Below are 121896 nucleotides of genomic sequence, written 5' to 3'. Positions count from 1 at the left end.
TTTGAATTCCATGCTGTCACAGTTACCAGCCCTTTCAAGCTTAACATCCTTATCATTTATCGCCCTCCAGTTTCCCTCGGAGAGTTCATCAATGAGCTTGATGCCTTGATAAGCTCCTTTCCTGAGGACGGCTCACCTCTCACAGTCCTGGGCGACTTTAACCTCCCCACGTCTACCTTTGACTCATTCCTCTCTGCCTCCTTCTTTCCACTCCTCTCCTCTTTTGACCTCACCCTCTCACCTTCCCCCTACTCACAAGGCAGGCAATACGCTCAACCTCATCTTTACTAGATGCTGTTCTTCCACTAACCTCATTGCAACTCCCCTCCAAGTCTCCGACCACTACCTTGTATCCTTTTCCCTCTCGCTCTCATCCAACACTTCCCACACTGCCCCTACTCGGATGGTATTGCGCCGTCCCAACCTTCGCTCTCTCTCCCCCGCTACTCTCTCCTCTTCCATCCTATCATCCCTTCCCTCTGCTCAAACCTTCTCCAACCTATCTCCTGATTCTGCCTCCTCAACCCTCCTCTCTTCCCTTTCTGCATCCTTTGACTCTCTATGTCCCCTATCCTCCAGGCCGGCTCGGTCCTCCCCTCCCGCTCCGTGGCTCGACGACTCATTGCGAGCTCACAGAACAGGGCTCCGGGCAGCCGAGCGGAAATGGAGGAAAACTCGCCTCCCTGCGGACCTGGCATCCTTTCACTCCCTCCTCTCTACATTTTCCTCCTCTGTCTCTGCTGCTAAAGCCACTTTCTACCACTCTAAATTCCAAGCATCTGCCTCTAACCCTAGGAAGCTCTTTGCCACCTTCTCCTCCCTCCTGAATCCTCCTCCCCCTCCCCCCCTCCTCCCTCTCTGCAGATGACTTCGTCAACCATTTTGAAAAGAAGGTCGACGACATCCGATCCTCATTTGCTAAGTCAAACGACACCGCTGGTTCTGCTCACACTGCCCTACCCTGTGCTCTGACCTCTTTCTCCCCTCTCTCTCCAGATGAAATCTCGCTTCTTGTGACGGCCGGCCGCCCAACAACCTGCCCGCTTGACCCTATCCCCTCCTCTCTTCTCCAGACCATTTCCGGAGACCTTCTCCCTTACCTCACCTCGCTCATCAACTCATCCCTGACCGCTGGCTACGTCCCTTCCGCCTTCAAGAGAGCGAGAGTTGCACCCCTTCTGAAAAAACCTACACTCGATCCCTCTGATGTCAACAACTACAGACCAGTATCCCTTCTTTCTTTTCTCTCCAAAACTCTTGAACGTGCCGTCCTTGGCCAGCTCTCCCGCTATCTCTCTCAGAATGACCTTCTTGATCCAAATCAGTCAGGTTTCAAGACTAGTCATTCAACTGAGACTGCTCTTCTCTGTATCACGGAGGCGCTCCGCACTGCTAAAGCTAACTCTCTCTCCTCTGCTCTCATCCTTCTAGACCTATCGGCTGCCTTCGATACTGTGAACCATCAGATCCTCCTCTCCACCCTCTCCGAGTTGGGCATCTCCGGCGCGGCCCACGCTTGGATTGCGTCCTACCTGACAGGTCGCTCCTACCAGGTAGCGTGGCGAGAATCTGTCTCCTCGCCACGCGCTCTCACCACTGGTGTCCCCCAGGGCTCTGTTCTAGGTCCTCTCCTATTCTCGCTATACACCAAGTCACTTGGCTCTGTCATAACCTCACATGGTCTCTCCTATCATTGCTATGCAGACGACACACAATTAATCTTCTCCTTTCCCCCTTCTGATGACCAGGTGGCGAATCGCATCTCTGCATGTCTGGCAGACATATCAGTGTGGATGACGGATCACCACCTCAAGCTGAACCTCGGCAAGACGGAGCTGCTCTTCCTCCCGGGGAAGGACTGCCCGTTCCATGATCTCGCCATCACGGTTGACAACTCCATTGTCTCCTCCTCCCAGAGCGCTAAGAACCTTGGCGTGATCCTGGACAACACCCTGTCGTTCTCAACTAACATCAAGGCGGTGGCCCGTTCCTGTAGGTTCATGCTCTACAACATCCGCAGAGTACGACCCTACCTCACACAGGAAGCGGCGCAGGTCCTAATCCAGGCACTTGTCATCTCCCGTCTGGATTACTGCAACTCGCTGTTGGCTGGGCTCCCTGCCTGTGCCATTAAACCCTACAACTCATCCAGAACGCCGCAGCCCGTCTGGTGTTCAACCTTCCCAAGTTCTCTCACGTCACCCCGCTCCTCCGCTCTCTCCACTGGCTTCCAGTTGAAGCTCGCATCCGCTACAAGACCATGGTGCTTGCCTACGGAGCTGTGAGGGGAACGGCACCGCAGTACCTCCAGGCTCTGACCAGGCCCTACACCCAAACAAGGGCACTGCGTTCATCCACCTCTGGCTTGCTCGCCTCCCTACCACTGAGGAAGTACAGTTCCCGCTCAGCCCAGTCAAAACTGTTCGCTGCTTTGGCCCCCCAATGGTGGAACAAACTCCCTCACGACGCCAGGACAGCGGAGTCAATCACCACCTTCCGGAGACACCTGAAACCCCACCTCTTTAAGGAATACCTAGGATAGGATAAAGTAATCCTTCTCACCCCCCCTTAAATGATTTAGATGCACTATTGTAAAGTGGCTGTTCCACTGGATGTCATAAGGTGAATTCACCAATTTGTAAGTCGCTCTGGATAAGAGCGTCTGCCAAATGACTTAAATGTAAAATGTAATGTATATGGATCCCCCAGTGAGTCATTGGTATTGAACTAACAGCTGCGGCAGGTGTGAGCGCAAGATGCATGTATCAACATGGACTAACAATGAGACATGCTCCATAACAGACAGCTTTAACTGCCATGTAATAAATGAAACAGATATGCATTGAACTGCTGCAAGTGGTTGCTTCTCAAGTTGTTACATAAGTTAATATTTCCTTGCTTGATAATAATGAAATCAGTCACTGGAGTTTCTCCTGTTTGCCAACGGTTTGGTCAGAAAACCTGCAATACAAAGTTAATGTACACAAAATCAGAAATGGGTAACTTCCCACTGGGCACAAACTGGTTGAATCACCATTGTTTCCACGTCATTTCAATGAAATTACGCTGAACTAACAGGGAATAGACGTTGAATTGACATCTGTGCACAGTGGGTTACTGTACCATGGTTATATGTATTTTTATCCACTACAGAAACTAAATCAAGCTGGATTTATGAAAGAGATTTTCATTTAAGGCCTTATACAGATGATATCATAAAATGTTCAAGGCTATATCTATTTTATGAGGATAGAACAGTGGTGACACTGTCTTCCCCACCTTAAAAACCTCCACATCCTTTGATCTCCTGTAATTTATGGACCTGTCCTCATCAAACTGAGACCTTTGTTTATGATTCATAATAAAACCAATCTCTATAAAGTGTATTTAGTTCCAGAATCCTCCATCCCCCACGGGAAACTACTTGCAATTGATTGCCTTAGCAAATCACCAACTAACACCAAAACAATGGTGCGTAGTGACCATTTTAAAAATGAGGCTAAAAACTATTTGTCCGTGATATAGTGAGCTCCAATTTGAGGGTATTGTCATCCATATCGGGTGAACCGTTTAGAAATTACAGCACTTTATGGAGTCACTTTTCTTAAAAATATTAGAGAATGTTTCTTAACACTTCTACATTGATGTGGATGCCACCACGACAATGGATAATGCTAAAATACTTTTGGACCTCACTGTAAGTGACGCGGCAAGGTTCACAGTAGCATTAAAGAGAACAAAACCAGATGGACACTATGACTGCTCACTAAACAAACTCACTAAATGATGATTCATCGCTCTTGCCTCCCCTCAGTATGGATTCATGAACAGCTTGACCATTGAGGGGTCATGGTCAGGTCTCTCCTTCCTCTCAACTGGGGTGTCTGTGCGTGAGAGGAGCTATGGTCCACAGATCACCCCTGGGGCCTATCCTAACCCCATTACACAGTCCCCTGTCTATGGAGGCCTACGGAGTGGCGACCCCAGCGTTGGAGGCCAGCCTTGCTGATGAAGTAATGCAGTTGGCCCTGTAGTTTTTTTTAATGCCAGTGTTTAGAAGGATTTCCATTGAACTGATGTGTCATAATCTTGGGAGTTGACAAAAACTCTACCCTGTTAGACATGTTTCATTTATTTATTTCTGTTCCTACCTTTCTTGAGAAGCTGTATTGTGTGCCAGGATTCTGCAGTGATTAGGAGTCAGACAACAGTCTGGTAGAAGGTTTAGGGCTGGATTCAATCTGTATATCTGAAGTATCGCGGAAGATCCGCGTTTAACCGTGAAAGCAGTCTCTGCGAACACGGGAACAATTGCCTTTAAATTTCTATAATGTGGATCTTCCTCGATACGGATTGAATCCAGCCCTTAGTCCGTGACTAGGTCAAATGGGAGGTGGGCATTAGCAGAGTGGCCCAGGCTCAGGGATTCTATGGGACTGCAAGTTTCCTATGAATGCTGTCTAGCAAGGTCACTTATGGGTCTGGCTTCATCAGTATGTCTACAATGTGAGAACATGCCCCACTCAGCCCCCTACCATGGCTGGACTCACTCACATCAGCAACATGGGCCTTCCACGTCACCACCATATGGTCCACATTCACATAGGCACTGGGAAAGCAGCACCCTCAGCATCATTATGTAAATGTAGACGCCAAGGCCTTGGTAGACCCAGGCAGAAAAGTAGACAGAAGCCCAGCCTGAGGGAGGGGCTGAGGGGCTCTCTCTCTCATTCCCATGCAGAGACACTGAGGGGTTGGCTGGCAAAGACACATGATAATGCCTCAGCTGATGCACGAGGGCCATTTAGCATGTATTGCATATGTTTGGGTATGTTTTCTTCTGGATCTCAGAAGCCATTGTGCGTACAGGCCTACAGCAAAACACCTAGGAAACAATGGAACAAGCTGAAAACAATACTAGAATGAGTCCAACCAAGGACTTGTGTACGTGATTTTATGTTTGGGTTCAAATGTATATGGTCTCGTGGGAGAAATACTATCTTGTGCATTATTCAGACCAACCAAATTTAGGGCACAATAAAAAAAATCTCACACTGCCAGTTCGAAAGGGAAAGCCCCACTGGTATTTGGCAGTTGAAACATTTGAATGTTTGATTTCTAAAAGCATTTCTTTGGTATTCCAATGCAATGTTTCTTTGTATTCACATTTGGGAGTTTCAGGAGCATGTCACAACTCACAGCACATCTCTCCCATGAATACTTGGAATCTTTACTGTTATGGTGCTAATAACAATACTTTTTAGCCTCTTTCTACACCCTATTTACACCCTGTCCCAGGGTGTAAATCTCATCAGTACATTTTGTTTTGATTTAAAAATAGGTGTTAGTCGCCCTCTGTTGGTTAACCATAGAACAAGTGTTGTTTTTTGTATCATTGTAAACCTGCCACACACAAACTATACGATACATTTATTAAACATAAGACTGAGTGGGAGTTTTTGTCACAACCCGGCTCGTGGGAAGTGACAAAGAGCTCTTATAGGACCATGGCACAAACAATAATATAATAATAATCAATAATTTTACTCTTTATTTAGCCATCTTACATATAAAACCTTATTTGATCATCGAAAATTGTGAATAACTCACCACAGGTTAATGAGAAGGGTGGCACAACTCTGCAATGTTGGGTTGTATTGGAGAGAGTCTCAGTCTTAAATCATTTTCCACACACAGTCTGTGCCTGAATTTAGTTTTCATGCTAGTGAGGGCCGAGAATCCACTCTCACATAGGTACGTGGTTGCAAAGGGCATCAGTGTCTTAACAGCACAATTTTCCAATACTCTGAGCGCAGCCCAATCCAGAAATCTGGCAGTGGCTTCTGAATAAATTCAATTTTCACAAAACTGCTTGTTGCAATTTCGATGAGGCTCTCTTGTTCAGATATTGGTAAATGGACTGGAGGCAGGGCATGAAAGGGATAATGAATCCAGTTCTTTGTGTCATCCGTTTCGGGAAAGTACCTGCGTAATAGGTGCTTCACTATATCACATTTGACATTGTCCGTAAACTTGAGTTCATTTGCACACAAAAAAATCACCCAATGATGGAAAGACCTGTGTGTTGTCCTTGTTAATGCAGACAGAGAAGAGCTCCAACTTCTTAATCATAGCCTCAATTTTATCCCGCACACTGAATACAGTTGTGGAGAGTCCCTGTAATCCTAGATTCAGATCATGCAGGTGAGAAAAAAAACATCACCCAGATAGGCCAGTCATCATGCAACTTGTCATCATGCAAGTGAAAGTTATGGTCAGTAAAGAAAATTTTAAGCTCGTTACAATTTTTTTTAAACGTGTCAATACATTGCCCCTTGATAACCAACGCACTTCTGTATGTTGTAAAAGCGTTACATGGTCGCTGCCCATATCATTGCATAGTGCAGAAAATACACGAGAGTTCAGGGGCCTTGCTTTAACAAAGTTAACCATTTTCACTGTAGTGTTCAAAACCTCTTTCAAGCTGTCAGACATTCTCTTGGCAGCAATCAAATCTCTTAATATTGGTGTCCTTTAGTAGTGGTTTTTGATCAAGAAATTCAACCATGAAGGCCTGATTCACACAGTCTCCTCAGAACAGTTAATGATGAGATGTGTCTGTTACTTTAACTCTGTGAAGCATTTATTTGGGTTGCAATCTGAGGTGCAGTTAACTCTTAATGAATTTATCCTCTGCAGCAGAGGTGACTCTGGGTCTTCCATTCCTGTGAGAGCTGTTCTTGAATAAACTTTCAAAGTTCTTGACATTTTCTGGATTGACTGACCTTCATGTCGTAACGTAATGATGTAGTGTTGTTTCTCTTTGCTTATTTGAGATGTTCTTGCCATAATATGGACTTGGTCTTTTACCAAATTGGGCTCTCTTCTGTATACCACCCCTACCATGTCACAACACAAATGATTGTCTCAAACTCCTTAAGAAGGAAAGAAATTCTGCAAATCAACTTTTAACAAGGCACACCTGCTAATTGAAATGCATTCCAGGTGTCTACTTCATGAATCTGATTGTTAGAAGGCCAAGAGTGAGCAAAGTTGTCATCAATGCAAAGGATGGCTAATTTAAAGAAACTCAAATAGAAATATATTTTGATTTGTTTAACACTTTTTTGGTTACTACATGATTCCATACAGTGGCAAGAAAAAGTATGTGGACCCTTTGGAATTACCTGTATTTCTGCATAAATTGGTAATAAAATTAGATCTGATCTTCATCTAAGTCACAACAACAGACACACACAGTCTGCTTAAACTAATAACACAAATTATTGTATTTTTTCTTGTCTATATTGAATACATAATTTAAACATTCACAGTGTAGGTTGGAAAAAGTATGTGAACCCCTAGGCTAATTCCTTATCCAAAAGCTAATTGGAGTCAGGAGTCAGCTAAACTGGAGTACAATCATTGAGACAAGATTAGATATGTTAGTTAGAGCTGCCCTGCCCTATAAAAAACACTCACAAAATTTGAGTTTGCTATTCACAAGAAGCATTGCCTGATGTGAACCATGCCTCGAACAAAAGAGATCTCAGAAGACCCAAGATTAAGAATTGTTTACTTGCATTAAACTGGAAAGGATTACAAAAATATCTCTAAAAGTCTTGTTGTTCATCAGTCCACAGTAAGACAAAATGTCTATACATGGAGAAAGTTCAGCACTGTTGCTACTCTCCCTAGGAGTGGCCGTCCTGCAAAGATGACTGCAAGAGCACAGCGCAGAAAGCTCAATGAGGTTAAGAAGAATCCTAGAGTGTCAGCTAAAGACATACAGAAATTTCTGGAACATGCTAACATCTCTGTTGATGAGTCTATGATACGTAAAACACTAAATAAGTTAGGTGATGCAACAGGACAACGATCCAAAACACAGAAGTAAATCAACAACAGAATGGCTTCAACAGAAGAAGATACGCCTTCTGGGGTGGCCCAGTCAGAGTCCTATAAAAAACACTCACAACTTCTGGAGAGAGTTTGCTGCACTGAAAGTAAAGGGGCTGAATAATTTTGCACGCCCAATTTTTCAGTTTTTGATTTGTTAAAAAAGTTTGAAATATCCAATAAATGTCGTTCCACTTCAAGATTGTGTCCCACTTGTTGTTGATTCTTTACAAAAAAATACAGTTTTATATCTTTATGTTTGAAGCCTGAAATGTGGCAAAAGGTCGCAAAGTTCAAGGGGGGCGAATACTTTCGCAAGGCACTGTATACCCTGAACAAAAATATAAATGCAACAATTTCAACAATTTTACTGAGTTACAGTTCAAATAAGGAAATCAGTCAATTGAAATTAATTAATTAGGCCCTAATTTTGGGATTTCACATGACTGGACAGGGGCACAGCCATGGGTGGGTCCTGGGAGGGCATATGCCCACCCACTTGGGAGTCAGGCCAACCCACTGGGGAGCCAGGCCCAGCCAATCAGAATGAGGGCTTTATTTCAGACAGAAATACTCCTCAGTTTCATCACCTGTCCGGGTGGCTGCTCTCAGATGATCCCTCAGGTGAAGAATTTGGATGTGGATGTCCTGGGTTGGCGTGGTTACACGTGGTCAGCTCATTGCGTTGCGTTTGTTGCGTTTAAATTTTTGTTCAGTATACAAGGGTTTAATCTCTACTCAGCTACCATTTGGAGTTGTTTTATTTTGAATTTTAGGACCCCTTTAAGTATCTAAAAAAAGGATAAAATATGTAATTTGTCCTTTAATATAGCCCATAGAAATGCATTGAATAACACATTCATAAATGGCAAAAAAGACAAGTCAGAAAATAAATAATAAGGAATAAAGTGTCTGTGGGGTATCGCCAGTCTCCCATTTCTACAGTGGGTTCATATTAGTTTAGCCCAGAATGGGTCTGAAGCGAGACAGAAGTTGGCACATCAGCTTTACCGACTTCAGACGAGTCCGGTGGGAGTCATAGAGCAAAACCATTGTGTTCGTGAGAGTCTCGTCTTTCCATTGAGTAGTGGTCGTGGTTTGTAGGAGAAAATCAATTTTCGGGATGTCTCATGGTCTGACAAACACCGCTGTAGCTCGGCCACCTTCCACTGCAGATGGGGAAGGCTGATATCTGCGGATGCAGAGAATTTGAGACGCATCCAATGTAAAAAGAAAAAAAGCATATCTCTCGTCTAAATTGACAGATTTTGACGGAGATTATTTAAATTTGTGTTACTTAGATTGACAAGACTATTAAATTGCTGAGACGTTCACATTATTTTAATGGCTGAGCCAAAAACGCAAAATGCTCAATGCAGAATAAGAAAATACACTGCTCAAAAGAATAAAGGGAACACTTAAACAACACAATGTAACTCCAAGTCGATCAGACTTCTGTGAAATCAAACTGTCCACTTCGGAAGCAACACTAATTGACAATAAATTTCCCATGCTGTTGTGCAAATGGAATAGACAACAGGTGGAAATTATAGGCAATTAGCAAGACACCCCCAATAAAGGAGTGGTTCTGCAGGTGGTACCACAGAACACTTCTCAGTTCCTATGCTTCCTAGCTGATGTTTTGGTCACTTTTGAATGCTGGCAGTGCTTTCACTCTAATGGTAGAATGAGACGGAGTCTACAACCCACACAAGTGGCTCAGGTAGTGCAGCTCATCCAGGATGGCACATCAATGCGAGCTGTGGCAAGAAAGTTTGCTGTGTCTGTCAGCGTAGTGTCCAGAGCATGGAGGCGCTATCAGGAGACAGGCCAGTACATCAGGAGATGTGGAGGAGGCCGTAGGAGGACAACAACCCAGCAGCAGGACCGCTACCTCCGCCTTTGTGCAAGGAGGAGCACTGCCGGAGCCCTGCAAAATGATATCCAGCAGGCCACAAATGTGCATGTGTCTGCTCAAACGGTCAGAAACAGACTCCATGAGGGTGGTATGAGGGCACGAGGTCCACAGGTGGGGATTGTGCTTACAGCCCAACACCGTGCACAACGTTTGGCATTTGCCAGAGAACACAAAGATTGGCAAATTCGCCACTGGCGCCCTGTGCTCTTCACAGATGAAAGCATGTTCACACTGAGCATGTGACAGAGTCTGGAGACGCCGTGGAGAACGTTCTGCTGCCTGCAACATCCTCCAGTTCCCCAGACCTGAATCCAATTGAGCACATTTGGGACATCATGACTCACTCCATCCACCAACGCCACGTTGCAACACAGACTGTCCAGGAGTTGGCGGATGCTTTAGTCCAGGTCTGGGAGGAGATCCCTCAGGAGACCATCTGCCACCTCATCAGGAGCATGCCCAGGCGTTGTAGGGAGGTCATACAGGCACATGGAGGCCACACACACACACTCCTGAGCCCCATTTTGACTTGTTTTAAGGACATTACATCAAAGTTGGATCAGCCTGTAGTGTGGTTTTCCACTTTAATTTTCAGTGTGACTCCAAATCCAGACCTCCATGGGTTGATAAATTTGATTTCCATTGATAATGTGTGATTTTGTTGTCAGCACATTGAACTATGTAAAGAAAAAAGCATTTAATAAGAATATTTCATTCAGATCTAGGATGTGTTATTTTAGTGTTCCCTTTATTTTTTTGAGCAGTGTAGTAAATATAGAGACATTGTGTATAACGTATTTTTTCCCCAATTACATCCAACTTCAAGTGCTGGTTGAAAAGCCTAATACAGGCGAATTCAAATCTGGACCTTGAAGCCAGTTCCACTGCTGATGTTCATGCTTTCCATCAAATCAAGGACTGATTTACAAAGATGGTGGATAAATGAAGATCGTTCACCCAGAACATTTATCATTGAAAAAAATGATATGTTCCAGTCTACTTAACTGGGTGTCTCCCTCATAGACACCAACGCAATACTTAGCTCATTGACTTTCATTGAACCAAACAAATAGAACAATATTCAAATAACAGCGTGTGGGGTGTCTCACTTCCAATTCAGTCTCTGTGATTTAGACCTGGGACACCAGCTGGACACAATTTATCAGGTAAAACAGAAAACCAGCAATAATCTGCACCTATAAACAGATTTGAATACAACCAGCCTAGATTATCAGATCATTGCAGATCCCATTACAATAAAACTAAAGTATGCCTAAGTATAACTTGATCTGCTACAGAGACCGTTTACTCCAAACAGAAAACATTTTGCAACAAAAGCTAGTCTATTGAACAGATTCAGGTGGGGGACATACCCAAATTAGTCCAATAGAAACTAGTTTGCTGCAAAATGATTGTTGGGCATAAATGTTTCCACTGCAAAAAAATTGCAACACTAACAAATATACCGAAATTAAAAAGAAACTTCATCACACTGGTTGTCTTGATGGTCCACAATTATAATAGACCTTTAACGGAATGAAAAGATTTGGCATGGCTCCTCAGAACCTCAAAAGGTTCCACAGCTGCACTGGATACTGACTGGTTGCATAACCGCCCGGTATGGCAACTGCTCAGCCTCCGATAGCAAGGCACTACAGAGGGTAGTGCGTATGGCCCAGTACGTCACCGGGGCTGAGCTTCCTGCCACCCATGACATCTATACCAGGTGCTGTCAAGAGTAAAGCCCTAAAAATTGGCAAAAACTCCAGTCGCCCTAGTCAGCTTTCTTTCTGCTAACGCAAGCGGTACCGGATCGCCAAGACTAGGTCCGAAAGGCTATTTTAACAGCTTCTACCACCAAGACTCCTGAAGTTAACCAAATGGCTACCTGGACAATTTGTATTGCACCCCCCCCCCCCTCTCTTTTTTTTTTACACTGATGCTAGTTTCACTTCACCAACATGTACATATTACCTGAATTACCTCAACTAACCAGTACCCCAAGGGGTAGCCCCTATATAGCCTTGTTACTGTGTTGCTGTTATTTCTATTTTCTTTGTTTACTTCAGTCTATTTAGTAAATACTTTTTTCTTAAATCTGTATTGTTGGTTAACGGCTGGTAAGCAAGCATTTCAGTGTAAGGTGAAATCCGTTGTATCCAACGCATGTGACATTAAATTTGATATGGGTTACAATTACATTTATGAAAGAACCTATACATTTGTGGAGCAGCTAGCTCACTGAACAAGAAAAACTCAGGCTTTAAAAAAGACGGACAAATGGCCCTGTGGTTGGAGACACCAACGGAAAGAACTGTCCAGCAGAACGCACAGTAAGTCAGCCTCAGCCATTACAATTATTTTTTACAAAAGACAGGCCAGAAGAACAAGATACAGAACATTCTTTATTTCAGATACAACAGAGCAGGTCAGCCTAGAAAGAAAGCCTTCCTGTCAATTGGTCTCATCTCCTGCACATCCTAGATTAGAACTTCTGGAACTGCTTCTTGGCTCCAGCGGCCTTTGTGACCTTGAGGACGTTGAACCTGACTGTCTTGCTGAGGGGTCGGCACTCTCCGACGGTAACAATGTCTCCAACGGAGACGTCTCTGCAGAGAAAAGGAGGGAATTATTGAAGCATATTCCTGAAGTGACCGAGGCACTGCTTTTGGAGGTATGACAACAACCAATGTGCCATCTCATGTGATAGGTAGGCCAAACTGCATCAGTGTTGCCATTAGGCAGTGTCGTCAGAGCCACACGGGCTTGGAAGACCATCGTGAGAAAAACATCATTTGCAGCCAACATCAAATCTGATTTAATAGAACTGCAACTTTAGTGCAACAGTGAGTGACAGCCATCCTTGCAGTAGGAAAGGCACAATCAGCCAATTATTGGATACAGCCTGGCGAGACAAAACACATGCAAGGAAGAGAGGTTGAAAAGGCTCAACAGTATGACAGAGATCCTCTAACCTGAAGGCAGGTGAGAGATGGACCGACATGTTCTTGTGCCTCTTCTCAAAGCGGTTGTATTTGCGGATGTAATGCAGGTAGTCACGTCTGATGACGATGGTCCTCTGCATCTTCATTTTGGTCACCACGCCTGAAAAGGCAGAATCGGGTCAATGTGTGGTCAATCTTAGAATACATCTAAGCACTGATCTAGGGATAGGAGTAGACCGTTGAATAGGGTGAGCAGGGGGTTTGGGTCGTTGCATCAGTAATGCCATATGGCATTGTCGTCATAACCAGAAGGCTTGGAAGACCATCGTGAGAAAATCATCATTTGCAGTAAAGTGAGAACAAGAGCTGACTGTTTTACAGCCAAACCAAAAACAATAAACAGCAAGGAAATGTAAAGACTAACCGGAGAGGATACGACCACGGATGGAGACATTTCCAGTGAAGGGGCATTTCTTGTCAATGTAAGTGCCATCAATAGCCTGTAGAAACAAAATAAATGTTGGAGGCAGTTTGTGGTAGAGAAATGAACATTCTATTTTCTCGCAAAAGCTCTGGTGGACATTCCCGCACTCACCATGCAAATTTCAGACAACTGTGGCATTGTGTGACAAAACTTCATATTTTAGTGTGGCCTTTAATTGTGCAGAGCACAAGGTGCACCTTTGTAATAATGCCGTTTAGTCGGCTTCTTGATATGCCACGTCTTTTTTTTACTAGGCAAGTCAGTTAAGAACAAATTCTTATTTTCAATGACGGCCGAGGAACAATGGGTTAACTGCCTGTTCAGGGGCAGAATGACAGACGTGTACCTTGTCAGCTCGGGGGTTTGAACTTGCAACCTTCCAGTTACTAGTCCAACGCTCTAACCACTAGGCTACCCTGCCGCCCCGTGGGTGGATGGATTATCTTGGCAAATGATAAATCCTCACTAACAGGGATGTAAACAAGTTTGCAAACAACATTTTATGGAAATAAGCTTTTTGTGCATATGTAACATTTCTGGGATCTTTTATTTCCACTCATGAAACATGGGACCAACAGGTTACATCTATTTTTGTTCAGTATGGATGCCAAAAGCCCCCCTATAACTGCATCAGTGTTGCCATTAGGCAGTGTCGTCAGAGCCTCAGGCTTGGAAGACCATCGTGAGAAAAACATCATTTGCAGCTTGCAAAGAGCAGTTAACCATACAAGCTAATTGATCACTAGATACAAGGCTGTATTCAAAGATGAATCATACTGCCCATAAGGATCACAACTGTAGTTTTAGGATATTTTAGGTTGTTGGGTAAGTTACCTCTCTTGGAGTTTTAAAGCCTAGCCCAACGCTCTTGTGGTAGCGTGGGAGCTTCTCCTTGGCCTCCTTGCCACCTTCACCAACCAGAACACGCTTCTTGTTCTGGAAGATGGTTGGCTGCTTCTGATAAGCCCTCTCCGTCTGTGGAGAAAATACATAACACCAGGTCAAAAACCGATCTATGCAGAGTAACACGTCGCTCCATCACGGAGCTGAAAAGACCCATCTTCAAGTTACACTGCATCAGTGTTGCCATTAGGCAGTGTCGTCAGAACCTCATAGGCTTGGAAGACCATCGTGAGAAAAACATCACTTGCAGGTAAATCGATGTGCATTTTGAAATAGATTGTAAGCGTCTATGAAGCTGACCATAATGAAAGTTCTGAAAAACTAGTTAGCTAGCTAAACAATAGCCATACAAGTCTATAACATTTGGAATATACAAGTTGAGAAAGAGGACCGCTGAGTTTAGTCAACTAACGGGTGATCTGGCTAGCTAACCATATTCGTGTATAAACTAACCTAACTGCTATAGCTTTTGCAGTACGCTAAGCTCCTCGCGCATACATTTATCTAGCAATGACATGTTTTAGTTATCAACTCTGCCATAAATCAGTATACTTCGATTTTCAACTACAGATGAAGAATACTCCCAATGCTGTAAAGGCCTAGTTAGAAAACTTCCTACTGGATCTCCGACAAAGCTCACCACACCGCACAGGGCCTGGAACGTGATAGTCGAAGTAGATAATACCGTTAAGTGCCCAGTCTACTTCAATCGCATGCTTTTCGATTAACAAACGTTATTTATTGTAGGCTACATTTGCATGATGTTTATTTTTCTATCTAAAAAGCACATTAATTTCACCACGCTGTTTTGCTGAACGTACTTGTGCGTCCGCCATCTTTGCCAACCGAGTCGTAAAGAGAACTAAGCATGCGCGCGACCGACAGAAGTCAGAAAGGACAGGATATGACGTTTAAGAAAGGGCAAGGCAGAAGCGGAACGTTGGATTCCATGTGTCAAAATATTTGTATTTATTGCTAATTAAACTTGCTGTAGTTTAAGTATTTTGTAAATTGACTACTCATAAATAGTATTAGCCTTCTACATAGTGCTCTTGCAAGCTGGAATAATGTCACATGACTGCAGGCGGAAGCAGAATCAAAGTAATCTTAGTACAAGATGGCAGCGCTGTCGAGAGGAGGCGATTCAGGTAAGTGACATGACTATGATAAACACAATCGATAAGGAACCGTGGTACTGATATCGTAATTATCGTGAGCCGGAACGAAAAGTATTTGTCACGAAACTATTGTTTGTTGCCGGTTGGACCCAGGCGTGTCGAGCTAACCAGCTAACATAACACCCAGCCATCCCATCTCTAACATGCCCTTACACATAACATCTAGGAAAGCTACATTATTGTATTCTAGCTGTTCAACTGGGGGAAAGTGTTAGTTAACTTGTTTCCTTCTCATCAAGCTAGCTTAAAAGCCTGTATGTGGTAGTCAGTAATAAACAATGTGTGTGTGTATATATTTATTTAACCTGGTCGACAGGTTGAGAACAAGTTCTTGTTTACAAATGCGACTTACGACAGCCCAATCATTTGTTTTATGTTGGATATTCGGTTTTCACTCGTCAATAGCTATTGAACCAAGCATGCCATGACAATGAATATTGTATATTCTGAATCAGGGGATTTGAACCAGGGACTGTCGTCACACCGCTTGCACTGAGATGCAGTGCCTTTGACCACTGCGCCCCTCAGGAGCCCAAATATAAAATGGTAACAGAGGAGTGGCCTTGTTTTACACTAGATTGAAACAAGATAGTAACTAACAATTGGATACCACAAAAAGGGGGTAAAAATAAAGAAATAAAGCCAGTCAGTTGATTATTGACAAGGTTTTCCTACACTTTTGATAAACAGGGCAAAATAGAAAAAGGCCTATTACATTTAGGATCAGCTTATGAATCATGGCTGCCTTCCAAGCAATGGGACCCCCCCCCACCCACCACCACATCATCTAACCCACATATGTCAGAGTCAAGGCCCGCGGGCCACATCCGGCCCGCGAGAAGGTTTTTTACGGCCCCTGGGATGATCTTGATTTATTATTAGAACCGGCCCGCAGACCGCAGCAAGCCGGCAGCCCGCAGATCTTTTACACGCACCAATACTACATTTCCCACAATGCAACGGTGACGCACCGAGCAGTAGGCTGCTTCATTTCAATATTTATTGGCACAGCAGTCGTCAGCATCACAGTAAAATTAACTTTCAGATACCCATCAAAAATGGCAAAACGGAAGGTGGACACTGAGAACCGGGGTTTCAAACAAGGTGGGAGTCGGAGTATATGTTCACGGAGGTAGCTGGAAAACCTGTGTGTCTTCTGTGTGGAGAAAGTGTGGCGGTACTGAAAGAGTATAATCTGAGACGACATTATGAAACGAAACACGCGGACAAAAACAAGAATATGGACATGGAACAAAGGCTACAAAAGGCAGAGGAATTAAAACGAGGCCTCAAATCTCGACAGGCTCTGTTCAAAAAAGCCAAATCACAAGGCCAGGCTGCTGTCAAGGCCAGTTTTATTTTGGCAGAAGAGATCGCTAAATCAGCCCGGCCATTTACGGAGGGGATTTCATCAAAAACTGCATGATTAAAGTTTGTGACGAAGTTTGCCCAGAAAAAAGGCAACTCTTTTTAAATGTGAGTCTGAGCAGAAACACCATTGCCGAGAGAGTAGACCAGTTGTCCATCAATCTAAAAGAGCAGCTTGTGAAAAAGGGAAAAGATTTCATTGCATATTCCTTGGCTGTGGATGAGAGCACCGACATTTCTGACATTGCCCAGTTGTCAATTTTCATCCGCGGAGTGGACTCCAGCCTAAGCGTGACAGAGGAGTTTTTGGCTTTACGTCCTATGCATGGCACAACTACGGGGCATGATTTGTATGAAGAGGTGTCAAGATGTGTAAATGAGATGGAGCTGCCTTGGGAAAAACTCGTGGGTTTGACAACCGACGGAGCACCTGCGATGTGTGGACACAGGAGCGGACTGGTGGCGAAGATACGGGAAAAGATGCAAGAGGAAAACGCGACAGGTGAGCTGACAGCTTATCATTGTATCATACACCAGGACGCGTTGTGCGGTAAAGCCTTGAAAATGGAGCATGTAATGAGCATCATCACGCGCACAGTTAACTTTATCAGAGCCAAAGGTTTGAATCACCGCCAGTTCAAGGCATTTCTGACGGAGTTAGAAACGGAGCATGGTGATTTGCCTTATCACACAGAGGTGCGATGGCTAAGCCAGGGAAAGGTGCTTCAAAGATGTTTCGAGCTTCGTGAGGAGATTTGTCTGTTCTTGGACAGCAAAGGGAAAGACACAACACAACTCCGAGACGAAATGTTTCTGTGTGAAATGGCTTTTCTGTGTGACATTACGAGTCATCTGAATGCAATGAACTTGCAGCTGCAGGGTCGGGATCATGTCATCTCTGATATGTACAGTACAGTGAAGGCATTTAAAACCAAACTGACTCTGTGGGAGACGCAGATGCGGAAAGAAAATTTGAGCCACTTTCCCAGCTGCCAGACCATGAAAGAGAAGCTCTCTACCAGTGCGTTCCCGAGCGCACAGTTGGCTGATAAAATAGGTATGCTTGCCGCTGACTTTCGACGCCGATTTGCTGACTTTGAAGCACAAAAAAGCAGGTTGGAACTGCTCGGTAACCCATTTGCTGTTGACGTGGAAAGCTCACCACCAAACCTCCAAATGGAGTTGATTGACCTCCAATGCAATGATGCACTGAGGGCAAAATATGCGGCAGTGGGTGCTGCGGAGTTCGCCCGTTTCCTCCCGACACAATGCCCCAGCTGCGCATCCAGGCTGCTCAAACGTTGTCTATGTTTGGCAGCACATACCTGTGTGAACAACTTTTTTCTTTGATGAACCTGAACAAAACATCACACAGAAGTCGACTTACTGCTGAACACCTCCACTCAATTCTGAGGATTTCCTCAGCTCAGAGCCTTACCCCGAACATTGATGAACTTGTGGAAAAGATGGGACACCACCAAGTATCACCCTCAACCTCAAACAAGTGAACATTACTGTGCAATCACATATTTAGAGTTTTTACTCAGTTCAAGTTTAAAAGTTAAAGTTTAATATTTGTTTTCACTGCATGTTACTTCTCCTTAAACAAAGTGTTGTTTTTGATTAATAGATTTTTGCACTTTATTTTATTGTATTTCAATCCAATTATATTTTAAAAATATTTCAGTTGAGTGGATGATAGAAAATTGCTATTATTGTTTTTTTCTTTGAAGTAAATTTAGCCCACTTTTGCTAAAATAGAAAATATAGGCTACTGATGGTGCCTTGAATACCGGTTTCTTTCATTTAATGTTCATGTTATGGGGATTTTTATATAAAGGAAATTTGTCTTTTGTGTCTGTTGAAAATTAAAGATTACTGACAGAGCCATAAGAAAATATTGCTTTATTTATCTGATCATATTGGAATATATTTGTTAGGTTTTCAGTAGGTTCAATTAGGTTCACTAGACTATATGCGTCATTTAAAAATTTTTCAATGAACATTCGAACAGTCCGGCCCTCGGCTTGTAGCTAAATTTTTTATTTGGCCCTCCGTCCATTTGACTTTGACACCCCTGATCTAACCTATATGTTTTTTGGGGTGTCAAGTTTCAGTTGCTCCTCTAGCACCTCTGACTCAGTGACTGTCTGCAGGGAGAAACTTTGTAGCGGGGCAGGAGGAAGAGCGGGAGAAGCATCGGATAGTCGCATTAGAAGGGGTGGGAGATGAGGAAATGTTGGATGGGCAAGGAGACATGGCTGAGTCAAATAGGAATCCTGACTTAATGAAGTGGTGATTAAAGAGCTCAGCCATGTGCATCTTGTCAGTAACAACCACATCAACGTTAAAGAGACATGGGCAGCTGTGAGGAGGAGGGTTAATTCTCCAGGTCTTTAACAGTTTTCTAGAACTTCTTGGGGTTAGACCCAGATAGAGAGAACTGCTCCTTAAAGTAATTGACTTTGGCCTTCTGGATAGCCTGAGTGCACTTATTTCTCATTTGCCTGAACGTGAGCCAGTCAGCCTTTAAAAACATAATACATTCACAGATTGCGTGACACACTGTGTGCCCTCCGGCCCCTACTCCACCACTACCACATATCTACAGTCCAAAATCCAAGTGTACATGTGTGTAGTCAAATCAAATTGTATTTGTCACATGTGTCGAATACAACAGGTGTAGACCTTAGTGAAATGCTTACTTACAAGCCCTTAACCAACAATGCAGTTAAGAAATTACCCCTCCCCCTCAAGTAAGAGATAAGAATAACAAATAATTAAAAAGCAGAAGTAAATAACAATAGCGGGGTTATATACAGACTGTAACGATAGTCAATGTGCAGGGGCACCAATGTCGAGGTAATTGAGGTAATATGTAGGTAGAGTTAGTGACTATGCATAGATAAGAGTAGCAGCAGCTTAGAAGAGAGGGGGCAGCAATGCAAGTAGCCGTTTGATTAGCTGTTCAGGAGTCTTATGGCTTGGGGGTAGAAGCCTCTTGGACCTAGACTTGGCGCTCTGGTACTGCTTGCCGTGCGGAAGCAGAGATCAGTCTATGACTAGGGTGGCTGGAGTCTTAGGCAATTTTTAGGGCCTTCCTGACACCGCCTGGTATAGAGGTCCTGGATGGCAGGAAGCTTGGCCCTGTCATCGTTGTCGGTGATCAGGTTGTCATCAGCAAACTTAATGATGGTGTTGGAGTCGTGCAGTCATGAGTGAACAGGGAGTACAGGAGGGATTTGAGCACGCACCCCTGAGGGGCCCCTGTGTTGAGGATCAGCGGGGCGGATGTGTTGTTACCTACCCTTACCACCTGGGGGTGGCCCGTCAGGAAGTCCTGGATCCTGTTGCAGAGAGAGGTGTTTAGTCCCAGGGTCCTTAGCTTAGTGATGAGCATTGAGGGCACTATGGTGTTGAACCTTGAGCTGTAGTAAATAAATAGTATTCTCACATAGGTGTTTCTTTTGTCCAGGTGGAAAAGGGCAATGCGGAGTGCAATAGTGATTGCATCATCTGTAGATCTGTTGCTGCAGTATGCAAATTGGAGTGGGTCTAGGGTTTCTGGGATAATGGTGTTGATATAGCATTTCATGGCTATAGATGTCAGTGCTACGGGTCGGTAGTCATTTAGGTAGGTTACCTTAGTGTTCTTGGGCACAGGGACTATGGTGGTGTGCTTGAAACATGTTGGTATTACAGACTCAGACAGGGAGAGTTTGAAAATGTCAGTGATGACACTTGCCAGTTGGTCAGCGCATGCTTGGAGAACATGTTCTGGTAATCCGTTTGGCCCAGCAGCCTTGTGAATGTTGACCTGTTTAAAGGTCTTACTGACATCGGCTGCGGAGAGCGTGATCACACAGTTGTACGGAACAGCTGATGCCTGTTTCAGTGTTACTTGCCATATTTCAGTGTTACTTGCCATATTTCAGTGTTACTTGCCTTGAAGCGAGCATCGAAGTTATTTAGCTCGTCTGGTAGGCTTGTGTCACTGAGCAGCTCTTGGCGGTGCTTCCCTTTGTAGTCTGTAATAGTTTGCAAGCCCTGCCACATCCGACGAGCGTCGGAACCGGTGTAGTACAATTCGATCTTAGTCCTGTATTGACGCTTTGCCTGTGATGGTTCGTTGGAGGGCATAGCAGGATTTCTTATAAGCTTTAGTAAGGGTAGAGCGGCAACTTTAGCTTAGTGCGAATGTTGCCAGTATTCCATGGCTTCTGGTTGGGGTATGTACGTATAGTCACTGTGGGAACGACGTACTGGATGCACTTATTGATAAAGCCAGCGACTGATGTGTACTCCTCAATGCCATCGGAAGAATCCCACAATGTGTTCCAGTCTGTGCTAGCAAAACAGTCCTGTAGTTAGCATCTGCTTCATCGGACTACTTTTTTTATAGACCGAGTCACTGGTGCTTCCTGCTTTAATTTTTGCTTGTAAGCAGGAATCAGGATAGTTATGGTCAGATTTGCGAAATGGAGGGAGAGCTTTGTACACATCTGTGTGTGGAATAAAGGTGGTCTAGAATTTTTTTCCCCCCTCTGGTTGCATATTTAACATGCTGATAGAAATTAGGTAAAACTGATTTAAGTTTCCCCGCATTAAAGTCCCCGGCCACTAGGAGGGCCGCCTCTGGATGAACGTTTTCCTGTTTGCTTATGGTGGAATACAGTTCGTTGAGTGTGGTTTTAGTGCCAGCCTCAGTCTGTGGTGGTATGTAGACAGCTACGAAAAATACAGATAACTCTAGGTAGTGTGGTCAACAGCTAATCATGAAATACTCTACCTCAGGTGAGCAAAACCTTGAGACTTCCTTATATATCGTGCACCAGCTATTGTTTACAAACATGCATAGGCCCCCGCACAGTGTCTTACCAGAAGCTGCTGTTCTGCCGATAGTGTATAACCCACCAGTTGTGTGTTCTTAATGTCGTCCTACAGCCACGACTCGGTGAAAATCGAGCCGAATCAAAATTTCCTTCTCCAGCGAATCACAGGGATCGGGGACTGGTCGGGTGTTTGCAGAAAATCCCTTGCGCCAGACTCATTAAAAAATAAGTACTCGTCCAATTTGAGGTGAGTAATCCCAGTTCTGATGTACTCGTCCAATTTGAGGTGAGTAATCCCAGTTCTGATGTCCAGAAGCTCTTTTCAGTCATAAGAGACGGTAGCAGCAACATTATGTACAAGACAAGTTAGAAACGACACAAAACAAAAATATAGCATGGTTGGGCCGATAAAACAGCAGCCCTCTCCTCCAGGGCCATTTTCCTTGGTGCGCATGTTATCGTGTATGCCTGTGTTGCTTCACAGTCCCCGCTGTTCCATAAGGTGTTTAAATGGAATTTTACTGCTTGCGTCAGTTACTTGAAGAGGAACAGAGTTCCATGTTGTACTGTGCGCCTTCCATAATCGTGTATTAGACTGATTCAGACTAGTGGGGTTTGATGTTTTCAGAAGATGGGCAGGGACTGTTGTTTTCAGAGAAGCTGGTTCCACCATTAGGGTGCTAGGACACAGAAGTGCTTGGACTGGGCTGAGTGGGAGCTGCCCTCCTGTAGGGGTGGGAGGGCCAGATTTGGCAGTCTGAGTCTTTGTACTTCATACTTAATTGTTGTCATTCCAGAAACATCATAGACAACTAGCCTAACTGCAGTACATCTTGGACCAGTCCAGCTGTTACTAATGTCAGCTGATAAGTCAACTTCTGAAAATGAGCCAGCTGGTGTTAACTGTTTTACATGAATTAATGTCACACTGAACTGGTCATGAGACATGCATACTTCAGTAGTTACTTGTTCAAGAATATCTTTGTGTGTCACATTTCAAACATGTTTAGAACATTACATCATATATTTGACGGCACAGTTTCGATATGACAGACACCCATACCTGGCTGACGCTACCCACGTGACTCAGTCAGGACTTCAAGAATTCAGTATTTGCCAGACTACCCACACATAGGCATTGTCTTAAATTGCCTCTACCTGCCCTTGGTTTATGTCCTGGTCGTACTGATTCCAGTGCTGCTTTGTGTTCTCAGGTAATGGAACTGATCAGGTACTAGAACTGGGAAGAACATTACTGACAGAGTGAGTATACCTTCTTGTTTACTCCCAAATTTGATCTTTATTCACATTTGTCTGATTTAAATCAGGCTGTAATACAATTTAATTAGTACATACAGCCTGAAACATGGGAGCTGTTAATGTTCCTTAAAATCACATTTTTACTTTACCGGTTGTCTGTGTGGTTTGTCCTTAAGAGCAGGCCATTTTCAATGTCTGCCTAAAATGACATACCCAAATCTTAACTGCCTGTAGCAAGGATATGCATATTCTTGATAACATTTGAAAGGAAACACTTAAGTTTAGAAATGCGAAATTAATGTAGGAAAACACAGATCTGGTATAAGATAAGAAAAAAACGTTATTTTTAGTTGTTGCATTATCTTTGACATGAAAAGGAAAAACCACACATTCAGCTAGGAAGCTGGAGGTAATTTAGATGGTGTCCACAAGAGGGCAACAGTGTATGTGCAAAGTTCCAGACTGATCACGTCAAGAATATGAGTAAGCAACCTGACATTTAGTACTAAGTCATCCAGGTATCCCTCAAGATTTGCCCAAGTGGCAAATGTAAAATCTTAACTAGAGTAAACATACAAAAATGCTATACTAATAAAATACACATTTATACACTCCCAGTAATGTCATGCATGATGGATCATTAGCTACCCTACATAAAATGTACTAAACAGGAGGTGTGACAAGAATGCTGATCCAATATCTCCAAACACAGTGAAATATTTAAGGGACAAGTTAGCAGCCAACACAAACAAAGTTAAGAAACCCTTTCTACACAATGTTGTGCTGCTGGTCCCAAGTCTCTTTCTGCTGTAAAGCACTTACCATCCTCGAATTGTAGGCGGGCTAGGTATTGACATCTCTAGAGGGCCGGGCGGTGGTTTGTTGTGGAGCCAGAGTGAGCAGCAGTCAGGCTGGGGGGAACAGAGAACTTGAATGTTGTCTCTTTGAAGTCAGTCTTAACCACAATTGCATTCGATTTTCAGATATTTCTTTCTGAAATTCTGAAATTATTTTATCAATACTACATGTTATCTCTAGGACCCTCAGGATGACAAATCAGAGCAAGATTACATCATGCAAGTACGTTACTTACCTTCAGATAGGAATGTATCAAACCTGTCGCCGTGATAAGTGTTTTGTTATGCACTCAAACAATAGCATAGGTATTTTCTCTGTAATAGCTACTGTAAATTGGACAATGCAGTTACATTAACAGGAATAAGCTTTCTGCCCGTATAAGAAAAGTTGTGTAAAACGATGTAGTCACATTATGCATATTGAGCAACAACTGTCCCGTTGACGGGACACTGATCCATAAGAAGATTTCTACCAGACTTTTTAGAGCCGGTAGGTATATTGTTCAATGTAAGTAGTCCATGTGGCCATTTGATGAATTGTTCAGTCTTTTGGCTTGGGGGTACAAGCTGTTAAGGAGCCTTTTGGTCCTAGACTTGGCGCTTCGGTACTGCTTGCCTTGCTGTAGCAGAGAGAACAATCTGACCAGGGTGGCTGGAGTCTTTTGCAATTTTTTTGGTCTTTCCTCTGACACCAAGTATATAGGTCCTGATTGGCAGGAAGATTGGCCCCAGTGATGTACTGGACTGCACGCCCTACCCGCTGTAGTGCCTTACGGTCAGATGCCGAACAGTTGCCATACCAGGCAGAGATGCAACCAGTCAGGATGCTCTTGATGGTGCAGCTGTAGAACTTTGAGGATCTGGGGACCCATGCCAAATCTTTTCAGTTGCCTGAAGGGGAAAAGGTGTTATCGTGCCTTCTTCACGACTGTCTTGGTGTGTTTGAACCATATAGTTAGTGATGTGGACACCAAGGAACATAACTGTCAACCCGCTCCACTCCAGCCCGTCGAGGTTAATGGGGGCCTGTTCGACCCACCTTTCCCTGTAGTCCACGATATGAGCTAGTTATTTACCCGGGACCCTCTTTTCGCAGTTTCATCTACGAGCGGGTTTGTCGCCATGCTGACAGCAGTACTCAGTTGTCAGTGTCACGGACCCAGTTGGGCGGGAGTGAGCTGTGTGACCCCAACCACAAGAAACTGGCCCTGTGCCTGCAGCAGATTGGAGATGAGCTGGATGGCAATACACAACTCCAAAGGTATCTTAAACCAAGGACTTAGAAAGGGACTCCAGCTCTTTGCTTAAATTGACCCCCGGAGTTTGTACAATACTCAAGAGCATCTCGTTTTCCCCTTCAGTATGTTAAATGATACTGCACTCCAGCCCAGCCATGATGTTTTTATGAGAGTGGCCCGTGAGATCTTCTCTGATGGAAAGTTCAACTGGGGCAGGGTGGTGGCACTTTTCTACTTTGCCTCTCGGCTGGTCATCAAGGTGAGGGCGGTCAGTGGTAGTATTTTATTTAGCTCTCCTTTCTCAATCATTCTCGCGCTCTCTTGTCCTCTTTTAGACAAAGGAAACGGGGCTCATCTCAGTCGGAATAGTCACTTTTGTAAACCGTAGCGCTTGGAATGGAACTGCAATTTACACGTTTTGGGATGAGTTGGCTTCTTCGTTGTTCAATAAGACTGCATCGTCTTTCTCTCCTCAGGCTCTGTTGACCAAGGTCCCCGACATCATCAGAACCATTATCATCTGGGCTACAGACTACCTGCGAGATCATGTGATCAACTGGATTAGGGATCAGGGTGGCTGGGTAAGGAATCTGTAGATGTGCTTTCCCCACATTGACATGTTTTTTACAGATGTCTTTTTAAAATTGTGGTGATGGTTGAAGACAATGGTGTCTCTTCCTAATTCTTAGGAGGGAATCCGTTCCTACTTTGGCACTCCCACCCGGCAGACCGTGGGGGTGTTTCTCGCTGGAGTTCTTACCACTGTGCTGGTCATGCACAGGATGTGAGGGGGAGGAGAGCCTGAGAGAAGGACATTGAGGGGTGGGACATAAGACTGGGTAGTAGAGTCAGACATGTGAGGGTGAATGGAAGATGCTTCGGGGGAAGGAAAAGGCGAGAAAAAAAAGTTGGATGGAAAAACGGCAACGTTTGGACCTGATCAACCTGCCCTCCATCGCAAAGGATTGAGTCAAGGTTCTTATTGCTGTTCCCTAAACCGCTGAAAATGTGAGTGGCTCTTGACCGTACATACAGGAGAGAAGGAGGTGTGTAGAGACTCTGCCAGGGCACATCTTTTAATGAATTATTTATGCCTTACCTCAGCATATTGTTCAAAGTACTGTATTCTATGGTGGGCTATTTAAATGCAGACCATACCATAATCCTTCAATCAAATGCTCTTATTATACACCTTGTTAATGTGTTAACAAATAAGGTAACTTATTTTAAGTTGTCAGTGCCTTGGTTCTTGTCTACAATAAATTGCTTTGATATTTTTTTACATGTTTTAATATGAACATAAAATAAAAATGATTCATGGATCGATCATTATTAAGCTGCGCTTTTCTTGGTATAACAACTGCATCAGTGTTGCCATTAGGCAGTGTCGTCAGAGCCACATGGGCTTGGAAGACCATCGTGAGAAAAACATCATTTGCAGCCAACATCAAATCTGATTAAATAGAACTGCAACTTTAGTGCAACAGTGAGTGACAGCCATCCTTGCAGTAGGAAAGGCACAATCGGCCAATTCTTGGATACAGCCTGGCGAGACAAAACACATGCAAGGAAGAGAGGTTGAAAAGGCTCAACAGTATGAGAGATCCTCTTACCTGAAGGCAGGTGAGAGATGGACCGACATGTTCTTGTGCCTCTTCTCAAAGCGGTTGTATTTGCGGATGTAATGCAGGTAGTCACGTCTGACGATGGTCATCTTCATCTTGGTCACCACACCTGAAAAGACACAATCAGGTCAATTTTAGAATACATCTAAGCACTGATCTAGGGATAGGAGTAGACCGTTGAATAGGGTGAGCAGGGGGTTTGGGTCGTTGCATCAGTTATACCATAAGGCATTGTCGTCATAACCAGAAGGCTTGGAAGACCATCGTGAGAAAAACATCATTTGCAGTAAAGTGAGAACAAAAGCTGACTTTTACATCCAAACCAAAAACAATAAACAGCAAGGAAATGTAAAGACTAACCGGAGAGGATACGACCACGGATGGAGACATTTCCAGTGAAGGGGCATTTCTTGTCAATGTAAGTGCCATCAATTGCCTGTAGAAACAAAATACATGTTAGGTTCGCTGCAAATCTGGCTGGTCTCAGACGATGGTTACACGTGGTCTGCAGTTGAGGATGGTTAGACGTATTGCCAAATTCCCTACAATTGGAGGCAGCTTATGGTAGAGAAATTAACATGACATTTTCTTGCAAAAGCTCTGATGGACATTCCTGCAGTCAGCATGCCAATTGCAAGCTCCCTCAATTTGAGACATCTGTGGCATTGTGTGACACAACTTCATATTTTAGTGTGGCCTTTAATTGTGCACAGCACAAGGTGCACCTATGTAATGATCATGCTGTTTAATCAGCTTCTTGATATGCCACGTGTGTATGGATTATCTTGGCATTATCTTAGATTATCTTAGTTTAAACATTTTCTAGAAATAAGCTTTTTGTGCATATGGAACATTTCTGAGATCTTTTATTTCCACTCATGAAACATGGAACCAACAGGTTACATCTATATTTTTGTTCAGTATGGATGCCAAAAGCCCCCCTATAACTGCATCAGTGTTGCCATTAGGCAGTGTCGTCAGAGCCTCAGGCTTGGAAGACCATCGTGAGAAAAACATCATTTCCAGCTTGCAAAGAGCAGTTAACCATACAAGCTAATTGACTACAAGAGACAAAGCTGTATTCCAAAGATAATTCAACAAATGAATCATACTGCCCATAAGGAGCACAATTGTAGTTTTAGATAGTTTAGGTCTTTGGGTAAGTTACCTCTCTTGGGGTTTTGAAGCCTAGCCCAACGCTCTTGTGGTAGCTTCTCCTTGCCACCTTCACCAACCAGAACACGCGTCTTGTTCTGGAAGATGGTTGGCTGCTTCTGATAAGCCCTCTCCGTCTGTGGGGAAAATACACAACACCAGGTCAAAAACTGATCTATGCAGAGTAACACATTGGTCGCTCCATCATGGAGCTGAAAAGACCCTTCTTCAAGTTACACTGCATCAGTGTTGCCATAAGGCAGTGTCGTCAGAACCTCATAGGCTTGGAAGACCATCGTGAGAAAAACATCATTTGCAGGTAAATCGATGTGCATTTTGAAATAGACCTGACTACAGAGAAGCAGTGATCGGATAGGATGTACTAGCAAGATCTACTCTCTATGAAGCTGACCATAATGAAAGTTAAGAAAAGTCAGCGCTAGCTATAATTGTAGATGGGCCCTCGGGATTGCAAAAAGAGGAACATCTTCAAAAGGTTAGGGATTTATTTTAAAGCCATTTCTGACTTTAATGACGCCTCTGCTTGGTTGGAAAATGTTTAATGCTTTTGTAAGCGGGGCGCCGTCCTAAAATATGCTTTTGCCGTAAAGCCTTTTTGAAATCTGACAACACGGATGGATTAACAAGAAGTGAATCTTTTAAACGATGTACGGCACTTGTATTTTTATGAATGTTTAATGCTTAAGATTTTGTATTCGGCGCGCTCCGATTTAACCGGATGTTGTCGAATTTGATCCCGGTAACGAGATTTCCGCTCGAAGAGGACTATGCTTCTCGCGCATACATTTATCTAGCGATGACATGTTTTAGTTATTCACTCTGCCATAAATCAGTATACTTTGATTATAAACTACAGATGAGGCATACGCCCAATGCTGTAAAGGCCAAGTTAGAAAAAGTCCTAGCTGGATCTCCGACAACGCACTCCACACAGCACCGGGCCTGGAACCATAAAAAAATTAAGGGCCCAGTCTACTCTGAGATTTCAATCGCATGCTTTTCCGCTTAACTGAGGCTAATTAATTATACGCCATGATACTTTTTTTCTATCAAAAAAAGCACATTCATTTCGCCACGCTGTTTTGCTGAACGTACTTGCGTGTCTGCCCTCTTTGCCAGCCGAGTCGTAAAGAGAACTAAGCATGCGCGTGACGGACAGAAGTCAGAAAGGACAGGATATGACGTTTAAGAAAGGGCAAAGCAGAAGCGGAACGTTGGATTCCATTTGTGTCAAAATATTTGTATTCAATGCTAATTAAACTTGCTGTAATTTTAAGTATTTTGTAAATTGACTACTCATAAATATTATTGACCTTCTACATAGTGCTCTTGCAAGCTGGAATTCGTGAACGAGCGAAACGAAGCCACTCCTCTGGTACTGTAAACATATGTCACATGACTGCAAGCGGACGCGGACTCAAAGTAATCTTAGTACAAGATGGCAGCGCTGTCGGGAGGAGGCGATTCAGGTAAGTGACATGACTATGATAAACACAATCGATATGGAACCGTGCTACTGATATCGTAATTATCGTGAGCCGGAACGAAAAGTATTTGTCACGATTTAGCTTACTTGTTAAATAATTGATTTTTGTAGTCGGTTGGACCGAGCCGCGTCGAGTTAGCCAGTCAACGAGCTAACATAACACCCATCCATCCCATCTCTGAAACATGCCCGTACACATGACTGGGTGAGCTAGCTACCTAGGAAAGCAACATTATTGTTTTCTAGCTGTTCAACTGGGGGAAAGTGTTAGTTAACTTGTTTCCTTTTCTCATCAAGCTCGCTTGTAAGCCTATATGTGATAAACAGTTAATTGATATTTATATATACAGCCCAAACATTTGTTTTGGATATTCGGTTTTCACTCGTAAATAGCTATTGAACCAATGCGTGCCATGACGTGGAGTATTGTAACGTTATATTCTTAATCAGGGGAGGATGGCGAGCAATCGACAACTTTTGTGTGTGTAAGTCTTACATCTTTTTGAAGATTGTAATCTGAACCGAATTTGAAATTCATACAGAAAATGTAATGGATTAGTATCCAACCTAAATTTGATTTAGAACATTTTAATTGTCATGGCATGCTTGGTTCAATAGCTATTGACGATTAAAGCGAATATCCTATATAAAACAACCTTTACCTTGGTACTGAACCATATACAGTTGAAGTTGGAAGTTTACATACACTTATGTTGGGGTCATGAAAAGTTGTTTTTCAACCACTCCACAAATTTCTTGTTAACAAACTATAGTTTACAGACAGATTATTTCACTTATAATTCACTGTATCACAATTCCAGTGGGTCAGAAGTTTACATACACTAACTTGACTGTGCCTTTAAACAGCTTGGAAAATTCCAAAAATGATGTCATGGCTTTAGAAGCTTCTGATAGGCTAATTGACATCATTTGAGTCGATTGGAGGTGTACCTGTGGATGCATTTCAAGGCCTACCTTCAAACTCAGTGCCTCTTTGCTTGACATTATGGGAAAATCAAAAGAAATCAGCCAAGACTTCAGAGAAAACAATTGGAGACCCCCACGAGTCTGGTTCATCCTTGGGAGCAGTTTCCAAACACCTGAAGGTACCACGTTCATCTTTACAAACAATAGTACGTAAGTATAAACACCATGGGACCACACAGCTGTCATACCGTTCAGGAAGGAGTCTCGTTCTGTCTCCTGGAGATGAACGTACTTTGGTGTGAAAGTGCAAATCAATCTCAGAACAACAGCAAAGGACCTTGTGAAGATGCTGGAGGAAACAGGTACAAAAGTATCTTTTTCCACAGTAAAACAAGTACTATATTGATATAACATGGAAGTCCGCTCAGCAAGGAAGAAGCCACTGCTCCAAAACCGCCATTAAAAAAAGCCAGACTATGGTTTGCAACCGCACATGGGGACGAAGATAGTAATTTTGGAGAAATGTCCTCTGGTTTGATGAAACAAAAATAGAACTGTTTGGCCATAATGAACATCGTTATGTTTGGAGGAAAAGGGGGGAGGCTTGCAAGCTTAAGAACACCATCCCAACTGTGAAGCATGGGGGTGGCAGCATCTTGGTGTGGGGGTGCTTTGCTGCAGGAGGGACTGGTGCACTTCACAAAATAGATGGCATCATGATGAAGTAAAATTATGTGGATATATTGAAGCAACATCTCAAGCCATCAGTCAGGAAGTTAAAGCTTGGTCGCAAATGGGTCTTCCAAATTGACATTTACCCCAAGCATTTTGTCCCCCACCTTTATTTAACCAGGTAGGCAAGTTCTCATTTACAATTTACAAGCATACTCCCAAAGTTGTGACAAAATGGCTTAAGGACAACAAATTCAAGGTATTGGAGTGGCCATCACAAAGCCCTGACCTCAATCCCATAGAAAGCGTGTGGGCAGAACTGAAAAAGTGTGTGCGAGCAAGGAGGCCTAAAAACCTGACTCAGTTATACCAGCTCTGTCAGGCGGAATGGGCCAAAATTGACTTTACTTATTGTGGGAAGCTTGTGGAAGGCTCCCCAAAACATTTGACCCAAGTTAAACAATTTGAAGGCAATGCTACCAAATACTAATTGAGTTTATGTTAACTTGTGACTCACTGGGAATGTGATGAAAGAAATAAAAGCTGAAATAAATCATTCTCTCCTATTATTCTGACGTTTCACATTCTTAAAATATAGTGGTGATCCTAACTGACCTAAGAGATTGAATTTTAATCTAAGATTACGTGTCAGGAATTGTGAAAAACAGAGGTTAAATGTATTTGACTAAGATGTATGTAAACTTCCGACTTCAACTGTAGCTACCAGCTCTCTAAAAAGTTTGTTAAACAACACTTTCCTGGAGATATTTTGTCTCAAATCTCGAGCAGGTGAAGGACAAACCACACAGACAATCGGTATAGTAAGTTTAAATTAAAGTTTATTCAACATTCTGGAAAGGAACAATTACATGATTTTGCAGGCATTTGTTTCAGGCTGTATATACCAATTAATTGTGTATTACAGACTGATTAGTCAGATTAGTATGTGATTGCTTGCTAGCTGTGTTTAATTAGCATTTTAGTAATTTAGCAGACGAGCTCACCCAGAATGATTTACAGTTAGTGCACTTATTTTAAGATAGCAAGGTGGGACAACCACATATCACAATCATAGGAAAGGACATTTTTCCCTCTAAAGTAGGGGGGGGGGAGGCTGTGCGATTATTTAAGATACTCTTTAAAGGGGTAGGGTTTCACTGGTTTTCAGAAGATGGGCAGGGGGAAGCTGGTTCCACCATTAGGGTGCTAGGACACAGAAGTGCTTGGACTGGGCTGAGTGGGAGCTGCCCTCCTGTAGGGGTGGGAGGGCCAGATTTGGCAGTCTGAGTCTTTGTACTTCATACTTAATTGTTGTCATTCCAGAAACATCATAGACAACTAGCCTAACTGCAGTACATCTTGGACCAGTCCAGCTGTTACTAATGTCAGCTGATAAGTCAACTTCTGAAAATGAGCCAGCTGGTGTTAACTGTTTTACATGAATTAATGTCACACTGAACTGGTCATGAGACATGCATACTTCAGTAGTTACTTGTTCAAGAATATCTTTGTGTGTCACATTTCAAACATGTTTAGAACATTACATCATATTTTATGACGGCCCAGTTTCGATTTGACAGACACGCATACATTAGCCTGGCTGACGCTACCCACGTGACTCAGTCAGGACTTCAAGAATTCAGTATTTGCCAGACTACCCACACATAGGCATTGTCTTAAATTGCCTCTACCTGCCCTTGGTTTATGTCCTGGTCGTACTGATTCCAGTGCTGCTTTGTGTTCTCAGGTAATGGAACTGATCAGGTACTAGAACTGGGAAGAACATTACTGACAGAGTGAGTATACCTTCTTGTTTACTCCTGGATTTCATCTTTATTCACATTTGTCTGATTTAATCAGGCTGTAATACACAATTTAATTGGTAGATATAGCCTGAAACATTGGAGTGCCAAATCGTATAAATGTTCCTTACAAGCCAGAATGTTGAATCAATTTTCATTGATACTTGCATTACCGGTTGTCTTTGCGGTTTGTCCTTCAGACGCTCGAAATTTGAGACAAAATTTCCACAGCGAAATATTGTTTACCAGACTTGTTAGAGATCTGCAAGGTATATGGTTCTGGTGTGTATTTTCATTCTACTGACATAGATTCCGATTCTCGCAGTTGAAGTGTACCTAAAACAAAAATCACGTATGATTTTTACGTAATTAATTTGCATTTATTGCATGTCATAAATATTTGATAACCTACCAACCAGTAAGAATTCCGGCTCTCACAGACCTGTTCGTTTTTCTTTAAGAATCCCTCCTGTTCTCCACTCATTACCTGTATTAACTGCACCTGTTTGAACTCGTTACTTGTATAAAAGACACCTGTCCACACACTCAATCAAACAGACTCCAACCTCTCCACAATGGCCAAGACCAGAGAGCTGTGTAAGGACATCAGTGATAAAATTGGAGACCTGCACAGGGCTGGGATGGGCTACAGGACAATAGGCAAGCAGCTTGGTGAGAAGGCAACAACTGTTGGTGCAATTATCAGAAAATGGAAGTTCAAGATGGTCAATCACCCTCAGTCTGGGGCTCCATGCAAGATCTCACCTCATGGGGCATCAATGATCATGAGGAAGGTGAGGGATCAGCCCAGAACTACACGACAGGACCTGTCAATGACCTGAAGAGAGCTGGGACCACAGTCTCAAAGAGAACCATTAGTAACACACTACGCCGTCATGGATTAAAATCCTGCAGCACACGCAAGGTCCCCCTGCTCAAGCCAGCGCATGTCCAGGCCCGTCTGAAGTTTGCCAATGACCATCTGGATGATCCAGAGGAGGAATGGGAGAAGGTCATGTGGTCTGATGAGACAAAAATAGAGCTTGTTGGTCTAAACTCCACTCGCCCTGTTTGGAGGAAGAAGGATGAGTACAACCCCAAGAACACCATCCCAACCGTGAAGCATGGAGGTGGAAACATCATTCTTTGGGGTTGCTTTTCTGCAAAGGGGACAGGACGACTGCACCGTATTCAGGGGAGGATGGATGGGGCCATGTATCGTGAGATCTTGGCCAACAACCTCCTTCCCTTAGTAAGAGCATTGAAGATGGCTCGTGGCTGGGTCTTCCTGCATAACAACGACCCAAAACACACAGCCAGGGAAACTAAGGAGTGGCTCTGTAAGAAGCATCTCATGGTCCTGGAGTGGCCTAGCCAGTCTCCAGACCTGAACCCAATAGATAATCTTTGGAGGGAGCTGAAAGTCCGTATTTCCCAGCGACAGCCCCGAAACCTGAAGGATCTGGAGAAGGTCTGTATGGAGAAGTGGGCCAAAATCCCTGCTGCAGTGTGCAAACCTGGTCAAGAACTACAGGAAATGTATGATCTCTGTAATTACAAACAAAGGTTTCTGTACCAAATATTAAGTTCTGCTTTTCTGATGTATCAAATACTTATGTCATGCAATAAAATGCAAATTAATTACTTAAAAATCATACTGTGATTTTCTGGATTTTTGTTTTATAATTCCGTCTCTCACAGTTGAAGTGTACCTATGATAAAAATTACAGACCTCTACATGCTTTGTAAGTAGGAAACACTGCTGATTTTGCAGGTTATCAAATACTTGTTCTCCCCACTGTACCAGTTAATTCTTTGTTCCAGCCTGATTAATCAGAAAAGGATCAAAATATACTAGCTAGTTGTTTACCCGGGGCCCTCTCTTCGCAGTTTCATCTACGAGCGGGTTCTTCGCCATGCTGACAGCAGTACTCAGTTGTCAGTGTCACGGACCCAGTTGGGCGGGAGTGAGCTGTGTGACCCCAACCACAAGAAACTGGCCCTGTGCCTGCAGCAGATTGGAGATGAGCTGGATGGCAATACACAACTCCAAAGGTATCTTAAATCAAGGACTTAGAAAGGGACTCCAGCTCTTTGCTTAAATTGACCCCTGGAGTTTGTACAATACTCAGAGCATCTCTTGTTTTCCCCTTCAGTATGTTAAATGATACTGCACTCCAGCCCAGCCATGATGTTTTTATGAGAGTGGCCCGTGAGATCTTCTCTGATGGAAAGTTCAACTGGGGCAGGGTGGTGGCACTTTTCTACTTTGCCTGTCGGCTGGTCATCAAGGTGAGTTTTATTTAGCTCTCCTTTCTCTCTCAATCATTCTCGTGCTCTCTTGTCCTCTGTTAGACAAAGGAAACAGGGCTCATCTCAGTCGGAATAGAGTCACTTTTGTAAACCGCAGCGCTTGGAATGGAACTGCAATTTACACGTTTTGGGATGAGTTGGCTTCTTCGTTGTTCAATAAGACTGCATCGTCTTTCTCTCCTCAGGCTCTGTTGACCAAGGTCCCCGACATCATCAGAACCATTATCAGCTGGGCTACAGACTACCTGCGAGATCATGTGATCAACTGGATTAGGGATCAGGGTGGCTGGGTAAGGAATCTGTAGATGTGCTTTCCCCACATTGACATTTTTTTTTACAGATGTCTTTTTGAAATTGTGGTGATGGTTGAAGACAATGGTGTCTCTCCCTAATTCTTAGGAGGGAATCCGTTCCTACTTTGGCACTCCCACCTGGCAGACCGTGGGGGTGTTCCTCGCTGGAGTTCTTACTACTGTGCTGGTCATCCGCAAGATGTGAGGGGGAGGAGAGCCTGAGAGAAAGGACAAAGGGGGGGGGGGACATAAGACTGGGGGGGAAACTGGGTAGTAGAGGTAGACATGTGGGGGTAAATGGGAACTGTTTCGGGGGAAGGAAAAGGTGAGGAAAAATAGTTGGGGATGGAAAAGCAGCAATGTTTGGACCACTCCTCTTTCCCACCCTCCATCCATCAATGGCAAAGGATTGAGTCAGATTCAAGGTTTTTCTTGCCTCTGTTCCCTACGCTGAAATATGTGAGCAGCTCTTGACCGCACACACAGGAGAGAAGGATGGAAAGAGATGTGTAGAGACTCGGCCAGGGCACATCTTTTAATTAATTTATTTTTTTATTTCTTGCAAACAAACAAGTCGCTGCATGACATTTTGTTGCTTAAGTCTAATGATATTCCCCCCCAGGTCTTAAGCATGAGAATCTCCTATGCTTTCCTCCTGTGCTTTATTTCTGTTGCACTTTTCTTCCATTGAGTCTCCTTTTTCCTATCTGATCATTCTCCCTCCCTCCATGTTATCTCTTTGCTGGAGTATGCATTTTGGGGTGTGTGTCTGATTATTTACGCGTGATCATAGGATCAACAGATGTGTGTGCGCATTTCTACTGCAGACACACAGCACTGTCCTTCTCTCACAGATGTTTACCTCTCTCTCAGCATAGTGTTCAAAGTACTGTATTTTATGGTGGGCTATTTAAAAGCAGACCATACCATAATCCTTCAATCAAATGCTCTTTTTATACACCTTGTTAATGTGTTCAAATAAGGAAACTTTCTTATTTCTTTTAAGTTGTCAGTGCCTTGGTCCTTTTTTCTTTTCTACAATAAATTGCTTTGATATTCACCTTTTTTCACTTTTTCTATCTCTTTTGTAAAACTCTTGTCCCCCAAAACAATCTTTTTGCAGTGACACTTGTTTGTTTTTTTTGTATGTTGTAATATGAACATAAAATAAAAATGTTTTATGGATTGCGATCCTTATTAAGTTGTGACAAGATTGTGGGGTGTGAATGAGATTCTTGCTTGTACCCTAATTCTCAAATGGAAGCATATCTAAACAGTGTCCAGTAGTAGTTGGATTGAATCTTTCCTATTGCTCAGCAAATGGATATGAATTACTCCAGAGTACAGCTTTTATTTCATGACATGATTCCATGTTACTGTAAGGTTAACATCTCAGCCCTGTGCACATCTTATTGGCTGAGTGCTGTTGTTGGGTGTGCTCTAGCGAAATCTAGAAAAGGGCTGTCGTTTTTGGTGTATAAAATTATGCTAGGTTTACAGTATTGGACTTTCCATACCTTACTTTGAGAAAAGGCAGTTGTGGCTTATTCACATTAACCATTTTCTCTAAAGAGAATACGAACACTGTGTGTGTGTGTGCTCCTGTAATATACAGGGATATCCATTCATAAGAAACACATGACATTTGTCCCTTTATCCTCTACGGGATTGGTGTCCCGCTAACGTACCTAGAATGACGTAAGTAACATCCAACTATCCAGGACAAACACTTATGTGCAGAAAGCTTAAATTCTTGTTAATCTAACAGCGCTGTCCATTCACAGTACCATAGATATTACAGTGAAAAAATACCATTCTATTGTTTGAGAGTGCACAACAAAACACTTATGCCAACTGGTTTCATACATTCAGTAATCTTTGCTCTGAGTTGTCATCATGAGGGTCCCAGAGATAAAATTGAGCATAGTTTTGTTTTAAAAAATACATTTTTATACTCCAATGTTGGAACTGCGTTCTAGAGTTTGAACCCCTGCTGTTAATATTCTCCTACATTACTTTCACATTTCCAAAAACTTAAGTGTTTCATTTCAATTGGTATCCAGAATATGCATATCCTTGCTTCAGGTCCTGGCAGTTAGATTTGGGTATGTCATTTTGGGCGAAATTTGAAAAAAAAGGGTCCAATTCTTACAAGGATTAGACATAACACACAGTTTGATAAAAAACAGGATATACTGAGACGAGTGAGTTCACAGTCCTGATGCTTGATGAGACTGCTACCGATGAGTGGGGGGAGTTAATGATTCAGTCACGAGTCTCCAGCACCCCCCCCTTGACCCTCCATCTCCAGGCCTGGCAGTAGTCAGGAGCAGGGACACAGCGGAGCAGGAGGCCAGAGTCCTGCACCTCCTCATCATGGGCCACTGGCTCCCGCTCCTGAGTCTCCATGGTGAACACCCTCTCAGAGATCTAGGGGGGAGATAGAGACACAGGTGGTGTAATGAAGGCCTGTGTGTCGTCGCCTGTGAAAAGGACAAGAGCATCAAAATGAAAATATGGTTGTGCACAACTTGTTGTCAGGGGAGGCATATTGAAAACTCAACCATGAGTCCTCACTCACCTGGTCGCTGATCCCCGTGGCGATGTGGCCCACCTTCACCCTGCGTTTCTCTCGTATCCGGATGCTTTGCCCATTTACCCCCGTGATGCAGACGTCAACTCCTGAGCCAATCACAGTGCAGAGAAACAGCCAACATGAGTGCACCGCACATGCTTTCTCAGCATGTGATATCGCTATGGGAATGAGGTCCTATCCAGTGGGAAACAATATGACATGATCCTCTTATCTAAACATCCTGAGTTGTAGCACCTTCCAGGGTCAGCTAACGAGAGATGTCGCTCACCCTCAAAGCATCGGGGTGGAGACAGGTGGCTTTGGTGAACCAGCCAGTCCATACTGAGAATCTGTCCGTCCGGTTGGCTGTTGTAGGAGAACACACCGGAGCTGAGGTCGTCACCCGGGCTGATGGACCAACGGCCAGAGTCCTGTAGTTAGGGGAGGAGGGAAAAGAGGGTGAACCGTGAATGGGCTGATTAATGTGACCTGAGAGATCCATATATCAACCCACAGAAACACATTACACACTCTACAGCTGTTCATATTATCTAACATGTCAGTTAAGGCAGGCTTATATGGTGGGTTACCTTTCTGTCCCATAAGTCCCTGTTGGAGTAACAGTCACTGCTGCTCAGGCAGGACAGTAGCTGCTCCTGGGTTTCTGCTGAGTGCAGCTGAGACAGACTGGTCAGGTAGAACTCTGCAGACGAACAGTAGAGGAGCGGTAAGAACAGAGGAGTTGACTTGAGTTGATATAGACACATGGATATACATCAACTAAAATGAACTTAGATACACAGACTGACAGACAGCAAACACACAGAATGTTTCAACAATCGTTACCTCTCTCCAGCTTGCGCAGTTCAAGCTCAGATACGTTGGAGGTGACGTCGGCCATCTTGGGATTTTGCCATTCATGGAGTTGTGTCAGTAGAGAGCGAGGTGAGGCTGTCTCCTCTGTGTCTGCCTCACTGCCTTCCTCCTCATCATCATTTTTCAGCTCCCTGCTCCTTGGGTTCATGGATTCCAGCCATAGCTCAGGGCTCTCCTCAGAGCAGGTGTCTCTGCTAAAGGGTGGCCAGGGTTGGCGAGACTGGCTGGGGCTGTCATCTATCTGTAGGGGCTCCTTATAGGACCCTCTAATGGGGCTGCTGAGTCCTCCCACTAAAGACACACAGTAGGTTAGTTAGTCAGTTATAAAATCTAAGGACTGATCTAAAAACAGTGGCGGTGCTACACCCTCACCTTCTCTCAGAGCTCTGGCTGCTCTTCCCTTGAGCTCCGAGGCGGAGGCCCTCTTGGTGGGCTCCTTCTGTAGTCCCACCTTTATGACATCAGCAGTGAAGGGACTGCAATCGGGCGGGATCTCCCTCAGAGGCGGTGGTTCATTGGCTATCTGTGACCATAGCCACATGAACAATCAATCCACGACACAAAGATTCAATCCAATCGGAGGCCTAATATTTTTTTTTAAACATCAAAAGCTACATATGTGTCAGACGTCAAGTATAAAGACAGGGTGGTGTTGTGTTGAATGATACCTTGAAGTACAGTGGGCGGGAGTAGTATCGTGTCCAGGGCTGGCAGCCATTGAGCATGTGCAGTAACATGCAGCAGCTGCTCCACACGTCTGCTTTGGCTCCGCGGCAGGTTTCCCCTTTCACAATCTCCGGGGCCATGTGTGTCTCTGTCCCCTTCAGGTCTGCTTCCACACACATACACAGAGTATACATTCAGACATGACAACCAGGTCAAACACTTTATTGTTTTTGGTGTATCCCCCTTTTTTGTCTAGAGGGGGCTTGATTTCATATTTTGCTACCTCCTTGGGATGCACTTAGGCTCTGTCCACCGATGTCCATTCTCTCCGATTGTCCAAAGTCACACAGAAAAGTGTCCCTCCCATCCTCTGACAGCAACACATTGTCCGCTGCAACACACACACACACACACACACACACACACACACACACACGTTAATCTATGGGTATATACTGGATTTGGTTATTGTTGTTCTATAATTCTGGGATGAGACAGCCATATTTAGCAGCACTGTAGGCAAGGCAAGGTTCTGGTAACCAGGGGGAAAAAAAGAGTCAAATCCAAGTCATGTTGGCTATTAAGAAACAGCTGTTGGGGAAGGAATGAATCTGGCGCTTATAGCATAATAGACAGGCAGCAGGTGACTTGGCAAAACCTCCCTGTTGTATCTGTGCCTGTGGTTTGGCATATCTGACACTAGGTGGCATCTGAGCACTGAGCCATGTGGTTCCAACTGTCTATCCTTTGCTCTGTCGCTCTCTCTCTCTTCCTCTAGTTCTGTCTCTCCCTCTCTCTGGCTGGCGAGCGCATGCGCCCTCTAAAGAGTAGCGGTGAGTCACGCTGTGGGAAATTCCCGGCTCAGCCTGTGGTGCTCTGGTTTCACAACACAGGTGCGGGAGATCAAGACACGATCTGCGACTCTTGTGTTCCACATAACAACTACAAAAACAGCAGAGAAACAACTTACTCTCACCAAGGCAACATATGAATCAAAATATGAATATCCTGAACATCTGCTTCTTCTATTCCTCTTTACATGTCAACTGCCTGCGGCTATGGAACCCTGACCTGTTCACCGAATGTGCTATCTGTTCCAGACCTGCTGTTTTGAACTCTCTAGAGACAGCAGGAGTGGTAGAAATACTCTTAATGATCGGCTATGAAAAGTCAACTGACATTTACTCCTGAGGTGCTGACTTGCTGCACCCTCAACAACTACTGTGATTATTATTATTTGACCATGCTGGTCATTTATGAACATTTTAACATCTTGGCCATGTCTATTATAATCTCCACCCGGCACAGCCAGAAGAGGACTGGCCACCCCTCATAGACTGGTTCCTCTAGGTTTCTTCCTAGGTTTTGGCCTTTCTAGGGAGTTTTTCCTAGCCACCGGGCTTCTACACCTGCATTGCTTGCTGTTTGGGGTTTTAGGCTGGGTTTCTGTATAGCACTTTGAGATATCAGCTGTCAGCTGATGTAAGAAGGGCTATATAAATCAATTTGATTTGATTAGACAAGTCTTGTAGTGACTGTTTTAATAGCTGCCATAATCAAACCTAGTTTGAAAATGCCTAGTAAGAGTCAGTGTACGTGCCGTTACCGTGTGTTTTATGAACCCTCTGCTGTGGTTTTGTTCATAAGTCAGCCATTTTCATTATCTCATGTCTCGGCCTACCCTTTATGTCCAGATGCAGCACTCGTCTCTTCAGCAGGTGTTCCAGCGCCTCCAGGACCTGACAGTGGTAGTGCAGGGCCAGGTCCTCAGGTAGCCGACCCCTCTCTTTAATAAGCTGACCCACAGAGCCTAGAAGCAGATAATAGAGAAGAGGGCAGGAGGGGTCAGTGTGTGATGGAAAATCACCTCAAAATCATAGCGGTGATTTGAGGCATCCTTAGAGAAACTCTTAACAGAGGTGTCTAGTAGTGATACCCTGGTTGACTCATAACCCGGACGGGTTTAGAGTTATTAAATATTGTGTGGATGAAGGGCGGGTGGGTAGCGGGCGGGTTGAATAATGAGAAACAATACCTGTAAAAAATCCATAAATGTATAATTCCTGCGCAATTTATATCTATAGGCTACATTGAGGTTGTTCTTTAATTATTTTATGCTATCATGCATTAGTGTATAAACCTAGAGGTCTAACTGTACATATGCCAAATAGCGTACATGTCAATAACCACATGCTTTTGGAAACGGGCCAAAAAGTTTACGTCAATCCATTCATTTAAATTCAACAAGAGAAAAGCTTTGAAATGTTGAAGATAAAGAGAAAGGAGGGCCAGAAAAGTAATGTTGGGAAAATATTTGGTGAAGTGGTAAAAGTGTGATGATTGTGAGGAGCTATTCAAATTCAACAGTCACAAAACGAGGACTTCAAATAGGGAAGTTCAAGGGAACTGTAGCCTACTGTTCCGATGGGTTTAATGGAAACTGAAATCTGGACACTGACTGTAGGTCTATAACCTCACATAGCCTTAATATTAACTCCTGCAAAATTAAGGATTTCTTGCAGTAAAATGATACACCAAATGTAGGCAAAATTCTGACTCAGGAACAGGAGTGGAGAAATATGATTTCTTTCTTTCAGCATCTTGAGAGAATGCAAATGCTCAGTTAGTACCTCTACAGATGGTATCTATCTTTATCAGCATCATAAATGCTGATAGTATTTCAACCACGTAAAAAATATGCATCCAAGCCAAACTGAAATCTTATCAGAAACATGTTGGGTTGTTTTCACAGCTTTCTATTTCCTTACACCAGGTCAAACTAATGTCATTTGGAAATTTAGCACAGAAAATCGTTCTCCTTTAATTATTTTTTGGACTCTAAACCTTTTTGCTCCACGAAAGAAGATGACAGAGAAAAACTCTACCGATGTCAACTAGATTAAAGCATTCATTCTATTGATTTATGACAATCTGGTGAGCAGGGGTTAATTTAGTCTTTGAGGGCAACATATAATGACAGAAGAGATGCTGTATCTAATTATAGTTGACTAACAAATAGTCTACCAAAATGTCGGAAATGATAAACTGAAACATATCTAAAATCAGGAGAAAATCTGCACCCCTTGTCAAAAAAATTATTATATCGTCTTTGACTGTAGCCTACAGCATTTTTCTATTTTATAGCGGTTTAGGGTCAGGTGCAGGCCTCAGATTGTCACTTTATCACATATAGTCTTGTGGTTGCGGATGGGTTATAAGCTATTGCGGGTGGGTGAGGGTGAACAAACAGCTGAACAAACAACTAGCGTCTAGGTCACTGCCTGAGATTGAGGTACAGTATAGTGTATAGCTCACCAGCTTTGAGGTCCATGAAGAGGACGACGTAGGGCCCCTCTCTGATCACTCCGAAGAGTTCCACCACGCGAGGAGACTTCAGGGCACTCCACGTACCCACTTCCTCACTACTAAAACTCTTCAGGAGAATCTGGGAGGAAGGAGAGGGAGAAGAGAGTTCAATAGTTATCAATAGTGAGAGATAACACACAGATAATGTATACACATAGAGTGTAAGTGCTGTTGTACCTTTTTGGCGGCAAATCTGAAGTGTGTTCTGTTGTCTTGCACACTGTGCACTTCCCCGTATGACCCTGTGTTGATAGACTTGCAGAGGCTGTAGTCCTTCCCCTCCCTGTACTCATAATTCACAGGCCGAATATTCTAATAGGAAATGAGAGAGATCAATTGGCTGAGTTAATAAGGAGGAATCAGAAAAAGCCACAAGTAAACAACCGCATTTATCGACAACTACTGCAGTCTGGAAAGTTACCTTATTGAAGATCAGGCCCTCGTTGGTGTCAGTCTCTGAGACTTCTCCCTCCTTCTCCCTGACATCTCTTTCCACGTCTTTGCAGAAGGGACCTGCGTAGCATCGGTCCTCCTGACTGACACTGCCCCTGAGCCCTGCTAGGGCTAACGAACAGTCTCCCACACTGCTGAGAGGGGAGTCTGAGTCACTCTCCTGCCCATAGGTGGAGAGGTTGGAGGGGGGGCTAAACACCTGGGGGCCCCAGTAGAGGTGGGAATGGCTGGGGCCCCTGTTGCAGTCCTGGAGGGAGTAAGGGGGGCGTCTTGTGTCATGCGCCTCTAAACTCGGGATACTGCTACTGTATGAAGTGCTGATGTTACTTTGGTGCTCTGAAGCGTCCTGCTAAAGGGGAAAAAGACAAACCAACCACCAGGTGATTAAAGGTGACTGTCAGCCAGGAAAGAGCTTTCACCTCCAGGTAATGATACTGACACAGACACCTATCTGTGTGGGTGAGGCTTCAAGACTATGTACACCTGAAAGGAAGCTTTGTCTCAGACAGTCAAATGTTCTCTGAATCACTTCCTCCTGGTTGGAAAGCTAATGTGTACTAGGATGTTTGCTGATAGAAGCTCAAACACTATATGAGACTGTCTACGGTTCATACTACAGACTATGAATCACAAGAAAGGCACTTCAAGTTCAACTAGAGTTCAACGTCATCCATTTTGTGTCTGACGGTAGGATGTTACAGGGAGAGTGCTCATCTTACCTGGGTCTGGATCAGTTGAGGAGAACTGCCAGTCTGAGTCTCCTGCTCAGGGACACCAGAAGGTACTCTACGTCTCTGTCTCTGCTTCCCTGTCTCCCTCTGCTCCTCTTTCTTCTCCTTCCTCTTCTGTTTCTTCCTTGGCTTCTTCCTGGGTGAGCGGTGGGCCGGGGAGCCTGGTTGGTCCTGGTTGGAGGCTGCGGAGGAACACGCCACATTGTTGTGGTCTGATGAGTCCCTGTGGAAGACAACAGCAATGCCTGTGTGAATGCAGTACTGTCACGAAAACCGAAAACTGTAAGAAGACATTAGTGGTTTAACCAATGCTTTGTAGCTAAAGAAGAAACCCAAAGATTGAGAGAGTTGTAAGAAGAGATAATGATGGAGTGTGTTATGGAGGGATAAGTGAGGTCATACCGGTTGATTAAGCAGTTGGGGGACGCGACAAAGGAGCGTTCGGAACAGGAAGGGCTGAACTGCTGAGAGTCTTGGGTTTCACCTGGGGAAGCACAGACAGCAGGTGTTAGCTTGGTGCCATTCTCTCTCTCTCTCTCTCTCTCTGCAATTAACCCTATCAAAACTAGTATTGCCTGTCCTTAGTATACTCACATTCAGCCTGGGCTATGAACGAGTTCTTCTGATAGTTCAGTGGACCTGCTTCACCCACTTGTTCTGCTGTGCCCTTCGTTAGGACTTTAATTATTCTGGGTTTTAAACAAGGCATGAAGTCCCCTTTGCTCTCCTTCCCCTCCTCGTCACTCGTCCTGTCTTCTGGGCTGGGGAGGCTTGGGTAAGACCCCTTCAGCTCTATTTGGGGTGACCCTGAGAACGGTCTGGTCGAGTTAAAGATCCTTTGCCTCACTGCCATCTCACCTGCTGGAGAAGGAAACAGAAAATGATGTCAATTCAGAATAAAACATGGTCTTATCCTGTTTACTAACTTCGCTGTTGGTTGAACTATTCAAAACGGTCTGTCCTTGAACATCTCAGTGTACAGCACTACATTTGAAGCACATCTCCACAACTACCAACTTGCTGATTTAAGCGATCCTCACGCTGTCCATTAGCAGAGAGCAGAGCACAGCTTGTGATTGCAGGGACATCGAGTGGGTTATCAAAAACTCCAGTATAGCTTATTCACTTCTGGAAAGAGCCTTCCTCATGTCAACTGAACTTTGCACCTGCTAAGAACAGAACAATGGCCGGCTTTGTGTGGCGGTGAAACAAGTCAATCTAGTAATTGTTTATCTCTGCCTTGTATTGCGCCTCGTTCCAAAGTTCAAAAGCAAATATTTTTCTTGTGACCAAAAAATTTGATTTGATTTGAAACACATCACTTTCTCAACATGGAGGAAGTGTATGCTTGACACAAAAACTTGATCGCAACTCCTTCTCTGCTGAAACTTCATGTTTTGTGGTGAGCGAATGAAACAGGAAACTCGATCACGGGCCTTGTTTTGACAGTTACAACTGTGTAGTTAACACCAGGAAGTAGTTGTGTTGTGAAGACTGCTACATGGCATGTTCAAGGAACAGGCCTGCCTCAGTTCCACAGAATAGAAGGAGTGTGTGTTGAAGGGAGCAATATAGGTCGAGCAGCACAAAACAATGTTGCACAACCCCTGCCAAGATGTACACCTTAAGTTGAAACTCTCTGACAGCCTCTATGCAAAATAAAATACACATGAAAACTGCTGGGATAACATGCAATGAGCTAGACTGGTCAAATATGGCATAATTTATGTTTGTACAACAACAGTATTATGGTGTATGATGTATTCCTGTATTTATTGTCAGTTAACAAGCATCAAGCATGGAGTATGTCTTTCAAATGAAAACCCCTCTGATCTGAGCATTAATTCAGTAGAGAAATGCCAGAGAGGCTTTGGAACTTGGCCTGCTTAGTGAAGACTGTAAGCTTAGAGCTGCAGATCTATAGGGTTGCTGCCTATTGCATCAGTGTGCCAGCACTTCACAGGAGTTGTATCTTTCCCCCTCACTTTTGATCTTCCCTTAGACAGGTGCTCTGTTTCCTTTATGACACACCAAGCTCAGGTTGACTGCCAGGGTAAATGCCAAGCAAATACTCAACTACGCTGCTGAACAATTAATAAAATCGCCTCCGGACAATTTACATTGAACCCCCCCCCCCCTTTTGTACACTGCTACTACTTGCTGTTTGTGATCTATGCATAGTCACTTCGCCCCCACCTACATGTACAGATTACCTCAACTAACCTGTACCCCCGCACACTGACTCTGTACCGGTGCCCCCTGTATATAGCCTTGTTATTGTTATTCTTACTCTCCACTTTCCTGTCTATCTCTCTGTCCCCTCCTCCACACACTTTGTCTCACCCAGACTCGGACCAGGCACACCAGCTTTCTCATTCACTGATCATCACTTCCTGCTAAAGCGAGAGACCCGCACACGTACCCCTCCTCCAAAACACAGCACCACACCCCAACTGAAATCAAGTGGGGTGGTAGTAAGAACAGGCCCTTTGACAAAGAACTGGACGGAAAAATAGACATTGAGGAAGGAAACATAGACCTACCGACAGAGGCAGGTCTGAATTGCAGGTCTGCAGTCTCTTTTGGTTATCCGTTTTTCACTAAACTAAACTGAAGTCAAATATTCTGCTCGCATATACCCCTATCCTTACAAATAATAACTCACTCTCTGTAATATAGGTCTCGTTCAACTCTCTCTCTCGCTCTACTTCACACTGTAGTCTTGCTGTGTATCTCGGTTGCTTGGTGTCGCTTGATCCCACTGGCCCACTGCCAACCTGGGTAGGAGCTGTGATTGGTTGATGGTGATTTACGGGAAATCCATCTCACTTCCCCACATCCCCCCTCCCTCTTTTCCCTGCAGCAGCAGGGCTGTCTTGCTCTTTCTGCACTTTCTCTCGCTCATGCTCAGTGTCTTTCTGTCCCATTTTCACTCTCCATAAATAATAGGAAAATTAGAGCACATTATTAAAAAGCGCACTCAAAATCTAACCCGTCTTAACTCTCCAAATGTTCATTTGGGACCCAAAACAACAAACCCTGAAGTAAGGGGCCACGTGTTAGTTATTTACTAGACTATGTTATACTCTTTGGCCACACTTTAAGCCTCTTATTGTGCTGCAGAAAGGGGTCAAGGTTCAGGGTTATGCTCTTAAAACACACTCAGGGTCAAATACCAAGCAAACGATGATGCATGAATAAGCCACTTGGTTCCATCCTGCCAGAGTAGTCGCATCAATCATGTCAACAGGAACACAATGGTTCTGTTCTACATATAACCAAAGTTATGTGCTCCCATAAGTCAATGATGCTGCTATCAATCCCCTCTGTCTGTATAATCTATAATATATGATTTTTAGTTATGGTGTGTTGAACTCCCAACCTTTTAGCCCCTGATGTTTCCCCTTATTAATATAATCATTTGAATAAATAAAACATCAGAATGACCCATGAGGATTACATGTGAGAATTGTGAGGTTTTAATTTATAGCAGGGATAAGGTCGGCCTCCTTTTTGAGGTTGGGAAAATCTCAGTTCCTTTTTTGGTTTCCTCTTTTTTTGAGAGAGGAACAACAAACTACTCAGAACAGAGCCACTAAAGGGCAAGGAAACTCAGGGACCACATTTGGACATGTCAAACAGCCAACTCTTTTATCAAATCGCTTAATAAACAGAGTGAATGTTATCATTTTCTATCCTGGGATTAGCCTACATCCTCTGGCCTTGATGGGTCACTCACAAGTAATTTGCCCTCTTAAAAAACTCTTGAAGAGGTTAAACTATGAAAACTACAGGCTAATGATAGGTTGTAGAGCTGCACTCCACAGCCCAGAAAACCACTCTGACCATAGGGACCAGTCATTGTGATACATAAAGTAAGTCCTCCCCTAGCTGTGCTCAGCATTTGGTAAACTGTGTGCAGATTCACTTAGTTATTTCTCCATGTTGTGTTATTACAGCAATGTAACAATTTTGTTATAACAATGTAGGCCCCGGCCTAACTGTCAATGTGACAATGTAATTGTGCTTAAGGGACCAGTCGACTCCCTATCGAAAACACATGCATGAAAAAGCATGATACTCAGTGAGCAGAGGGGTGGGGGACAGTTGGAATCTTGGTGGAGGAGTGAGAGAATGTGGGGGCAGAAAGGACAGGAACGGGGGAGGGGTAGAAAGGGGATCCAAAAATGGCAGCTAGATTCTGGGGAGTGAATGCAGACTGTAGAGGATACAACAAAGAAAGGAACAAATAGAGGAACTGCTGAAAAGATTCAGGATGGATACACACAGACACACAATGATCACTGACTCATATACGCCCACTCAGATTAGCAGAATACCAGAGGCTTGAGTAAGGACATCCGAGGGATCCATCTTTTGCAGGACCTGGATAATTAAACACACCAGTACTTAAGCCTTCTGGGCCCCCCAGTCCCTCACAGAGCACTGTTACGAGGCATTCATTCAGTGCCTTGCAAGCAACTCATGGGAATCAAAAAATGAATGTCTCAATGAGTGAATGACAAAGGGTATCAGAGGGGGTGAAGGCCTCTGTGCATAGCAACACATTCCTTCACCCGCCAGAAAGACAACACCTATTTACTTTGGGATTAAAAATGAATCATAGACATAGAGAAGGACATTGCTTCTCTTAGTCATTTCATCAGGTTCGCGTCTGGTCCCTGAGTGGAAGACTTTAGCCCAGTGGTGTCGTAGGGGAAAAACGCTGTATACCCACTATTCTTTTCAGTAGGCATTGTGTATACTCACTTTTTAAATCGCCACTAATGCTGTTCTCTGTTTTGTTCTACAACTCCCACAAGTGTCATAGGACTTTTCTGAAGGTAACCAGGTATCAGTTAACTTCTTTGGGGTAGGGGGCAGTATTTTCACATCAGGATGAAACGCGTGCCCAGAGTATACTGCTTGCTACTCAGGCCCAGAGGCTAGGATATGCATATTATTCATAGATTTGGATAGAAAACACTCTAAAGTTTCTAAAACTGTTTGAATGATGTCTGTGAGTATAACAGAACTCTATTGGCAGGCAAAACCTGAGAAAAATCCAACCAGCAAGTGGGAAATCTGAGGTTGTAGTTTTTCCAAGTGATTGCCTATTCAATATACAGTGTAAATGGGGTCAGATTGCACTTCCTAAGGCTTCCACTAGATGTCAACGGTCTTTAGAGCGTTGTTTCAGGCTTCTAAAGTGAAAGGGGAACGAATAAGAGCTGTTTGAACCAGTGGTCTGGCTGAAAGCCTTGAGTTTAGTCACGCGCACAGCAGTGGGCGCGAGCTCCGTTCCCTTTCATTTCTAAAGACAAAGTAATTGTCCGGTTGGAATGTTATTGAAGATTGATGATAAAAACATCCTGAAGATTGATTCTATACATTGTTTCACATGTTTCTACAAACTGTAATGGAACTTTTTTGACTTTCGTCTGGACATAGTGCCCGCACCTTGTGCATTTAGATTACTGGACTAAACGCGCAAACAAAAAGGTATTTGGACATAAAGATGAACTTTATCGAACAAAACTAACATTTATTGTCTAACATGGAGACCTGAGAGTACCATCAGATGAAGATCATCAAAGGTTAGTGATTCATTTTAACGCTATTTCTGTCTTTTGTGACACCTCTCCTTGGTTGGAAAATGGCTGTATGGTTTTCTGTGGCTAGGCGCTGACCTAACATAATCGCATGGTGTGCTTTTGCCGTAAAGCCTTTTTGAAATCCGACACTGTGGCTGGATTAACAAGAAGTTTATCTTTAAAATGTTGTATAATACTTGTTTGTTTGAGGAATTTTAGTTATGAGATTTCTTTTTGCACTTTCACTGGATCCAAATGCACAGGTGGGACGCTACTGTCCCACTGATGCCAGACAGGTTAAAAAATGAAACGGTTAAATATGTGTTATAAATACATTTAAAAAATAAGAAATCTGAGCTTTCTTGTATGTCATAGATATAAGACATACACTTCAAAATTGTATTCCTTAGGATACATATTTTGACTGTCTGTTTTGCCATTTATGAACGTGTCATTTAATGTGTTTCTATGGGCAAATTCTATATTTTATGAAATAATTTGTAAATATATGTATTTCTTTTATACCTACAGGTTCCTTAAATTCTAAATCAGATAGCTAAATGATACATGGTATGTCCATCTTAAAACAATTCCATATGTTAGGCAAGTATAACCTCCCCCATACCGACCTTGTGCCATCATACCGACTTTGTGCCATACCGTAAAACCAGCAATAAAAAACAACAGGTGCGCTATTTCCAATCAGCAGTTTTCAATGCTAACAAGTACATGTAAAATCCCATAGCAAATGCTAGCTAAATGCTAACATGCAAACCTTTTACACAAACTATTTGGAGTACAGACATCCCAGCTCATACAGTTATACAAATAACTCAAAAATGCTACTCAAACAAATATTAGACAGCAAGCCTCTTGATCCAGGAGGGGATTCTCTTCTGTTACCAAGAGGAGCTTGATTGCAAAATGCTAACCACTTAAGCTTACTACAAGCTCTACGCAAACATACGATTCGGAGTGCAATTGCAATGTAATTTTGTCACAAAAGGGGCGTATCTTTGTAATAGGCTCCGGCTTTTTACTTACTTTTTTACTACCTGAAAATGAAGACACGCTGTATCATTCCTTCCAAAATGGGGGCAGTGTTGTCGCTTGGCTCCTTGATCTGATCTATAGGCTATACAGACGATTCATCAAAGCAGGGATGGGCATGAGTAATCGAGTACCCGAACGTCAAAGCTCGTTCTTTAACCAGAGATCACAGTTCCATTTAGCTTTACTAAAACTGTATCATTATGTAAACTTATGTGAATAAACCTCAAAATATATTATCAAAGGAATCACAATTGGGACCTTTACAGCAAAAAAAAAAAAAAACTTCTCAAATGCAAAAGAGGAGCATGTGTCACTCACCAAGGCTACATACTTGACTGATTCAAGCAGTCCTCTTGCAGAGCCAGAGAGAAGTCATTACATGACAAGTCACAGTTCCCAGATATGTGAAGTTAATTTTTGATCAGCTCTGTGCTACATTGGTTTCTTGAGTCTGACCATTTAATGGTCATCAGACAGAAAATCCTCTCTACAAAGGCATTTGAGTCTGGCACACTGAGGACAAATGAGACAATCCTGAACATGTTGATCAAGTTGGCTTTCCCTAGGTTTTGGTAAACTGCCACCTGCTTCTCACTGGTGGATTTTGTGGTATCCTGTCTGGCTTTCTGCATTTCCTCCCGGCTAGTACAACACTCTTTATAGAGTTGGTCCATAGTGACTGTCTCTGTCATTTCAAGGGCAACCACCACCTGCTCCAGGTCAGTGAAGGAGAGCTGCTCATAGAGGTCGATCAGTTTCACCATTACATGTTCTGGTGAGAAATCAAACCACTTGTCAATGTAGGTAAAGACAGTGTCATAGAACTTCAAAGTCCTGTTTCTGCTTGGACCTTCATGCTGACAATTGTTTGTCCCATCAGCTGCTTGGTCTGGTATCAGCTGAAGCATCTTAAATGTTGAACTTTTGGACTTCCTCGTAAAACATCTGTGATGCAGAGCTTGGTTTCCTCCAGCTTTTTTACGAGTAGGTCAAAAACACACCCACTTTGTGGAAAAAGCACAGATAAATCTCGGCAGCTTCTGTATTTTCTTCATACTCAAAAATACTCTTCAGTTCCACAGGACAGGTCTCCCTAAGGGACCTGAAGTATGATGTAAGAGCTGGCCAGCTTTGCTGGAGACGATGGACAGCTGGATGAAGAGAGAGCCATTGTGTGCAAACATGTCGCAGGATTTCAAGCCACTCAATGTCAACAAAGGCGGAAAAAATGCGCGTAGTTCCTCTCTTCGGGAAGCAGATACTGATAAGTGCCTGTAGATCTGTAAAACAATTGTCTCAATATCCACTGACAGCTGATCGCAGGCGTGCTTGCAGGCATTATGAGCTATGTGAGCTGGGCAATTGCGATTGTTGGCACTGCTCAATAACTGGTAAACAGAGAGGTGTTTTCCAATTCTGTCAGTTTCCGCAGTAGACGTCACGAAGAATGCACCAACATCGCTAGCACCTTTAGCTAGCGTGGCCTTGTGCATTTCTGTGGATGCATGCTGAGTTAGGGCATTCTCCCCTTCATTAAGAATTCCCGACGCATAAAGTACAGAAAGCTTTCGTCGAGTCAACACTGACGGGCTTAAACCACAACATTTTTGCTTCACATTGTTTGTTGAAGCTGCACAGTCTTTTTTGCATGTTTATCCATATTTCCTTGATATGCCAAACCGACCGAACAATAACCGAAATTACTTTGCAGGAATTGGCGCGTTTACACTATACTGTGATTGGATGAAAATACGGAACAAGGAAGGTCCCTTATGGGACAAACCAATTTAGCCCAATATAAGGGACATCCCGGCTAATACGGGACAGTTGGCAACCCTAACTGCGACCTGGCCAAGATAAAGCAAAGCAGTGCGACAAAAACAACAACACAGAGTTACACACAAACAAACGTACAGTCAATAACACAATAGAAACATCTACAGTGGGGCAAAAAAAAGTATTTAGTCAGCCACCAAAATACCAGCAACAGTGTGTGAAAACCTTGAAGACGTTTGACCTCTGTCATTGCCAACAAAGGGTATATAACAAAGTATTGAGATAAACTTTTGTTATTGACCAAATACTTATTTTCCACCATAATTAGCAAATAAATGTATTAAAAATCCTACAATGTGATTTTCTGGATTTTTTTTCTCATTTTGTCTGTCATAGTTGAAGTGTACCTATGATGACAATTACAGGCCTCTCATCTTTTTAAGTGGGAGAACTTGCACAATTGGTGGCTGACTAAATACTTTTTTGCCCCACTGTATGTACAGTGTATGCAAATGTATAAGAGTAGGGTGGTAAGGCAATAAATATGCCATAGAGGCGAAATAATTACAATTACAATTTAGCATTAACACTGGAGTGATAGATGTGCAGATGCTGCCCCTGAATTAGACAGTTAACCCAGTGTTCCTAGGTCGTCATTGTAAATAAGAATTTGTACTTAACTGACTTGCCAAGTTAAATAAAGGTTTAAAAAAACTAGCAAGGAAAGCCGATTCTTCCTTGTTTTCACAAAATGAAAAGACAAAATGAAAAAACGTTGCTATCGCCCCCTTGTGAATGGGAATGAGCCCGGCAAGGACATCATGTCACAAAAGGTTTTCGCTACTCCAAAAATCCCACTCCACCCACGTGCACGCACGCACGAAGATCAATGGAGTGAATCTTGATAGATACCTAGCTACTATGTCAGCAATCCAAAGAGCATTTAACACATTTTAAACAGTTAACTTAATAGTTATATCTAGCTGCAAACATTTAGTTGTGAATTCCATACTGTAACTATGCTATGGTGTATGCTGCACAACAATGAGTGAATCAAAAGGCTTCGGTCTCTTGTCTTTGTGTGCTTGTGATAACAACATGTGACTGGGGACTAAAAGTAAGCTTCATAATGTAAAATAATGTGAGAAGAGAAGTGAAATGAAATGAAGAACCTGCACTCGCGCAGGTACTGTGTGTGCTTGTACAGACAACTGGTAAAGGGTTGATAAACCAATTGGTTTATCAAATTCAGCAGCTTGTCCAAAAATATCCTACTAGACAATTAAACTGCTAGCATGAAAAAAAATATGTTTTGAGGGAGTGTGCAATTCTGACTGCAGCACTGAAAATCAGAGCTGTTGCCAGAGAATAGAATGTTCAATTCTCTACCATAAGCGATTTCCAACATCATTTTTGAGAATTTGGCAGTACGTCCAACCGGCCTCATAACAGCAAACCACGTGTATGGCGTTGTGTGGGTGAGCAGTTTGCTGATGTCAATGTTGTGAACAGATTGGCAAATGGTGGCGGTGGGGTTATGCTATGGGCAGACATAAGCTACGGACAATGAATACAATTGCATTTTTATCTATGGCAATTTGAATGCACAGAGATACTGTGACGAGGTCCTGAGGCCCATTGTTGTGCCATTCATTCGCCGCCATCACCTTATGTTTCAGTATGATAATGTACGGCCCAATGTCACAAGGATCTGTACACAATTCCTGGAAGCGGAAAATGTCCCAGTTCTTCCATGGCCTGCATACTCACCAGACATGTCACCCATTGAGCATGTGCGGGATGCTCTGAATCGATGTGTACGACAGCATGTTCCAGTTCCCGTCAATATCCAGCAACTTCGCACAGCCATTGAAGAGGAGTGGGACAACATTCCACAGCCCACAATCAGCAGCCTGATCAACTCTATGTGAAGGAGATGTGTCGTGCTGCATGAGGCAAATGGTGGTCACACCAGACACTGACTGGTTTTCTGTTCCAATCCCCAACTTGTGACCAACAGATGCATATCTGTATTCCCAGTTATGTGAAATCCATAGATTAGTGCCTAAGGAATTTATTTCAATGGACTATTTCCTTATATAAACTGTAACTCAGTAAAATCTTTGAAATTGTTGCATGTTGCGTTTATATTTTTGCTCAGTATACAATTGCGATGCTGTGTTTTAAAGTTGAAAAAAAGTCAACAATCATGACTTTTCAACCGGTTTTCGAAACATATGGTGATATGCCCCTTGTCTTTCATATCAGCGAGAAAGAATCCTTCAAATAAAAAAAGATACACTTACTGTAGAGTTTTGCACAGATCCACAAGCTGTCCAAAGCCCCCAGTTGAGGAACTACACTTCCTCCCCAATTACACTTACACACAGGTGTTCGGAGCGCTATTTAGCACAGGTGGCCACCTTTGTCTTCAATAAACAAGTATATTGATAATGTATATTGGAGATATATTTGGACGTGTGGAAACACTAAGCCTATAAAGGTGTGTAGTAATTTAATATTTTGTTTTATCAAATTGATTTCTCTCTGATATGGAAGATACGTTCCTTATGTTTCCAAAAAACGTTCCGCAAGCGTCCGCGGCTCTTAACAAAACAACCGGGTCAGGGGATACTATCGTCAAAAGGCGGTGTACTGTACTGTAATATCTGTCAATATCTACTGTAATAGCCTATATGGCAACTTCGTAAATAACATCTACCTGGTTCATTTTTAAAATCTTAAATGTAACAACTAAGAAGTTCTTAAGTAATGAACGTTTTGTCGTTGCATTAAAAAAGTAATTATGCTATGGTCGAGAAAATGTTGACGCGACTTCACTTCACCTCCTTTTCCTCCGCCATTTCAAATGTACTTCAACCCATTATTTAAGAAAGTTATTAATCTTGTGGGAATATTCAATTCTGATATCTTTATAGTTGATATTGGCTTACCTTTTGTTCAAGTATGTTGTTTTTACAATGATAAAAGGCGTCGGCTGTTTTCAGGATCTACACACAAAAAATGTCCTACGTTGATAATTACGATTGCGTCACCGGAGGGGTGTGGATATGAAAATCGAAAGTACATGATCGTTTTCGAAGTTAAGATTGAATGGAGGAAGTGTGTGGTTATTGTGTACAATTACTTTCGTAAACATCAAGGCTGCGTTTAAACAGGCAGTCCATTTCAGATATTTTTTTCCACTCGTTTGTATTTTCTCACCAATCACATTTTTTCACATCAGACTTTTTCAGGTGCGATCTGATTGAAAATCTGAATTGGGCTGCCTGTCTAAACGCAGTCTAAATGTTTTCACAATGTCGGCAGAACTTTTCTAAACTAAATTATATCGAACTTGGAAACGATGGATAGTGAGGATCCATAGCGACCACTAGCGGCTGCCCAATCTAATCCAAGCGCTCGCGGAGGTTTACATTTACATTTCTCTTAGGTTTCTCTGACAAGGCATGCTCGTTGGCACCCAAGTATGAGAACGTGTGCATAAAGCGTAGGGCAAGCAGCGGTGCGTGGGTAAAATCACTGGGGAAGCCAAGTCAGGAAAAAAATAGCCATTTAACAACCTATGTGCTGTGATAACTGCGTTTGCTCTATAATATCCTGTTAGTTCATATGCCATGGTCCCCCAACTGGCGGTCCAGTTTTACCCCCCCCCCCCCCCCATATTTGAGATTCTTCAAAGTAGCCACCCTTTGCCGTGATGACAGCTTTGCACACTCTTGGCATTCTCTCAACCAGCTTCATGAGGTAGTCACCTGGAATGCATTTCAATTAACAGGTGTGCCTTGTTAAAAGTGAATTTCTTTCCTTAATGCATTTGAGCCAATCAGTTGTGTTGTGACAAGGTAGGGGTGATATACAGAATATAGCCCTATTTGGTAAAATACCAAGTCCATATTATGGCAAGAACAGCTCAAATAATCAAAGATAAATGACAGTCCATCATTACATGGCGACATGGAGGTCAGTCAATGCAGAACATTTCAAGAACTTTGAAAGGTTCTTCAAGTGCAGTCGCAAAAACCATCAAGCACTATGATGACACTGGCTCTCATGAGAACCGCCAAAGGAAAGGAAGATCCAGAGTTACCTCTGCTGCAGAGGAGAGAAGAGAAGTTCATTAGAGTTACCAGCCTCAGAAATTGCAGCCCAAATGAATGCTTCGCAGAATTCAAGTAACAGACACATCTCAACATCAATTGTTCAGAGGATACTGCATGAATCAGGCCTTCGTGGTCGAATTTCTGCAAAGAAACCACTACTAAAGGACACCAATAATAAGAAGAGACTTGATTGAGCCAAGAAACACAAGCAATGGACATTAGACCTTTGGTGTGATGAGTCCAAATGTGAGATTTTTGGTTCCAATCACTGTGTCTTTGTGAGACGCAGAGTAGGTGAAAGGATAATCTCTGCATCTGTGGTTCCCACCGTGAAGCATGGAGGAGGAGGTGTGATGGTGTGGGTGTGCTTTGCTGGTGAAACTGTCTGTGATTTATTTAGAATTTAAGGCACACTTAACCAGCATGGCTACCACGGCATTCTACAGTTATACGCCATCCCATCCAGTTTGCGCTTAGTCCCACTATCATTTGTTTTTTTAACAGGACAATGACCCAACACACCTCCAGGCTGTGTAAGGGCTATTTGAACAAGAAGGAGTGCTGCATCAGATGACCTGGCCTCCACAATCACCCAACCCAATTGAGATGGTTTGGGATAAGTTGGACCGCAGAGTGAAGGAAAAGCAGCCAACAAATGCTCAGTATGTGTGGGAATTCTTTCAAGAATGTTGGAAATGCATTCCAGGTAAAACTGGTTGAGAGAATGCCAAGCGTGTGCAAAGCTGTCATCAAGGCAAAGGGTGGCTACTGAAGAATCTCAAATATGAAATATATTTTGATTTGTTTAACACTTTTTTGGTTACGACATGATAACCTATGTGTTATTTCATAGTTTTGATGTATTCACTATTATTCTACAATGTAGAAATAGTAAAAATAAAGAAAAACCCTTGAATGTGTAGGTGTGTCCAAACTTTTGACATGTGTTGTATATATTTATACATTTTTTGGTGTGTGGAATTTTCATTGTTGGACATAAAATGCTAAAAAAAAAAACACCAGGAAATTAGCTCTAAGTGCTTTTCATTTATAAAATCTGTTCAAAAGTATTTCCACACAAAATAGAGAAACATGAGGTGATCATAAACAAATGTAACCAATGTTTGAAATTATTATGTTTTAGTCAAACATAATTTTTGGGGCTTCTTGCGTTCAATTTGCAGTCTACAAATTATGTGTAGTTATGTTACGACCTCCGACCATCCGCTCAAGACGAAATCATCCCCAGGCTGAATGTAGTAGATGATCCCTGTCATATGCCTTGCCACCATGATATATAGGCCTAACTCCTTGATCACACCTACAGGTTCATTACGCAAAATGGTACGCAGCATCTGGAAATGTGTCCAATAAAAGGTCAACATTCACCTGCTACCATTTCTGTCAAACCCACGACCATACAGTTTCATGCATACATTCGATAAATCCAACGACACAGAACGTACTGCAACGGCCTCTGCAAGCCAAACGCAGCGTTCTATTGGAAATGAATGTATTTCTGGTGTACCAAAATGCAATGATGCTAACGCACCGATCACACCGACAGCATCATTGCATTTTGGTACACCAGAAGTACATTCATTTCCAATTGAATTTTTAATTTGCCTTACAGCATTGTGTTGGAGAGGCAGTTGCAGTGTGTTCTGTGTGGTGCATATGTTGGATTTATCAAACGTATGCGTCAAACTGTATGTGTATAATGCTTTGAACACACCGACAACATCGTTGAGCAAAACAGTAAGCAGCATCATCTGGATATTTATGCAACAAAAGTTCAACATTCACTTTCTGTTACCATTTCAGTCAAGCCGTCGATTGCATACAGTTTGACACATAGATTCCAATTTACGCACCACACCAAACGCACTACAACTGCCAATGCAACGCAATGTGGCAAGGCAAACACAGCATTTCATTGGAAATTAATGTAATTCTGGTGTACCAAAATGCGATGCTATCAGTGTGATCGAAGTGTAACTTAACAGAAATGGTAGGAGAAGGTGAATGTTGAACTTTTGTTGCACACATATCCAGATGATGCTGGTACCATTTAGCACAATGCCACTGTAGGTGTGATCAAGGGGTAAAATGGCACAGTGGCAGAATAAATTCAACACGTGTGTTTCATCACAAAACCAGAGTGCAACATCTTTCGGGTGAAGTCCACAAAGCATATTGCATGTAACAAACAGTTACATTACCTACAACATGGTCAGGCAAGTTAATGTTTCTGACATTTTTCTGACTACTAAATAACTATTGATTTAGAGCCATGGAGAGTTAGGCTACCACAATTAAGTCGCAAAGAAAACAGGAGCTGCCTCCACTATTCCAGCATCATTTCAACTTCAACATTTCAACATAATAAAATGATCTATGCGTGAAATGGCTGTGACAACTAAAAGATACCATAAACATTACACTACAGTCAATGTAAGCTAAATATGATGTGGTTGTCCATGGTACAGCAGATAAGAGTTGAGATTAATTAGTAATTGTCATGCTGGGTTTAAAGTAAAAACATATTTTCTCAGCTTTTTTCTCAGTCTATGTTGAGGAGGTCAGAGACCTGGCAGAGTGGTGCCAGGACAACAACCTCTCCCTCAACATTAGGCAAGACAAAGGAGTTTATCGTGGACTACAGGAAATGAAGGGCAGAACACACCTCATTCACATCGATGGGGCTGTAGTGGAACTGGCCGAGAGATTCAAGTTCCTCACGTCACCCCGCTCCTCCGCTCTCTCCACTGGCTTCCAGTTGAAGCTCGCATCCGCTACAAGACCATGGTGCTTGCCTACGGAGCTGTGAGGGGAACGGCACCGCAGTACCTCCAGGCTCTGATCAGGCCCTACACCCAAACAAGGGCACTGCGTTCATCCACCTCTGGCCTGCTCGCCTCCCTACCACTGAGGAAGTACAGTTCCCGCTCAGCCCAGTCAAAACTGTTTGCTGCTCTGGCCCCCCAATGGTGGAACAAACTCCCTCACGACGCCAGGACAGCGGAGTCAATCACCACCTTCCGGAGACACCTGAAACCCCACCTCTTCAAGGAATACCTAGGATAGGATAAAGCAATCCTTCTCACCCCCCCCCTTAAATGATTTAGATGCACTATTGTAAAGTGGCTGTTCCACTGATGTCAGAAGGTGAATTCACCAATTTGTAAGTCGCTCTGGATAAGAGCGTCTGCTAAATGACTTAAATGTAAATGTAAATGTTCCTCAGTGTCCACATCACTAAGGACCTATCATGGTCCAAACACACCAACACAGTCGTGAATAGGGCACGACAACGCCTCTTCTCCCTCGGGAGTCTGAAAAGATTTGACATGGGCCCTCAGATCCTCAAAATGTTCTACAGCTGCACCACTGAGAGCATCTTGACAGTCTGCATCACCGCTCACTCCCACATAACCTGTACACACAACTATATGTACATATCTACCTCAATTTCCTAGTATCCCTGCACATCGACTCGGTACTGGTAACCTATGTATATATCCAAGCTTCTGTATCATTGTGTATTTATTCATTGTGTTACTATTTGTTTTTGTTTTTTGTTGTTGTTGTAAGCATTTCACTGTTAGGTTACACCTGTTGTTTTTGAAGTGTGTGACAATTAAATGCTGTTTGATGTGTGGCCTTGGCGCTATTCAATGTATTGGCCACGAGATGGCATGGGAACCTAGCTTAATTATTATCCAGATGGAGCTTGTGGAAATGTGTAGTTTCCCATTGCGTTGTAATAACAAAGTAATAATGTCATGTATAGCTTACTGCTCTCTTTCGACCGCAGAAAGTAAAATAATAGATTATAAATACTAACAAAGTGTACATGATTGGTATATGTGTGGGATATAAATGTAGACTAAACCAAATGACATAGATTGTCATATGAGGGCGGCCGTTGCTGGTTTATGAACCATATGTTTGGGCACGCTTAATAACAATAAGTTACACTGTTATACACATTTGCAACATGTTTCAAAGTTTACGTCAATCAACGCATTTGCGAGTTACAATTGGACAGTTGCTTTGTTGGTAACTCAGTAGGCGTTTCTATGTCCAGCACTCAGAGAGACGAAAGAAGCTGCTGCGTACAGAAAATGGCTGACAGATTTTCTAGGTTCAACGAAGAACGTGATTTCCAGGTAATGTTAATAAAATATTTAGGAACTAAATACAATGTAGTATAAATAATATCACGATAATAACTGTGCACCTTAATAACACATTTTAAAATTAGTCAGGAATCTGTAGTTAGGTTCATAGCCTCGCACTATTCGAGAAGTCTGCAGGTATGCTAGCTAGGCTAGTTAGCAGCAACTTGATAGTCCAGTGTTCGACGAGTTGCATTGCTGTCGAGCTCGTCTTGGCCAGCGAGCAATGGATTGAACCAACAACTACCAATGCTAAGCACGTGCTTAGTGGATACAAATAATGTGTAATTTTGACAAAGTGAACCGAGTGACCTTGGGGAAATGAGCTAACTACATCGAGCTAGCTAAGGTTAGTTGGCTGGCTAGCTGTCACATTGTTGGTATGACAATGACGACAATGTACATTTTAGTCAATTAGCAGAGCGATTTGCAGTTCCTGCATTCATCTTAAGGTAGTTTAATAGGTGGGACAAACAGATCACAGTAACATTTTCCTCACGGTAACGTTAGCTATCAGCAAAGTCCGAGCTAGTAAGGGGGACACATGGGTTCTACTGTCCCGTAGCCACCATCCATGGAACTACATACCATACCTGGCTGTGCAACATTCGGGCGAGTTGAGAATATTATGTGTAATATTAGCGCTAACTACATGTATCGTTTGCAGCTAGTTAGCTACTGTAGCTAGCTACGCCGCTTGTTGGAGAATCCTGCACCCACAATGTATTCGCTTTTGTTATTTACTGGTAGGGTACACAAGGTTAGCGTATTCCCTTCTCATTTGCTCGACAATGCTGGGTGTGTTTTGCTTCTGTTCTGTTGATATCGGATTTACCAGTTAATTCAACTAGATCACGCATTTCTTGGCATGTTACCTCTAATGGGCTACAATTTTATAAGTGTATTGCTGGCAGAACCACAACACCAACTATTAACCTCAACATATGTAATGAATGTATTCAGATTAGTTGGTTTATTGCTTAGCCTGTCTGAAACCCAAGACAGGATGGGGTTGAGTTGGTGTCCTGTTCAGTTTCTGCCCTCGATTGACGTCACCCTTATAATCTGTTGGTCTTCCAGTGTGTAATTTCAGCCTCTGTTACAAGTGAATACATACAGTATTATGCATTTTAAAAAATGTCAGTTATTATTTTGTGGTCTTCAGCAATGTTACCTAAAATGTTTTTAGACTCTGAGCAAATTTCAGGTCTGCTGAGCGCCAACTTGAACTTTGTATGGGAAATTCCACAGAATTTTCACGTTTACTGTGAACACTGAGGCTGTACCTGATTTAAGTTACAATTTTAACAGTGGTAATGTAGGCTACTATGGCTATTTGATCATAATGTAGTCCTACCAGAGTGGCCTACCATAAAAAACAATGGAGAAAGTGTATCCCATAACATTTTTAACATGGAAATAGCTGTTCTGTCATTCAGCCTGCAGTAGCAGCCACTGTCTGGTGTTCAATGTAGCCCTTCATTCCATGAGACTTTTGAAAATAAATATACAAGGCTTGACATTAACCTGTTTATCCACTTGTGCTTCAGACAAGGAGGTGACTAAAACTGTTGTTTGATCTAAGAAACCACTTTATAAAATGCATTATTATTCTCATACCATTATTACAGATCATCAGACAAGTTATGCTACCCTCTGCCTATTGGCTACTTAGCATATTCAAGCCTGTCTCAAAATACAACAGTGCCCCTTTAAGGCGTAAATAAAGCTCTTTACTTGACTCAGGTTTCAAAGATGTCTAGAAATGTACACGTTTTATTCTCTTGTGGAAGCAGTCACTCCACTATTGCTGACTACAAATGACTGGGCTAATAACTAAAGGATATGAACAAAATGTGCACACGTGGCTACATGCAGCTCTAGCTTTGATCTCAAAACAAGCGCATCTACTCTCGACCCCTCATGCTGCAAACAAAGTCCAGTTCAAAGTAAATGGCACCGATCCATATGTAAATGGTCTAATTGCATATAGGCCTACTGCAGCTTTGATTGTTTATGCCGCACCGGTCTGTGTAGAGTACGGGCAGAGTAGTGTGTGTCAATGCAATAGAATCCTACTCCGATGCGTCCTGCCTACAACAAAATCTCTTGCATAGTTTGTTTTGTTTCGGTATTTTGCATTTAAAGTGGCTTGCATTGATTCGATCACATTTTCCACAGTAAAGGGAAATGTTGATAGTGTTAACAGGGAAAACTCTAGAACAGTGGTCACCAACCTATTCTGAGTCAAGATCATTTTCAGTTCAAATGCAACCTGTGATCTAACATGACTTAAAAAACGTAAACCCATGCAAAATTAACAAATTAAAAACTACTGTAGCAATGAGGTTTGTGCTGTAAGCTATAGGCCCAATACATTATCACAATACATTGCATTAAACACTATTATTACCTCGCTAACTAGCTAGCCATTTCACATCGGTTACACCAGCCTAATCTCAGGAGTTGATAGGCTTGAAGTCATAAACAGCAGAGCTGCTGGCAAAACGCACAAAAGTGCTGTTTGAATGAATGCTTTCGAGCCTGCTGGTGCCTACCATCGCTCAGTCAGACTGCTCTATCAAATCATAGACTTAGTTATAACATGATAACACACAGAAATACGAGCCTTAGGTCATTAATATGGTCAAATCCGAGACCTATCATCTCAAACAAGATGTTTATTCTTTCAGTGAAATACGGAACATTTCTAAAGTCTAAATATTCCTGTTACATTGCACAACCTTCAATGTAATGTCATAATTACGTAAAATTCTGGCAAATTACGCGGCCCAAACTGTTGCATATAGGCATTGATGTTTATGGTTAGGTACACCGCATCGATTATATGCAACGTTGCGTTGCAGGACACGCTAGATAAACTAGTAATATCATCAACCATGTGTAGTTAACTCATGATTATGATTGATTGATTGTTATTTATAAGATAGGTTTAATGCTAGCTAGCAACTTACCTTGGCTTCTACTGCATTCGCGTAACAGGCAGGCTCCTCGTGGAGTGCAATGTCATCAGGTGGTTAGAGCATTGGACTAGTTAACTGTAAGGTTGCAAGATTGAATCGCCCGAGCTGACAATGTAAAAATCTGTCGTTCTGCCCCTGAACGAGGCATTTAACCCACCGTTCCTAGGCCGTCATTGAAAATAAGAATGTGTTCTTAACTGACTTGCCGAGTTAAATAAAGATTAAATAAAGGTGTAAAAAAAACTTGGCCAAATTGGTGTCCAAAACTACCAATTTCCTATTGTTATGAAAACTTGAAATCGGCCCTAATTAATCGGCCATTCCGATTAATCGGTCGACCTCTAGAAAGGACAGTCATTATTTTCATATTGTGCAGAGGCCAAAGTGTTGCTCTGTCACTACCCTATAGTGAAGTCCACTACTAGGCTATATAAAGCAGGGCCATGGCTGTGTACTACCAGTTTATTGTACACTGCATAGTGTTTTCTGTTCATTGAGTTCTCATTGTCAGAGAGAGATTGTTTCCAAAGAGTCATGCCACAGTCTGTAATGCTCGCTAGTTACTAGGTCACAAGGTAATAGAACTCTGCAAATATAAAGTGTTCGTGATACAGAAAATGATTAAATGATGTGCTTTGATATAGACTGCGTTTACTTTCTTTATTGGCTGTGTCTGTGATGAATTATGTCTTGCCCTTCAGTCCTCCAATGACTGTCTGTGGCATACTTCCATCTCAAATACCTGCGGCCTATTTGGTGAATGAATGAATTTAGCTCAAGATGTCTCTTAAATATACATGCCAACACGTCTCTTTTGCAGGGTGCGAGAGAAGGTAGAGTTTGGGGGGTTGTCGCTGCAGGTTACGCTGCGCAATTGAATGTTGAACGTTTCCCCATTAACTCGCCTAAATCGTCCTGCTCTGCTCTCACATGCCCTTGCAAGCAAATCTAACCGTCTGCAAAAATGACACATCAGTCATGCCCCTGTCTCATGCTTGTTATGAAAAGCTGTTGTTTGTGTTTTATACGGGTTATTTTCTAATGTTCCTGAACCCAGCATAATTCTGCTCTCCTAGTGAGGCTTAGAAGACGTTGTGCTAACTGCCCTGTTTCATCCCTGTTTGTTTGTGTGTTTTTCTTTTCCCTGTCACTCACATCAATTATGGCGACGGGCCAGGCAGCATAGAGGACAGGACAAGACAGGGAAATGGACAGAGAATGACCGGGATGAGGTGTTTGAGAACTCTTTTGACCAGGGCCCTCCAATATTTTGAAGCATGAAAGCTACTTTTAACTAAATTAAATGTCACAGGAACTCATTTTTTCCAACGTTCAAATAGGCAGCTTCTTCTTCTCTTCTCCCCCCTTCTAGAATTCTTGCTACATCTTTGGTGTGTTTTGATATTTATAAGTCTGCGATCAATTTAGTTTTTTTTGTTTAAGCCATGTCTAACTTGACACATCCCTTGAGTGTTTTTAGCAGCCCATAAGTGAGATATTTTGACAGATGACACTAGGGGCTTATTTTTCTAAGTGATGGCAGCACCTATTTTTGGATGGAAAGTTTTTTTTATTTTTTATTCGCTTTTGGGTGCTCTTTAACACGGCCCTAATCCAAGACCTGATTGAATGATCCAAGATAAAATACCAGATAAAGAATGTACAACAGGGGAACAAGGAAATTACACAAGATTCTGTTTCCAAACGGTTAGTTACCTAGTGGTCAGCATGGTCGTCAGCTTCTCTGGACCAGAAACAGCACTTCAACATTATTATCTTCCTTTTAGTGTGGACAACCACTGGCCACTCTCATGGTTTCCACAGATCTGTCTCTGTGGCTGGGCATCCTGTGCAGCTGCCGTGGAGGGGGTGGGTTGGGACTAGGAGTGGCAGTACCAGCACACACGGTCTGTTGTGTGGCCTCAGGGCCCAGTGAAGACTGCTCCAGTCCAGATGTCCCCAGCATGCAGTCTGCCAGCCAGAGGCCCAATGAGGCCTCCTCACACCACGTTACCTCCTGTGAGGAGAGGAAGACAGAGGCGTGAGGTCGGCCCAGCCTCACGCACCCAGAGCCCTGCCAAGCCAGTCTGCTGCCGTGATTACTGCTCAGTCTCAAACTGTCGCAGTCAGTGTTCACACTCTGCTGCCTTCATTCCCTCTGGAGCATTCTGAATTTCCATGATCTATTGTCTCTCCAAACACTCTGGGTTTCCAAGAATTTGTGAACTATCTGCTCTCCTGGGTTCCATCATAGTGGGTTTCTCCGAGCTGTGCCCAGACACCCAGTCTGTTATTTTCTCCCATTAGAACAACACAACCTCAACACTATCTCCCTTGATGCAGTTGTTGGCTTGATTTCCCAGAGATAATGAGTGGTTCGAATTGTTCTTTTATGAATGTAGACCACAGAACAAGTGGTCTATCGTACCTCTAATACTCCCCTAACTGATCAGCTCTGTGGTGGTTGGATGGTATGGGATACTGGGATTATGGGCTTGAATGGTTCTGGTGAATACAGACCCCAGGGGAAAGTGAGGCTCTTATCATCTGCCTTCTCTCCAGCCGGAGATCATTCCTCACATGCTGCTGAGGCCAGCCTTTTCCCCTTTCAATGTTTTTTAATAGGGATGCACGACATATCGGTGAACGTATCGAAATCAGCCAATATTAGCTAAAAATGCCAACATCGGTATCGGCCGATGTCTAGTTTAACACCCGATGTGCAAAACCGATGTCAAAGCTGACGTGTGTACCCATGTAATGACGCCGCGTAAAAGTTTGCGCTATACATGCAACACAGCATTCCCAGACTAGCAGTCATTTGAAAGAGTAACAAAATTTCAGCGAGACAACTCAAAGGCGAAATCCATTGAAGCCAAGATAATGGAATTCATTGCCCGTGACAATCAATCGTTCTGTCGTTCGTGATGTTGGCTTTCGCCGACTGGTCGGGCACCAGTTAACACTACCAAGTGCACTATTTTTCAGTAATAACAACACTGCTATTAGCTTCACGACATGCATACATGGAACACCGTTTGGGTCTTTGCGTGTCAAAAAACATACAGTAGTACTGTCAAAGCTGTGCAAACAAGCAAACACCGGCCACAAACAATCTGTTTACAATACCACATTGGTAATAAAGCATCATTTGTTCGACCGCAACTTCTGGGGTAGCTAGCTTTAGCTTGGTTCCTAGCAAGCACCAATACAACCAGCATGCAAACAATGAGCAGTAGAAACTGCAGTCCTTTAAATTATTCTTAGCAATGATTTAGGAATCCTTGTGAGTAAGTATTAGCTAAATTGCCACTTGTTGTTCACCTATTGAAATTGTACTGCAGTTCATGAAAATAAATAGCTAGCAAGCTACTTAACCCTGTTGCCCAAAGCTAACGTTATAAGCAGCCAGCTAGCTTATGTGCTGTGATGCTAGCCACAATAAGGATTAGGCACAATAGTGGAATTAGCGGTTTGCCTTCAAATTAAAAGTATGTAATTGACAGTGATGCAAATGAATATAACTAGTAGAATTATGCAGTACTTTTATTTTGAAGGCTAACCGCAAAGTCCACACTTGTGGCTAATCCTTATTGTGGCTAGCTTCACATAGATGGGTCAACCACTATTAATCAAGTAAGAACTGTCTTATAAAAGGGTTCTTTCAGATGACACCTATCCTATATAGTTGGCTAGCTATAGCAATTGAAACAGATTGTCGTTTTTGCTATGTTTTTGGGGAAGAACATTGTTTGCATCCATGAGCTAACTAGCTTTTTTTTAATGACCAGCACTGCAGGTGCACGAGACAACTTTACCAGCATCATAGCATACGTATAGATGAATTGTTGTGACATATGAAATGCGAGTGATAGTGTAATCAATGTGTAATAACTACGTAAAAAATTAATGAACGCGTTAAATTATTATGTGACATGCAGGCATATTCAGGTCCTGATTGGTCAACAAGCTTATTTGACACCGTTAAGTAGTATGTTTTGACTCGCGAAGACCCAAGTGGTTGAGAATGAAACGACTGTACAAATGAACAACGAAACAGCACAGCAAGTAAGTGAAAGAAATAGGTTTTGATTATGTTTGCAGCTAACCGATCGCTGCAGCTGTACATAGTCCATCTGTAAATAGCCCACCCAATCTATTTACCTCATCCCCATACTGTTTTTATTTTATTTACTTTTCTGCTCTTTTGCACACCAGTATCTCTACTTGCACATCATCATCATCTGCTCATTTATCACTCCAGTGTTAATCTGCTAAATTGTAATTATTCACTCCTATGGCCTATTTATTGCCTACCTCCTCATGCCTTTTGCACACACTGTATATAGACTTTCTTTTTCTACCGTGTCATTGATTTGTTTATTGTGTTATTGGCTTGTTTATTGTTTACTCCATGTGTAACTCTGTGTTGTTGTCTGTGTCGCACTGCTTTGCTTTATCTTGGCCAGGTCGCAGTGGCAAATGAGAACTTGTTCTCAAGTAGCCTACCTGGTTAAATAAAGGTTAAATAAAAAATAATGGGGACGTAAATGGCAACAAAATAACTTTTTGGTGTGTGTGTGTAACCTTTATTTAACTAGGCAAGTCAGTTAAGAACAAGTTGTTATTTACAATGACAGCCTACCCCGGCCAAACCCGGACAACGCTGGGCCAATTGTGCGACTCCCTATGGGACTCCCAGTCACGACCGGATGTGATACAGCCTGGATTCGAACCAGGGACTCTAGTGACACCTCTTGCACTGAGATGCAGTGCCTTGGACTGCTGCGTCCGTGTGTGTGTGTTAACTATTTAACTGTACTAGAATGCTTAAAAGGCTGCAAAAATGTTAAATATTGGTTATCGGTATCTGTTTTTTTGGCAAGGAAATTATCAGGTATCGGCCAAAAATGTCATCGGTGCCTCACTACTTTTTAAAACTCTTGTTAGATGATGATTTTAGAAAGTAACGTTGTGTGTGCATGAGCTTGTATGTTACACTACTTAGTAGGTCTGGGAATTGCCAGGGACCTTCCGATATGATATTTAGCCTAGGTGCAGTTACAATATGTATCGTTATTCTCATGATTCTATATGTATTGCGATTTGATACTGTTTTTATTATTATTGTTTTACTGGAGTTTTGGTATCTACAATTGTAAATACGATGTATTGTCAAAAGTAATATCAAAATATGTAACTATGGAGTTACAACTGTCATCAGTCCAGGATACCCAGTATACTCAGTATTCTCCAGGTGTATCTCTCCTGGTCTACACGAGAGCTCGCTGCCAAGCAACACTGCACATGGAACACCCAGAGATTAACTAACTTCAGCCTGTGTACACAGACATAGTCTCATCCCACCCATCTCATAGAAAGCCCTTTGATTTAGACTAAATTGTCATTGGGGTTCAGGCATGTTGCATGTTATAACACTATGCAGAGCATACTGCTCAGTATTCAGAGCAGCCACCCAGTCTCTCTTCTTTCTAGTCTCTTCCATCAGACTCGGTCTGAGCAGCAGACTTCCCCTAATGTGGGGTCATTCGAGGTAAGCATTCATTATCCATTTCAGTGTAGGCAGTGGTTACGGGGAACCCTGAGTTACAAGTTTAGATGGATGTTTATTTATGCCAAAATATTTATTTAGCTTTTGTGAGTGGTGAAATTAGACCGGAGGAGAGATGAGAGAGGACCAGCAGGCAGCAGTGGGAAGATGAGATTGTGGCAGTAGCTGTAGCTGGTTACACAGTAGGCATTCTGATCACTTCCGAAATTCAAGAGTCGTGTGTGTGTCCCAAATGTAACCCTATTCCCTAAAGAGTGCCCAACTTTTAATAAGGGAAATGGAGGGGAGAGGAGGCAGCCATTGATTTGCTGGTAAATACCCCCCCCCTCCCTTCGCTCTGTAATAAGGAACTGCCTCTCCCCAATGGATTTCTCCAAAACAAACATGCTGATGCAGCTTGCCCTCCAACTGAAATAATGACCCGTTAATGTGGGATCGGACAGCGGTTTTAGGGTTGTTTGTACCTGTTTTTAAATCGGTCAGGCTAGTGTCATCCAGGGATGTCATGTAAAGCTTTACTGTGGTACTAATCATGTTGTCTGGGTAGAAATAAGGGAGCAGGTGATCCGTTTTGAATTTAATCCTGGTTTTGCCTTGAAGGTTTGAGCTACGATAACGTGATCTGTTGTAGTTAGGCTAGTATCTGTGTTCTTCAGTGGATCCCCCAGTTGGAAAGATGAAGCGGTAGTAGAATCAGTAGGTGAGTAGACAGTCACTGCTGCTGGCTGCCGCCTCTACAGACTTCAGAGCACATCAGTGTCATCAGAAGACGTCCCGCAGGTTCTAACCCACTTCGGCTTGATGTTCTGCAATAAAAAGGTAACAGAAATGGCTCCTCCTCTGAGGTTCTGTGTTAAACTCAATAAGCCTCACGGGGCTCTACAGTGAAGCGATTTGACTCAAATATTTGTCATCGTGTTCCTAAATTTCTCAGTGCGTGCCAACATTTTTCAACTTAGGCGCACACGTGCTCCTCGTAACAAAAGGTCAGCGTATAACCCTACCTCGGTCGTCTAAACCCATTTGATGAAGTCAGTACCGCAGCTTGACCCAAGTCTCAAATATACTCGGAGCAAAGGGATATGGGGCTCCGGATCTCTGTAATATTCAACACACTTGAACAGTGGCTTTCAGTCAGTCTAATTGAACACATTGAAGGAACATTGCCTTGTGTCTTCCAGTCATTCAGTTTCAGCAGGTTGAAGGTCAAAGAGGAATCGCATCTGCTTTCCAAGGTGACCTTGACGTGCCATTCTGCTGCCTCTGCTTTGAGGGGTAATGTGTCTCGTCTGGGAACGGAGACTGTATACAACACCCACCTTCGGGAAGGAGTGGCACGCTCATTACTCGTCTCGTGATGTCGTCCTCAGGTCAAGGACCCTGTCTCGTACAAATAGGATGCCTCGTTTTTGCATCCTGCTGCCCTGAAAAATACAAATGACTCAATTAATTCTAGCCCCCCCAATCTGTTCCCTTTCATTGCAGACAGGGAAGTGAATTGGGTTAGATCTCTGCACTGACCTCATGGCATTGGAAATGTTGTTGTAATATAGCTACACACACACACACACACACTCTCTAGCCTATTATTTTGTACCACTGTAACCGGTTTAACCACACACGGTGAAAATTAGGTTTCCATCTGTCTTGTAAGATATGGTTCTCTTCAGCTGTCAAGCTTAGGCAGTAGAGAACCTTATCTCAACAGTGCGTGCATTAAGCTATGTCTTTGGCAGGAATCTATATGTGTTTTAACATGTCCATTTCATCCCCTTTTGATTGTGTGTGTGTGTGGTTTCTGTGTAATTGTGAAATGTGTTTTAGCCTCTTGGGAGCTGAAATGGTTTCACTTCCATCAAGGGAACACAGAAACAGTAGGAGTTTCTCTTTTGTAGACTGTTCCATTTTCCTTCGGTTGTTGTTCCCTCTGGCTTTTCACTACTGAGCGCTCTCTCTCCATCTCGCTCGCGCTCTCTCTCGCTGTCTCTCTCTCTCTCTCCATCTCGCTCGCGCTCTCTCTCTCTCGCGCCGTCTCTCCTTGTGTTCTCTCATGCTGTCTCTCTCGCTGTCTCACTGTCTCTCTCTTTTGCTATCTTGTCTCTCTATCTCTGTGTATGTTAGCTGTCTGGTGTCTAACCCTCTGTCCCCATGTCTTCTCTCCTAGGGGGGAAATCACTTTGACCAGTATGAAGAGGGCCAGTTGGAGCTGGAGCAGGCGTCCCTGGACAAGCCCATAGAATCGGTAAGGCCTCATCCTTCACCCCTACACCTTTTTGGACAAGCCCAACTTGAAACTGTGTGTGTGTGAGAGAATTAATGATTGGTCCAGAGAGAGAGCAATAGAGCCTCGCCCCCTTCATTCACCCTGTACTGCCTGTGTGATAGACACATCCAGTGTTCCCTTGACAACTCATTCTCCCTATTCAATCAGTAGAATCACTGTAGACCCCTTCCCTTCCCAAGCCCTCTGCTTCCTGTGCCATTTCCTGTGTGATAGCTCTTAGCTGGATGAATAGGATTATATTTTCACTATTTATTCATTATTATATTTGACTTTAATCGTAGCTCTTTACTCTGAATTTGCGTGTGTCTTTTTTAAGCCCGTTTTCAGTGATCCAGGCACTAGTTCACCAGATTGGTAGAGTGGAGTGGATAAGGCACTGTTACCAGTCTATAGTTTAAATAACTTCCAATCACTCTGTTAAAAGGGCAGTGTACAGTAAAATGTAATTTGTGTATGTCCTCTTGGGAAGCGTGAGGTCCCTGAGTTTAGTAGTGGAAGTTTGCTTATCCCCGTTTGTCTCCTTTGCCCTCGGTGCTAAATTACGCCGTGGCTATTTAGCAATAAAGGCCATTTGTACAAACCTCTCTAGCCCCCTCTACAACACATCTCATCACACACATACACACAAACTCTTCTTATATATTTAAACACACACATAGTTAATTATAGCTTGCTAGCACCCTAGCCACTGAAGCACTATCACGAGATGGACATATTCACGAGGGGTCCTGTCGATAAATAACATCTAATCTAATACTCTCTGGGCTAACAAGATTAGAAGCGTAGCACACAATCGCATACTCACACACATGTTCACAACACACACACTGGGGGGGGGGGAGACAGGCGAATCAGATGTGGTCTGATTGTTCTGCTCTGACCTGATTTGGGAAAGGAAAGGAACTCGGTGCCTTATCCACTCCACAGCAAGAGAAGAGAAAAGGTGTAGGCTTGGAGATGGAAGTGTGTGTTTAGTATTTGTGTGTGTGGCGTTTGTGTACTCTGTGTGTTTGTGTGTATATAGGACAGTTATCTCAGAACATTACAGTATTGTACACAACTTGGGGTGTTCGACATTTCTCTCCTGCAGCGAATTGGCCCCTATTAGCTAAGCAGCAATGACCCGGTTTGTATTTGCACGCTCCGCTTTCCTACTCCCATCTTTTTAGGGTTTCCTTGTAACGCTTCTCTTACTGTCTCTCTGTCTTCACATCGCTCTACCTCTTTCTGCTCTCTCTCAATCCATCTCCCCTCTGTTCTTTTTCATGCACCAATGTTCAAACAATGATTTCTCTCTCTACTACACAGTGATTCGGTGTTCAGTACCCTCTGTCATTCTGTGCTGGCATGGTGCTTGTGCAACTGGGACTGCATTTTTCGCTGACAAGGCACATGGATAATATCGCAGGCAGCTCTTTTCTCTCGCTCCCCCTTCCATCTCTCTCTCCCTCTGTCTCTCCGTGTCTCTCTCTCTCTCTCTCTCTCTCTCTCTGTCTCTGTCTCTGTCTGAAGCACTGCGGAGAGCAGGCCTGAACTCCACTCTTGTCTCCACAACGTCTATCCCCTCTCCTCCTCAGGGCATAGTGGATGTCCTCTGACTGCAACTATTGATCTGATTCTGAGCATCTCAAGGCACAGCAGAACAGTATCTTATCCCAGCTGCATTGAGAGTTCATGGCGAGAGTTCCAGCTGCATTGATAAATAAAGCTTTAATTACAAGTAGGTACGAGGAGGGTTTTTAGGCTTTTGTTTGAAACTATATACAGCCAGTCTGCATCGAAACGGCACACACCCACACAGCTATACCGCTAGACCATGAGAGCTTGCCTTAAGCATGTAGCTGTAACAAAGCCAAATTATGCAGCCAGGCACTCTGGTGTAAATAAACCTGTATCTGTTCTGTTGTGAGGCACATAGACAGCAGCAGTAACAACAGCGGTAACAGCAAGGTCAGTCTGTCCTTCTCCTAGCTCTGCTGTTGTCCTGCTGCTCTGAAAGCGTTACTAAGCCATGGTACAAATGCTTCCTTGATGAAATGTGAGGGCGAAAATCCTGTCTGGCCCTGACCATTTCTCCGTAGGCCTTCGTGTGACTCATATATATATACCCTGACGGGTTGTCATGGTGGGCGGATTGATCAAACCAAGCTTAGCCACGTAGCACCAACCCACTCACTGGCTCAGGAGCCCACTGTGGGTGGGCGGTAGAGAGGAGTGGAGAGGAGAGCAGGAGAGGTGGCCTGCCTGCCTGCCTGGGTAAAGTGGCTCTGTTGCTCCTGCGCTATTGTCTATGGAGGGGCGCCGAGAGCCGGGCTGCAGCACGACAGCTCCTGACACACGTGGAGAGAGAGAGAGGACTGTCACTTCCACCACAGACACATGCTCACATAATGCGTATTACACACACACACACACACACACACACACACACACACACACACACACACACACACACACACACACACACACACACACACACACACACACACACACCAAACCTTTTAATTTCAGTGAAATTGCAGTTGATCAGCTTCGAAATTTCACAGCTCCACTTAAGTTTGTCAGACCCTCCCCCCTACTCCAGTAGCAGTGTCATGGCTCTGGGGTGACGGGGGCAGTGACAGTCGTCAGCATGTCTCACGTCAAGGCGCTGGCTGTGTGTGCAGCGCCTCTCTGCGCCCCTCCCCTGCCACTTGTGTGTGATTCTGATCTGTAGGCAGCTAGAGGTCTGTGGTACTTTACTGGGATCTGTTTTCTCTCTCTGTCTTTCCCCTCTGTTCTCTCGCTCTTTCTCTAACATTGTTTTTTGCATTGCATGTTTTAACTGGCTATCATTCGGTGCTAGCTCTCTTGCTGTCCTAATCACACTTTTTCCCCTCCCCTCCCCCATTTCTCCAATGTCCCCTACCCCTGTTCCCCCCTCCAAATCCCTGGCCCTGAGAGAGAGATGCAGTGGGCAGCCTCAGACACACATACACACACACACACACACACACACACACAAGAGCAAACTCTATTTAAAAAAAGCACCTGTGCACAAGCTGTTCTGGCCTCAAACTTGAGAGAGAAGATTGATTTCACACCGTGCCATTTCACGTGATGCCTTCCGGCCTTTTACCTTTGACTACTGAGACACTGCACCAGGTCAGGGTCAGCTACATCACAGCACCACAGACAACAATATTCAGTCAAACCTCAGTCAGAATCGAAGGAAACGTACATGCCCAGGGATTTATGACAGGTCAAAGGTCGTACATCACCCTTTCATGGTGTGGTACGACTGCAGTAACACACTTGACCCCTGCCCACCCTCCGTATGTTATCACGGGTGCTAACAGCCATTTGGTGTCTCTCTGTTCTGGGTCCAGGTGCTGACATCATCAACATGAGGTGGGTCTGACGGACTGTGACAGTGTACCAACTGCTTAAAGGCTATGTTGTTGTTCACATCCATGTATCAACAGAGCTGTAGGTGTCTTTGAAATGATCAACCTTGTATAGGTGTTTTTTTTCCCGCTGCCACCCACACACATCACAACATCGCCCACACACACACACACACACACACACACACAGAGAGCATGGAGGAACACACACAATTATACGCCACAGACTACTGTGCTGTTGCTCAGGCACCAGCTGTATCTTTCCTCTGCTCCGTGCCGTGTTAGTGTTACACTCCCACCACCTCCCAGCCTTCATTTGGGAAAATGAACCCCTGGAAGATTACCAAGGGAAAGGTCATCTGCCGTCAGTCACTCATCCCCTTTACAACCCTGACCCCGCCTAGGGCTCCAACACTGCAGGAGGCAGACTGACGAGGTCAGTTAGATGTTTTTAAGGTCATTGATGGTAATGGATCCAATGGTCCTGACCAAGTCTGTCCACAGGTTAAGTCACAACTCAAGGTCAGCTGAACAGACCCAAGGTTAGGTAACAACTGCTCTCCAATATGGTGGTGCTAAGAGGGCAGGTCCTTGGTTGGAAGGTGTGCTATTTGGCCTGAGGCCCATGCAGGGACCGTTGTTTCCATTTAGGCACACCTATCTGAGCCTCAGCAGGGAGGAATGTGAGCGTGCAAGGCAGACAGACAGAGCGCCAAGGACAGCGGAGCTGGAAAAAGAGCTTTATAAGGAAGAGGAGAGCTGCCCCCCTGCTCTGTCGAACAGACCCGGCTCCACGAGACTCCTGTAAAAACACACATTCCACAGGGGGACAAGAGCGGGTGACGCCTGACTGCGACCCTCTGTTTTGTACTGTCACAGTTACTAGTCACTCTCACTCACTGAAATCTCACAGACATAATCATATAAAATATGACCCAAGTTTTGGTTGATATTTTTTCTGACATAATTTTCTGGTTAAGTGGATTAGCGTGCTGTCTGTTCTGTGGGTTAAGGCCTCAGACAGTGATGGTGCAGTAATCCCTATTTAAAAACCTCCCATATAATGCAAGAGGCTTCTGAACCCCTCCGTGTGAGGCTAACACACAGCCAGCGTCTACTGCACACACACACACACCGTCAGCATCACAAGGTTTGAAGACCCACACACTCCGAGGTTCCTGGTATGGTGCCCCCTGTATACCTCTTCCTGCCTTTACCCCTATCTATTTGTCGCCCCCCCCCCCTCCACCCCCCCATGCACTGTGTCAATGACAGCACAATGCACATTACCCTCCCTACCAACACTCTGTGTGGATTTCTCTTGTTTGGATAACATTTTCTTTTTATTTCTCCTATATTAACAGTAATCATTAAATCAGTGAGTTTATTGACATGCCTAGTTACCACATTTCTGTTTTGTGTACAGTGTTTTATACATTTTTTTAGGGCAAAATAAAGATTTTAGCTCTTTTTTTAATAAGAAAAAGCTCTAAAACAAATTGCAGTTGAAAGCGTTAGTGACTGGCCGGTTTCTTACATTGTGTCACGTGTGACTGTTCTTTTGACAGCCCAGTATTTTAAAGCCAGGTTCGTATGGAAATGCCTTCACTCCACTTGCACTGCTGTTGGAACTCGCCGCCGTTGCTTTTCATCGTCCGCCTGTCTGTTTTGTTCTTCATTTAGTGCATTCATTCATCTGTTGTTCAGCACACAGCCTGCGCCTCATCTCCGCCCTCACACTCTGCTCAGTCCATTCTGATTGGCTCATTGATCAGTCTCAGCTGTTTTGGACTGAAATTTCTACCCCACACCAGCCCCACCTGGTTTTCCTCATTCTGATTTACAGACGCTGCTAGAGTTATTTTGGGGGAGGGTTACAGACTATTGGCTTACATTTGATTCCCCCCATCAACCTACATAACCCCTGAAAGGTGCTATTAGATCAACTACTCTCCTCAGCCAGTGCTTGTTTTTCTGTGTGGGTTATTGCTGCGGTGAGAACTAAAAGCATCCCCAGTACCTCTGTCAATGGGAGCAGGGAAGAGTCCACTGCAGCGCCATCTGCAGTGCAGAGAGACAAGGCTGCAGAGGATCATGGGAGTTGTAGTCCTCCAGCCCCACTTTGATTTATATCTGCTTTGACTTGATGTGTCTAGCAACCAGCATGAAGATGTTTATATGGTGACACCATGCTAGGTGATGTATAGCCCCAGTTATTATAAGTACACATGCGAGCCCTGAGGCCCAGTATGAATTCCTCTCTTATCTGTGCTTGGAGTGGAAGATCTGACCGGCACACAGACACAGCTCATATATCCCCCATTCCCAGGCTCTGTTCTACTGGGTCTTCCTGTCTGGAAATAGACGAGGAGAAAACAACCAAACAGAGCTAGGAAGTGGTGCAGTTCAACTTCTCCCTGGGGTTAGGTAGGAAAACACATATTTGTGTATTTTATCAGCAAGGCCCTAAAACAAGTGTTGTATATGAGGGAGATTATCAGTGTCTTTGGAGGGGAGTTGCCATTTCAACAATATTTTGTGGCCCACTTAAAACAAACCAATTAGGTAATGACATTTTAGTTAACGATAAGCAAGCGGGGAGCGTTGACTTCGTTATACAGATGGGGGGAGGGGGGGGCACTAGTTTACCACAGGGACTCGATAAAATTGACTAAAATCCATGGCTTGGACAAAGGCAGACGGGCAGAGATGCAGCATGTTCTGTGTGTGACAACCACTACCCCTTCCACATGCACTAACCCATACTGCCCCACACCACCACCACCCTTACATCTCCATCCACTTCCACTGCTTTCTGTCTGTCAAGACGATCTACTATGACCCAATCCAACCATCACCTCTGTGCTTGAGCCCATCTCAGACTAACACCATTGGTCCGTTGGCCCTCTGTTGACCCTGCCCTTCTGTATATGCATCATCATATACAGTCCAGTACTAACATCGTCTCCTTTTTGTTTAACTCTTCAACAAAAAGCTGCATGCTGTTTTACTGTTTGGTTTCAATCCCTCCCACTTGGTTTTCTGTTTGAAATTTGACATCTACTCTCTTTGTGATTATAAATATCCATTTTTTGGGGGTTGGTTTGTATGTTTTTGGTAGAGTGCAGCACCCTGGTGAATGGTAGTAGAAAAGCTTGGAATAGTTATAATCACAACTGAAACGCAACCTTTTAAATGTTTCATTTTATTTTTTACAAATCTCCTTGTTTCTGTTTTCTTTGTGCTTGATGATGTACTGTAGTTTGTAGTGGTGCGACAGTCTTGCATTTCACTTGTTTGTTTTACTGCCGTCCCATAGCGTTATAACAGTCTCAGTCACGCACCTGATGTCTTCCTCTCTCCTACACAGTCATACACACTCTCAACCCTGGGCCTTGTAATGGTAACCCAAGGCCCTCTTCGCACTTTCTCTCTCTCTCTCTCTCTCTCTTTCCCCCTCTCTCGCTGTATTTCTCTCGTGACAGCTGCATATCTTTCGTGGCGCTCCCCTCTTGTCTTGGTTATGGAATCACAACAAGCTTGGGAGTTTCTGGTCCTCCTTTCTGTTAACGCAAGGTTTCCATTCCTCGTTTTTGTTCCATTTGTCTGTGTACGATAGATCTCGCTATATAGCGGTTCATATATGTATAAGCGTGTGATACATATATTACCGTCTCCTTTCTCCTCTTCCTCCCTCCCCTTCGTACCTCCCAGACAGCTGATATTCTCTGTGTTACAACAACGAGTAGAACATGGGACGCTTCATCCCCAGTTTGTAAGCTTTCGAGGTTTTTATCGCTTCCTGTTAGGGTAGGCTCCTTCTCTAAACCCTCAGTGTGGCCATAAGGATGTTAGTACAGAGACTACGCACTCCTTCCCTCCCTCCTCACCTTCCCCCTGTGCTGGAAGACACTGATGTCACATGGTGGAGGAGGTGGTGATGATTTGGTAGTAGTCCTGTATGTGTTTGTGACCCGTGCCCACGGGAAAAGCTTTTCTTATTATTGGAATGTTTTTGGTCTTTTTCTCCTCTGTTCTGTCTGCCAGGATAACATTGGGCACCGGCTGCTTCAGAAACATGGCTGGAAGCTGGGGCAAGGACTGGGCAAAACCATGCAGGGTAAGAAGACATTCTCGCCCCCTCTCTCTCTCTCTCTCTCTCTCCATACTCCTTTCTCAAATGTGTGCTAATACCTCTCAGTACTCCTCCTCTTTGCCTCACCTTTCTCCAGGTTTTATTTTGTGCTTGTTTTTGTTTCTTTTTGACTGTTTCCTTTCTGTTTCCTGTATTTCTTCTGATCTCTGTCTTCCTCTTCTGGTAGGTAGAAAGGGATCAGAGGATTTGGTGCATGACCCCGGTACAGTTGTCCCTGTCGGTCTTGCCCTGGTCTTCGCCAGAACTAGGTGTAGAAAGGATAGTGTAATGCACCCTGGGACAGGACAGGAGGGGCGAAGGGAGAAGGAGGGGGGTGTTCCTTGCGCCACTGCGGGCTCGAGTTAAAAAAATTTTTTTAAGGGGATGTAGAATCCATGCTCACCCCACACACACTCGCACTGATGCACATTGCTCATAAGCTCCCTTGAGACACACTGCCCTCAGCCAATGGGAGCTGCTGTTCATTCTCCTCCAAAAAAGACATTAGTCTCATGGTGGAATGCCTGTGTGTACCCAGCTTGGTTCCACTGTGAAGTGTGTAGCAGACAGAGTCCAGGTCTGCTTCTCAGATGTTCCACTGATCAAGAGTCAAGTTAGTTTGCCTTGGAACACCTGTGTCATGTTTGGAATTTCACCTCAGTTTCTAGAATGTCTTTGCTTCATAGCTGTGGTGATTAGTACAGTGATACTAGGCACTGTAGGGTTGTGTGCTCGTAGACGATTGCGGAGTTATTGTAACTGATGAGGTCTGTATAGTCTAATATAATCACCTTCGTGTTCTACCCTCCCCAGTACTTAGTCAAAATAATTCAGTCAATATGTTGGTTAGATTTAAACCGTTAATCTCACTCCCTCCCATTTCCATTATTGATCTCTCCCTGTTATTAACTGGCACTTTATTTAAATGAATTTTAAGCTAATCTGGTTGAAGTATTGATGGGTTACTTTAGGGGGTACACTGGTTATCTGTTATTTCAGGATTTCCATGGTAATAAACTAACTTTTGATTGGAAATAGTTGTATTGATGCATTTTGTGTGCACTGATTGACCACAGCTCATGTCAGATGGTGTTTTTAGTTGGCTGACAAGGGTTTGAGCATAAAAACCTCTGCGTTTAGCAGTGACAGACAAGACAGTACAGCCAATGCACTCAGTGTCTGTCTCTGCAGTTCCTCCTCCCTTTAGGTCTGTAATGTCCTGGTGAACTTTCATTAGACAGCCCAAACACGTGTTTGCATGTTATCTACCTGCACTGCTGTGCTAGTACAAGCTTTCATGTCTGTGTGTAGGACTGTCTTGGTCTGAAAACGGCCTTCAGAACCTCACGCAGCAGCAACACTCGGTGCAGGATGCAGAGCTGTTGGCTGTGGTTCATGCTGTTTTTCCTCTATAGGCAGGGATTGGCTGGCCCAGCATTGACTGGTGCTGTGCAGGATGGTGGGGGGGTGCTTAGGCCACCTCAGCCTCTAGTTCAGCTCACGGCCTCATTTACTTGGTCCTGGTGGTGCAGCGCCCCGGCTTCTCTCCACTCAACTCCTGCCTGCTACGCTAGATTCTCTTCCCTCGCTCGCTCTCTCTCTGCCCCTCCGGTCTCTCTCGCTCTCTCTCGTACTCATACCCTCGTCCTCTTTCTCTCCCTCTCTCCGTCTCACTTTTCCCCAGCTCTCCCTCTCCTTCCCCCTGCTCTCTCTATAGAGGGTGATGAATAGCAAGTCTCTACGTTGGTCTTTAAAAAAAAAATACAAATAAATTGTACATGTAAAATTGTAGGCGCACGCGAATACATTTTGGAGCACAGTGCAAAATATTTTAGGTTAGAAAGCTAGAATCTTACATTTTTCTAGGCGCACTGGTGCTAGGAAAAGATTGAACAACAAAATATTTTGGTGCCTATGCGAGTAAAATGGTCGCACTGTAGAGCCCTGTGTCGTGTTTCCCTTCAGCTTTGAATGATGTCATAGTTGGCAGGCTGGTTGGTCCATGTAGTCTATTGAGAATTGGTTTAGAGTGAGTGTGTCTACTTCACGAGGAGCCTTAACCTCTTCACCCAACCCCTTTCACTCTCATTTGTTTCCGCCCAGAGCTAGCTACACAACCCGGACCCGTCTTTCACCCAGCCTTTTCTCATCCCTCCATCGTTCCTCTCTCTCGCCCCGTTCCCTTAGTCACGCCAGCCTTTCCCTGCCCACCCAGCAGGAAGCATCTGGATTACAACACGCTAATGGGAAACGTCCCAGTCTGCTCATTCTCTGTCTCCTAACACACAAGTCTTGTTTTCAACCGGGACACAGTGCCTGGATGCCTTCTCCCTCTCAAAACCGTACACTACTGGGGACTTGTCCTCTTGTTCAGTCTGACACCCTGAGCAGGTGATTGTAACAATGTGTCGAATGCTACATTTGCATCTTAACGTCTTACTAAGTGGATAAATAGGCCCGTGTTAGAGAACCTTGTTTTTATACTTGCTTTTAGAGGAGGATGCCGTTACAATGCTGCTTATGCAACTGTAGACTTCCTGCCTCCCTGCAGTAGTAGCCTCAGGTGCAACATGAGGATCTGCACTGAGTTAAGACCTGCGTCAATCAGGTCAGCTGGCTATTTGTTTTAAGGGAGGCGAGTAGTGTACGTAGCGCAGGGCACACTGCATTCTTTTAGTGTCTGTTTTTCTGTCTGTAGTGTTTAGCCATGGCTCGTCTAGCTGGGGATCTATCCCACCCTCCCATTTGGCAGCACTGTGCTAAACACAACAGTCACACAGAGGAATGCCACACACACACACAGCAGCCACGGCAAATGTAATACCAACAACGCTCTCGTATGCTAAGGAGCTTTTTGAGGACGTTGCTACACTTGTGTCAACGACTCGTCATCTCTGGCCTTGAAGAGAACACAGCCGCTGCGTGGCGTCTTGCTTGCTGAGGGTCTCAACGCTGTCCCATGAGGAATGGTGGATTGAGGCTAATGCCAGGGACTGGTTGTAAGGAGGTTGGCAGGGGTTCCTGGTATTTCTCCGCTCTCACCTCTCCTCTGCTCATGGACATGTAGGGCTTTCAATCCACTTCTCTGTTACCAGTTACCAGCCAGAGGCCCTACAGTCCAGGACACTGCCTCCTACAGGGCACATTGGGAACTACCTGTCTGAGTGAAAGCACTGCGGTGACCCATGACTCTGATGCGTTGATAACGGGATTGAGGCAGACAGTACAGGGTGTTTTGTTTTTAAATATGCATTTTAAAACCGGACCTGCTGTCTGGTTGTCAGTAGTCTAGCGAATAAAGGGGGTTGTGTTTGTGTGTTTGATGTGATAATCTATACATGTTTACGGCTTATGTACTAAGCGGCATGTAGCCTTCTGGTTAACAGCGTTCGGCCAGAAACCGAAAGGTTTCGAATCCCTGAGCCGACAATCTGTGCCCTTGAGCAAGGCAGTTGACACTAATTGCTCCTGTAAGTCCTTCTGGATAAGAGCGTCTGCTAAATGACTCCAATGTAAAATGTTTAAGTTGGAGTGTAGCTCTTGTGTTGTTGCTGTTTGCATGGTGTCAGTACAGTGTGGTTATGTAAGCAGTGGCCTCTGCTCTGTGGGTAAACGAGTCTGTCTGGCGCTAGCCTGCCTGCATGTCCAATTGTTGTGGATTTGAATGGTCCTGTGTCTGAACCCAACAACTGTGGACAAATATGGTCATCTACTTTACTCCGGAGTGGACTTATAACACAATCACCGTATCACGCCATCACATCACTATAGAATGAATCTGTGGGATCATATTCTAATGATGATAATAATAATACTCGTTCTCTCCCCTCCTGTCAGAACAGAAGCTTGTTTGACTTGATAGCAATGTTTCCCCTGTGCTTTGAGTTTTCACTGTATTGACTCTGTTCTTATTTCTTCTTTTGTTCTTTTTGCCCCTTTTTTAGGTAAGGTTTGTTGGATTCCCTCTGTATGTATGTATGTATGTATGTTTGTGTGTATGTTTGTGTGTGTGTGTGTTTCTCCCACTCTACAATTGACCTCAATGTAACACCGCCCTTTACAACGTAGGCTAATACTGGCCTCTCTCAGCTTCCTCCTCTTGGCTTTATAAACCACTAAACTATTATTTCACTTTTCACAATCTGCTCACAAGTACCTACAGTGCTTTGATTCCAAGTACGAAAAACCCAACCAAAATCCAATTAAAATCAAGGTAGATCCTAGTAACAAAAGATTGCATCACATCCTGTAGAATCACCAGCTCCAAGTCTCTTTAGATTTGTGTTTTTCCCTTTGAGTGTCCGTGGCTGCCATGGTTGGGGGTTCTGATTGGTTGTGACCACGGCTCAGTCTTTTGAATGGCTTGCAGAGTAGCCCCCACCCCCCCATCCGCCTGTATCTACCTTCAAACCTGTGGAGTGAGTGTGTACTGTATGTATGCGTGCGGTTGTCATATGGGACTGAGACGTGTGTATTTGGGTGTGTCAGTCACTGACGCGGGGGCCCTAGGGAAAACTTACAGGGAAAACCTCACTCCCCCCTCCTTCACCCAAAATGTGTTTGCCCCTCCCTCCCATGTCCACCAACGTCACACACACCCATCATCCCTCTCCTTTTGGCCTTCCTCCCCTGCACAGCATGCCTGTCCCAGAGGTTCAACCCTGCCTGCCTGGACTGTCAGTCATCTGGGGATTTAAGCAGTGCTCTGTATAGGCTACCGTGCTACACTCAAAGAACCCTTCATATGCTCCATGGAGTACTTCAAATTCAGCTCTAAATAATAATTTGACTGTTGTTATCCTGTTGTTGCACACTTACAGTGCTAGACCAAGTCTCCTAAGCACTGCTCAAAGCCCTGTGGCCCCCCTTTTCAGGTACATTTCCTGTCTATGTTCACCGTCCTGGGGGTAAGCATGTCCCAAACTGAGCTTGCTGACAGTGAGGGGATTTGGGGGAATCTAGGCGAACCAGGCTGACAAGACAAACATCTGTCTGTGAGGCTGACAGAGGGGAGAATGGTGGCTGTGTGTCGAGTGGTGTTCTGTTGTCAGGGGCAGCTGATTGGTTGCATGCTCGTATCAAATGACGCATGGTCATTCCTCTTTACTGTACCAGATGCGATAGATAGATATTTTAACACGCTACATTTAAAGCATGATCTGTAGGACAGCCGGACAGGGAACCTCGCCCTGTTCTCCTGCTCCAAGTGGATCTGTCCTCAGATTCAGCTGTTTAAACAATCATCTTCTACCCTGAAGAACAGAGTCCAACTCAACTCACCCAGAGCTCTTATCTGATGGGGATGTTATTGAAGCCAACTGCTGGCTCTAGCTGTCATTCTTTGGGGTAGGGTGAAGGAAGAGTGAGGGGTGTTGGGAGTTACTTACCACAGATATGGGACATACAGGAGAGAGGAACAAGGGGTCCAGGCACTCATGGGATATTGGGGTAGTAAGAGCCAGGACTGGGACGGTGGGGGAGAGAGTGTGGTGGTGAGAGGAGATCCCTGTAAGCACCTGGAGGGCCAAGAGTGAAGAGAGGAGAGGAGGGCTTTAACCCCCCCCCCTCCCCAAGTCCCATCCCCACCACATTCGCCCTTCTCTATGTGCCTCGAATCTTCCTGCTTAACCAATTGGTGTTTCTTTTTTACAGCGATTTGATCCTGCCCATGTTGTGCTGATGGTAAACTTAGTGGTAAATGTTATTTTTTCCCCCCTGGTTGAATTGTTTTTATTTTGTTTCATTTTTTTCCTCCCATTTCTTTCATTTGTTGTTTTCCTGTCATCAGAGCACCAATGCTACATAGGCTTTCAATTCTCTCTCAGTATTAGTACTCATTCTGCTGTTTGTATATTATCATGTATATACATCTCCATTACTCTTAGAAACATTCTCATTTTGTTTGTTTTCAGTTTTTATTTGAATTTTTTACCTTGTGATTCACACTGTGATTTAGATGCACACTTTTTTGTCCGGTCCCTTTGTTGTCCACTGGAATGGGTAATGCTGAAGGTATTGTCACTGTGTTTCTAAAAATGGTTATAGTTGGGGACATCTTCTGTAATTGTGAAAACAAATTTAAAAAAAAATCGTATTTCATGAAGATTAGGTGCCTGGATTGTGACTCCTCCCCCGTGTTCTCAGGGAACTGGTCCATTGGTGGAGAGCTTTACTGCAGTGGCCTGTCTGTCTGTCCGTGGGCTGGTCTCAAGCAGTCCCCCTTGTGGTTGGACTGCTCAATATCCACTCTAATAGTCTCGGTCCATCAAACTCAACTCTGGACCTCAAAGCTATATTTCCACTGTTTTTTTTCTTCTTCCATTGTTCCCCTCTAATTAGGGACTGATTTAGACCTGGGTGTAATTAATGATCAGGTAGAATAGGCGCTGCATTGTCATTTGGACATCTGCATTGACAGTGCAGCATTTATGGTGATACGGCCTCTGCGCAGGTCAGGACAGTCGTACTTCTTGCGCTTCGGGGAGCAGAGCTGTTATTGAGGAAGTGAGTTTGTTTTTATACAGGACCTCCCACCTACTGTCAATCAATCATGTCAATGCGGAGCTATTCAGAGCCTTCAACATTATTCCAAAATTATGAGGGGCACACGGCGATGCGGTACGGAGCTCAATTTGGCAATTGCGTCACACCCTCCACCCTGCCTTAATGTGTCCAACCGGCAGACAGACACTGTAGTGGGGTTTGGAGTCCAGACAGGCCCTTATTTGATACACATGCGGCTATAATTTAAGAATTAGGATTATACCATTGGGCTGTGACCATAACAATGATACAAGAACAATTCAGAGAACAGACAGATGTTAACAGAGGATTCAAATAAAATAAAAATTGCCCCATGGGCTAGGAATGAATTTGTCTCACATCTGTATTCTGGCACTAATGAATACATTAGGTATGTAAGCCTATGCTGCTGCCCTGTTATGCCAATGCTGATTATCACGCTGGCTTCCATTGTAATAGAAGACTGTAGTCAGTCGGCACGCAAGGCCTTAGTCACTGTTATCACTAGGCCCTTTTAATATATCTGGTTTTATGCGATCAGACCATAATGTCGTTATGGCCCTAACATTATTAGTTATCACATGATTTAAGATGCAAACCAAACCTGCTCTTTTAGTTTCCGAATGAGAGACTGGTCTCTCCTCCTCGCAAGTGAGGCATGTAGATTAGAAATAAGGTACAAGGGGGTGTGGGATATGGCCAATATACCACGGCTAAGGGCTGTTCTTAGTTACGACGCAACACAGCGTTCCTAGATTCAGCTGTTGGCTGTGGTATATTGGCCATATACCACAAACCCCCGAGGTGCCTCATTGCTATTGTAAACTGGTTACCAATGTAATTAGAGCAGTTCAAATAATTTGTCACACCCATGGTATAAGGTCTGATAACCACGGCTTTCAGCCAATCAGCATTCAGGGCTCAAACCACCCAGTTTAATATGGCTAATAGGTTGTGCTATGTGGTAATAATAGTTAGCCGTCATTTGTTTCTGATTGTGGATTTGTTCATTCCTAGCCCTGTTAACTATAGACAAGCATCTTTTTAAAATGTTCATAGTCACTCTTGCCCAAGGGTATAAACTGAGTCTAAAATTGATCATAACGTAATCTTGAAGTAAGGAGAGAAAAAAAAAAACTGAAACCAAACTGAAGTGCTGATTGGACTCTTATCTGATTTACTGTGAACCTGGCTGCCAACCAACAGCCACTGCTGCAGCAGACTTGTCCAAATTCTGTTTTGTGCCTTTTTTGTTTTGAGAACCCCTGTCTGTCCAACCCCACACCCTATTTTCTTAGGTAAGTATCCCCTCCCCTGCAATGTCACCATGGCAATTCCTGGCCTGTGACGTTACTCCGCTGTAGTTCAGTGCTTGTCCTTTATTTACTCTCTCTCTCTGCTTCGTTTGGCTGATTATGAGTGGATTAAGCTAAATTACGTGTCAAATCTCCAACATAGTTTTGATCTTTTTCTGTTTCTTTCTGTTTTCTGGTTGTTTTTGGTTGGTTCATTTATTTTTCTGAAGTTAATTTCCTTCTGATCTAGCTCTTTTCACAGCTTACGTAACATAGCTTAAGTAGACTGAGGGAAAGAGGGGGAGGCTGTTAGGCCAGGGCCATGATGAGAGGCCTGGGGTAGAGGGGGAGCAGAGGCTGGGTCTCCTATGGGACAGTACAGAGGGTTGTGGGGTCAGTCACTGGGCAGTTCAGAGCCGGGTGATGGGGAGGCTGTACTATGTTGTCGCAGTGGTGTTCTGCTCAGTAATCTGTAGCAGCTGTGTCAGCCAGCCCCTCCGGCAGTATTGTCCTTGGTAAACTTGGCGTTCTTGTTGAAACGGACTGCGGTACTGGAGGAGGGAGGGGGGAGAGAGGCTACGCTCAGCAGTTTGAGACTGGAGGGAGACACGGAGAGACTGCGACAGATACAGGCTTAAACCCTGTCCTTGCCACTGTTTTTGTCCAGTATACTTTATCCCTCCGTTTCCTTGTCCTCTCCCCCTCCCTTATCAAAATGGACGTCTCTGAACTGCTCATATGGCCTCTGCTGGTTACGTCTCAGAACTAGGATCAGTGCAGCAATTTGGATGCGTCTTTCTAGAAAAGAGAACCCAGCTGAGAAGTAGTCAGGGTACTTAAGCTGTGCCGTGCCTGGTGGCTATGGTAAGCTGTGAGAATGGCTGGTTTTTGGTTCACTGTAGCTTTTCTGGTCTCTTTGCACTTCAAGGCAATATTCTCTAACCCCAGCACCCTGTGCTCTTTAGGCAGGCTGTCCCCGAGCTGTCCCCCCGTCCCAGTGTCAGAGCCTCACCTCCCTCTCTCTCTGTCTCTCTCCCCCCAGGACGCACCGACCCCGTGCCCATCATCCTCAAATATGATGTCATGGGGATGGGACGCATGGAGATGGAGGTAAGACACTGTCAGTGGCTCGCAAAATATCCATGTGTAAAATGGGTCTGTGTATTTGTGAGTGCTGTTTTAGTTTGTTCATAGCGAGTTTGTTAACTTACATATACCCTGTGTGTGTGTGTGTGTGTGTGTGTAGTTGGATGTTGCCGAAGATGCTACAGAGAAGAGGAAAGTGCTGGAGGTGGAGAAGGAAGTCACAGAGGAATTACAGCAGAAATACAAGGTGAGACTCTCCTTACAAGCTAACTCAGTCCAGCCGTACATACGCCTCTCTTCTCAAGGTCCTCGTTTCAACAATCTCTCACTAGCATTCGTTCACTCGCTTCAAGGTGACCCTGTTTCCTGCATTTACATACCTTCTTGCTTTTCTCCTGTGCCAGTGACTCATAGCCCTGTCTTGTTAAGATTCTGCTGCCGTTCTGTGTCTCAATGCAGTAAAATCGGCCTTGGAGAATCATAGAGCTTCTCCTGTTCCTCATCTCCCACTCACTTGCGCTTCTTTCTAGTGGAGAAAATTGGATGACTTCATGTGAGGAGTTGCTGTTTGTGCTGGTGTGAGATTCTGAATATATGAGATAAACACAGACAGACGCTCAGTCAATGGAACACTTGTACTGTCATGCATGTGCCAAATGATTTATTTTAGCGGGTTACCGGTATATCTGCGAAAATGGCATATGCCAGTGCATTTGGAAAGTATTCAGACCCCTTGGCTTTTCCCTCATTTTGTTACGTTACAGCCTTATTCTAAAAAAAATAATAGATTTTTTAATGTCCCACATCGATCTAGACACAATACCCCCTAACAACAAGCAGAAACAGGTTTTTAGAAATGTTTGCAAATTCATGAAAAATATCAAACTGATATCACATTTCTTTCAGACCCTTTACTCAGTACTTTGTTGAAGCACCTTTGGCAGCGATTACAGCCTCAACCTGTATTTATGGAGTTTCTCCCGTTCTTCTCTGCCGATCCTCTCAAGCTCTGTCAGGTTGAATGGGGAGCGTTGTCTTCGCTGTTGTCTTGGTTGTGTGCTTAGGGTCACTGTCCTGTTGGAAGGTGAACCTTTGCCTCAGTCTGAGGTCCTGAGTGCTCTGGAGCAGGTATGCAGGTATGCTCCAGAAACTTTGTTCTGCCCTTTGTTCTGTTAATCTTTCCCTTGATCCCTCCTGCTGCTGAAAAACATCCCCACAGATTGATGCTGCCAGGTTTCCTCCAGACGTGACGATTGGCTTTCAGGACAAAAGTTCAATCTCTGTTTCATCAGACCAGAGAATCTTGTACAATTGGAACGCATTTGACCCTCTGAAACATCGAGGTGCGGGGGGGCTGCCATAATCGAGATCCACGTCATCGGGGCCTGGGTAACAGTGGGTTAAACTGCCTTGCTCGGGCAGAACGACAGATTTTTACCTCGTCAGCTCGGGGATTTGATCCAGCAACCTTTCAGTTACTGGCCCAACGCTCTATCCACTAGGCTACCTGCTGCCCCTTCAATTGATTGACTCTAGGAAGAGTCTTGGTGGTTTCAAACTTCTTCCATTTAAGAATGATGGAGATCACTGTTTCTCTAAGGGACCTGTCAGCTGTGGGACCTTATATAGACAGGTGTGTGCCTTTCCAAATCATGTCCAATCAATTGAATTTACCACAGGTGGACTCCAAGTTGTAGAAACCTCAAGGATAATTTTGTAAATAAGGCATTTCTGTTTTTAATTCATGTGCAATTTGTTTTTAATTAAATAAAAAAATACAACATTATGGGGTATTGTTTGTAGATTGTGAGGTGAAAACAATTATTTAATCAATTTTAGAATAAGGCAATAATGTAACAACATTTTCAAAAAAAGGGAAGGGGTCTGAATACTTTCCGAATGCACTGTATAAAAACAACCCGCAAGCACAATCCTTGTACGCTTTGTTACCTTATGTGATTGATTTCTTTCGGTTATTGGACTTTTAACCTCAATGATAAACAACCATAGAGTTTCCTGTGGATTACTCAAGCCCTATGATAGGAGAATAAAGACCAGATTATACAGGCTCTAATCTCAGGATGTTATTTCATCAATCCATCTCTAATCTGTATCAATGTCACTCACATCTCCTGTCTCCGCCCCCCGCCCTCCTCGACCCCAACAATAGGACCAGGTGGAAAAGGAGAAGGCCATCGCCAAAGCCCTGGAAGACCTGCGGGCCAACTTTTACTGTGAGCTGTGTGAGAAACAGTACCAGAAGCACCAAGAGTTTGACAACCACATCAACTCGTACGACCACGCTCATAAACAGGTGAGGAGGACCTCCGCTTACCCCCACGCTGCTACAGCCCTCCACACACTGGGTATACTGTCACCGTGTACACGAGCTCAGACAAACCCCAAGCCTTAAATCCCAGACACTCTCAGTGGAGAGGGCTTTGCAGATATAAAATGGTCTTGTTGAATGATGTTGCTGCACCATTGACCTTACTGTGGATGCAGGAATCCTTAACTGCTCTCTTTCTCTCCCTCTTCCATCTTCTTCTCCTTCTGACCCAATCTGTCTTTCTCCCCCTTTCTTCCCTCTCCCGCCATCCTGCCCTTGGTGTGCTGCTGCAGAGGCTTAAGGAGCTGAAGCAGAGGGAGTTTGCGAGAAACGTGTCATCACGCTCCCGGAAGGGTGGGAAGAAGCAGGAGAAGCTGCTACGCAGGCTGCATGTGCTGGCTGAGCAGAGGAAACAGCAGAACCGGTGAGCACATGCTACAGTATATACTGCACACTCAACTGCCCTCTCCTGGCTGAAGTGGAAACTGTAACACAATAAATAATATCACATTTTTATTTTATTGGTCACATATACGTGATTGGGTTAGCAGATGTTATTGCGGGTGTAGCGAAATGCTTGTGCTTCTAGCTCCGACAGTGCAGTAATATCTAACAAGTAATGTCTAACAAATTACGTAACATATACCCAATACACACACCTCTAAGTAGGACTGAATTAAGACTATATACATATGGATGAGCGATGTCAGAGCGGAACGGACTAAGATAACGTAGAATAGTATAGAATACAGTATATACATATTAGATGAGAAACACAAGATATGTAAACATTATTCATTGACTAAGATACCATAGAATGCAGTACAGTGAGGGGAAAAAGTATTTGATCCCCTGCTGATTTTGTACATTTGCCCACTGACAAAGAAATGATCCGTCTATAATTTTAATGGTAGGTTTATTTGAACAGTGAGATAGTCAAAAATGTTATAAATTAATTTGCATTTTAATGGGGGAAATAAGTATTTGACCAGAAAGATTTCTGGCTCCCAGGTGTCTTTTTTATATAGGTAACGAGCTGAGATTAGGAGCACACCCTTAAAGGGAGTTCTCCTCATCTCAGCTTCTTACCTGTATAAAAGACACATGTCCACAGAAGCAATCAATCAATCAGATTCTAAACTCTCCACCATGGCCAAGACCAAAGAGCTCTCCAAGGATGTCAGGGACAAGATTGTAGACCTACACAAGACCATCGCCAAGCAGCTTGGTGAGAAAGTGACAACAGTTGGTGTGATTATTCGCAAATGGAAGAAACACAAAAGAACTGTCAATCTCCCTCTGCCTGGGGCTCCATGCAAGATCTCACCTCGTGGAGGTGCAATGATCATGAGAACGGTGAGGAATCAGCCCAGAACTACACGGGAGGATCTTGTCAATTATCTCAAGGCAGCTGGGACCATAGTCACCAAGAAAACAATTGGTAACACACTACGCCGTGTTGGACTGAAATCCTGTAGCGCCCGCAGGGTACCCCTGGTCAAAAAGCACATGTACATGCCCGTCTGAAGTTTGCCAATGAACATCTGAATGATTCAGAGGACTAAGGAGTGGCTCAAGAAGAAGCACATTAAGGTCCTGGAGTGGCCTAGCCAGTCTCCAGACCTTAATCCCATAGAAACTCTGTGGAGGGAGCTGAAGGTTCAAGTTGCCAAGATCTGCAAAGAGGAGTGGGTCAAAATCCCTCCTGAGATATGTGCAAACCTGGTGACCAACTACAAGAAATATCTGACCTCTGATTGCCAACAAGGTTTTTGCCACCAAGTACTAAGTCATGTTTTACAGAGGGGTCAAATACTTATTTCCCGCATTAAAATGCAAATCAATTTATACAATTTTTGACATGCGTTTTTCTGGATTATTTTTTTGTTTATTCTGTCTCACTGTTCAAATAAACCTACCATTTAAAATTATAGACTGATCATTTCTTTGTCAGTGGGAAAACATACAAAATCAGCAGGGGATCAAATACTTTTTCCCCTCACTGTATATACATATGAGATGAGTAATGCCAGATAGGTGAACATTATTAAAGTGACTAGTGTTCCATTCCTTAAAGTGGCCAGTGATTCCTAGTCTATGTCTATAGGCAGCAGCCTCTAATGTGCTAGTGATGGCTGTTTAACAGTCTAATAGCTGCAACTTCCTATCAGTGCAGTGTTTGCAGATGTATGTGCAAAGAAGAATTATAATTTAAAATAATGTGTTCTGGATGAAACGCATAACACATGAAACACGTCACTTTAATATGTTCTTTATCGTTGTTTCAGTACCCCTGGAAGTGGTCCCATGTTCAAACCCACCACCGTGGCAGTAGACGGGGAGAAGGGTGAAGAGGGGAGTGCTGTAACCCCCGAGTATGTTCCCCCTGCAGACACTGCCATGGAGGGCTTGTCAGGGGAGGAGAAGAGCAGTGGGGGTCAGGCCTCCCCCAAACCAGCCCCCACCGTCAGCTTCTCCCTGGGGAAGAGCAGCTCATCCCCGGCCGGGGCCTCCAAGGTCAGCGTGTCCTTCTCCTTCGCCAAGAAACCCCCGGTGAAACTGGAGACGGTCGCAGCAGTGTTCGCTAAACTCCATCAGGATGACGAGGAGGAGGGGGGACAGGAGGAGGGAGGGGAGAAGGCCGCGGGACAGGAGGAGACCTCCGGCTGCAGCACCGAGAGCCCCAAGGGAGGAGGAGGGGGGAATGGAACAGCAGGGCCGGAGGAGGAGGAGGAGCAGCAGGAGGAGCAACTATATCAAGAACAACCAGAGCAGGAGGAAGAAGATGATGGCGCCTCCCTAGCCTCCACTCTCAACAAGCTGAAGATGATGATGAAGAAGGAGGAAGGCTGGGCCGGCCAGGAGCCTGAGTACTACCACTACATCCCACCAACCCACTGCAGAGTCAAACCCCGCTTCCAGTTCCTGGTGTTCATGAAGGCCACAGACCAGTGTGAGATCAGGGAGCAAGAAGAAGATGAAGAGGTGGAAGAGAAGGAAGTGAAGAAGACCGAGAAGGTGGTAGTAGAGATTTCTGAGCAGACACAGCCAAAAGCTACTGAGTGCAAATCAGAGGAGCCAGAGAAGACTCCAGTCACAGAGCCCACTCCCACATCACCTAAACTGAAGACTGAAGAGGCCTCTGCCAGCTTAACAGACCCCCTTCCCACAATGGCCCCTACCCCAGTACCAGGCAGCAAGCAGGAGACCCCAGTCCCAGAGCTCAACTCGGGCCCCAAAATCCCCACCGGCCCCTTCTTCCTGGTCCTGAGCAAAGACGAGAGCACCACTCTGCAGTGGCCCTCGGAGCTGCTGGATTTTACCAAGGCTCAGCCCGCCCTCTCTTACAGCTGCAACCCCCTGTACTTCGACTTCAAACTGTCCCGCAACAAAGGGGGCCGTGCTGGACGAGCAGCAAAGTCCTCCAAGCCCGCTGAAGGAGCTGAGAAGAAAACCAATCCTGAGGCAGCTGCTGCAGTCAATGAGGGGAATGCTGCTGCTGCCACCAACACCCCTGGGCCCAGCACTGACAACACTGGTACGGAGCAGCCCTCCTTAAAAATAGAAGGTTCCCAAGGGGAGACTGAGGAACAAAAGCTACAGAGTAGCACAAGCGGAGCCAAGAAGAAGAAAAAGAAGAAGAAGAAGCATAAGAAATCTGGGAAAGGCTCCAAGCGCAAAGAAAAAGAGAAGGGAGCCATAGTGGACGGGGATGCGGAAACTGAGATCCTAGGAGAGAAAACCAAAAAGAAGAAAAAACACAAACGAAAGAAGAGCAAAAACAAAGGTGAGGACGGGGAAGGAGGTGGTGGTGGTGGTGATAAGGAAAAGCCTAAAGAGGATAAAGCAGTAGCCGCAACGGTTTCTAGTGCTCCCCCAGCACCAGCAGGAACAGGATCTGCTACAGGAGCGGAACCTGGGAAGAGGAAACGACCAGCCAAAGAAGCACTTCAGAAGTCCGGGGAAGAGGAAGGTGGGGCAGGGAAAGGCTCTGATGAGGCCAAGGCCTCTGAGGAGCACAACGGCACCAAGCGTCTGAAGACAGACCCCAGCGCCCCACCCAGCGCTTCCTGCTCCTCCTCGGCCCAGAAGAGCCCCGGGCCAGGCAGACCACCCAGCAGTGAGAGTGAGGAGGAAGGAGGTGGAGGCTCAGCTTCCCGATCCAGCCGCCGCAGGTCCACGCCCCGGGAGGGGCGCCGGCACCAGAGCGATGACTCCGGCCGCTCCCGAAGCCGCTCGTCGCATCGGGGAGACGGGCGAGGGAGCAGCCGGCGGCGGCACCGCGGCCAGGCCTCCCGTAGCCAGTCAGACTCCAGCAGCTCGGAGCGCTCCTCGAGCGCCTACAGCCGGCGCAGCCGCAGCTATTCAGACAGTTACAGTGACGACAGTGACGGAGGCCGCCACCGGAGACACTCTAAACGCTCCTCTGACTCCGAGTACGATCGACGGGGAAGCGGCGGGCGGCGGCGCTCCAGAAGACGTCACTATTCTTCCTCGTCCTCGGAGGACTCTCGCTCCCGCTCACGCAGCCACAGCCGCAGGAAGAGGCACCAGCGGCGGCACCGGAGCAGCTCTCGGAGCTCCAGCAGCAGGAGCCGCAGCAGCAGCGCCAGGTCGTGGAGACGCAGCTACAGCCGCAGCCACAGCTCAGCCAGCCGCTCCTCCAGCTCTACTAAGGGCTCCCCTCACCGGGGTCGGGGAGGCCAGGGGGGCCACAGGGGCCGGGCAGACAGCGCTACACGGCGCCGAGACTTCAACCGCTCCTGCATCTACCGTTCCCAGTCCCCCCGCTCTGCCTCGTCACGAGCCCCAAACCGCAACAGCAGCTCCCAGAGCCAGAGGGCAGGGGGGTCCCGGGGAGAAGGAGGAGACCAGAGGAACTCTTCCTCACACTTCACCGCCCGTCAGCTTCTGGATAAGATCCAGTCCAGGAAGGGATCTGATGTCCCAACCACAGGGACCAAGTCTGGCGCCAAGATAAAGGACCCGCCATCGGGCTACTTTGGGCCCAAACTGCCTCCAGCTCTAGGCAATAAGTCCATGCTGCCCCTGTTCGGTAAGCTGCAGGCAGGGAAGAAATTCCCTGCGATCCCCCTGACCCGGCCCGATGGTGGAGAGAAGTCATCAGCAGGGAAAGGTTCAGATGCCGTGGCAGAGGTCATCCTGATGGAGCCCATCCGGGAGTTCCCTCCACCGCCTCCCCCAGCTCATAAGAAGGTGGAGACGGTAGTAGTAGTCCAGGAAGCCCGCCACCTCACCCTGGATGCACGGGTTCTTCATGAGCCCCGGCCACTGTTCCATCAGGAGCCCTCCATGCTGATGCCCCCATACCAGGGCGACCCGGGACAGGACCCCTCCCAGAACCCCATGATGGAGTCCCTCATCCCCGACATGCATCAGCAGCCACCCCCCATGCACGCCTACCCCAACTACCCCCCGCCCAGCCTGGAGGAAGAGGACATGGGCGTGGAGGCAGAGGAGGACGATCTGGCCCCGCTGGAGAGCCAGCCCATCACCTTCACCCCAGAGGAGATGGAGAAGTACGGCAAGCTGCAGCAGGCCGCCCAGCAGCACATCCAGCAGCAGCTCCTGGCCAAGCACATCAAGACCTTCCCCTCAGCCGCAGCAGCACAGGCTGCAGCGAACATGGCTGCAGCAGCGAACCATCTGCAGCCGGCACCCCCTCCCCCCCAGCAGCAGATGATCCAGATCCACCAGCCTGCTGTGTCTGCAGCCTCGGCTACCTCCATCACCACAGTACAACACCTCATCCAGCAGCACCATGCTGCTCAGGCTGCAGCCATGGGCATCCACCCACACGGACCCCACCCGCACCCACAGTTAGCCCAGGTCCACCACATCCCCCAGCACCACCTCACCCCCATCTCCCTGTCTCACCTGGGACACTCTCTAGGCCACACTCTGGGCCACCAGTTGGGAGTGGGACACGCTGGACTGATCCCTGCCCACCACACGGCCTTCCTCTCTGGCCAGCCCATACACATAATCCCAGCCTCAGCACTTCATCACCACAGCCCCTTAGCCCTCCACCACATACCACACTCATCCCTCTACCCAACGCTGTTCGCCCCTCGGCACTCTAACGCAGCTGCGGCAGCCGCACTACAGCTCCACCCCTTCCTGCACCCCATCTTCTCAGGGCAGGACCTCCAGCACCCCCCTAACCACGGCTCCTGAGAAAGACCTTCACTAGAGCCATGTGTCCACATCAGAGGAGGGTGTTTTGGCCAGAGCAGGCCTGGTTAAACATCTGAGTAAAAATGGAGAGAGGGAGATGTAGTGGCACCATTGTGCAGCAGATAATGATGAGAATATCATCAGACTGGCCACCATTAGACCACTGGCCAGACAGAGGTGCTGTGATATGCTGCCTGTGCAGAGGTAAACAACAGACATTTACTGTGGGCACTTTGATGGACCCCTCCTAACAGTTGACTGACATTCACCCTGAGGTTTCTGGACAGGGTGGAGGAGGGTTTGAGGCAACCTCAAATCTAAGATGTTTTGAATGGGAACCCAGTTTAAATTATTTTTTATTTTTTTTGTCCCACATTTTATAACTGATTGTCACACTGTCAATGTTTGTTTTTACAGCCAAAGAGACGCAGTGGCTGAAGCCATAAGCAGGATGGTGTTGTGGGAAAGGAAAGGGGAGATGGGGACAAGAGGCGGTTTAGGGTGACATCCATGACTGGAAACAGCCTTGACTTTGTAATGTAATCTGGTGGCTCTAGTCTACTGCCTGAATTCTGTTAATTAATATCTAATGTTCTCACATGACTACTTGCTCTCTTCATGACCTGTAATATTCACCAACAATTTGTAATACATTATAGTGTACATAGATCACTGAGCAATGTGAAGTATCCCTCTAATATGATGGGCATTTAAGGGATGTTCTTTATTACTGACTAATGAAATGTTGCCCATAAGGAAATTAAAATGGTCACTGGTGGGGGAACACCGATAAGAGGTTGGGTGAAGCTCAAGTTTTATTGGAGGTACTGTGGGGGGGGGGGGGTCACAGCCTCTTAGTGCTGTAGGGTTAAAGGTCATGTTGTTCCTAGTGGTTGTGTATCGAAATGACTTGCACTGAAATCTGTACATCAAGATGCTGCTCTCGCATCATGTAACAAATGTATGATTGTAGTATACTGCAATAATTGTATTTGTGTTTTATTTCTAAATTATTTTCCAAAATGCTCCTCAAAAGATGTTTTTCCTCTTGTGTAATTTTTGCTCAATGTAAATAAAATTGTTGTAGTTAACCCCAATAACATTCTAGGGGTTTGTTGCTACTGTAAAAAATAAAAGAACTGAAGGAATGAAGATGGACAAGAATACTTTAAAGGCATTTTCTGAACTATTATCCTGTATGGGGAGGATTGGGTGATGGCACTGCCTTGTAAGTGGCAGCAATGGTATGTCTTTTTTAAGTATAATGCGTCAGCAAATAAAGAGTTTTGAGTTGCTACATGTCTGTCTTAACTTTGTTTGGCTGGTGAAGTGAGTAGTCTGCAGTGGTATGAGTAAGGGTTGCGAGCAACACAAAGACAAATGTCCAGTATGGTACATTATAGGCAGATTACACATAGTAACAAATACCAGCACAGACATGCGTTCTTTACTTACTGTGGCAAACGGCTTCTGAAACTGCAATGGGAAGTGAATTTCTCATTCTCAGCATATTGCATGCAGCCCTTTCAGAATGGAGGACAAGTCTGCTCGGCTAATGAGGCGAGAGGATTTTACACTGCTTTGCCTCTCCTCTGGATATGGAATGCTGAGCTGTCACTAGATGGCGCCAGAGCTCCGTTTTATGTAGTCTCACAGCTCTCTGTACATCAAGACCAGGAGTCAGAATTTCTAATTTCAGTGTAAAACTTTTCATCCATAGTTTCTCATCTACCTGCTGGAACATTCCATGCTTATTGGTCTCCCAGGATTGTATTTGAACTAAATGTATGCACTCAGTAGTCAGTGGCTCTGAATAAGCATGTCTGCTAAATGCCTAACATGTCAGATGTGATGGTACGGGTTCCTGTGCACAGTCCGGATAGGTCCCCAGACTAGGGCCCCTCACGTACTAGTCTTGAAAATAATCCTGTTGTAAATGTAAACTCCATATTATATGACAGTTTCTGACATTTTCAGTGAGAGATTTATTTCAGCTATGCTTTATGTCCATTGTTAGATTTGACCCATACCTAATTCACTAGATTACATGGACAATAATGTACACTTCAGAGACAGATTAAGACAAGTTTTTAAAAATTATTTCCAGAGAATTACAATTTGAACCAACATTGTGAGACGGGCCAAGAAAATGTCCAGATAATTTACATTTTGAAAGTGTGACAACAATACATGTTTTGTTCTCACTATCGGTCTGTATCTTGGGCACAGGTCCCTGTTAACTGGCCTCTTCCTCCCTGGACTAAATACATGTATTGATTAATCTGACATAAGTATTCTATAGGCAGTGTGATGAGGTAAGGTAAAAACATCAGCTTTTCATCCATTTTAAGAATCATCCTCATTTGGGAACAATGGCAGCAAACAGTAAAATGATGCTTCAAATAGATGGTTTAGATGAAACCACAATGAATGCCATCCACAAGGTAACGGAGAACTCATTATAGGGGAGACTAAGGCAAGCAAAGTGGAGAATTGGTTTGAAAAAAAGGTAACCAGTCACATTGAAATGTCCTTCTCACCCACCGACAGCTTCACACAGAGGCTGTCATGTGGATGACTGGCAGGTGTCAGTGAGCTGGAATTATGGTTGTAAGGTTCTACGTTCAGTTTGAAGTAAAATGAATGTTTTGCACTGTGTCTATACTTTAAGGACACCTGCTCTTTCCATAACAGACCGACCAGGTGAAAGCTATGATCCCTTATTGATGTCACTTGCTAAATTCACTTCAAGCACTATACATGGAGGATATGGGTTAAAAAAAAGTAAGCTTTGAGACATGGATTGTGTATGTGTGTCATTCATAGGGTGAATGGGCAAGACAAAAAAGTGCCGTTGAACAGGGTCTGGTAGTAGCTGCCAGGCGCACCGGTTTGTGTCGAACTGCAATGCTGCTGGGCTTTTCACACTCAACAGTTTCCCATGTGTATCACTAATGGTCCACCGCCCAAAGGACATCTAGCCAGCTTGACAACTGTGGGAAGCATTGGAATCAACATGGGCCAGCATCCCTGTGGAACGCTTTCAATACCTTGTAGTGTCCATGCCCAGATGAATTGAGGCTGTTCTGAGGGCAAAAGGTGCAACTCAACATTAGGAAGGCGTCCTTAATGTGTTGTACACTCGGGGTGTATGTCTTGCTTAGCACACATTTTACTGGTGCAAACAAAGAGTGGTTGATATAGAAGTGGGTGACAAAACCCATGGAAATTAGAAGACAGATAATTCCTCGCCTTCCGATCGGAACCAATACTTTCAAGGAACTCTCCGCTTTGAAGACGAGCCTATTTTATCACTGTTCACATATCTTATGGGCTTCCTGTGCAAAAATGTCCAAGACCAACGCAAAACTGTGGTTGCGGACGTGGTCATGGTCAGCCCAGGTACTTGACCACCAGGAACAGGACCACACAGGTGAGCAGCATCCCTCCAATCATGATGAACTTATCCTGGGTGGCCCTCTTCTCGATCAGCCTCATCACCGTGTTGGACAGACCCAGCATGTTGGCCACATCCAGCATCTTCTTGTGGGTCCCCTGGATTTAGGGAAGACAGAGGAGAGAAAAGACATCAAACGTTAGCAGCTGAAGTTCCATTGATTGTGCTGTTGTTTCCTGAAGAACAAGCTGAAGTTAGTTATTAATGGGTATTCTGCTTCATTGCTGTTTGTGGGAATACTATATACACAGTCGTATCATAACCTGCATTTAGCCTGGTCATGACAAAGGTCTATTCAACTGATTAGGGAGAGGCTGTCTGAGGAACCGCACCCAGCCATTCTGTCCTCCCGGTCTGTCCCTCGGCCGTTTCTCACGGCCAGCCCATCTGATCACCAGACGCCCTGGTAACAGGAGGCCCACAGCAGCCTCCACCAGGAACACCATCTCCTCCCCTCCCTGGAAATATGTACTTAGCCTGCTGCTGACAACCAGCACCACACACACACACACTACACATAGTGATCATTACAGAGACAGAAACCGGGTCAGCCAGGGTTTGTCTTGGGAATACAGGGACCTGCCTTGCCGTGTCACGGTCAGTGTACCTTGGCAAAGTGTCAACAACAAAAAAACAGATCCTCAAAACGTTCTACAGCTGCACCAATGAGAGCATCTTGACTTGCTGCATCACCGCTTGGTATGGCAACTGCTTGGCATCCACTACAGAGGGTAGTGCGTACGGCCCAGTACACCACCGGGGCTGAGCTCCCTGCCATCCAGGACCTCTATACCAGGCGGTATCAGAGGAAGACCCTGATAATTGTCAAATACTCCAGCCCCCCAAATGGTAGACATTTCTGCTTACCGTACGGAACGCGGTATCGATGCACCAAGTCTGGAACCAACAGGACCCTGAACAGCTTCTACCAACAAGCCATAAGACTGCTAACAGTTAATGAAATAGCTACCAGGACTATCAGCATTTTGCACTCTTTTGACTCAACACATACGCTGCTGCTAACGCTTATTATCTATCCTGTTGCCTCATCACTTTACCCCTACCTACATGTACATATCTACCTCAATTGCATCGTACCCCTGCACATCAACTCGGTACTGGTACCCCGTGTACATAGCCAAGTTATCGTTACTCATTGTGTATTCATTCTCTCTCTATTTTTTCTCTCTGCATTGTTGGGAAAGGCCCGTATGTGAGCAAACACACACACACACCTTGAGCGTGTCCCTCTGGTCCCGGAGTCCGGTGAGGATGCTGCTGCCGCTGCCCAGGAGATCGTCCATGCCTTTGTGTGCGTTGTTCAGGCTGGAGTTTAACTGCAACGTCTCGTCTATGGGGATGGAGGTGTCTGCATCCTGTAGGGGACAATACCGGTAACATCTCAACACAATGTTCCCCTAATAAATGTATTTTGGTTTTATTGCCCATGTTACACCAGTTGTGGTGTGTCAAGCAGAGTTAGTATGCATGTTTTAGGTTATCATTACATGAGTGCAGACATTACTGTAGTTCTACATGGGAGACGAGTGTGTTCTGGTGGTTTTGGAGTGGGCCACTACTACTGACGTTGGTGGTGAAGGTACGACTCATGAGCTCCTCCCTCTCTCGGTCCTGGGTCTCTCGTGAGTAGCGACGGTGCTCGAAGTTCCTCAGCGCCGTCTGGAGGAGCTGAACATCATACTTCAGCTGGTCTACCCGCCTGCGGAGGGGGACACAGACGGAGACCACATTCTTCTTACCCCCCAGCCGAATAATGTCAGAGGAAATCTCAGAGGGTAAAAATGTCAGCCTTTGCCTCCAGCCCCATCCAGCATTTCAGGACTGTGGTTCAGTCACTCCTTCTTCACTAACTCATGACATCTGTGTATGGATGTCTTCTAGTTCTCAATAAAAGCTTTCTATCGTCACTAAGATAAGTCAACATGCCTCCCTTCTTCCAAATCTGACTTACTTCTCCACCTGGCTGAAACACCCGAGGGCCTGTCTCCCTCCACCCTTCTCTCCCGCTCCTCTTGAGCATCACCTGCTCGTGGCTCAGCCCTGCGGCCCCAGCGTACTGTAGCTGTCCAGAGATAAGAGGAGAGCTGTGGGACAGGGCGCAGCAGTTTGTCCCCTGGGGCCTGTTTACCCGGCTCTGAAGTGACGCCTTGCCCAACGCGGCAGGAATGCCGGTGAATGATGGGGCTGCTGAAGGAATGTTTTTACAGAGCCGCATTGCCACAGGGGATGAGAAACACACTGCCCGTTTCATCTCGCTGCGACCTCGTCCCGGTCCTACCCATCTTTATGAAACATTCATCGCCACGCCACCTCTGGTGTATTTGGGTCACCGATGCAGTTTGTGTACTCACAGTTTGACGTTCTGACGGCGGTTTGGCGGTTCTTTGCCAGCCAGCATTTCCAGACGTTCCAAATGGCTGAAGATCTGGTCGATTCTGGCCTGCAGATCATTCTCCAACACTGGAGAGAGAGAGAGCGCGCACGCACACACACACACACAGAGACAGAAACTATTAAACACACCCTGAACAGTTGTTTCACTCCCCAAATAGTCCAATCTTATACAAAATAACTTTAACATTTTATGTTCATTCTAATAAATCAGACAAGATTTCCTTATGCCATGTAACCATGGAATATAGCCCGGTGGTTTCAGGTGAATCCAAGAGAGAGATGAAAGCAAATATGTTACTTCCTCAAACTTCGCAGAGGAAGTTAATCCACATTGAAACAAAGGGCCTTGTGCATCATCTCTTCATGAAGACAAATCAGCCACTGATTCTTATTTGTAGTCGGATATCTACACGTCACCCGTTTCATTCTCAGACTGCTGAGATTCTAGATAGCATTTGATTCCAAGGTGACAACAACACTAGGCTTGTGGGAAGCTTTTATCTGCCCTTTAAAAAGGGACTTGCGCCATCTTGTCCCCCACCCTCTCCTTTCCTGACTGAGTGACTCCTCGCTCAGACGCCTGCTGCATCCTTCCACCCTCTAACATGCGAGATGATGTCATTGTCACAACTGGGCGGCCGACTGGCTGCCACCATTATCTTTAGAGAAGACCTCCCGGTCGTCCCTCTGCTGCCACCCCTTATGCTTCCTGCCCTGGCACCAGCCTGGCTCACAGAACATTGCCCGCCCTGTTCACCTCCCAAAACAATCAGTAGGAAGGGCAGGGTACAGCTTGGTTCAAAGGTCAGCGCGACACCGGAGAAGGGGAACAGATGTAAATACTGCCTAGTTGTAAATTCCACATTTATAATTAACAAAAATATAAAAAGTTACAGTTCATATAAGGAAATCAGTCAATTGAAATAAATAAATTAGGCCCCAATCCACAAATTTCACATGACTGGGAATACAGATATGCATCTGTTGGTCACAGATATCATAAAACCAGTCAGTATCTGGCCACCATTTTCTTCATGCAGAGCGAAGACGGAGTTGATCAGGCTGTTGATTGTGGCCTGTGGAATGTTGTCCCACTCCTCTTAAATGGCTGTGCGACGTTGCTGGATATTGGCGGGAACTGGAACGTGCTGTCGTACGCGCCGATCCAGAGCATCCCACACATGCTCAATGGGTGACGTGTCTGGTGAGTATGCAGGCCATGGAAGAACTGGGACATTTTCAGCTTCCAGGAAATGTGAACAGATCAGCAAATCTCTCGCCAACACACCTTCTGCAATCTGCCCAGTACAGCTGAAACCGGTATTAATCTGTGAAGAGCACACTTCTCCAGCATGCCAGTGGCCATAGAAGGTGAGCATTTGCCCACTGAAGTCGGTTACGACGCTGAACTGCAGTCAGGTCAAGACCCTGGTGAGGACGACGAGCACACAGATGAGCTTCCCTGATACGGTTTCTGACAGCTTGTGCAGAAATTCATAGTTTAATCAGCTGTCTGGGTGGCAGGGTTCAGACAATCCTGCAGGTGAAGAAGCCAGATGTGAAGGTCCTTGGCTGGCCTGGTTACATGTGGTCTGCGGTTGTGAGGCCAGTTGGTCATACTGCCGAATTCTGTAAACGACGTTGGAGGCGGCTTATTGTAGAGAAATAAACATTCAATTCTCTGGCAACAGCTCTGTTGGACAGTCCTGCAGCCAGCATGCCAATTGCACGCTCCCTCAAAACTTGAGACTTCTGTGGCATTGTGATGTGTGACAAAACTGCACATTTAGAGTGACCTTTTATTGTCCTCAGCACAAGTTGCACCTGTGTAATGACCATGCTGTTTAATCAGCTTCTTGATATGCCACATCTGTCAGGTGGATCGATTATCTTGACAAAGGAGAAATGCTCACTAACAGCGATGTAAACACATTTTTGAGAAATAAACTTTTTGTGCATATGGAACATTTCTGGGAGGTTGACACTTGCAACATTCATTGAAGGCAGAAGATACATTATTTAGAAAGAGTGAACTCACAGTGGACAGACTGACGATCTGAGTTCTCCAGGCGTCCCATGAGCGACTGCACCTCCTGAATTTGCCTGATCAAAGAGGACAGAGAACAAAGATATATAATTATTCCTAGGCTACCGTAAATATTAAACAGAGGTCTATATGGAAGCGTAATATTAGATAAGGGTCTATTGAATAGATAAGGAACTAGACAATGGTATGTGGAAATTTAATACACACGCTAGATACGTAAACTAGACAGTAGATTAATGGTGCTTTCAAGACTCCTGGGAACTCGGGTTTGGGGGGCGAAACAAGGTAAGAATATGACGTCAGTGATCTTTAGGTCAGAAAATCGGAACTCTAAAAAGATGCTCGAGTTTCCGACTTGGAACTCAGAGTTGGATGACCGTTCAAAACGATGTTTCCCAGTCAGAGCTAGTTTTTTCTCCGACTTCCTAATATTCTTGAACGCACTGAAGTCAAAGATTTCTGAGTTCCCAGTTGATCTGAACGCGGCGTACCGTTACAGTAGTGATAGATAAATATTGTTGGTCATGGATCTATGGCTATCTATTAACTGGTTAGCTAGCTACTTTCCTGTTGACATCATGACCACTAATGGAAGGGGTTCGTTAAAACTATCTTTTGTCGTGAAATGCTGTTAGCTAGCCAGCTAGTTACAGTAACGCGGTATATCATAAGGCAAGTGAGCTACGTTAGATGTCTTCTTTTTTTGAAAGAGAACAGAAACACTCACTTATTTGTTTGATGGTACAATGTCTCCATTTTCCTTTTATGTTTCAAGACACAATCCACAAAAATACCCTCGGTCTATAGAAGAATACCTTTAGCCGGTTTTATTGTGAAACTGAAAACAAGTTGAGTTTTGTGCAACGCACACGTCATCAGTTGAGAAGATTTGTGTACGGAAATGGAATGACGGAAGCTCCACCGAGTGATAAAAGCCAAAGAACTGCTGCAGCGACACTACGAGGCAGGTACAGGTACCTCGACAGTACCAATCAAACAATGAAGAAGCAGAAATGTAGGAAAATGCGAAATCAAATGATTTAAAAGTTAGTGCAATTTAAACGAGGTTCGTGTTTCCTCTCTTACCTTTCAACACCAAAATATGGCATGATAATAGTCTACATTTATGAAGTGGAAGTGAGCTTTCTAGATTTGAGTGATTCTTTTAAATCATGTTTCTATGTTGGTTCATTTGATGCTTAGACTACCGTAACAAAAGTCATATTTATTGAACTACATCTATTTTCAGCTTTTTACATGTCATATATCATACCCTTAATCTGAATCACAGACAGTGTGCTTTCTGTTCCCACAACAACAACAAAAAGCATCCTCTCCCCTTCAATCCAACCAGGGCTCATCTGTTGACGGGGAGACGAATGTAACTGGAAAGACTTAATGAGAAGACGTCTGTACACCTGTCTGTCCATCCCGTATTCCCTCCTCTGCCCGCGGATACAGACAGACCAACAATGATGATATCAAACTTTCCACGGGCAGATGAGATTGGGAGAAGTCACAAATGTCTGCACCCAGGATAAACGAGGATGGGGTAAGGTGTCAGATTGTTTGTTAAGCCTCCAATCAAATTCTCTCTCCCCTTCAATGAGTGTGTGAAAACAGACATTGTTTGATTACTCAGAATTATGCTGAGACTGAGTGGTATCCCCCCCCCCTCCTGAGATGTTAACAATGGATCCTTAGTGATGCAGAAGAGAGAATCATCCTGGTGCTATCCCTGGCACCCCTACAAAACCACACCTCACATCAGCTCTCGCTCTCTCCCACGCTCCATCAGCCTACCACTGGAGATGCATGAGGGTATGAGCAGAGCAGCCAAACAAGTGCAGGTGTCCCATTGACAGATACTATATGTAAAGGGGAATTGGCTCTTAATGTCTCTATAATGTGTTATTGTTTACCCCACACAGCACAACCAACCTATCATGAGAGAGATGGTTTGCTGGGCCTGTTGGTTGATGGTTGACACTTGTCTCTCCAGGCTACTTGCTTCTCAACAGCGGCCTGTTTTAACCCACCCCACATGTAAAAAAAAACATGATTCATGTTCAAGCCACTTCTTGCTCTTGCCGCTCACCATTTTCGGTTGTCATAACACCTCCCCAGGGAAGTGGTGGAATATGTTTAGATTTAAAGTAGCTCAAACAAATAGAGAAGGAGAGGAAGGGCCCCTACGAGCCCTTTGGCAGATTATGTTGGCTGCACTGTCTGTGCTCTTACCCTAACCCTGGAGAAAGAAGGAGCAGAGTTTACCGGTCTCCCCCCCACACACACACACCTGAGCACTACAGGCTGATACTGACACCTAGACTCCAAATGTGGAGCTTGCTCACTTCACTCTGATTGACCAAGTCATCATCATGTGTCCGTTTCAAGCCCGCTCCTGCTAAACTCCCCTGTTCTGTTACATTATATCAGTCACTGAACCCACCTATGGGGAAAGAGAAAAGAAGGAATGTGTAGGTAGGGTTGTATTAAAGTTTGTTGTTGTGGTTTTCAGGAGAGGTCTAGTGTGAAGATGGATGTGTGAGATGTTTAGCCCTGTGTGTGTGTGTGTGTGTGTGTGTGTGTGTGTGTGTGTGTGTGTGTGTGTGTGTGTGTGTGTGTGTGTGGCCCCTTTTCTGAACCACCAGTAAGACACCCTATTTCCTGATGCCAGCGCTGGATCCCTGGGGCCGTCAAAAGCAGTTTCCTGGAACTAGAGGATTTTGAGCCGGATCAGTCTCCCTCTCCTGGCTAGACACCATGGCAGCAGCACTGTTGTTAGGTAGAGGAACTCACCCGTCCCACTGAATGAGTCCCCTATGCCTTTGTTTTAAACATAAAGGGAAAATTATATGTTATTAAATCACTTATATTTAATGCACTGAACGATCCTTCTCAGGCAAAATAATACATTATAACTCTACAATCATAAACCCGGAGAGACAAAATGAAGAGCCCAATTATGACGAGCTAAATTGCTTCAGGGCAACGATGTTTGGATACCAGTCATTTTTTGGAAGGCAACTGATCTTCTCATTCTCCTGAGGGAAATGATCAGTTTGTCTTTGAAGCCGTGATGAAAGGTTGAATGAAAGCAGATGAGTACCTGTCAAAAAAGAGAGGGAGAATTCATAAGGTCTCTGTGTCTATGGGGACCAGGGAGAGGGGTTCGACTGGCATTTGTTTCTGCTCTTTGGCTGTAATGGAGGTGTGGAGGTGAGAGGGGCGTGCCCACCCAGAGAGAGGAGGAGGTGAAATGACTGCCCTGAAGATACTGGTGAGTCTCTCTCTCTCCTTTCTCATTCTCTCTCTCACCTTCTCCCCCCCCCCTCTACCTGCTGCCTTTCTGTCCTGAGAGAGCACAGGGAGCATGGATCATCCAGCTGTCAGCCTCACACACACACACACACACACACACACACACACACACACACACACACACACACAGCCCTGTGGCCATACCACCTAGGAGTGGTGACACCTAGACCCCGGAGCATCCGCTCTGCTGTCTCGGTGAGGATGAGAGATCATGTCCACCCCCATGACTGGATGACATGCCGTCTCCCTGCACTCTGCTCTCCCAGGGAGAGAAGGTAAACAGCAACATGGCACAGAGAGGAGCACAACATAGCACCTCACCCGGCTTTCCCTGCCTGCCAGTAGCATTACACAGAGTGACAGCTTCCTACCCACAGTCATGCACCAGGGTTTAATCACACTCTCATCATCAAGTCATATGTGTCAATGAGTCTTAAAATGTGGTTTTGAGGAAGTCAAAAGAAAAGATAGATGATAGATTGATGAATACTTTAATTGTGATACTGAAATGAATTGGTTCTATGATGAAAATGTAGATATCGCAACTAACACTTTTATGTCTCCACATATTTGATTATTATCCAATAATTTAGAGGTTTGATTTTACAGATGTAGGATCTTAATGTGATCACTCTTTTGTTGCTGAGAATTTTCCCACACAGCAGGAAATGCAAACTTATAGTTTATTCAAGGTTTAAAAAGTCTTCTAAAGTTTGTATTTTCCACTTTAATGTCAGACTTGATATGCCCTAACAAAAAATGTATCAAGCCTGGCAAAAAATGTCCAATAATTATAATCCACATAATAATTCACATGTCTTGTTGCTGCAGGATTTTTATTTTCCTGGTGTAGCAAACTGGTTCATAATAAGATCCTACATCTGTACAAAGGGTAATCTTTCAACAACAAAAAATCTTAGTTTTACAATCAAATAGAATTTCAGGTGATACCACATGAATGTAAATATCCCATACAGTATGAATACACGTATGAGTTCATAGCAGCACCAGATGCCATGTGTTGAGAACACAGAGCTCTGGACCTTATCTCTATTTTCCTGTTCTGGACTTTGTTGATCTGGGAAAGCTTTATTTGTGCTTGTAATGGAGGTCAGGCCTACACTGTGTGTGTGTGTGTGTGTGTGTGTGTGTGTGTGTGTGTGTGTGTGTGTGTGTGTGTGTGTGTGTGTGTCAAATCAAATTTGATTTGTCACATGCATCGAATACAACAGGTGTCGACTTAACTGTGAAATGCTTTGTTACAACGATGCAAAGTTGAAAAATAGTAACACAAGAAGAATGAAATACACAAGAATGGAGATATATACGGGGAGTAGCAGTACCAGATCAATGTGCAGAGGTATTTGAAGTAGATATGTACATGAAGGCAGGGTAAAGTGACTAGGCATCCAGATATCAGATTATAGATAATAGTAGGAGTAAATTAAAGAACAGAATATGAGCAGCATATGATTAGTGTAAAAGTGTGTGTGTGTGTGTGTATGTAGTCTATGTGAATGTGTGTGAGAGTGTCAGTGTAGTGTGTGTGTGTGTTGTACTTCTTTGTATTTGTGTGTGCACATCATGGAGCTGAGAGAAAGGGGGAGACAGATAGGGAGGTATAAGGGGGCTTATCATGGTCTCCTATCACCCTAGCTGCAGAGCAAACAGCTGTGTTGGTGCTCCAGGTGTTCCTCCACTGCAGCCATGGGGCTCATGGGAACAGCCTCCCCCACCAGTTTCCCACCCCTCAGCAGCCCTCAGATATGGAGGAAAGGATTGCCAAGGGCTTACAGATGTAGGATCTTCATTTGAGCAAGTTTGCTCCAGCAGGAAAATAATCCTGCAGCAACAGGAAATGTGAATTATTATGTGGATTATAATTCATGGACATTTTTGAAGGGGTTGATGCATTCTTTTGTTAGGGCTAATCAAATCTGACATTTTTTAAGTGGAAATTACAAACTTTAAAAGCCTTTTTAAACCTTGAATGCAGTACACGTTTGCATTTCATGCCGTGAAGGAATATTCTCAGCAACAAAAGGTTGAGGAGGGGGTTGGGGGGCGAACACAGGCTGAGGGGATGGGAGGCATCTTTGCTGTGTGAAATGAATTCACTAAAGCAGTTGTTGTCATCTGTCCTGCATCATAAAAATGTATCAAGCCTGGCAAAAAATGTTTCTCTCCTATGTTTCTCTCCTATGTGTACTTGTCTCTGAGGCCTTGGCTCGGTCTCCGAGGAACCACACGGTCTCCCTCAGGGTGCTACTTCAACCCTGCACGGAAAACTGCACTGTTTGAGACGTGACAGTGTCAGAAAACAATGTCGTAAAACTCGGCGTTACACAAAACAAACACAGCATAGGTATTCTCTCACGTGGGACTTTCATGAGTTCTACCTGTGAATTCTACCTGTAGAACCTTCAGTAGAGCTCACTTTTGCCTCAAAGGTCATCAGTAAAATGCCCTCCTCTCCTCCTCTACTGACACCCATACTACAGCACAAGTTACCCTAACACCTATTTGTATCCAGACTCATCAACAGCCTCCCAGTCAACCACCAGTAATAACTCTCCATCCAGCCACCTATACTTCAGTGGTAGGCCCCTCCATAGAGGTATGCACTCAGCCCTGTCATGGCTCTAGGCATTGCATGTTCTTGTTGTGGGTTGAGCAATTGCATTAGTCATTTCACATTCCAAATTCCTACCCCATGCCATATTCCCCAACCCTCTCGCTCTCTCTCCCGCTCTCCTTCACTCAATCCATCGCTCTGTTCACCACTTCCATTTTGCCAGGGCTGGGTAGGGTGTGGCCTGGTTTGGTGGTTTGGGCATACACACTGATGCTATCCTGCAGTACCCTGTCCTTAGAGGAGGAAATGTGACAGAGACTAGACTTTTGACCCGAGGGTTCAAATTACAGGAGGGGACCTTGCTATATGTACAGTGGGGCAAAAAAGTATTTAGTCAGCCACCAATTGTGCAAGTTCTCCCACTTAAAAAGATGAGAGAGGCCTGTAATTTTCATCATAGGTACACTTCAACTATGACAGACAAAATGAGAAAAAAAATCCAGAAAAAAAATTCATAAAAAATCCTACAATGTGATATTCTGGATTTTTTTTCTTCTCATTTTGTCTGTCATAGTTGAAGTGTACCTATGATGAAAATTACAGGCCTCTCTCATCTTTTTAAGTGTGAGAACTGCACAAATGGTGGCTGACTAAATACCTTTTTGCCCCACTGTATGTATGTATCCTGGAGCAAGGTACCTAGCTACCTAACCCACTATGCTCCAGTTAACATCTGTTGTACTTGTACAAATAAGTAATATATAATCCTGAAAGCTGTGTATGTTGCTATGGATAAGGGCATTCGCTAAGCAACGCAAATGTATCATACAAATACATGAATCAAAATGTCCAGGCTCAGAGCTCAATTCGTCTTCATCCATCAGAGTATGACACATTTCCACAGCCCAGCCCAGCATAGTCACCACCCACTGAACCCGGCCAACAGAGACACAGGGCGGATAGTGTTACTGACACAATGTAGGGTGACGGTGGATGTCATTCACGCCTCTGTTGTGTTTCAGGATGACAGTGAAGAGTTTGAGCACATCCAGCCTTCCTGGCCAGCCTCACACACTCCCACATGAACACTGGGACTATAAACACACACGAACACCACTCTCATTATGCTAAACACAGGTGCACACACACACACACACATATGCAAAAACAATTATCTTCCCTCACCTTGCTGTTTTCAGTCTGCACATAGAAATACAATCACACACACGTGTATGTTTACCTCACCTTCTGAAACTCCCCAGACTCCCAACTCTGAGCAGCCTCAGTCCTGTCCCTGGGGGCTTGTGCGTGAGAAGATGGCAGTGGACTCAGCAGCCCCCTCCACTCAGGGCAGTGGGGGAAATGAAGGCTTTAGGAGTTCATTATAAAACAACAACAGCAGCAGCAGCAGGAGATCAGCCTCCTGGGCTCCAAACGATCCCCCCCGTCTCATCCTTCCATCGACTTCTCTCTCTTTATGTTTCTCGCCATATCTCTCTTTCTCCCCTTTCTTCCCTCTTTCACCTCCTTCCGTCTTGTTCTTGCGTTCCCGTCCTTTCTCTCCCCTTCTCTCTCCCTCTTCACCCCCCTCTTATTGTAAAGCAATTATATGTAATAAAGGTAAATATTGATAAAACAGTCATTATGTGGCGTCCTATATGAGCCAGCAGTCTGCTTGTGTCAACCTGTGACCTGTTGGATGTTTTAATAGAGCAGAGCTCATTATGTCGGAGCAGAGAAGGCTCATGTCTAATCATTGTGATCAGAGATAAACATCAAAAGCTCCAGGACACGACACAGTCTGTAAATGTAGCAATATCTCAAACAATAAGCCTTTGTGTGATTTGGTTCCCAGTGGAGAGCCTTCTCTCACAGGTACGAATATTTAATTTCTAATCATTAGCGTTCGATATGACCTTTTACCCTTTGAGGGGCGCACTATATATTGAGGTCAAAGGGAGAAAAAACATTCTGCAGACAACATTCTTCTACATCATCGTCTTTGATGATCATCATCATTATTGTTGTCATCATGGCTGGCCTGTTGTGCCAGAGGCAGAACACCTGTATGTGCGTGCTGCTCTCCTCCCCCTGCATGTGTTGGGCAGTTGGTGGTTGAGAGTGATGCACTGAGACCACAGTCCTTTCAGATGAAAAGGAGGGCAGAGCAGCACAATCAGGAAGTGGTTTTGCTGGAGAGAGACTGCTCGTGTGTGGAGCTCAGGGCAGGTGTATGGCCGTGGCTTTTGTGACTGTGATTCTGTGATTGGTGTCTGTGATTGGTGTGTGTGTGTGTGCGTGCGAGAGAGAGAGAGAGACATACAGAGAAAGGATGACAAATTGATCAGGATGAAAGAAAGAGAAGTTACTGCCACAAGGCTCCAGTACTTTCATTTTAAGATGAGAAAGTAAAATATAGTAACAGGTAACAAGCTTGATCATTACTTCTAGTAACTATGAATGGAGACGGAGACATTTTTTACAAATGTATATGTTGATTTATTTGAATGGCTTTTAAATAAGAATATACAGTATATCAAAATGTAAATCATATTGTTGCAGTATACAGCTATGACCCAGTTTAAAGGAATTGTACATTGATCTAAAAGTTTGACTTTAGTTTCGTGACAGACACAAGGAACTATTTGCAAGGCAAATAAATCATTATGATAATTGCCCAAAGACCAGATGAGGTAGAGATATATACGATTCCACTGTCTAATATGCTTTGAGCCTGATATCAGTTATATCCATGTACATAACTCTATCTCTGCATAAACAAGAAAATAAACACTGGCACAGGGAACTGAAACGATTGTAAAAAATATTGGAAATATAAATGGGTGCCTAAAAACCCTAGGGGCAGATATGGACCTTCAACCCTAACCCACAGACAGACACAGAGGTCTGGCATGGAGAGCTGGAGGAATGGCGGAGTCAAATACTGCTATTTTCTCTGATTGGTAATTGAGAAAACAAGCAGCATGATTGGGCCATTTCAAAGACATTAGAGAACAAAGATGTGTCTGAATTAGACTGTAGAGAAAACGGTTTGATTTGGTCAGGGGAACACACTTGAAAGCACAGCACAGTGCGTGCAGACATGCCTACTTATAAATAAAAAAAATAGAGCAAAGTTCTTTACAGTGTCAGCAAAAGAAGAACTTTGCATAGCCGTTTTTAAGGACAGTGTTTGGAGTTTCCCTTAGTTTGAGTGCAATTTCCTTTGCATTTTTCCTTTACTGTATTAACAATGTTAAACATGTAGAATTATCATAGACATTCTCACAAGAGATAACAGGTCTACTTTACCACACAATAACCCTATGACTGCGTTTAGTCATAAATGACATACTAACTCACTGTGATTATAGGCAACCTGTACTAGCATTCCATGTTCAGACATCCAGTGATTCAATGGGACTTTTTAAGGTGTGTGGTGGATATCAGTATTGACCTAGATACATTTCTCACCTTAAAGCAAAGGAGTAAAGTACTACACATAACATAGCCAACATAAGTGCTTCATTTTTCTATTATCAATTAATGAACCCTTAGACTGCTCTCACAGCAAACAAAGAGACAAGAAAACAGCAAATGAGACGTCAAGAGGCTCTAGATTCCTCTCTGGCATTTTCTGCCACTTTGAAAATGCTCTAAATCTTGATTTAAGCACTACAGCATAGTAGCAGTAAGACAAACTGACTAAGGAACTGACCGACAAGAGGACAGGACCAATGGAACTGTCAGGGCTCCCACAGAGATGATGTTGCCAAATAATGATAGTGACCTACTGTCCATTCCAGTACCTTGTGAAGAGCCCATTCCCTGCCCATAACTGTCCAGCAAGGCAACCCTCTCTCCCTCTCACTTAAGGTCTGTGATGTCAGTGCATTCAGTAAGAGCAAAGCAGAAAGTGGTCTTGATACTGCCTCATCTGAGGAGACAGAGCATGTTCGATTCCAACAAGTGGCAAACTACCAACAACATTATGACCTTGTTCCATTTCCATGCTTCCCAAAACAGTTCTCAGTTCAGAACAGGCATTTGTAAGGGTATGTTTAAAAGTCAAACCCTTTAATTTATCAAGAGTAATGTCTGAGTGGTTCTAGTCCTGCCATTTTGAATGTTCTCGTTTTCCTCTCCCCATCTTTTTGTCTCCATCTCTCCCCCTTTTCAGGTATTTCTGCAGGTGTACACTTCCTCCTCCCTGACACAGGTCTGGCACTCTACATGGCAGCACCAGCGCACCTGGCAGTGGCAGGAGAGGGTGGTGAGGTGCATGGCCGTGTTGTAGCCGCGCCCGCAGCAAAGGCTCTGGCAGCTGGTGTCCTTGGCACAGGAGCGTCCGGCCGTGCCGGGAGAGTAGCGTGACGGCCTGCAGAAGCTGGGGGAGTCCTCCAGGAACACCAGGTCAGTGGACCGGTGGCTCTGGCCGTGGCGACGCGGCCCCGCCAGCTCCGTCTCCCCGGTGGCCTCGTTGGTAACACTCAGCACACGCACGGCCGTGTCGTAGCGGAACTTGAGCAGCCGCCCGGTGTCGTGGAACGGGGACAGCTGCTTCCAGCAGGTCCGCACGGCACAGGAACCGGAGACGCCGTGACACTTACAGGTAGTCTTCAGGCCACTCTTCACTGCCTGAAAGGGAAGGAGGGGGGGGAGGGGAAGAGAGCAAGATGTCAGTTTCTTCAGTCTGATTCATTAACTGGGCTCTTATCTTCGGTGCCTATCTAGACAGAGGGAACCAGTTTCCTGCAGGGTGGGTTGGTGGGGCGGGGGTCAGATGGTATGGGGCTAGTCATCCTTTAGTTTAGCTCAGTATGAACAGTTGAGATGATGGATTAGGGAGACTGTTCGGCATGCAGTATTTCATTCACCTGATGTCTCGCATTGAGACAGCGCCTGCGGATTCGTTTTTTCAATGTGTTGAAACTAGCTCTTTCTCGCTGCTTCTCTCCTCTCTCTCTCCTATGAAGCCTGAGGCATTAGAGACAGGCATCACAGACAGACAGCAGAATATTTCCACCCTGTCCTTTGTGTGTGTGTGTGTGCACGGAAAACGATCATGAGAGCTTAAAAAGCTGAAACAGTTAGAGAGTTTGGGTTAACGGCCAAAGGATGCCTTCATTCAAAAGTTCACTGAGCTTGGTGGTGGTGGGGTGGGGGTACCAGCGCTGAGGCACTCAGCCAGAGAGAGACTAACTGGGTGGGGGCCAGAGACAGTTCATGCGGCATGGGGGTCATCCTTACAGGGAGGGGGAGACCCAGGGGCTACTTCAGGGTTGAAGAGTTCTGCCGAGTTCCGCCCTACACAGGTATGAACCCCTCAGGGGCATCTCAGAACATTACTGAGGGATGAGGGTTAGAGGGGGGTGTTGTGAAAAAACAACCACCTCCGGGTCTCTACTGAGCCGATTAGGTGGAAGATGAGGAAAACACCACACTCAATAAAGATAAGATAGACTACTTCAGTTCATCCTGTTGTTTGTTTCTCTCCCTCTCTCTCTCTGAAGGGCCTGCTGCCTCAGGTGAAAGGTAATGGGGAAGAGCCTGGGGGCCGGCTGTTTCTAAGCTACACACACAAATACACACATAGTGGTTACCATATGAACATTATGTGGATTTATGGAGAAGAGCACAGTTCAGCGCCATACAGTGTGTGGAAAAAAATGCTTGCTCGTATATTAAAGGAGGCAACAGTTATAATTGTTCTCTCTGACGGGAGACCTTTAATTTTCTGTGGGCCCGCACAGCAAGCTTTATCATGCCTGCCTTGGAACACCTGGTTCCAGGGATCTGACAGCAGTCTGTCTCCTCTCCTATCCCTGATACTTGCTGCCTCCTTCAGCCTCGACCAGCCCAGGCCCATTAGCTATCTATAGCTATCTATCCACCAGGGCTACAAGAAGGGAAACACTATGCAGGGGGAGTGGGCTACTGGCACTGGATGAGATATATGGGCAAGGAGTCAGGGCTAGATCTGGTAAAGTCACTGCTGCCTCTGTCGTAAGAGTTCATTTTATGATGAGCAGTGTTGGGTTTGTCTTCTGTTGGTGGGTCTAAAATTGAGCTGTTATTGGCTGATATGTTTATGATGCCATCCTGAGCTTGGGAGGAAACTACTCCCTACTGGCATAGGCTAATATACCTTCTATTTTGAAAAAATGAACTTAAGCCATAGTAGTGTCACTCACAAATGCTTAATGGGCTTCTTGTTGTTTTGCTTGAGCTTATGCACACTGTCAACACTCACTCACCCGGATTCCAACGTTAATGTTGTGGGAGTCGATCTGCGCCCTCAGGTCTTTGCTGACCCTCTTCTGGCCCAAGAACTTCTTGAGAAATTTGGTGCTGTATTTCAAGTTGTCACCGCAGACCCCCCACTGCCATGCCTCGCGATGCTGTATTCCTGGGGAGTCATCGCACGTGCACCTCTCCATTCGGCCTGAGCTGCAAGCCTTTGCTAGTGCGTGGGACAATGCCGCTGAAGACACGGCAAGAAGAAAGGCCGTCTCCTTGAAGCCTGGAATAGACAAATGACATCAACAATTAATAATAGTCTACAATAAAAAATGGTTTTATATATTTTGTTTTAAATGTTGTTTACTCCTCGTACATTGGCTAGACCCAGACATGCAAAGACTAGACTATCATCCAAGCTCATGAGATACATATTTTGGTTACATTCTACTCCCATGTTTCTACTCCAGTGTTCCATTTAAAGAGTTGTGTCATGATTTCACACTGTTATTTGCTTAGCCCAGAGACATCGCTATGATGTATTTTAACCCAATTAATTCTTATTTTGACTAGGAAGGATTTTTTTTCTCAGATGAAAGTGAGTAATCACGCCGCCCTTTTCCTCTGGTAACTGGGCGGTTTGGGGAGATATAAATAACCACTCGTCCCTCGTAGGCCCCGCCGCACCGGGCTTTTTGGCTCTTCAGCCCTTAATTAACTCCATGCTGACCTGTTCATGGCTCTTCGTGCTGATAGCATAACCGTGCTCTGAAATTATTTTATAAGTGGTGGAGCGTTAGCCGCTGACTTTTTTGTAGGCTATAGACTAGAGTTTAGCCTGGCTCTTTATTTTGAGATCACTCAACTACCCCACAACAGTCAAATTATTAATTCAATATACATACATTTTCAATCAATTGCATTGTTGCACTTGAGAAATCATTTGCATCATCAAGTAGTAATTTGACCCTTACGATATTCACAACTCAAACAGCAGTCTAGGCTATTAGGCCTACATGTTTACATGCTTCCCATGATGCGTCCCTCCAGATGGAAATCTTTCCCTCATGTCTCTCTGTGTGTAAATACATGGAACTCTATGAATTGATGACATATTATTGCACCTCTTTTCAGAAGATTCCCGCGGCCGTCCAAGCTACAGTTCCAGCGCTCGTTCCGGAATTGATAACGGCACTCCAAGAGGCTGAGGCGCACTGATTCACGCAGCGTCTCGGCCAAACCCGGCTCGCGGCGGCACATTCGTTTCTGCCTACGGGTCAGGGTCATCTGCTCGCATTGTTTTAGGTGAGCTTTTCCCGTTGGGGGTTCATTGGAGAACGGGGCAGGCAAAAAGACCAAGGGCTCTCGGCCTGTCAGCCTTTCAAAGGAGACAAATGTATACATTCAGTGCAGTATAATTATCACTGACGTTACCAAATTCAAAAGGAAAATGTCATATGAATAATCTTATCAAGAGAATATAAATATGTAGACCTATAAATAATAACCTGGGAATAAAGAAAACATGTTGTTCGAGAGTAATTTCTAAAACATGTGTCCATAACAATTACATTTAGTTTATAGAGCCATAGCCTATAAATCGAAACAATATGTATAGTTTTTGCTGACTACAAGCTTTTAACAACACACTACACATAGGTATACGCGCAATTAAGGATAAACGTAGTAAGTCATTTCAAAATGTCGCACATATCGGCCTATATTTGACTTCGTCTGTCCTAATCACATGTGCCCAATAAAACCACACGATAATGCTAAAAAAGAAAACGGAGTGTAGGATTCTAATTTTAAAATAGAATATTAAAACAAATCTGTTTATGCATGCAAATGAGCTCCCTCATACAAATTTCGACTATTGCCAAAAAGTGAGAGAATTGAGGTGGTGCCAAACTCGAGAGGTCAGGAGACCGTGAGAAACCATTCACACTCACAGCAAGTCATAGATTATACAAAGGCTATCTTAAATATTCAAATATTCTGCTCTGAGACTTATTTGGCAAATGAATAATCATCAATAATATTATTATAAGATGTAGTGGTATCATAAGGATGTAGGCCTATTTGAAAAATTGTCACACAGCCTTGTAAACTAGTCTACTTTGTTTACTTTTAGATAGCAGAAAAATGTAATCATAAATCATCTCTGTGGACTTGAACATCCAAACAAGTCAACATTTACAGTCCTACAGTAAGGTCTCGTGCGTAATTGCGCACGATAGTCATGGAACGCTGGGCTTCCATCATATAAGCAGGCTATGTACGTCGCATCACATGCATTATTTCCTACCGACATCGATCTTGCTGTATATGTTAGAAGCAAGGAAAAGACAATACAACTGCAGAGACATAACAGTAAAGGAGTTGTGGCTGACCCAAAATATGCTGCAGTGTGCGAGAGGAGGATGCAGAGCTCAATGAGTCGCAGTAGGCAGGCGGTCCTTGGGAGCCTAGAGCACATGATGACGGGTCGACACTGCTCTTCATCTCGCTGATTCTGCACTGGGAAAGTCTGTGCCGTCTGGCAGGCTCACCTCCTAAGTGGCCCACACAAACTTCGGTCCACTGCGGCAGGCGCGGTCCCAAGGGAGGCAAGGCCACTGGGGAGCGCATCATCGTGCCACACGCCCATTGGACTCCCTTGTCGTCCCACCCCAACCATTGAAACGCCCCACACTTAGATGGAAGTGACAGGTCGGAAATCTACCTGGCTGTGATGAGCATTCGTCTGGGTTTTGTCATTATCGTGCCTCATATTCAAACTTGCTGGTGCATTTTCATTCTACCCACTGACAGATCTACCGTGTCATGTGAATATGGATGTGTGGATGCACCAGTGGCAAGTGTATGGGCATATACCAGAATACCGAATGTGCTCCTTTAAGAAGTCCTGTGGCTGCCTGAGAAGGTAGACGTAGCCCACAAATAGAAACATGCAGATACACTTGTTATAGCAAAAATGGATCTTGGATTATAGGCATAGGATTCCATTGGCATATATTAGGCAGTATATACTTTTATACAGTTGAATCTCCACCATCACTTGCTGATTATTTTCCATTGCCAGCAAAGACCCGCTGATGGTCTGTCTCCTTCTTCATAATTCTATTTTCATTTTGATCATAATGTTTACAAACCACCAAGGCTCCAATCTACTTTTCCCTACCTAACAGTGTTTTTTCTTTGATTCTTACTTACTGTTTCATAGCAGTAGGGAAAAACGTCTATAAATACGTTTTTGTACTCAACTGGATAAGATCTTTATTTTGTAATATGTGGGCACTTGACCAAACACCTGCAAGGAGAAGGAACACATTGTGGGATAGACAGCCCTCGACAACACACAAACTAATGACAAGTGGCATTGCCCACTGCCACTCACGGCGAATAATACTGTACAAAAACACATACAGACAAGCATCAACAATAACCTTTTATTTTAATGCAATGCATCTCAAGGCTTATACCCCCTAAATAAAGGATATTCTGTGCTTCATGACACCTGTAGATATATCTACCTACCACCCATGATGTCTCAGTCCATAAGCCATTTTCATATAAAATCCCTTTTGTTCACTTCATGTCCAACAGCAACAACAACACGTCTGGTTTACAATTACCATGTGGATGAATGGGTAATCAAAGATCTAGTTGTCTGCTCAGTGCTGCACCTGCATTACTGAGGGGATCCGGACAACCACCTGAATTAGCTAACCATGAGCACAAACACATGAAAGGCGGACAAACTTCCACCTGATGATATTGCACTCACATAGGCCTATGCCTATAATTTCAAAGTGATTGATTTATGGAAAGGAAACAAGTAAACGGAAACTATTGGCTTTGATTTATTGGGACATTACGACGCAGCATGGAGACGGCCCCATCTAGCGGATTTAATATGAACAACACACATTGTGAGTCTTGAACGATGACCCCAACAACCTTGATGAACGCTTGAACCCTGATTCACCTTGAACCTTGCAACCCACTTCTCCCCTCTGCCCACCTCCAGGGGCCCCCCAACTCCAGGTTACCTACCTGTTGGCCCTATAGACATAGCTGTCATTGTAGACCTTGCATGTTAGTGTTGGCCATAGAGATCCCATTAAATTACTTAATTTGAATTCTAATTCCTATTTCTATGGTGTTGGCTCTACTCGTTCAGGCTGTTTAAAAGATGAATGACAGAAACAGGCTGGAATTCTTTGATCAGAAATGCAAATTGTAGGCTGTTGCTTATTGATTGAGATGATAACCTCTATGCCATTATTGGTACGTGGCCTAGCCATAAGGCATATAAGGCAGCACTTGCTTGCCATATATATTGTAAGGCTATACACACCCATGGTCCTTTATTTTCCGGACTTTTTTTTCAATTCTTCTGGATTGAACAATTGCAACCGGTTTGTTTTGTTTGCTATCCTCCCCAATGATAATGGGTTGGGCCAGTGGCAAATTTCTCCAGTCTCCATTGAAGCCGGAAACAGGGGGCGGGGATGCTTGATCCTACGGGAAGCTTGACTGGTCTTTCAGTTTGTAGGGCAAACTGGAGGAGGGCTTTTTGTAAATCTCCGCCCTCAACATTAAATGTTGTTGCATCGATTGGTCCGCAGCACAGCAAGGTACGTTTTTGTGACCTGCATGGATAACATGATTGGTGAAGATTTTACGATGTGCAACGTCCATGACGCGGCTTTCTTGACACTTGTGAAAGACGCCATTTTGTTGTTAGCGGTGAATAGGAGCGTAAAAGAAAGACCGAGAAACCGCCACTAAAAGGTAAAACAAGTATTCAACGTAGCAATATAATATGTAATTTATAGTGTTTGTTTTTTCATGGATCTGGAATGCAAACGATTGCTTATTTGCTTTCGGGTTGACCGCAAGCTTTGACAACGAATCCCCCTGCGTAGACTCAAACCAAACGAGGATCATCTACCCTCAATAGCTAGTTAGCTAGCTCGCCCGGCATTATATTCTCACGACCTGTAAACGTCGTGATAGCATTATTCCGCTAACTTTACTGAAATTGTGTCAGTAAGTATTCGCTGGTCATTGTGATTGGACATTCAGCTTCCTCCTATTTTGAGTCATTATGTCGAGCCGCTTCGCTTGCTTGTGCTAACTAACGATGTAAGCACAATTAACGTTAGCTAGCTAGCTACGCCTATTTTCTGACTGCGTAACGTTAACTTACGTGGATTGAGATTTGAGTTTCCGCCGTTTAATTAGCTAACCAACGTCTCAAAATTAATGTAGTTACCTTACCGTTTAACCCACAGGCTGGTTAACTTGGTCGTGGTGGTCTCTATGGCCATCTAGCTGGGTAACTAAACTGTGCCGGGAAGCTTTAGCTAGCGTAACTGTTGGTACTGTATGGTTAGATTTGGTTTTGGAAACTTGTCAGTGTCTTCAAACTGAACGGGTCACAAGCTAGTGTGTTACACATTAATGT

General features: G+C 44.4%; 8 protein-coding genes, 8 non-coding genes and 1 pseudogene across 36 annotated transcripts in view; 4 read left to right on the top strand and 13 right to left on the bottom strand.

Annotated features, from left to right (window-relative positions):
* Positions 1-12209: 12209 nt before the first annotated feature.
* On the bottom strand, positions 12210-23685 carry LOC135554075 (small ribosomal subunit protein uS17). 2 transcript variants are annotated; one of them, XM_064986114.1, is made up of 5 exons: positions 23610-23685; positions 14081-14221; positions 13187-13262; positions 12793-12922; positions 12210-12426 (listed from the first exon to the last, which is right to left on the bottom strand). In XM_064986114.1, exons 1-5 carry the CDS (start codon positions 23610-23612, stop codon positions 12303-12305), a joined length of 474 nt encoding a protein of 157 aa, XP_064842186.1. In that variant the 5' UTR covers positions 23613-23685; the 3' UTR covers positions 12210-12302. The 2 variants fall into 2 exon arrangements, with proteins under 2 accessions (XP_064842186.1, XP_064842187.1); XM_064986115.1 differs by lacking the exon at positions 23610-23685 and adding an exon at positions 14971-15059.
* On the bottom strand, positions 12534-12617 carry LOC135554891 (small nucleolar RNA SNORD35). The gene has a single exon (XR_010457760.1). It is a non-coding gene; the product is annotated as a small nucleolar RNA SNORD35 (small nucleolar RNA).
* On the bottom strand, positions 13028-13110 carry LOC135554887 (small nucleolar RNA SNORD35). Its single transcript, XR_010457756.1, has one exon. It is a non-coding gene; the product is annotated as a small nucleolar RNA SNORD35 (small nucleolar RNA).
* On the bottom strand, positions 13868-13949 carry LOC135554893 (small nucleolar RNA SNORD35). Its single transcript, XR_010457762.1, has one exon. It is a non-coding gene; the product is annotated as a small nucleolar RNA SNORD35 (small nucleolar RNA).
* Positions 14315-14398, bottom strand: LOC135554890 (small nucleolar RNA SNORD35). The gene has a single exon (XR_010457759.1). It is a non-coding gene; the product is annotated as a small nucleolar RNA SNORD35 (small nucleolar RNA).
* LOC135554073 (apoptosis regulator BAX-like) lies at positions 15059-26209 on the top strand. Of its 2 annotated transcripts, none has more exons than XM_064986111.1 (6): positions 15059-15297; positions 22742-22790; positions 24741-24905; positions 25006-25141; positions 25359-25455; positions 25572-26209. In XM_064986111.1, exons 1-6 carry the CDS (start codon positions 15267-15269, stop codon positions 25685-25687), a joined length of 594 nt encoding a protein of 197 aa, XP_064842183.1. In that variant the 5' UTR covers positions 15059-15266; the 3' UTR covers positions 25688-26209. The 2 variants fall into 2 exon arrangements, with proteins under 2 accessions (XP_064842183.1, XP_064842184.1); XM_064986112.1 differs by having other exon boundaries at positions 15060-15297; positions 25359-25463.
* A 29-nt stretch (positions 26210-26238) lies between these two features.
* Positions 26239-26322, bottom strand: LOC135554892 (small nucleolar RNA SNORD35). The gene has a single exon (XR_010457761.1). It is a non-coding gene; the product is annotated as a small nucleolar RNA SNORD35 (small nucleolar RNA).
* Positions 26323-26491: 169 nt separating this feature from the next.
* Positions 26492-28850, bottom strand: LOC135554869 (small ribosomal subunit protein uS17-like; annotated as a pseudogene).
* LOC135554888 (small nucleolar RNA SNORD35) lies at positions 26711-26793 on the bottom strand. Its single transcript, XR_010457757.1, has one exon. It is a non-coding gene; the product is annotated as a small nucleolar RNA SNORD35 (small nucleolar RNA).
* On the bottom strand, positions 27451-27532 carry LOC135554894 (small nucleolar RNA SNORD35). The gene has a single exon (XR_010457763.1). It is a non-coding gene; the product is annotated as a small nucleolar RNA SNORD35 (small nucleolar RNA).
* On the bottom strand, positions 27897-27980 carry LOC135554889 (small nucleolar RNA SNORD35). The gene has a single exon (XR_010457758.1). It is a non-coding gene; the product is annotated as a small nucleolar RNA SNORD35 (small nucleolar RNA).
* A 7-nt stretch (positions 28851-28857) lies between the features above and the next one.
* LOC135554074 (apoptosis regulator BAX-like) lies at positions 28858-36389 on the top strand. Its single transcript, XM_064986113.1, has 6 exons — positions 28858-29152; positions 32516-32564; positions 34461-34625; positions 34727-34862; positions 35069-35173; positions 35283-36389. The coding sequence occupies exons 1-6, from the start codon at positions 29122-29124 to the stop codon at positions 35379-35381; spliced, it is 585 nt and encodes a 194-aa protein (XP_064842185.1). The 5' UTR covers positions 28858-29121; the 3' UTR covers positions 35382-36389.
* Positions 35699-55306, bottom strand: LOC135554071 (mitogen-activated protein kinase kinase kinase 14-like). 7 transcript variants are annotated; one of them, XM_064986104.1, is made up of 16 exons: positions 55221-55306; positions 44438-44704; positions 44246-44327; positions 43832-44066; positions 43081-43461; positions 42837-42971; positions 42609-42738; positions 40975-41103; positions 39577-39684; positions 39296-39459; positions 39000-39150; positions 38598-38918; positions 38342-38454; positions 38041-38182; positions 37758-37858; positions 35699-37659 (listed from the first exon to the last, which is right to left on the bottom strand). In XM_064986104.1, exons 2-16 carry the CDS (start codon positions 44694-44696, stop codon positions 37414-37416), a joined length of 2697 nt encoding a protein of 898 aa, XP_064842176.1. In that variant the 5' UTR covers positions 44697-44704; positions 55221-55306; the 3' UTR covers positions 35699-37413. The 7 variants fall into 7 exon arrangements, with proteins under 7 accessions (XP_064842176.1, XP_064842175.1, XP_064842178.1 ...); XM_064986103.1 differs by lacking the exon at positions 55221-55306 and adding an exon at positions 46387-46596; XM_064986106.1 differs by lacking the exon at positions 55221-55306 and adding an exon at positions 46387-46596 and having other exon boundaries at positions 43081-43458.
* Positions 55307-60489: 5183 nt separating this feature from the next.
* LOC135554070 (G patch domain-containing protein 8-like) lies at positions 60490-97661 on the top strand. 13 transcript variants are annotated; one of them, XM_064986094.1, is made up of 11 exons: positions 71286-71369; positions 72502-72537; positions 74780-74801; positions 76366-76384; positions 78845-78917; positions 82877-84944; positions 87792-87859; positions 87996-88082; positions 90006-90149; positions 90458-90588; positions 92453-97661. In XM_064986094.1, exons 6-11 carry the CDS (start codon positions 84929-84931, stop codon positions 96360-96362), a joined length of 4356 nt encoding a protein of 1451 aa, XP_064842166.1. In that variant the 5' UTR covers positions 71286-71369; positions 72502-72537; positions 74780-74801; positions 76366-76384; positions 78845-78917; positions 82877-84928; the 3' UTR covers positions 96363-97661. The 13 variants fall into 13 exon arrangements, with proteins under 13 accessions (XP_064842162.1, XP_064842174.1, XP_064842166.1 ...); XM_064986100.1 differs by lacking the exon at positions 74780-74801 and having other exon boundaries at positions 84585-84626; XM_064986096.1 differs by lacking the exon at positions 74780-74801 and having other exon boundaries at positions 84585-84944.
* Positions 97662-98433: 772 nt separating this feature from the next.
* On the bottom strand, positions 98434-105190 carry LOC135554068 (Golgi SNAP receptor complex member 2-like). The gene is made up of 6 exons (XM_064986088.1): positions 105009-105190; positions 104273-104337; positions 102192-102300; positions 101407-101539; positions 101055-101195; positions 98434-99917 (listed from the first exon to the last, which is right to left on the bottom strand). The coding sequence occupies exons 1-6, from the start codon at positions 105035-105037 to the stop codon at positions 99756-99758; spliced, it is 639 nt and encodes a 212-aa protein (XP_064842160.1). The 5' UTR covers positions 105038-105190; the 3' UTR covers positions 98434-99755.
* Positions 105191-112683: 7493 nt separating this feature from the next.
* Positions 112684-119050, bottom strand: LOC135554067 (protein Wnt-9b-like). Its single transcript, XM_064986087.1, has 4 exons — positions 118814-119050; positions 117545-117798; positions 116438-116703; positions 112684-114818 (listed from the first exon to the last, which is right to left on the bottom strand). Exons 1-4 carry the CDS (start codon positions 118897-118899, stop codon positions 114357-114359), a joined length of 1068 nt encoding a protein of 355 aa, XP_064842159.1. The 5' UTR covers positions 118900-119050; the 3' UTR covers positions 112684-114356.
* A 2063-nt stretch (positions 119051-121113) lies between these two features.
* The window catches only part of LOC135554066 (ADP-ribosylation factor 2), an 11521-nt gene continuing 10738 nt past the window's right edge, over positions 121114-121896 (top strand). The window contains exon 1 of the mRNA XM_064986086.1: positions 121114-121220. The gene's annotated coding sequence lies outside the window, so the exon portion shown is untranslated. The remainder of the gene's footprint in view (positions 121221-121896) is intronic.

Source organism: Oncorhynchus masou, chromosome 14, assembly GCF_036934945.1.
Source record: "Oncorhynchus masou masou isolate Uvic2021 chromosome 14, UVic_Omas_1.1, whole genome shotgun sequence".
In the NCBI taxonomy this organism is placed as follows: domain Eukaryota; kingdom Metazoa; phylum Chordata; class Actinopteri; order Salmoniformes; family Salmonidae; genus Oncorhynchus; species Oncorhynchus masou.
Note: the sequence above shows the minus strand (reverse complement) of the source record. Positions and strands in the feature narration are given on the sequence as shown.

Excerpts from the sequence above, each read along its gene's own strand:
- LOC135554075 (XM_064986115.1), bottom strand. Across the intron at positions 12,923-13,186 it reads CCGTGGTCGTATCCTCTCCG|GCGTGGTGACCAAAATGAAG; the intron begins GTTAGTCTTTAC and ends CTGCCTTTTCAG. Across the intron at positions 12,427-12,792 it reads CATCTCTCACCTGCCTTCAG|AGACGTCTCCGTTGGAGACA; the intron begins GTTAGAGGATCT and ends TTTTCTCTGCAG.
- LOC135554073 (XM_064986111.1), top strand. The coding sequence starts at position 15,267 with ATGGCAGCGCTGTCGAGAGGAGGCGATTCAG. Across the intron at positions 25,142-25,358 it reads CCTCTCGGCTGGTCATCAAG|GCTCTGTTGACCAAGGTCCC; the intron begins GTGAGGGCGGTC and ends TTCTCTCCTCAG. Across the intron at positions 25,456-25,571 it reads CAACTGGATTAGGGATCAGG|GAGGGAATCCGTTCCTACTT; the intron begins GTGGCTGGGTAA and ends CCTAATTCTTAG.
- LOC135554074 (XM_064986113.1), top strand. The coding sequence starts at position 29,122 with ATGGCAGCGCTGTCGGGAGGAGGCGATTCAG. Across the intron at positions 34,626-34,726 it reads GGCAATACACAACTCCAAAG|TATGTTAAATGATACTGCAC; the intron begins GTATCTTAAATC and ends TTTCCCCTTCAG. Across the intron at positions 35,174-35,282 it reads TTAGGGATCAGGGTGGCTGG|GAGGGAATCCGTTCCTACTT; the intron begins GTAAGGAATCTG and ends CCTAATTCTTAG.
- LOC135554071 (XM_064986104.1), bottom strand. The coding sequence starts at position 44,696 with ATGGCAGTGAGGCAAAGGATCTTTAACTCGACCAGACCGTTCTCAGGG. Across the intron at positions 41,104-42,608 it reads CTTCATGGACCTCAAAGCTG|GCTCTGTGGGTCAGCTTATT; the intron begins GTGAGCTATACA and ends ATCTGCTTCTAG. Across the intron at positions 39,685-40,974 it reads GCTGCATCTGGACATAAAGG|CGGACAATGTGTTGCTGTCA; the intron begins GTAGGCCGAGAC and ends TGTGTGTTGCAG.
- LOC135554070 (XM_064986089.1), top strand. The coding sequence starts at position 78,713 with ATGTCACATGGTGGAGGAGGTGGTGATGATTTGGTAGTAGTCCTGTAT. Across the intron at positions 78,918-87,791 it reads ACTGGGCAAAACCATGCAGG|GACGCACCGACCCCGTGCCC; the intron begins GTAAGAAGACAT and ends CTCTCCCCCCAG. Across the intron at positions 88,083-90,005 it reads AATTACAGCAGAAATACAAG|GACCAGGTGGAAAAGGAGAA; the intron begins GTGAGACTCTCC and ends CCCCAACAATAG.
- LOC135554068 (XM_064986088.1), bottom strand. The coding sequence starts at position 105,037 with ATGGAGACATTGTACCATCAAACAAATAA. Across the intron at positions 102,301-104,272 it reads AGATCGTCAGTCTGTCCACT|TGTTGGAGAATGATCTGCAG; the intron begins GTGAGTTCACTC and ends CTCTCTCTCCAG. Across the intron at positions 99,918-101,054 it reads ACCAGAGGGACACGCTCAAG|GGGACCCACAAGAAGATGCT; the intron begins GTGTGTGTGTGT and ends CCCTAAATCCAG.
- LOC135554067 (XM_064986087.1), bottom strand. The coding sequence starts at position 118,899 with ATGTGCTCTAGGCTCCCAAGGACCGCCTGCCTACTGCGACTCATTGAG. Across the intron at positions 117,799-118,813 it reads CACACTGCAGCATATTTTGG|GCTGACAGGCCGAGAGCCCT; the intron begins GTCAGCCACAAC and ends CTCCTTTGAAAG. Across the intron at positions 116,704-117,544 it reads CGGGAATCTTCTGAAAAGAG|GCTTCAAGGAGACGGCCTTT; the intron begins GTGCAATAATAT and ends TGTCTATTCCAG.